The following is a 138,415-nucleotide window of genomic DNA, read 5'->3' as shown; positions in this document are numbered from 1 at the left end:
AAAAAAAATATGTGCCATGCATTATAAATATAGTGTATACTCTCAAATCTTAATGAATCTAATCGTTAATCCCCCACTAACTTATTAAGTAGGGTTATATTAATATTTTTATTTTTAAATTCTCTCAAAAAATATAACTTTTTTAATTTTTACAATCTAGCCTAAAGCGACAACTAAAAATGAACAGAAAAAATACTAAACAACTAAAAAAAATTCATTTTTGGCCATTTATTTAAAATAGTACTAGAAAGTTAATCTATTTACTTTTATATTTGTCCAATGTATTTATTTACATATATAATAAATTCAAATTTTATTAAAAATTAATTTCTAATAAACAAAATAAATAATTTTATTTTCAACTAATATTTTTTCAAAAAAGCTCTCATTTCAATAATATATATTTATTCAACTACTAATAATTATAGGTAAGATAAATTTTATTCATTAGTGATTTTATTTAATTTTTTTTTCTAAGTTTGATCTCTTGAATAATTTCCACCAATATAATAAACTACAGCATAAAAATTAAAATTTTACTAGTTTTTTTTCATAATATCATTTATATATTCAACTCAGTTAATGTCAATACATAACAAATTCAGTTAAAAAGTATGTATATAGTTATTGTTATATTAGCAATAAAAAAATCAAAATAATTGCTTTTTAAAATTTAAAATACATGAAGTTAGTAAAAATGATGACACAAATTAGTAACTTTTTTGTTATTATTATATATTTAAAATAGTAAAAAATTATTAATGTTTTCACTATTATTATATGAAATCAAGGTTTTTACTATTTTTCTTAAATTATGTATTTTAAACTCTAAAATAGACATATTATAATTATATAAATAAAATAAAATAAATTTTTATTATAAAACATATAAATATATAATATAATACAAAATTAAATTGATAGGTTCAACTAATCGATTTTTTTTTTAAAATAACATCTTGGACGATGTAGACATGCGAATTAAGTAAAGAACAATGTTAGATATTTATTAACTTTGGTGGCAACATTATTTATGTAAAAAAACATTTGATAAATAAAATATTAAACTAAATTATAAAACATATTATATATTTATAATAAAAATATTGGATGAATTTATAAAAAGAAGGCAAAAGATACAAAAAAATCATCGTAGTTGTCTAAAAAGTACAAATCATACCTTTTATTTTTTTGGCACAATTAAGCTCTTGTGATCTTAAAATTGAACAATTAAATCCTTTTTGTTATAAAATCGAACAAATAAACCATTCTGTTAAATATGAAAGGTAACAGAGTTAGATCTATTAGGAAAAAAGTTCAAAAACAACCTTAAAATTTTCAATAATTTCCAAACTAAACCCTTAAAAAAATTAAATTAAAAAGTTAAATACACTTTTGCCTTTTTTCATACTTTTTTTTGAAGAAAAAACTGATCTTCTCCGGCGACCAAATCCGCTATCGGTCGCCGGAGGGGCATCAGACGGTCTATTCTCTAAGAACATATCCACAATCTGTTTGGGCATGTTTTGTGTTAATAGAGAACACATCCATTATTCTATGTTCTTAGAGAACTGATTCGGAGTAAGAGGGTTCGCGACGGTTTCGGGCAAGAGCCAGAGGAGGAGAGCCTGTGACGTTTTTTTTTTTTTAGATATACAATTTTCGAAAAAAGGCCTGCGATTTTCGAACTATTTGATTGATTTAATTTTGAACAAATACTAATTATTAGGTGAAGCGGCACAAAATAAATTACGCTTGTCGGAAGTTGATTTTTTTCTTTTTAAATATGTGGTTTTCGAAAAAAGGCTCACAGTTTTCGAAATATTTAATTGGTTTAATTATGAACAAACACCAGTAATTAGGTGAAGTGGCACAAAATAAATTCCGCTTGCCGGAAGTCGGTTTTTTTCTTTTTAAATATTTTAACTTTAAATACTAGTTAATTATTAGTATTTAAATAAAAAAAAGGGTGAAAAGTATTAGAAAAATCATAAATATAAAATTTGTAAATATTTTAAATATTAGGGCTATTTTTGAACTTTTTTCAATGGAATCATGAGGAATACGTTAGCTGTTAACGTTAGTATTTAACTTTGATGGGCGAAAGGGTTTGATTATTCAATGAAAAATATGAGAGCTTAATTATACCCCAAAATAGTAAAAAGATTGATCTGTACTTTTTAGAATATTTTTTTTTAAAACGGACAATTTTAAAATATCGAATTTCTTATGGAAATATAAGTTTAAATTTGTATAATAAATGAAAGATTAGAGTTTTTTAGTATTTTTTTTATTTTTAATTAATATTTAACTAAATGAACAACTTTAGTCCTCATATTAGAGAGTCAATATTTAACATAAATTTATTTAAAAAAAAAACTATTTAAAAATGGTACATAGTGTTATTAGAAATGATAAATTAAATCATACTTTTAAAAAAATTGTATAGTCGTTATTTCTATAGATATGGATGACAAACGGTAATATATACATTTTGTTTAATTTGGATATGAGTGATTAATTTTTATTTAAAGTTATAAATAAAAAATTGGACTACAGTCGACCCTCTTATAATTAATATATATGGTGGATCAAAAATTTATTAATTATTAGAAATATTAATAAGTTAAATTTATATGAAAAATTATAAAAAATACAAAATATATTTTAAACCATCTACATTCGTATATATAATATTGATATTATCTTATAAAAAAGCCAATTAAGCACACTTCACAATAACTCAATTCAAATTTGTATTTTCAAAAAATATCAACTTGATATTGAACCAAAAAATAATTATCAAAAAGTTGTATTCATAAGATAAAATATTTTTTAATATTTTTTTATATTAAAGATACTTCACTTACTTTTACTTGTTCATATGATAACTTCCCTTAAAATTTTCTCAAATGAACAATAAAATCATAATTTGATAGTATTTTAGCTTCCACATTATGAATCAAAATTAGTATTGACCTAAATAAATTATCAAGTGTTCTGTATTTCTTTAGAAAAATCTCTTTAATAAATAATATTTTTATAAATTTTTTTTTAAAATTTTATTAATTATTCGACGTGGAATGAAGTTGGTTCCCTTAATTTTTTCATTAATTATTAGAATTATTAATTTATTAAATATTAACTATTAGAGAGTCTACTATATTTATAAATGTGACGTGTTTTTCATGTCAACATTAATAAAGTTAAAGTATAAATGTTTAAAAGGAAAATTCATTTTGTCATTTGTTATTAACATTAAATACCAATTAAAAAGATCAATAAGGTTGTAATTAAAAATTCACGAGGGTCGTTGTTGATAAGCTCACCAATAGTTTTGATGGGGCATTTTATGCTAATACTCTTGCTGGTGTTCGAGCCATCATTTAGAGAGATTGAGAGGTTAAGATCTCGCACATTTTTAGGAAAGCAAATTTTGCAGCCGATAACTTATTAGACATTAGTGATGATAATCGGATTGGTTACACATGATTATCCTTAGAGTCCTCTTCGGTGGATTTAACATGATAATTTAGCAAGCACCTCCTACAATAAAAATGTTAGGATTATTAATTGATTAGGCTTTTATCTCTTTTCTTAAATCAAAAAAACAATAATTCACGAGGGTCTAATTTATAGTAGTTTTTATTTTCCAAATTGTATAAACCACAGTTTTTACGGGACGGAGAGTAGCCATTATTTGATTATTATCAAATTTTAAAATTAACTATAAATTTACTGCAATAATTAAATTTTATATTTATATTTATTCTAAAATGATAAATATATCATATGCACACACTAATATCAACATTTAATTAATAAAATATAGAAAAAAAATAAAAACATATTCATAATTAGAGATGGGAAGTGGTAGTGAGTAATGATGTGGGAAACAGCTCCCGCGGTGTTTTCGCGCGCCTCAACTTACGACAAAACTAAAGATGGGTCCTACACCTACTTCTCTGTGTTCTTTGTTTTCCTCTTCATTCAGCACTGCTGTTACTGTGTCTGTAACACTAACTCTCTCATCTTTTTCGTTTAGTAACTTCAACTTCACTCCTAGTTTTTCTGTCTTTGACTTTCAACGCATCCAATTCATGTTTTTACCTTTCTCTATATCATTCCAATTTCTTACTGTTATCCTCCATTTTTCCTTAATTAAACACAGCCCTTTCTTTGCTCTCCGCCTCTCGTCAATTGTGGATGTAGAGGCCGCCATAGGCCCATTCTAACCATAAATCTCGGACCGACCAGAATCGAGAGGAAGCTGGTTTTAGAACGGTTTAATATTTATTAGAGCCGGAATCAAATTATTTTAAAAAATAAATTTTAAATTATCTAATATATAATTCAATTGTATTTATTTATACTAGTATATCCTACTATAAATATTAAGAAATTCTATGTTTGATTCCAATATATTTTACCATTTATATAATTATTTATTTATAATATTATATTTACATTTAACATAGTCTACCGTGGCCACCTCCATGTGGAGTGTGGTATAGTAAGTTCAATTTGAATAACTCTGAAATCTATTAAAACGATAGTGAAATCTAAACTATTTTTTTTCGTTCAAGTTTAATTGTTCAATTTATCATTTTTGCATAGTTGAAAAACACAATCGATATCTTAAATTTTCATAAATTTATTTTTATTTTTTCTCTATATACCTTTATTGCATACTATGAATAATTTACTCTTTTGAGAAGAATAATAGTGGAATTTGAATAAGAAAAATATAGAAAGATTGATTTTAAATATTTTATAACAGATAAAAGAAAATGGATAATTATATTGAAAATTAAGAAAGCTTAAAAATACTATAAGATAATCGTCAACGTTTCCGACGTCTGTAGGAATTAAGTTGTGTCATAAGGCCCATTTTCCAACTCCAAAACAGGACAGGGCTAAGCAAATGAGGAATCCCATTCCATTAGAGATTTGCATAATTATATCCATTAATTTTTTGATAAAGTCACCACAAGACTATCAAATCGGAATAGACTCACAAATTTAAATTTTTGAAAAGTTAAAAATGTTTAACATTTTAACATAATTAGACCTAAAAATAATATGTTGGGAAAATTATTTCCATGAAAAAAATAGAGTTGGTATTAGAGAACTGCGACTGCATTTTGATGTAAAGTTGGTACCTAATGAAGTTATGAATTAGAGATGGCTTAATAGTCTATTTTTGAAACTTAATCATTCGATATTTCCGTCACCTTAATTAATATTAGTTTGAGTCGTGTAGGGGGCTTGATGGTATTATCTTATTTGAAAACAAGATTAATTAAACATGTTTTATAAACCGGATGGTTGTGACTGTAGACAAGAGTAATATAGTTGCCTACATAATGATGTATTGATGTGTGCAGTCACTCCTCCAAAAGCAAGAGATTCTCTATTGTTAGTTTTGAATATTAATGTGGTTTAATAATACTAAAAGGTTATTTAATTTTGTTGATTTTTATAAGTTTATTCAAATATTTTTAATGTACACATGAATCTCTTTTAATTTAATAATTTTGCACCATTATTAAACCTATTAATTTTATGTATGGTGGTTAGCTTTTCTTATCTAATTAAATCACAAATCTAAAAGTAGTGCAAATTATCAAAAAAGGAAAGTAGTGCATGGAAGTGTATAAATAATTTCACATGAACCAATGAACCATCATGTTTTGATATTCGAAACGGAGTAATTGATACAAAAGCCTTTAAAAATTTAAACAAATAAGAAAAAACTTTAGGGGAAAAGCTCTCAAATAAAGCAACAACTTTGATACAGGAAAACTAAACTTTGCATTAAAAATTATTTAAAGGTTAATGAAAGAGCCAAAAAGTAATCAACGAATTTTATATAACGCAATAGCCATCAATTGCATGCAAATAAACGATCGACAGCCTTTAATTAGCAATTTAGATTAAATCCAGGAGCAGGATTAACATGTTGCCTTACCTTATTTTTATTTTTTCTTCACTTGGAGAGTCAAATGATTTCTTAAATTGGTGAAAAGAAAAATGCTAGCACTGGCATGACCTTCTTGTATGTTCATTTTTACTACTAATTGTCTCATTTTTATATTCATTTTAAATATTTTGATCATTTTAAATTTTACTCAAATAGTGAGAGAAAACCTGGAAAAGCTTCTATGTGAGCCACAATCTGTTGCTAATATTTACTCAATCCGTAGTGCTTGAAATAGTCTTACCTTGTTTATCTAACAAATCTAAATCTTTTTTTTTACAAATTCAACTACAAATTTAATTTTGATAATTTTAGATAAATTTAAAAAAATTAAGAGCAATTTTAACTAATTATTTACAAATATCCTATATTTTTAATATGAACTGAAAGCATTAATATATTTTATCATTTAAACTAATAGTTTTATGCAAATTACTTTTATATATATTTTTTGCTATGAAAAATGTCATATTTCAATAGAATAAATAATTGCTGTCAGTTTTTAAAATTGAAATTAAATTATCATATTAAATTTTTAAGCTAAATTAGAAAAGCTATTATAATTATTTCAGTAGGCATCTGTAAGTGTAATGAATCAAACACTGTACGTGAGAACAAATAAAATAAATCTTTTTGGTTGATGACCCAAATATATTTCATATGAAACTTATAATAACTTCTTCTCTATTCATTAGTAATGGATTGCTGCACCACTTGACGGTTGTAACCTGCAAAATAAAATAAATAGCTACTCAGATTGTTGGTCCAATTGACATTATAATGGTTAAATCAGTTTAGACTTAAACTGGAAAAAAAATGTATTAAATGTAATTCTATGTGTAAGCATATATCAACTTTATTTATAGTAGTTATATCTTAACTGATAAAAATTTAGAAAGAAAAAATTCCTTTTAGGAATAGGTTTTGAAATAGGAAAAGAATTCCTACTTTATCGCGAAATACTCTCTTTTCATATTTAAAATAAAGGTCTTGAATATGAATATTTTTTTTCTTTTAGTCTTTACTCTCGTTTAGTAATGTATTTTTGATGGATTTAGAAGATCATGTTCTTCATTATCGCGTTTTAGTAAACTTTGAATTCAATCTCTATCAATATTATATTTCCAGAAGGATTCCGTCGTTTATCTTTATTAACAAAGTCCGTTTGAGCGTGCTTTTTAATCGGCGAATTTTAGAGAATTCGTTTGTGCCGATAAGTGTTATTTGTTTATTTTAGGACGAGTTTTGAGATAGGCCTCATTTAGCCGAATCTTCTTAGGACTCGGTCCATCTCTGGTTGATATAAAATGCGTTTTCATCAGTTAGTAATCACAAGACGTAAGAACATTTTACCTAATAAAGCAAATAACAGTTGTCAACATTGCTTTAATTATATTTTTTTGTTCTTCAAAGATTTTGTTTTAATTAAAGTATGCAGCTGGAGGGAGGATTAGGATGATTATAAGATCAATTATTAAATTATTAGCAAACTTACCAATATTCTTGGATAATAAGAATCCACGTAATTAGAAACTGTTGATGTGGGTTTCACACGACACCATTATCCATTGGATTCCATTAATTAACTTCGGTTGGTTGTTTAATCAAAGATATAACTATTAGGCTGCTAAACTGTGATCTACTTTTGTCTTAGACCCACATGCCCAAGTTGTTTAGTAGTAGCTAATTATAGCTCGATAACCAAAAATAGACCCTTAAGCTAATCTCTTTTTAGGGTTTCAGTTTCACACCCAAAAAGGATAATACTCTTATGCTTTTATTTTTCATTATATATATACACTCTTCAAAGTGATCGAATGTCATCCAGAAAAACTATAAGACAAAAAAAATCAAACGTAATATGTCCGTTATACAAGTATTTATATTATTATTTAATACTATGAATTTCACCGATTATATAAAAAATTGAAAAGATTAAATTATAAATTTATAACCAATCTAATTAATTGAGCCGACGATTTGAAATAGCATATAGAACTCAAGGGTTGCTGTCGTTGGCTTTATAGACCCTATTACATAATCAAGCAATTTCTGGATCCATATTACTGTTTTTTTATTATTATTAAAAGATAGAGGGTTACATGATATACAATATTTACAATTATACCAATGAATTGTAGCCCAAATGGTATAAGCGTTGGGCAGCAAATGTCAAAGTCGTGGGTTCAAATTCTTCCACAAGCGCCCCCCTTCCCCAATTATCAAAACAAATATTTACAATTACAATTTATAATTACAGTTTACATTATCAGATTGTTTACAATTTATACATTGTTACAAATCTCATAATTCTAACGAAACGATGTTGCAAATAACGTCTGCATGCAGCTTCATTAGTCTTTAATCTTCAAGTATAAACTTCTATCTTTAAAATCTTCATTTAATCTTATTTAAGGTGTCAACTCCCAGACTTGAATTCAAGACATCTCGCTGTACAAGAATAGAAATGAATACTATATGCAATAGTTACATGAAAAAAAATATTCATGTTAAAAATTAAATGACTTATAAATATATCTTTTTTAAATAGTTATCATTATTTTAACTAATAGAGACATTTGATCAAGGAATAATATAAGCGAAAGAGTTGTCATTTTTTTTTTGTCATATGATAATGCTTAGAGGCATAGACAATTTTCAAGAATGCCCGATTATTTTCCATGATCATCACTAGATATATAAAGTTATAAAGATTAACTAATTTCTGAACTGTTAATGATCATGGAAAAATCAAACATGTTATTTGAATATATTTTTAATTATAATAAAATTCTCCTTCACTTTTATTCTGGATGACAAGACAGGAACAGCTATGATGATTTGACTGAAAAAAGGCAAGCACCAATAACAGACATCTAAACTGTTACACAAAATACTAATTACACTAATTTAATTATAATCCCATATTACACACGCATACATGGATTCAGCAACTAAACAAGATAAACTAAATTCAATAAACATGCATTACCAATGAGTTTAGGCTTAATACATAGTTTGACCCCTGAACTTGTACCCTTTTACCCATTTAATTCCCAAACTTAACGTCTCACCTATCGAACCCCTGAATTTGTTAAATAACCCAATTTGACCCCCGAACTTGATAAATATTGAACCCCTCCGTACACAATTTCTTCTAGAATGTTTCAAGTGACAGGTGGACACGAAGGGTTCAATATTTACATATTTATCAAGTTCAGGAGTCAAATCGGATTATTTAACAAGTTCAGAGGTTCGATAGGCGATACGTTAAATTTAGAGGTTAGATGGGTAAACGGGTACAAGTTCAGGGGTCAAACTATGTATTAAGCCAATGAGTTTACGTAAAGAAGCTTCACAAAAATGCTCAGCAAATAAAGATTAATATACAGGAAAAGAAAAGAATGTAGGTAACTGAGCTAAGGAGATAGGGAAGCAGTGGGTATATACAGTAAAAACACTATACTCAAACCTCGCATAGGGAAATGGCGAAGAAGAAGAAGAGCAGAATTGAATTGACTATTACTGCAAATAATAAATATATTATAGTTTCAGTTAATGAGAGTGGTAGTGAGTGAGTTAGAGAGTGAGTGACAAGTGATGATAGGGGTACCTGATGTCTGATCTCTGAGTTGGAAATGTCAAATCCTACGCAGAGATACAAAAGCAAAAGAATTTAATATTTTTACAAAAATACTTGAAAGCAAAACGACACTGCTTCGGACCCCCACCAAAGACTCCTTTATAGCGCGCAACTCTCGCGGGATGAAAATAAATATTTAATGATGTGGCTTTATGTATGAATAGACGATGGACAATGAACATAGCCGCCAGCTCAAAGTGGTTGCAGAGACGTTGCTTATGTGTTTCATCTCAAGTCTATTCCTGTAACACCACACGTGCTTTTCCTGCACCTGGTGCTCTTCATTAACACAGAAGTAGTGGTACATTTTTTTGTTTATAGCACGCACAGAAATATCACTGTTTTTACTGTTTACCGTTGAATATTATTCTTCTACACCACTGCATTATAACCTACCACCAATTAGGTTATTCATTTCCAAAAGCACTTGCTGCAAATATATAAAAAAACATCCCAAGCAACTCATAAATTTAAAAATTAAAGTACCGATCTACGACTTAACAGATTGCTGCCCATTACTATATATATACACATATATATATACATATATATATACACACACATATATATATACATATATATATATATACACACATATATATATACATATATATATATACACACATATATATATATATATATATATATATATATATATATAACAGTGCCGGTTAGAGTCAAAGGGATTGTTCTGTATTCTTGTTCTTCAAAAAAATTATTAAAATCAATGTTAGCTCAAATTTTATGAAATTTTTTAATTAATCTCTTTCCGTATGTTAGATAAAAAATATTTTTAAATATTTTAAGTGTATTCTTTTTAATTAAAATGGTTTTCCAACAATAATTATCTGTATAATATATAAAAACATAATTTTTCTATAACAATTTTTCTTTTTTAAAAAAACTTCAAAAAGTATAAATATGTTAAATCTAATCTCACTAGATAATAATATATTTATTATAATAATAATTTAGTAATTATAATAAAAATTCATTACATTTATGCTAAATAAGATTACTATTAATAATATTTTTATAATTAATCTAAAAGGATAAAAATATTTTGCATATGCTATACGGAGCTAAATTTAGCACAAGATATAGTATAGCAATGGGAATGTACATTCATTTAAAATGTTAAATTTACCATTGCTAGGCTGATTTAGCGTAATAATGGAGATGCTAAATTTACAATTGCTACATTGCAATTAAGGCATCATTTGGCTGGGGCTAAATAAACGAGGAAAGTTTTACTTGTCGGGAAGTAGTAAAATATTTCTATTTGGTTCAACTTATGCGTATTACTATCCGGAAAATTAGAAATTTGTCTAGATAACTGACTTTCCTAGTCAAATGCACATATTTTACTTTCTTAAAAATGGTATGCTTCAAAAGAAATAAAATCATTAAGATTCAAATTAATAAAATGCCACCTTTTTATTTATATGTGTATGCCATATTCTCTACCGAAATCATTTTTTAAAACTTTTGTATATAAAATGTCACATGTGGGTCACACTTTTTTTTTAAATCTATCCGGTTTCTAAGGTTTCGCCCTGACTAATCCGGATCCGACTGCATCGCGCAACTGGCATGGTGGGTGAATCTACCAGTGGGGATTTTCTGCATTCACAAAACTCGAAGCCGAGACCTTACTTAAACGATATCAAACCACTTACCACTTGGACCAAACCCCACTTTATCTGCATAAGTATGAGTAATGGCAAAAAAAATTGTTGTTAAATTTAATCATTTTTATATCATATGGATCTAATATAGAACAAAATGAATCATAAAAGTCCATGTTCAAAACTTTTCTTAAGTAACATGAGAGTCAATGTTGTACATTCAAATATTCTTTTATCATTAATTTTAATATTTAAAATAAGATATTTGTTTGAAATTTTAAAAGAAGATTGGGGAATCCCTAACTACTCTATCTAGCATTCAAAATACAAAAACGACTTTGTGCAAAAGAAAAAAAAAATCAATTGATCATTTATAAAAAAAAAGGGAATCTTTTTATTAAACAAAAACACAAAATGGAAAAAAATAATTAATTGTTTTAAATTTTAGTTCAATTTTAACTCTTTTATTGCTAAAAAAACACAAAGCCAAAAAAAAAAACTTACCGGTGCGAGTGATAAACTGTGTCAATCAAAGAATATAAAACTGCCAATGTGGGCCTAGCCTGAATGGTTAAGGCGTCTCAAACTGCATCGAAAAATTGTGGGTTCGAACCACGCCCCGGTAACTAACAACTAACATGAGACTCTAAAGAGTCGATTTCCACCTTTAATAAAAAAAAAGAATATAAAACTATAGAAGAATTGATACTATCATTTTTGTTATATAATTTTTGTAATAATTTTTATTTTTTAAATTGTTTGTTAATGTTTTTTTTATCGTGATAAGAACATTTCTAATAATATTTTTTACTTTAAAGAGCATTTGTTATAAAATAACGGATGGTATTTTAACTTTTAGTTTGATGGACTCTCTATTACTGACTTTTTATTTAATTTTATTTTTACAAATAATAATAATAATATTAAATATTAGTAATATTAATTTAATTAGCTCTCTAATATTAATTTTTTATTTTATTTTATTTTTATAAATAATAATAATAAAAAAATCAAATATTAATAATATTAATTTATTATAATTTTAAATTAATCTTATATTGAAAATAAAAAATATTATATTCTAAAATAAAAATAACCGACTTATTTTTAAAAATTTGAAATGTTATCATTTTAAAGATAAAATAGAATGTGAAAAATAGTTCTCTACAATATTAATATACATAGCTAATTCATAGAAAGTGAAAGACTTATAGGAGATGCTTGAATTATTCTTCGTGGCAGCCGTGGTTTTCCACACTGGTGCTATCATTGAGTTTTATATCATTTAAACAAGCTACCATGTTTTTTCATGCTAATATGATAGAAAAATCTGAATAAATATGAAATTGTATATTTATCTTTTTATTACATATTAGTGATTGTAAAACATAAACAAAAAACCTTTAAAAGAATTTAAACACTAATTTAGAAGAAAAAGCATTTCAAATTTTTGTTAGAAGATTATTATCTCATTATAATGTTCTAATGTTTGAATGAAATTTATATTTCTTTAAAATAAAAACATTTCAAACTTCTAAATAATAAAATCATAAAAATGTCATACACTACTGTTTTAATATTTCCAAATAATAATTCTAAGTATTTACCTAAATTCGATAACAATGTTAAGATTGAAGCAAGCTTTGTTTATTTTTAGGGTTGTTAATTAAATATTGTATTTTAAATATTATTTAAAATTATCTTTACGTTTCATAGTATTTTCTAAATAAATTAGGATTACTTTAAATGCAATTTATAAAATAAATGTAAATAAAACTAAATAATTAACATATAAAAAATTAAAAAATTAAACACAAAAATCTCTCTAAAAAGGTACGTGTAGTCATAGTTAGTTTTCTTTGAACTGGACTTCATATAATGAGTTTGTTGACCCACATTAAATGAGTTCTCTTCTAATTCGGAGTTAAAAATAGGAAACAAAATCATGCTCAACATGAAAACTTCATGCTATAAATGGCAGTGATTAGGTAAGTGGCTAAATCACATAGTCAAGGCCATAAGCAAGGAATTAGAAAGAATGAAGCGACAATCAAACACAAACTAATAAAGAATGTGAAATGCAAACCTGTATCCCCCACATACAAAAGAAAAACCCTAAAATGTAGAAATTCCGTGAAAGAAAGGGTTGTAAAATGATAAATAAAGAAGTAAAGTTTGAGTGAAAAGAGTTAAAGGATAGAAATAAAAATATACAAAATGTAAGTATTGACTGCCTTATCTCTTGAGTCTTGGCCACAGCATTTGCCTTTAAAAAATCAAAAATATTTATTTATGTATAAACAAAAAAAAGTCTTGTCACCCACCCAAGAAACGCAGCTCTCTCTCTCTCTATATGTCCGGTTCCGGCCAAAGCTAATTAACTCTGATCTTCACTTTGTCTTGTATAGCATGTGAGATCACCTCCTTTCTGTCTTTTTTTTTTTTGTTCTTTCCCTTCTCCATGTTTCTGTTTTGGTGCAACTTTACTTCTTCACCTCCTTTATTAAATACACCCAAGAAACTAAATTCTATTTTCACATCCAATTCCTCTAGTTATGTCTCAGCTCTTTTAGTCTGAAACCCAGCTTAAATCATGATTTCTTTTCAGTTCCAGAGGAGTTAAAGTTTACACTTTTTAGGGTTTCTGAGATTTATATTTCTTAGTTGTTCTTGCTTTAGGGTTTTGGAATTTTTTGCTCTTTTTTTTTGGGTATTTTAAGAGAGTATGGAGGAGTATAATCAAATGAATGAAAACACAACTCAAAGGGGAAATTTCCTGTATAATTCATCAGTTCTTGGACCTAATTCTTCATCTTCTCCTTATGGAAGAACAAGCAGTGGGTCTACTACTGTGAGCAATCAACAGAGCCACATGATGACTTTAAGCCCTTTTCATCATCTTCCATCAACCGATCAATGTCTTCAATCTGATCAAGCAAATCATATAGTGAAAACAGAAGCTACCACTTCACAGCATGCTCCTAAATTTCATTATCCCAATTTATTTAGAGGACAATTCCAATTACTTAACCAACAACAGCAACACCAACATGGGATTAATGAAAGCTCTTGTAGTGAAGCTGAAGCTATCAAAGCCAAGATCATCGCTCATCCTCAGTACTCTAACCTTTTGGAAGCTTACATGGATTGCCAAAAGGTAAATATAAAAACTGAAGTATACATATGTATTTCCTCTCTTTAATTCTTTTTTTTAGTGACTTTTTTGTTTCGTTTTGCTGAATTATATGTAGGTGGGAGCTCCGCCTGAAATAGCAGCTCGACTAGCTGCTGCTCATCAGGAGTTTGAATCAAAACGTCGATCTTCAGTCAATTCTAGGGATAATTCGAAAGACCCAGAACTGGATCAGTTCATGGTAATCATTCTTGAACTTCTAATCGACCAAGAACATGAATATCAACTGGATCAGTTCATGGCGATCTTAATGCATTTATTTTTAATGCAGGAGGCATACTGTGACATGCTGATGAAATACCGGGAGGAGCTAACGAGGCCCATTCAAGAAGCTATGGATTTCATGCGAAGAATCGAAACACAGCTGAATATGATCTGCGATGGTCCCTTGCGGATCTTTAATTCTGGTACTTTTTTGAAGTTTCTACTTTCTTATACTCCTACCCTTTTACACATTCAACCAAAAAAAACACCAAATTTACTTTCCCTTTCAGAATCCATGAAGTATCTGTGGTTACAGAAAAGGGGTTTTTAATGTTTGATTTTTATCTGACTGCTACAGAAATCGGTAGTCTCAGATTCTCAGTCCAAATGTCTAATCGTTGCGTCGATAGAAGAAATCCTAAACCAGAATGTCCATATCTCCAGCAAATCTTGCTTTGACCAAGATTATTTATGTCTTTCATTATATAGTAAGGAGGTTATGCAGAGAAGATCAATAATCACAATTGTCCTTGATTAACAAACCCTAATCACGAGGCAATACTGCTAAATCTAATAAAGAACAAATTAAGACAAAACGCACTTATATGAGACATAAACAATTATTATACCACACGTTCACTTTCTCTAATAGGTTTATTATCTTTGCTTTTATTAGTCTGACTGACAAAATCATGGTTATTGTTAAAATCTAGGAACATTTAGTTCTAATTATTGTAGGATGGGTTTAATTTAAACATATACGTATGGCATTATTGAAATCAGATACTATGTTTTTCTTCTCTTTCTACGTGTTGTTATTTTGTTTTGGTTGATTTTGTGAAAATGAAGAACCTAGGATGCTGTTCATATCAGTATGCTACCCCATGTAGGCTGTACGGCGTTGTCAGAAATGCCCATCTACACTAATTCTTCTACGTTTACTTTATTAATTTCCTTTTATATTTCCTTGACCATTCTCTCTTCATTTGTATTCACCAAATGTTTATATGTTTCTTCTTTTAAATTATTGTACTATTTATTATCCATTAACATGCCATTACTGCTTTTTATTGGCGAAATGAATTTATCTATCTATAATTTTAACATTTTTATCAAATATACAACTATTAATAAATATTGTCAGTTTGACAATCGTCTTTTAAATTTGAAACATGTAGGCGAACAGCATTGCGTCACATCAGCTCAAAACGAGTTATTAATATATTTGGAAAAAATAGATGATAAATCAAACCGATAAGATTTAAAAATCATAAAATATTTGACAAAAATATTAAAGTTGTGGATATGTAAATCCATTTTGTCTTAATTATATATTAATCTGTTACCATACTCAGACACCGGTTCAGGCGTTCGAGCTTGAAAGAGTAAGCGATCTCTGAAATTTCTCAAGGATAAGAATTCTCAAATTCACTTGATAACATTTAGTGAATCTGTATTGTTTCTCATAAAATGAAAGCTATAGAATATAAATAACTTCGTTAATTTACACTTTCATTAGTATAGAATAGTGTAGATTTACAAAACTTAACCTTTTAAATTGAAATGAGCTTGAGAATCCTTTCGCGATACTTTAATTTATTTCTTATGTTGATTTCTAGTGCATGTTTAATATTTTGGTGATTATAGTACACTACACACTTTTTATAAAATGATTACCGATGTTCTATTTGTTATATTTTTATAATCCGACTTTCATTTTACCAACAAATAGAGATTATCCAATCACTTCTAGCCAGCAATTATCTATATGGTCGTCAGATTGTCTACTTGTCAAAGTTGGGAATTGTTTGATGACTCCTACTAGTAAAATTTCAATACTTTCTTATTTCCTTTTACCCTCAATGGATCATAAGAATCTTTCTCCTATTTTGGGGAATTAATTTCCTTAAAATGAGTATAAATATAGAAGATAAAGTTTAGAAACAAGTTAAGCCTACCATGCCAATTTCATAGAAGAACATAACTAGTTAGATTTTCTATCTGATTGGTTGGGTCCACAAAAATGTATGAATCCGGCTATTTTCTTGTACAACATAATAGACTGATTGTTTTTGTGCTCGTCTGCCATTCGCGACTTTGCGAATGAGCTAATATAATAATCATTTACCAAAAAAAATGAGTAGAGTATTCACATTTTTTGAAATGAACAGATGACAAGTCTGAGGGAGTTGGGTCATCTGAGGAAGAACAAGAGAATAGTGCAGGGGAAACTGAGCTACCGGAGATTGATCCGCGGGCAGAGGACCGGGAACTAAAGAACCACTTGCTAAGAAAATACAGTGGTTACTTAAGCAGTCTTAAGCAAGAACTTTCTAAGAAGAAGAAGAAAGGAAAACTGCCCAAAGAAGCAAGGCAGAAACTCCTTAGCTGGTGGGAGTTGCACTACAAATGGCCATATCCTTCGGTAACTAACTACTTAATTCACTCTTTTAAGTTTTAATTTTAACCTAAATGATTATACATAGACAAAATGAACTAATATATTCAAAATAATAATAAAATAGCCAAACATTTGTTTGAATCGAAATGTTTGCATTTTTTTTCAATTGGAACCAATTTTTTAAATTTTTACAACAATGTCCCAATTTGATAGATTTATTGTAATTGTGTCTAAAATTTTGCGTCTCACTTATTAATCAAAATCTTTGTGTTCTTATTGCTACCAATTCTAAAAATTGAGAAACCATCAAGAGATCCAAACTTTGGGTTCTTAAAAGATTTGATCGCAATTGATAAAGAATATAAATATTTGTTGATTAATAGACACAATTGCATCAAAACTTTCAAATTGAAAAATAACTATAAAAATTAAATAACAGAAGACATTAAGCTAAATGAATTGTCCTAATTAAATTGATAACTTTATTATGGTACTTTCATTGTACATGAGGTCAGGGTTCGATTCCGACTCTCTATAGACAGTGGTTTTGTCTAGTCTAAAAAATGGATAATAATAATATCTAACTCCCGCTAATTCCGCTAACAACTAACATAGATTATGTTTATTTTTGATAAAAAAATAAGAATATTATATGGTCCAATTTTTTTTTGATTTGGGCCAATCATATTGAAGCATCAATGAAAAAAGATAATTGGTATAATTCATAAAAATAAAATCTCTTTTAGTCCCTTAATTTATTTTTAGGATAAATTAAGAAAATTCATAAAATTTTATGAGATTAATGTATCAACTTTTTTATATATATGGTAATCAAATTATTATTTTATTATCAAAAACATTATGATTTTTTTTCAGCAAGTATTGATTAATTTGTTATAAAAATAATTTAATATACTAAATTATTTATTATTTCTATCAATTAGTTCTTCCATTTTGTTTATTTGTTGCTTGGATACAGTTGACTCAAAAAATAAAATTGTTAGACCAAACTATGTTTTTTTTTTCTTGAATTCATCGGATCTCATTAAATTGAATATGAAACAGTTACATTTGTAAGAAATTCGGGATAATTTGAAAACTAAACCCGAAAATTTTCATGATATTTTGCTTTATGTCTTGGACTTTCTTAAACATGAAAATTTTCATGTGATATCTAATTACAGGAGACGGAGAAGGTGGCATTGGCAGAATCAACTGGCTTGGACCAGAAACAAATAAATAACTGGTTCATAAATCAAAGGAAGAGGCATTGGAAACCATCTGAAGATATGCAGTTCATGGTTATGGATGGTCTGCATCCACAGAATGCAGCTCTCTATATGGATGGTCACTACCTGGGCGATGGTCCGTATCGTCTAGGACCATGATGAACAGCAGCGGCAAACCCCCGACGACGATCAGTCTGTTGCGATGTTAGTTTAATTTAGTTTCATTTCTCAAGACCAAGTGCATGAAAAATATATATTATTCAGGCCATGTTATATTTTGAATTGAGAAAATGTAGGTAATGTCTGAAAATGATATAATCTTATGTTCTCTTAATTATGAGAAATGCCATCTCTATAATGTTGTGTATCATTTGCTGCTATGTCCTTGTGATGATTATTCTTTTTTCAGTATGTATGTAAAGAGGAAAAATTGGCTCATCGAGATTTATAGTTTTAAGCCTGTATATTCAGCAGTGCTGTGTTTATGATTCTGTAAAAGGATTGCCACTACTAATTAATTACTACTCATAAGATTTAGTTAAGGGTTTTCTCATTTTGTTATTAATTTGCATCAATATTTGTGCATCTCTCAACTGTAAAGACTTGCATACATACATTAGAAGTTTATTTTATATCTTTGTTTTGATTGTTATTATTTTATTCTATTTGATTTTTTGATATAAAATATATATTTAAATTTAATTTATAAATTTAATATAAATAGATTCATAAATTTTGCCAAATTTTTAATTTACATTAAATTGAATTATTCAACTTTTAATATAAATTAAATTTATAATTTGTTAATAAAATATAGTTAAGTTTAGTGAGTAAACTTAAAAAAACACATTTAATTACTCATGAATATTAAAGTTATAATTTATTCATATTTTTTAACATATAATAATATAAAAAATCTTTTAAATCTTATAATTAAATTGCTTAATTTATTTAATATTATTTTAAACATGTAATGTTCAATTAAATATATAATTATATAATTATTTAATATAATCATTAAAATTTATTGATTCGTTTTAAAAAAATTCATTTCTATAACATTACAATAAATTAAATTATTAAATTTATCAATATTAATTAAATATAATAATTTATTAATATAATCTAATCTAATCTAATTAATAATTGATAGATTAAATTTTATAAAAATTCTACAAACACAGTAACCTATAAATATTACTTATTTATCAGAACTTCTAAAATTTATAACCATTGATTTTTTAAGTATTGTAAATTAATTTTTTGAAAAAACCTCTTTATATAAAATTGATTATAAACTTTAATTATATATTAGAAATTTTCAAATTTTATAGTCACTGAATTTTTAAAATTCTATTGCAACTCTTTATAATTAATAATTTATAAATTTTAATATGAATTAATCAACAAAATATTTGATTAAATAATAAATTAACTGAAAATGAAAAAAAATTATCACTTAAAAAATAAAGGTCAATCCACTCGTCCAAATATTCATGATCATCAAAATAAATAAATTATATTCACTTAAATATTAATTAATAAGATGTCAAAAAGCTCTTATGATCCACAACATATAAACCGTAATATTATTATGTAAAAATTGAGATTGTAAGACCCGAATTTAAAAATCATAGGATTAACCATCCTGCTGTCAACCATAACAATATTTATGTAATATTTTTATATTATATCAAAAATGAATAATATATTAAATTGTTTTATTAGAGTTTGTATATAATTGCAGTAATGTATTGGAGTCGGACTTTAAAGATTATTATTACAATAAATTACATTTATGTGTTATATTCATCACCCATACTTCAAATTTTGACTTTGAATGGGAAATGGTATTTACTGTATGCATATACAGTGTCCCAAATAAAAAAGCAAATAAAATATTGTAACATTTTTAGGGTTAATGTCATAAAAATACACTAAATTTATATGTTTTCTCATTTTAATCACGTAGTTTAAATTTTCTTATTTTCATACACGAACTACCACTTTTTCTCAAATTCATACACGGTGTTTAGGTGTCACGACTCTATTGGTGTAATTTGTTGAGGCGGATGTCATTTTATACCAATGAATGAGTGCCACCTCAGCACCGTGCATGAATTTGAGAAAAAAATGGTAGTTCGTGCATGAAAATGAGAAAATTTAAACTACGTGATTAAAATGAGAAAATGTGTAAAGTTCATGATTTTTTTTTATATTAACCCTTTTTAAAATATATTATGAACAATATTTATGGAAAGTTTACAATAGAGGTGATTCGGTAGAGTAGGTGGGAGGACGATTTTGTTTCTATTAACAATTAGAGGATCAAAGGAAACAATATGATAAATTATAGGGATAGAAAAGAAAATATTCCACTCCGACTGACAACATACACATCATTAATATGAAAACTTTCAGTGATATCTACTTTCAATCCCTAAACATTAAAATTTAATAATCTATATTTTATTTATTGGTTAATTAGTTAATTTATTAGCCTAAAGTTACACTAACAATATATCAATTTAATAAAAATTAAAAATATAATAAAATATACAAATAATATGTTATATCATATAAACTAAAAATATGCAAAAATTACATTAGTGTTATAACTATAATTTATTGAAGTGTATTAAAATTAAACTAATTATATACTAAATAAAAGTACATGAAACACATATTAATAATATACGTATCAATATATATTTATATTTTATGTATAACTAAATATATCCTAAAAATATACCACTATTATACTGATAATTTATTAAAATAAATTAAAATTAAACTAATTATATTGTAGAAGTATACGTACAAAATATACTTATATTTTGTTAATAGTGTACCAAAGTGTTAAATTATAGTAAACGCATACTATATATATATATATATATATATATATATATATATAATAATTTATTTTATATTCTTAAAAACATCTACTCATATTTTTACAGATCTTTAATTTTAAACAGTTTTGGTATTTTTGTAATATTACCGAGTATTTATATGCATAAATCTTAACCGTCTTCTCTCTTCATCCCTTTTTGTATTTTTAAAATTTTAATTTGCCTACGATCATTCATTAATCAATATTCATCTTTTTTTATTAGTTTAATATTAAGTTTATTTTAATTTAATAAATACATTTTTTAAATATGTTATTTTTTTTCTTTGTTAAATTGTTTCCTTCATGAATCTAATATTTTGCTTTGTCGAATCTTTGATGTTAGTTTATGTTATTTTAATTATGAAAATGTTGATGGAAGAAATATGAAGTATTACTAATAAAAAATTCATTTTTTAATGTTCTCACTATATAAATCTTTCAAAGTTAAGTATTTAATTAGTAGTTTTAAATAATTATTAAGTGGAACAGACGAGTCAGTTTTCTCAACGTGATTAAAAATTCTATATATATAAAGTTTTATTATTTAATTATTTTTTTAACATTTTAAATATATATTTTTATATAATATTTGATCAGTTTGTATTCATATCTTATTATTAATAAAAAATGTTTATTATTATAAAAAAAATCCACCCCCTCAACTTGGCAATGTAGCACGGAAACGGAAACGGGAAACGGAAACGATACGAAACGGATACGGGGAAACGAAAGTTTTTCAAAATGAAGGACACGAAACGTGGGGGAAACGTGTAAATAACAAAAATTTAGGGATATATTTATAAAAATATTATTTAAATATTTATGATAATTAACAAAATAATTCAATTTAATGTACTAAATATTTAAAATTTTGTAAATATATAAAAAATATAATACAATTCAACACAGATAAGTATATTTGTTGTATTGTGGGCAATGCGAATGTAAAATTTATGGGTAACTAGTTAGATTTTTTTATTTGTGGGTAATAATTTTAAATTTTTTACAAATTTTAATTTTTATTATTTACAGAAACGGCCCGAAACGTTTCGTACTGGTGTCCAAAAGTTTCCGGTTTCTGAAACGTTTCCGAAACGGGAAACGCAACTTTATCGAAGTTTCCGTGCTTCTTAGCTTGGCACTGAATATCAAAATGAGTCCTTTCGAGCTAAAAGGGTCAAACTAACCCACAACTTCTCACTTTAGCATCAAATTTACCCCTTAGAGAGCGAGTTTTAAAATTTCATTTAGTTAATTTAGTTAGTCATAATTAATTCTAATTTATATCTCTAGTTATAACCTAACTAAAAGCCTAATTATACTTTAACCAACCCTAATTAAACTAAAAAAACACAATTAACTCTAATTAAATCAAACCTAATCCTAATCATCTTCCTCACATCACTGCCGGTTGTCCAGTCTCTGCCACCGCCACCTACCAACTTCCTCAAATCGTACCGTCACAACCTAACCCTCACATCGTCGTTGTTGCTGTTCGATCAAACAAACAGACCATGGCTCATATGCAAACATTTTCAAAAGAATTCGTGTCAAGTTGAGTGGGTGAATCGATCCTTTGTTATATACCAAACCATGGCTCATATGCAAACATTTTCAATTTTTTGTTCTTTTGGCCCAATATCAGTTTTCGAGGGCTTGAATTACTCGTTCAATCACCTACACGACTTCACAAAATAAGGCCCATATGCATTCCTAACTCTAATTTAACTTAAATACAATGTTTTAAAACCCGGACCGGTGACAGAACCGGTGAGGCCACCGGTTCGAGGTTCAACCGGTTTAACCGGTTCAACCACCGGTCCGACCTGTCGAGTTTATAATGAGTGAAGAAAGTCTGAGAAATACCGAAAAATAAATTAAATGATCCAAGTGTGTGCAGTTACTAAGACTATAGTGGACAAATTCCTTGAAAAGGATGCAAATGAAATCCATATTCCAATGCTTTGTCTACAGTTTTCTTCCTCACTCTTCTTTTCATCTCTTCTTTCTCTTTAATTCTTCCATTTTCAATTCATAATTTCATTAAGCAAATGTTTTCTCAATAACATCTAACATCCAAAGGTTTGAATTCCCTTCTAACTTCAAATCCTCTCTAAATCACCTTAAAAATTAACATTTTTTTTCCTTAAAATTTTAGATCTAGGTTAATATTGAAAACTCTCATAAAACTCTATCATAAATGAGTTTAAGAAGCACTAAACTGATTTGATAAAACATGAAGGGAACACTTCTATAACTGGCAAAGATTAGCTATGAAAAGACAATGTCATGCAGGTTTTAGAAATGAGGGATCTGTTGGTGAAGCTTCGACGGGAAGAGAACCGGTTTTGAAAGGTTAACCGGGTCTCACGGGTTTCCGGGTTTGGGCGGGTTTTTCCGGTTCAAAACGGTTGAACTGGAAATCCGGGTTTTAAGATAAAATAGGACCGGAGAGGGCTCCGGTTCCCAGTTGAACCGGTTGAACCGGCCGGTCCGGTCTGAGTTTGAAAACACTGCTTAAATAGTAAACGACATCCTGTGAAATCAAATGTGTATAATTTTAGTTTTGCAAATATTTTCAACCAATAGCAGATAGAAATAACTAATATAAGAAGAAAATTTTCCTAGAAAACTCGTAGGACCTAAATTGCGGCATTCTCCTAAGTTGCCATGCTATTTCTTTTATTATATTTTATAAAGTGGTTAATTGATTATTAATCAGCATAATTTTTATATTTATATTTAATATTTTTTTATTAATATATAATTTAAACATAAACATTAATTTAATTGCATACACTGAAATTTATTATTAGTATTGTTATTATTTGTTCATTTATTATCTATTAGTTTACAAATGTCTAAACTGTTAAGAATATTATATATTATATAAAAAGTTACATTTATGATTCTTTAATGACTATATAAATATTTTATAATTCTTTTTCAATTTTCATAAAAAATAAAAAATATCTTTATTTTCCATAACAATATAAAGGCTAAACCCTTTAAAAATACCAAACATTTACGATTTTTATCACATATGACCAAATTCTTTCAAATTAGCAAATATAACCCGTTTTTGCTATTATGTTTTTTTATAGGCAAATTCGAACTAAACCGATTTTTTTACCAATATGGAAACTATGTATATAAAATTAAAAAAAAATTAATTACAATAAAATAACAAACATTTGCTTGTTGTGTCACAATAAAAGTTTTAATCACAACAAAAAACAAACCGGTTCAAAAAATGGCTATAAAAGGAACATAATATGCAAAAACGGGTTATATTTGCTAATTTTAAAAGGTTTGGTCATAACTGACAAAAAGCGAAAAGGTTTGTTATTTTTTGAGGGTTTGGCCTAATATAAATGTTACTCGTGTGATTTATACATGAATTATTATACTATTATTATAGTATAATATTATCTTATAAAATAGAATATCAAATATAGTATAGCACTTAATAGTATAAATATAATTAATTTTTTAAAGTTTTTAAATTTACATAATAATTAAAAATTAAACATATTAAATATAAAGATTAGAATTAAATTGATTGATTAACTAGTGATGTACTATTTAATTAACCGGATTAATGAGTAGATAAAAATATTACATGATTATTTCTTTAGAGCATCTCTCATATAATGTTAAAATGAGATGCTAATTCCATAATTTAGCATTAAATTCAAAAAACGGACTCCAATATTAATGTTAAAGTTAACATATGCTATATTATGTGTCAAATTTAGCACTTATTATAGCATATGCTAAATTATAACAACCAATAATAATTTATTATTAATTACATGCCACTATTAATTCTTTTTATTTTATTATTTTAACACATTATTTTTAAAAAGTTATTTTAAACTTTGTGTTTCCTCTATTCATTTCTACAATCTCAATCGATTAATGTTTTTAATAATAAATCATACCCAACGTCATAAAAAAAATATAAATAATTTATCTTTTATATAATCCGTCGATTTTTTTAATAATTTTTTTTAAAAGAGTTTATTGTTATATCAAATATGAAAAAAATAAATATTATTAAGAAAATATTTAAATATATGATTAAAAAATACTAAATGAAAAAGATAATAAATAATCATTATAGTAAATAGTTACAACATTTTTTATAACATTTTTTGAAGATAAAATTTATATGTTATGCTAAATACAATGTTTACTACTTTTTCATGCTAAAATTAGTATAAGAAATAGTACTGCATGGGAGATGCTCTTAAATATAGAACTTGTGCATTGGAGTGAAAATTTTATATTCGTGCTATTTTTAGTATTTTGCTATTTTTTGTGCTATTTTTAGCACAAAAAATAGTACATAGAGTGGAGATACTCTTAAGCTGTTATAATTCAGATTGTAGAAGTTTTAAAATTTCATTCCCATGGGTTGAAATCCGTAAATTACACAATAAATTAGTCTTTTTAAATTCTATTAGACATTGTTTAAGTTAGGAGTTTTTAAATTTTATTAAATTTATGGATTTTAAATTAATGGGATATGAAATCCACAAATTTATAAATTCCACCGTTTATAATGAATTTAAAAGCCATAGATATATGATATGTTTAAAATAATTAAATCTTGATACAATCTATCCTTCATATAAAATGATAAATTTCAACTTTTTTTGTCTAAAATGTGGAATTTTAAATTAGAGATTTTGGAGAATAAGAAATTTTAGAACTCTGTGAATTCTCATGTCATTTTTTCGTATCTAATAATGATTTTCATTTCATAATCTAAAATATAATCGTTTTTTTTATTTCGTAATAACTCGGGATTTTATCCTATAAGTGAAATTTCTAAAGTGCTAAATCTATAAATTGTATTACTTCAAAATCCCTAAATTTAAACGGTTTCTTAGATAATTACTCGTCACAACTTGTCAAAATTAATAAATTTAGAAATTCTTGCTACACTGTGTATAAGCGTGAGGAAATTAATCATGCTATCTCTGATTCAAGACATTGTTCAGGAAGATTGCTAGTAGGATTTTAATTCATTACTCTCTCAAATTTGTTACTTATTTTTTTTTTTATTTATGTTAGTAATTGACCTTGAATATAACTCTATAATTTATAACAGAATCGTCAAAATACACATAGTTTGTTTTATCATAATCAGCTCCTGCTAAGAAAATAAGTGCAGCCGGTAATTCCAGACTCTCTATTTTGTATTCACATCCGAAATGTTTATATCAATAACGACAATAAAAAAAAGTTTGCCTGATTAGAATCGTTAGGAACTAGCACGATATCTAATCTACTAACTTGATTTTTTTAGAAATAGTAGAAGTCTAGCTTTCTTCAACGAAAAGCCTTTTTGACAAAATCTTAATAAACTTATAAATTCATTGATTAATGGATTAATGATAGATTATAGCTTTTGAAGTCTATTAATTCAAATAATTTCTATAAATTAAAATAAATATTGAATTGAATTCTGAAATTAAAAAATAAAAGTAACACCTGTTTTCATATTCAAACTGCTTATCATATATAGTCCTAAACTTACATATAGATCCTAAAAACAATCAAACCCTAATTTAAAACATAAAAATAAAATAAAATTTGGAAAAAAATAATGAAAATAAATATAATTAATTAAAATTTAAGTTGCAGTTTCAAAAGTCTAAACGACTGAACTAGGTTCAAAAATTATGTAAATCGCACACCTCAACTCTTACGTTATTGTCAAATGCAAACAATTTTCTCCATATATTTATACTCCCTCCGTTTCACAAATAATAAAAATACTTTCACAAGAATTAAAAAACTCATTAATTATGATTAATTTATTAAACTATTTCTATGATACCTTTTAATTTTTTTAAGAGTAAATCGTTATGGAGGTATTACATTTATACAATATATTTATGAGAGTATTTTGATAATTTTATTTTAAATTAATATTAAATATAATTATTTTTTCTATTTTTATGTACGGAGGAAGTATTATATATAAGTCATTTTTATTGACCAATTTGTTTGTTGTCCCATCCTTTAGCTGCTAATTTGGCTATTAATCTATTCTCCGTATATTTATAATACATATTTGGGTCACTCTCATTATTTTATTTAAGAACCAACATTGTTGCTTTAAATACTAGGTTCTACAATGGTTTCAATATTTACACATTTCTTAGACGAACAAAAATAAAGTAACATTTAATTTGTCTCCATGTCTTTCTAGCAAATAAAGAAAATGGAAAGATAATATAATATATCATATAATTAACCTACCTCACGCGTGCAAATATTGATCATAAAGGACAATAGAAAAAAATAATGTTCCTATTAACAATTTTAACATTGTTAATTAGATGTCATGCATTTCTAGCAAAAATGGTATGATTAGTAGTTAGATTAATTAAAATTAATTTGATTGGTACATATGGACAATTCAAGGACGTCAAGTCAACATTGATCGTTTATTAGTATTATTCATCAGATGATTATTTTTCTTGATATGATTAATTAGTGAACTAGTTTTTCTAGTAGACTTTATCTAGGTCGATACCTCTATTATACTTCTTTAGTTTACTCTTGTCTTCTTGTTTTGAAATTCTATCAAGTTTGCTTAATCACGTAAACATTTTCCATAAAAGATAACATATATACCTTCAATTTTAATTTGCTAATTAATCTCATGAATTTTAAGCTCGACGTAACCTGAGAGACTAAAACTACATTTGTTTTATATGAATTCTATAAATTTTGTGATTTTTTTTATAAATGAATATACTTGTGTTTGATTTATTTAAAAGTTCATTTTATCACTTAAAAACTTATTTAGATATTCAAATTTAGATGCACGCATCGCCAAAAAATTGCAAAAACATTTTTTTTGAAAATAAAATTTGTAGTTTAATGATCTTGGAAAAATAAATAAAATCTCAATTTATTAATTTAAATTTATGTATTTGATGCATATGAATTGTCTATTTTATATCTAATAGTTGATCTGGAAGTTAAAATCTACTATTTCCATTCTTATAGAATTGTCTATTTTATATTTATCACACAATTTAAAAAAATATAATTATTATTATGGAATTTATAATTTTTTTTTACTTTTCTTATCATACTTACTCCCTCCGGTTCATAATATTTGTCGCATTTGACCATTTCATATAAATTAATAAAATAATAAATATTACTCCCTCCGTCCCAAATTAATAAAATTCAGTATTCTATGAATATGAAATATTATAAAAACATAACACACTTACCCTTATTTAATGCAGTGTTAACTTTGTTTTTTAGTGAATTTTACTCTCTTTTTAATGTAATATTGTATAATTAATGAGGATACATATGCCATCTAAGTATTCAAGCAACAAATTACCACCTGTAATTTGGGACAAAAAAAACTTAAAATAATGCCTATTAATTTGGGATAGGGAGTAGTTAATTAGTGGATTTTAAGTAGGAGTAGTATAAAAATATTGAGTGTATGTAAAAATTGTTACTTTTATAAGTGGACAAGAGTTTGAGATAAAAAATTCTCAACCGGACAACTCTATTGGGACGGAAGTAATTTTCAAAAATAAATTTTAATTTAATGCTTAAATTTATTATTCTTTGAAAAAAGTGCAAAAAATTATTTGAAGATGTAAATAAGTTTTAAAATATGTTAATTATTTATTAAACCCTAATATATTATAAATTTTTTTTAATTTTATTTAGGTTATGTTTAAAAATTATTTATTTAAAAATGAAATTAAAAACATTTGAAACGAGTTAAAGCTAATATATTTTGAATTGACATAAAATATAGGATTCTGTTTGATTATTAATTAATTTTTTAAATTCAAATTGAATTGTTAATTTTTTTTTTCAATTGAATCGAACCAAGACATTGAATCTCATTAATTTTTTTTAAAAAATGAATTTAATTTGATATTTTTTAAACTATTTTAAAAGAAATATAAATATATTGTTATTTGATAATTTTATGGAACTTTTAAAAAGAAAGAAAAAATTAAGGATCAAAGTAATTTTATTTTTAATAAGCAGACCTTAGCTGTCAGATGTAAGGAAAAAACAGTTAGATATTTTGAAATTAGGAGAAATTAGTTATAATAATTGAATGTTACCTATAAGTAATCTATTGATGATTATTAAGAAAAATTCAAGTTCAATCCAAACTAATAATGTGAAACATGATGATTGGCCACATCAAGATTTTATTTGAGTACAAATCTTTGATTAAGAAAATAAAACGAATTACAATTCGAATTCACTATGTATCCAAAGGTTGCATTTTTTCCGTTAAATCTTTTAAATTTGTATTTTTCACAGAAGTCAACATAAAGTCTATTACTGCACAAAAAAGGACTGACCTCATCCAATGCGTCAATACTAAAAGCAAGATAAATTAACAATTAATCCTTTGCTTAATTCAAAGAATAATATTGCTAGACCTATATATATATGTATATATGTCCCCTTTTCCCTAAGCCTAGACCTTCGATCTATTACTGACCAATCGATTTGATCACCAAACTGTCTCGCACTCCATAACCATTCAATTTGTGCAATCAAACCAAATTAAATTGATACTTTTAGTTCGGTTTGATTGTAATTGATCAGTTAATTATCAAATAACAAAAATAGGCTCTTTATCATAAAATAGACATGATGTATATTCAATATATAGTTTGTACATCTAAATATAATTTGATCAGTTTGGTAAAACTTTAGTTTTCCTCATCTTAAAACCAAAATCAAACTATATCCTATTCGGAATTCTCGATTCAATTTGCTTTGGTTGTTCAATTTAAAAATATCACATTATTAGTTATCAAATTTATGTTTGTCTGATACTTTGCTAGCTAGGGCCCTCTTATCATATCAACTACAGTGCAATTTTCCGTACAGAAATCGTAGTTAGAAAAAAAACAATATTAAATTCTCCAAAAGTTCCTTGGACAAGAAAAATACATAGCATAAGCATTTATATATATAGAACCAATGATCCAAGTAATTGATTAAGTACCTCCCTACCTTCTCGTTTTCTGTTCAAATCTCGTATTTAGTTTATTTTGCGTTAATAATCACAGATCTGAGATCTGTTGGTATTTTTATTTCTTCCTTTATGGATGTTTTGTCTTCCTTTGTGGAGTTCTGCCTCTTACCCTTTGTGGGTTCTGCTATTTCCTTGATGGAATTATCTACGGAGCGTAGATCTGAAGTTCTATCAGTAGAAATTTTATTTCTAATATTCTCTCAATCGGACTCATTCAAAGACCAAAGAGTCGATTTCTGGTTTAAAATAACCTTCGAGTGGAGCGGGCGGATCGCCGAGTTGCATATTCAACGAGCTCTGTCAATGCGATTGAAGAAATTAGATATGATTTTCTGTTATTTTACTGATGTTTTATTATTGTACTTCTTGAAAGTATTGATTTGTTCAATATTTGATCAAGTTGTATTTTTATTTCCCTATTAATGAAATTTTCATTATTCTCAAAAAAAAAAAAAAAGTAATTGATTAAGTATAGTTTCATAGAAATCTGTTAAAAAATTTACAAGCGTATATGAACATAAAAGATAGAGAAAATATAGGGAACATAGTACTAATAAGTAATAATTAAGATTCCAAAATTAATTAGTTTAACTAATTTTTAATTAATTACTATATATATACTGTAGTAGCTAGAACATTAAATTCTTGTGTTCTGGCTTCAAATTTAATTTGCCTAACAAGCAGCAGATGGATGATGAGTAAAAAGACTATATAAATGAGGTTTTGGACCGGCCCCGACCGTTATTGTGCTCGTAGACGAGCTCCCGTCGCCGGCGCCATTGCCGGCGATTCTCTCACAAGAAGGACACATAGCTAAGGTGGCTGCAGGCAGTTGCATAAATAAAGGTGCAGCCTGCAGTTTCAGTGTTTTCAGGTCTTGTAATTCCTTTTGCAGCCTCCTGTTCTCTTCTGTCAGAGTTTCGCAATACTTTTTTAGTACTTCGCAATCTACCTCTGTCTGCTTCAGCTTAGTCCTGCAAACAAAGACATGCATATAGAAGGGTTATAAAACTCGGAAACTCTACGTTTATAAGCTATTCTTACAAAAAGAATATTGATTTCCGATTTCGTGCTATGTAGGTGATTATGATAGAAATTTATATACCTGGCTCTTCTGTTCTGGAACCAGACTTCTACTTGACGTGGCCTGAGATTAAGATGATCTGCTAATTCTTGCTTTTGCTTCTAATAATTCAAAGAAAAGAAAATTAAGCAAACATAATTAAACAGTAGACAGAATAAAATTAAAGATGTGGAATAAGTATATATACAGGATTGAGAGTGCTGTGTTCTTTGAAATTATCTTCCAAGATAGCTGATTGTTGTTTGGTAAGTCTAAGTTTCTTTCTCGGACTTCCATCTTCATCTTCATCACTGCCTCTTGAAGACACTCTCTCCTTCTCTTCTTCTTCCGCAGCCCCACCGCCGTTTCCACCTCCACCTCCGCCGCCAACAGACTCTATTTCCTTCTTCATACTTGAATGAGAAAATGAATTAGAAACCGCACTAGGAGATGATACCCGCGGTTGTAAATCTGTTTCTACTATAGTAACCGCCGGCTGAAGACCTAATGTTAGACATGGAAACGTATGATCATGATCATCTTTCAAACAAATTTTCGTTTTCTTTTCTTGATGATGATGATGATCGTGGTAACACATTTCTTGATTTTCAGGGCAAATTAGCCCTAAACCAAGGCCTGTGTTACAAATAACTTGGTCAGAAATTCCAAAACCCATTATGGAACATAAAATTAATCTTGAAAAATGAAAAATAGACGATGAGTAGAATTTATGAATTAATTAATGGTTGAGAGAAAGAAAGTTGAGTTAAAAAGATAGGTTAGAGTGTTTGTTGGGGGAGAAGGGGATGATTATTAATAAATGAAAATAATAAGAAATGAAATGAGTATAGTGAAGAATATTACTACTTGTTTGTGGGATTATGAAAGGGAATTGATCTGATGTGTCATCGTCCACACAGGTTGACCAGGAGAAAAGAAAGATAGATCTGCTCTTAAAACATGTAGTAATGTATAGCATACGTGGATCCACATGGAAAGTGGGTGCACATCCGAGCACATATACACCATTATTCCCCTCTTTACCGGCTAATAATCAACTGTGGCCCCTATACTTTACGCTTCCTATGGTAAACCCCCTAACTTCAAAAAGTATCAATAAACCCCCTGTACTAATGGCGGCGCTCATTTACGGCCCTTACAGATGGAAATACCCATGTCGCCGTTTTTTAGTCAGCTATCATTTTTTTTCAAAAAAAAAAGTAAAAAATACAAAAAAACTCTCCAAATTTCTCCAAAAGAACAAGATAGTCCCTAAACTCTTCAAGGTGAAAATACTCTTTGTAAATAATTATAAATTTCTTTATTTAATCAAATAAAAGATATTGAACCAGACCCCTACTGAGCTAGAATGAAAAAAGGAATTTTTATATATTTGATTTCACAATATATATTGTTGATGTTGTACCAAAAAAATTCATCTTGTAATAAATATTTCATTTTAAGAAATAATTATATTTTAAAATTATGAAGTTTTATCTTTATAATAAATCTTGTTAAAAATGTAATTTATTGTATATTCAATTTTAGTATTTTTTTTCGGAAAAATTATTGCACACAACCGTTGCGTCATGTCATTCGTGCAACAAACCAATTGTGCGTTAGTCATGTGAAAAATTGAATAATAAAAAAAATAAGTAATAATTAAAAGATTTCCTATCGTAAATGCCCATTGGCTTGATGTAAAAATGACGTGGCACAACGGTTGCATGGGATAAACACTCTTTTTTTCGTTTCATCAATTTATTTGCATATATAATATTGAATGGTTGAAGATGACAGTAAAGTGAGTGAGATTGATGAAACAGATAGAGGAGGGGACAACATCTGGAAGGTATAGAAGGAGAGGCATGAATGTAAGTAGTTTTGTGTATCAATAGTCTCAGACCGCCCAAATGTCCCCCACTACATACATTATATGATATGGAACATTTTGTAATTATAAGTTCATACTATGTATAACATCTTATCCTATGAATTTTCACTACTGCATTGTATTTTAGCACATCAACTTTGAAAACACGTCTTACATAACTTTGAAGTTCGACCCCACTAATTACTTCATTGTTTTTATTTTATTTTTGAGAGAATACTTCATTGTTTTCTTACTTTCAAATTTTTTGCGTATATTTTATTTTTGGGTGTACTATCTAAGTAAATTTATCAGTTTCACTTATTTAACATTTTAAACTAGGCTAATGCCAAACCCATATTATTATAAAAAAATTATTTTCAAAACACCTCATTTTAAAATATATTTATAAAAAATTTGTTCATTTTTTTTATAATTTTCCACTCTATACCAATAACAAACATATTTACAAAAATACCTATTATATAGAAGTCTTATCTCATTTTAGGTTAAAATTTTATATAGTCACACTTTCTTTTCTCTCTTTTTCTCAAAATTCTCTCTTCCTTTCTTCTTATTTTCCGTTTGATTTTTCATTTGTCTCTTCCGGTTATTTTTCCGTTTGTCTCTTCTGTTCGCGCTTCCTTTCGTCTACTTCCGATGGATTTCTCGTCTCTTTCGTTCGCTTTTCCGTTCGTCTCTTCCGGTTCGCGCTTTTCCGTTTGCGCTATGGGTTTCTCGACATCGTTTTTCAGATTTTTTGTAGTCTTTTAGATTTTTTGTGATGATTTAAATATTTTGTAAATAAATTACTATAGATCTATGATTTTTTCTATTTACAAAATTGTTCTGTTATTCATATAATTATTTTGTCTTTCTCTTATTCATAAATTTGTTTATTTATTTTAATGCTACTGATTTTATAAATAAATTTATGGTGTGTCTATAGTATTTTTTATAATGTATTTACGTTATAGTGTATTTTTGTTGTATTTATAGTGTATTTTTGGTGTTTTTTGGTGTATTTATATTTTTGGTGTATTTCTGCCGTCTTTCTAATATATCTATGGTGCATTTGCATTGTTTATGATGTATTTGCTATGTTTTTATAGTATACACCATAAAATTACTATTAAAATACCATAGATACACTATTGTTACACTATAAAACAACATAGTTACACTAAAAACACAATAGATACACTACAATACATCATAGTTACACTATAAAACACGATAAAAAAAAACACACCAGAAAAAAAATCTATAAAAAAGGAGAAAAAATCATTAAAGAGTGAAAAAATATATTTGTGTAATTAAAAAAAGAAAAAGGTATTTTTTCATAAAAAAAAAAATTAGAAAAACAAGGACAAAACAAATAATGTAAATTTGTAAATAAAATAGAAAATAGTGTAATGTAGGAGATTCCCTCTATTATAAAACGTAGAAAGTTTTATCTTATTAATTTATAATACATTTTAAATCTTATAATCTACAATATAAATATACGGTATTAATGTAAGAATTTAAATTTAATTTCTTAGAAAATATTACAATATCAGATATTTTTGTTATAAACTTATTTTAAATTGATACCTTTGATTGTTTAATATATATAATACTTTAGTGTAACATTTTTATTTATAAAAAAAATTAGTAACACTTTTTTGAAATATTTAGTTATTTTTAAATTTCGTATACATGTTTTTTGTTTTATAATGGATAAATTTAATTATTTTTGAATATATTATTATTATTTTAATAATTTTATTTATTTGAATTATTTATAATTTATTGAACTATGAAAAAAATTATAAATAGTTAGTGTAATTTTTTTATTTAGTTTTAGACTAATTTAAAATAAAATATATTAATTCTTTTTAGAAATATAATGCTAATTTTGAGAATTAATTATTTTTATCTATTGTATGTTTGAAAAACTATTAGTAGTTTTTAAGTTTTATTTATTCTTAAAATGTATTTACACTAAAAGTAAATTGAACGGTTAATTTAACTCTATTTATATTAATTGATATCATTAATTACAAACAGTTAAATAATTTAAATACGTACACAGAATAAATCACATTAAATGAAAAAAATTATCGCTTCCTTTCTATCTTAAAAGAAAACGGACCTATCACATTCGTTTGCACTGCGTGTTCCCGCTTTACTGGACATGTATTAGCTATACAACTGTAGGAAGTATGATTCTGAAAGTTACAAGGTATTAAAACATACTCCCTCCGTCCCAAATTGATAGGCACTATTTACATTTTTTTGTCCCAAATTATAGGCAGTAATTTATTACTTGAATGATTAATTGTCATATATATCCTCATTAATTATAGTTGAATGCATTGAAAATAACACAAAAGATGCTAAAAGACAAAATTGATACTATAATAAATGAGGGTAAGTGGTGGTATTTGTTTATAAATTTACTCATTTTATCTTGATAAGTACAATTTCGTAAGACTTGTGTTTGTCCTAAACTGCCTATTAATTTGGGACGGAGGGAGTACAATTCTATTAAACCGGGTATACAAATCGACAATTAATTTTTTTTTATCAGTGATATGTTATACATGAGTGTTAGAAATTAGTTGAAACAACATTTTAAAGAAATCTACCAACGGAAAGCAGGGTCGAACTCCTGACCTTCCGAGGAATGTACGGCGAGGAGTGTAGCCACTGGGCTACACCCTCATATACACAATTAGAACTTAAGTTCAAATGTTTTCACTTATAATTTGTTATTATTAGAGAAAACTACTTTGAGGCTCTCCTTTCCTCCTCACATATACCATAATTCACAATTTGATATCTTTTGTTTGAAAATCCTATTCGATGGTCTCTCACTTTTAATTTTTTTAACAATTAGGAGCTTCTGTTAATTACGATAATAATTTAATGCTCCCTTTCAAATGATTTGGTATCTTATTTTTAATTTTATTAACAATTTGATACCTCACTTTCTGTTTTGTTAACAGTTTGGTACTTCACTTTCTATTTTGTTAACGATTCGATACCTCATTTTTTATTTTGTTAACGATTTGACATCTTATTTTTAATTTTATTAACGATTTAGTATAAAAAATTAATAAAAAATCTTAATTATTTATATAATTAAAAGCGAAAAACTATTAAATAAAATTTTTAAATAAAATAAATTAATAAATTAGAATTTATATAAAGGGTTTCAGATTAATTTTCTCTTGTTATTTTATGTCATTCTCTTATAGGAGCGCATGCCATCCATTATTGGGGTTAATGGATATATATCTAACTGCAAACAAACATTTGTTGGCAAAACCCACTTTTGGCAACACTAGTGTTAGTGTAATGCATAATGGGCATATTCATATCGTTAGTGGATGGACAAATGTGGCTACCTAGTTCGATCTTGATAATTAAAAGGTTGCCTTCGTTAAGGGAAACATTTAAAAGATATGAGAGGTCTAAGGTATTTTTTATGAAAATGAGACAGCAAATCTTTTACAGAAAAAGGACAACAAACATTTCACAAAGAAAGAACAAAATAAAATATTTAAAAAAAAGACAAACAATGTAAAATAAATAAACCTAATATAGCTCATAAAAAATTACATTTTGTTGTTGATGATCTTCAATTTATCTTCGTTTCTTGGTAATTCAATTACGCTTCGTTGATAAATTTTAATTCATTAAGAAAAAATAAAAAAGAATTAACTATTTATTATATTTATAAAATTAAAATAATATATATAAAGAGGTGGCTACCGTCAACAGAAAAATCAAACCATTAATGACTGCCGGAGAAGAAACAAGAAAAAAAACTCTAAATGGTTAGGGTTTCTTTAGAGAGAAAAGAAATATATTTTAATAAGCCATTGAGTCTTAGTCATAGCTCTTTCAATCTCGAGGAGGCCACGCTTCAAGGTCGCTTCAAGGTCGCTTCTTTACGTGGTATAATTCAATCTCTCGTTCTAAGATTGATCGCTGCTTCCTTTCGCCAGATTTTTTTGTTATATAGACCTGGCTCTTCATGCTCTTCGTCGTAGCTATTCAGATCATTGTCCGGTCTTGTTTTCTTCGGCAGTAGCTAATAATTGGGGCCACGAAACATTTTTGATCCATCAATGCATGGTGGTGTAAAGCCTTCTTTCCTGATATTATTTCGACTTCCTTGCAGTCTGTTTCTTCGAGCTTCCCTAATGCTAGCCTTGTCATCAAGCTTATGGAGTTGCAGAAGGCTATTAAGGCTTGGAATACTCATTCTTTTGGTAATTTGAATTTGAAATTGGAGAATGCCCAGAATAATATTAAAACTATAGAAGCTGGTGCCGATTTCAGAGAGTTGTCTGCGCAGGATGAAGAAGATTTGGTTACCTGCCGTATAGATTTCCTTTCACTCTCGAAATAGCTGGAGTCTTTATAGCATCAGAAATTTAGGATTAACTGGAATATTTCAGGTGATAAAAATTTCAAGTTTTTCCATACCATTGCTTCAGTTCACTCTAGAAACAATTTGATCACATAGGTTGTTGTGGACAATATTATTTATTCAAAGAACGAGGAGATTATATTGCATATTCACCTGTTTTATAAGAAGCTTTACCAGAGGCAGACTGAGATTTTTTTTTTCTATTGATAGCCTTCCTATTCGAGCTTTATCCGACGTCCAAGCAGCTAGTCTGGTTCGGCCTTTTTCAGAAGAGGAAATATTTTTGACTTTGTCAGACTGTGTGGATAATAAAGCTTCGGGTCCTGATGGCTTCAACTTCTTCTTTTATAAGAAGGTTTGACAATTCCTCAAGCACGACTTCTTAGACTTGTTTTCTTCCTTTCATCGCATTCGTGTTTTTCCTGCTGGCCTGAACACGGCTTTCTTAATGCTTATTTCTAAATTGAAGGGGGATAGAGACATTAAAGATTTTCGACCTATTAGCCTTATTAGTGGGGTCTTTAAGCTTTTGTCAAAAGTTCTGGCTGATAGACTTTCTCCTATTCTCCCTCTGATTATCTCTGAAAACCAGTTTGGCTTCATTAAGGGAAGGAGTATACACGACTGTCACATGATTGCTTCTGAATTGATTCATCATTCTCATAGGCGCAAAAATCAGGTTCTTCTCATCAAACTTGATTTTAAAAAAGCTTTTGATTCCATATCTTGGAATTTTATTATTAAAATGCTTGTTAGGATGAATTTTAACAAGACTTGGATTGCTTGGATCTCATCTTTTTTCGCCTCTGCTCAGTTTTCGGTCCTTGTTAATGGTTGTCCTACTAAGAATTTTAACATGGGAAGAGGGGTTAGATAAGGAGACCCTCTCTCTCCAATGTTATTTGTTTTGGCAATAGAAGGGTTGAAAGCTTTATTTGAGAATGCAGTGAACGTGGGTTTGTTAGATAGTATTCACATTGATGGTTATGCGAATCCGATTTTTATTCTGCAATTTGCGGATGACACATTACTTTTTTTGCCTAATAACTTGGTGATGGTCAGGAATCTTCTTCGGATACTCTGTTGTTTAGAGTTGGTTTCTGACCTCCAAATTAACTACGAAAAATCTTCTGTTATTGGTATTAATGTGGACGATAATTCTTTATCAGATGCTGCGGGTATCCTGGGCTGCAAAATTGATGCGTTTCTATCACCTATCTAGGCTTTCCCCTTTCTCTGAAACCAGTTAAGGCGCCTTCTTGGGATCCTGTTATCTCAAACTTTTTGCAGCAACTAGCAGGTTGGAAAGGTAATCTCTTGTCTCCGGCTGGTAGATTAGTTTTGGTAAAGTCAGTTTTGAGCAGTTTGCCTGTCTATTTCCTTTGTTCGTTCTACATTCCTTGATATGTGATTGTTTCTCTTGAGCGACTTATGCGACGTTTTCTTTGGAATGGTTCTACAACTAAGATGGGTTTTAGCAAAGTTGCTAGGTCGGATGTCTGTCTTCCTCTTAATCTTGGGGGTTTGAATATTGTGCCACTTAGATTAAAAAATGAAAGTCTTCTTACCAAGTGGATTTGGAAATTGTATACCTCGAATAGAGATTCTCTCTGGTTTAATGTTATCTCCTATAGCTCGAACATAAAATTCTGGTTTGAACTTGAATCAGTTAACTTCAAGCATCTCTCGCACCTTTGGAAAGGTATTTATGTTAAAAATGACGTCGTTTGGGAAACATATAAGTCGGGTCTTCAACTGAATGTGGGGGGTGGTTCTCGATCTCGTTTTTGGCATGAAAATTTGCTTAATTCTGATCCTCTTATCTATCAATACCCAGGGCTGTCTGCTCTTTCTCAGAATAAAGAATCAACGGTGGCTGCTGTCTTCGACTTTCAGCAGGTCCGGTTTTCTTTTTCTTGGCGCAGGAGACCGAGATTGGGCGAGCAACAGCTCTTCGGTGAGATGATGCATATTATTGGTACTCGACAGGCTCAGTTTGATAGAACTGATACATCAAGTTAGAGAGGTAACAGTTCTTATACTCCGGCTAGTTTTTTGCTACATCGACAGCCTGCAGGTCAGGTTTTGACCCATAATTATGGTCGATTCTGGAAATTTAAAGCTCCACCGTGTATTTTGTTCTTCTTGTGGTTAGTAGAAGGGGACAGGGTATCTTCAAATGTGTCTTTATTTCAGCGTGATGTTCTTTCCTCTAATAAGATTTTATGCTCTTTTTGTTCAGAGAAAGAGAACTGCATTTATATTCTCATTCTCTGTCAAGTTGCTTGGGAAGTCTGGAGTTTTATTCTTAATTTATGCAATATTTATTGGGTGGCTACTTCTTCTATTCATGGTTTTTTTCGATTTATGGAGTTCGCTTTCTCGCAAGAGACATCGTCCTTTATGGCAGTGTATTTGGTTTTCCTGCATTTGGGAGATTTGGAAAGCTAGAAACAAGAGGATTTTCAGGCATGAATTGGTGGCAAGAGATACTTTTAGTTTATATGGGTATTTGTAGAGCAGTAACCTTTTACAAGGATCATCATTCTGAATTTTCTTATTCTGCAAATGATGTTTTTAGTAATTTAATCTTTTTCTGCAACGATTACTAGCTCTTTTGAGTTTTTTGCCTTCCACTGCTTTGTGGTAGGGCTAATATACCCATTATTTATCCAAAAAAAGTATTATATAATTTAACAAAGATAATATTAACATCATTGTGGAACATGATAGCAAGCAAGTATGGTTTTTTCATTTTTTTTACAAGATGAGTTAAATATGCAACTCATAGGATTAAAATTTTAAAGTTGACATTCGCTGTCTAACCAGTAATTCAATCTACACTTTATTTATATGATTTTATCTTAATTTTTAATATTATTTCAACTGTGTTATAATTTAAATTAGGTGTATTAACCCTTACGTAGAACGCCACATAAACACCAAGTCGAGCTGACATAGAATAGAGATAGTCATGTGAAAAATTTGATGTAAATATTTAAAATTTTATAATATCTTTCAAAACGAATCTAAGGTTTTTATCTTATATCAAGTTTAAATTTAATAAATTTATAGATATTAAAGGTTTCAACTGTGATCCCTAAATTACAAAAAGATCTGAATTTATTAATTAATTATTGAGCCTTAATTTAATTACCGGATATTTTCCTTTAACTATAAGATGTTTTGAATGTTTAAATAAATACTTAATAATCATCCATTTGCTACACAAAATAATAATATTGTTATATACCTATGTAAATATATATGCTATGCTATGATATGCTAATATGGAGTAGCCATTTCCACCACTAGATCGAAGTGAACAAACTTAAATAATAAGAGGTATCATCTTTTTTTCAGTGTAATCAATTGATGTGAAATCATACCCGAATCAGTACGAGTAATCCACCGACGGATCTGTCAGTTCAATGCTCTCCTAATTTTATTTATAAAATTAGTATGTGGGTCATCATGAATAAAAATTACATAAATAATTAAATATATTTATTGATTAGACATTCAGCCATTGGATAAATTAAACTTTTTCTTGTTTAATTCTGTTCATCTCCTTAAATACTTATAGTTCCTTGTCTTGTTAGAAAAGCAATAAAATAATAAAAATTAAAGAGGAATATGATCAAAAGTGTGGAGACATGAATTTAAATAGGCTGAATTATTTAAAAAAAACTCAGCTAATTTTTTTTTGTTTATACCCTGACCTTATAAAAAAATCATTTGTACCCAATTTTGGATGGAAATTTTATCTCTACCCAAAAGTACTAAAATTGCCTCTTTTCACTTGAAAAAAAATTTAAGATAATCATTCAATTTATATTTATATACTAATTAGACGTATGATATAAACTTTTATTTAATTTTTTTTAATTTTTTCATCTTTTAATTCATTAAATTGTCAGCTATATTGTTGCATTGGATATAGATGAAACCTAAAAACCCAAAATTGGGTATAAATGACTATTTTATAAGGTCAGGGTATAAACGAAAAAAAGTTTAAAATGAGTTTTTTTTTAAGTAATTGGGCCATTTAAATAATGGTATTTATACATGATTAGGTCAGGGAATATGACGGGTTTTTTATGTCAGTGGATCGGTTTAATTCCGAGGTGTGATTATATTGTGTTACAAAGTGTTAAATAATAGATTCATTTAAAAATTTAAACTGCCAGTCAAAGTTCAAATAATAATATAATAATTTTGTTATTCTTAGTACATCTTCGCATGTGAATTTATATTAAATTTAGAATAAATATTAAATTTATTTTATATAATTTATTAATTTTAAATTGAGAATGATCTATATTGTTTGATCATACAAACTCTAATACCATATTAAATAGTTATTTAATTTAAAGTCTAGATTATTAGGTAAGAGTAAAATACTAATAAAATTATTGTCTCTAAGAAGATAAAACAGATATGTCCTTAAAGTAATCAAACAAAAATCCAAGCCACAATGTGATGCAAAGGGGTAAAGCTAATTATAAAAATGCAATTAAAGCTATAAGTCTCAGTCACTTGTTGTGGTTGCCATTTTTCCAATTGACGAGTTACAAATTAAATAATAAGAAATAGATGGATGTTTATTCACGCCTCTCGGTCACACTTTTAAATTAAAAAAATCTGAATTTATTTATTAATAATGTTAGAATGGAAAAGTTACATGAAAAAACAGTTATTCTATATAATAATATTTGTATATCAGATTCTTTTATAGTCAACAGAAACGAAATACAGTCGATTCTTTTATATTTAATATTTAATAAATTAATAATTAATAAAATTTAAAAGATCAACTTTATATCAGATTATTAATAATTAATAAAATTAAAAATTTAGTATGTATAGATTTTTATTATCAAAAGTACTTTTATGTATATATTAAATTAATTAATTCATTACTTACTAATCATTTATATCAGCCATAACTAAAATGTTGTCCATATTTATTTCTTTACGATGCTAAATCAAAAAAAAAAAATTATCACGTAGGCGAACACACTGCAAATAAATGAAAAACATTTAGTGAATGTACTATATATTTAATTGGCTTTTTATACTATGATATTAATAAGGTTTACAAATGCGAGTTGCTTGAAATATATTAATTTCATATTTTTTATTTTTATATAAATTTAATAAATTAATATTTATAATATTTATACATTTTTTATCCACCATATATATTAATTATTAGAGAGTCTATTGTTCATGTCTCATGATGTATTTTTTTAATAAAGAAAATTAAATGATAAAATTTAAAATTGAACAAGATTAGTCATTAATTTTTATATTTTAATAAATCAAAAATATCAATCAAATTTTTCTGTGAAAAACAATAATATTAATATATATCATTCCAATAGACACGATGTGTGTGTTATTGTTTTTCTATTCATTTACATTCAACTTTGGAGTGGTATAATTAATAGAATCTGAGAATAAGCTTGAAGAACTTAAAGAACTTGAAAGAGAAAAAGAACTTTTGAGAGAGAAAGCTTAGGATTTTTATTAATCAAAAATCAGATTACAAATAGCTCTTAAGCTCTATATTTATAGCTAACATAAAATAACTGCTTCTGTAACTAACTTTTTAAAACTTAATCACTAAGAAACACACTATCATTGTGATCTAAGCACGTGATCAATCTTGATTCTTGCTGATTAAGAAACACACAATCTGCATGAGGAAACACACGAGTTTTTCTGCTGATGCACAGATTGCTGACATGGCCAATCTGTTAGGAATGAGACTTAGATTGCTGACATGGCCAGTGCAGCTTCAATTACCTTCATGTGCTTAACAGGTTTTTTGTTCTGTTATAATAGCTGTAGGATTTAATATCCCCCCACAAGCTGGAGCATATAGATCAAGTAAGCCCAGCTTGGAATTAGCTAAGGAGAAAAGAACAGGTGGTAGAGCTTTTGTAAAACAATCAGCAAGTTGATTGGAAGTAGAAACTGGGAGCAAGTGAATCACCTTCTGCTGCAATTGCTCTCTAACAACATGACAATCGATGTCAATGTGTTTCGTCCGTTCATGGAATACTGGATTATGTGCCAACTGAATGGCAGATTGGCTATCACAGTAAATGACTGCAGGTTTAAGAGGAATTATTTGTAAATCCCTCAACAAATAAAACAACCATTGAATTTCACAAGTCAATGTTGCAAGAGCTCTATACTCAGCCTCTGATGAAGACCTAGATACAGTGGTTTGTTTCTTTGATTTTCATGAAATCAAAGAATCTCCAAGAAAGATGCAAAAACCAGTTACTGATTTTCTAGAGTCAATGCAGTCAGCCCAGTCAGAATCTGCAAAGCTTTTCAAGGACAGAGATGAATTGCAAGGGAAAAAGAGACATTTGCCAGGAGAAGCCTTAATGTATCCAAGAATTCTATGAGCAGCTTTCATGTGAGAATTAGTTGGACTGGACATGAATTGGGACAATTGTTGAACAACAAAGCTAATATCAGGTCTTGTAGTACACAGATATAATAGCTTACCAATCAATTGTCTATAACGCAAAGCATCAGGTAGAGGATCTCCATCAGATTGACTAAACTTCTTGGAATTTAACATAGGTGTAGGAACAGGTTTGGCTGAGATGAAACCTGAGTCAGATAGCAAATCTAATGCATATTTTCTTTGACTGAGATTGAGACCTGATTTTGAACGAGCCACCTCAAGTCCAAGAAAATATTTGAGTACACCCAGATCCTTGATTTTAAACAGATTATGTAGATGTTGCTTGACAGACTGTATTTCTGTTGGAGGATCACTGGCTAAGATGATATCATCTACATAGACCAATAAAGCAATAAAAGAATCTGTGGTAGACTTGATGAACAATGAAGGATCAGAAGATGCAGCTTTAAAACCAGTTGAGAGAAGAGCATTTGTCAATTTTGTGTGCCATTGCCTACTGGCTTGCTTTAAGCCATAAATTGACTTTGTTAACCTGCAAACTTGTGAGGAATCTGCCTGAAAACCAGGAGGAATAGACATATATACTTCTTCTTCAAGATCCCCATGTAAAAATGCATTATTTACATCAAGTTGATGTAGATGCCATTGTTTAATGGAAGCCAGTGCTAAAAGAGTTCTCACTGTACTCATTTTAGCTACAGGAGAAAAAGTCTCCAAGTAATCAAGACCTGGCTGTTGTGTGAATCCTTTGGCTACCAATCTGGCCTTAAACCTCTCAACTGAACCATCTGCTTTATATTTAACCTTGTATACCCATTTGCAGCCAATGGGTTGCTTACCAGAGGGTAAAGCACATAATTTTCAAGTACCATTATCAGTTAAAGCTTTAAGCTCTTTGGACATAGCATCTTGCCATTCTTTATGTTTGACAGCTTCATTATAGGTGTTTGGTTCTTTGAGATTGGTTATTTTAGAAGAAAAAGTCTTTTGAGAAGAAGAAAGGTTTTTGTAAGAGTGAACTGTGGCTATAGAATGTGGTAAGGTACCAATATTCTATGTTAGAGAATTTGGTAAAGAACAATGATAATCCTTGAGATTTGCAGGTAAGTGAATTGTTCTTGTACTTCTCCTTAATGCTGGAAAATATGCATTAGTGAAAAGAGGTAAAACAGGTGGTTCAGGTGTTGGTGTGGGTAAGGGTGGAGTAGGTAGATGTGGAGATGAAGCTATATCTGTCATAGGATCAATATTTTGAGAGAAAGATGGTTGAATACAAGGCAATGCAGCAGTATTTATAGCAGGTAACTTTAGCAATGGAAATTGTGTTTCATAGAAAAATACATTTCTGGGAATAAAAACTTTATTTAAAGTGAAGTCAAAGAGTTTATAACCTTTGACATGAGCAGGATATCCAATGAAGACACACTTTATGGCTCGAGGATCAAATTTGCTTCTTAACTAAGGAGTTGTGCCAGCAAAAGACAGACAGCCAAAAACTTTGATGTGTTGATAATCTGGTTGCTTCTTGAAAAGCAAATTGTATGGTGTATCATCATTGATTACTGGAGATGGAATTCTATTAATGAGGTATACAACATGCTCAATACAGTGATTCCATAATGAAGTCTTTAAGCCTGATTGAAATTTCAAAGTCCTTGCTACATTCAATATATGCTGCTGTTTTCTTTCAACAAGGCTATTCTACTCAGGAGTATAAGTACAGGACTTCTGATGAATTGTACCTTTGGAAGCATAAAATTCTGGCATAATAAACTCAGCACCATTGTCAGCTCTCACAATTTTAATCTTATGAGAGAATAGAGTCTCTACATAAGAAAAAAATTATGAATGTAGCTCCTAGCCTGTGATTTGTTCTGCATAACAAAAACCCAAGTATATCTACTGGAATCATCAACTATAGTTAGAAAATACTTATGACCATTAATAGAAACTTTCTGTGCTGGTCCCCATATATCCATATGAACCAAGTCAAAAGTACAATCAGTCTTTGATTCACTAATAGGAACAGAAACTTTTCTTTGTTTGCCTATATGACAAATTTCACAAACAATCTTGCTAGGACAAGTAATATTTGAATCAATGCTATTGAGTTTCTTCAATCTTCTTTAAGAAGGATGTCCCATTCTGAAATGCCATAATTCTTCAGTAGTCAGAGTTGCAGCTGAGCATGAATGACTGTGAGAAACAGAAGTCATATGCAATTCATATAATCCACCCTTTTTACTAGCTGATCCAATCATCCTCGAATGAACCAGATCCTGAATGAGACATCTATTTTGATTTAACATCAAGCATAAATGAGGATCATTAGTCAATTTGCTAGCTGATATGAGATTGAATGTAAAAATGGGAACATATAGCACATTAACAAGTAACAGTTTAGGGGTAAGCTGAATGTCTCCAATGCTATCAACAAAAACTTGATGCCCATTTGGTAATTTGACAACCATGTTTGTAATTGGTGTTGAGTTCTTAAAAAGCTCAGGTCTACAGGTTATGTGATCAGTTGCTCCAGTGTCTATAATCCATTCAAAGGACTTTGAACTATTTGACATTAAGCAATATGAGTTAATGTTACCTGTAGGTTCCTCTTGTTTGAAATGTGCTGAGATATGGTTGACATGAGCAACATTATTTCCATTTTGCTGAATCATAGAAATAAGTTTTGAATATTGCTCTTTAGTAAAAGGAAAACCTCCACAGTCATTTGTATCAGTCTGATCACTTTTGTTCCCAAAGTTGTGATTCCTGTTGCAGACTTCATTTTTCTCTTTCCTTCCATAACACTCATTTCCATTCTGGTTATTCTCCATTCCAGCATCATCAAAAAATTCTTCCTGCTGCATTTCAACCTGGTTAGCTGAGATTGGTCCTCCTTGGTTATTCCTCTTAAACTTAGACTGAAAGTTAGGAGGAAAACCATGCTTTCTGTAACAAATCTCAACTGTGTGTCCCTCCATTCCACAGAAAGAACAAACAGGTTTCTTGTTCTGATTATAGTTGAACTTTCTTGGTTTAGAACCAAAGTTCATTCCTCCATTGTAATTCTGGTTTCCACAAAAATTCTGATTTCCTCTGCTATAACACACACTTGATTCATATACAGAATTATTCTCACAACTATTATAGTTAATTCCTTTAGTAGCAAAGATTTGTGAGTCTGTATTTGTAAGATTTAATCCAAGTTGTCTCTCATGTTGAACAACCATAGAGAAGACTTTATTTATATGAGGTAGAGGTTCCATCATGATAATCTGAGTCTTAATAACTCCAAAGTTGTCATTTAAACCTTTCACAAATCGAATGACTTTATCATTTTTGAAAAGTATTCCTTAATTGTTCTTATCAAAATGCATGAACAAGCTAGAATGCAAACACAATTAGGAATTGGTTTCAAGCTTGATAGTTCATCCCACAATATTTTTAAATGAGTGTAATAGTCATTAACTGACAAATTATTCTGTTTAAAAGAAAAGATTTCCTCCTGAAGTTCAGATATTCTCACAGCATCTACTTGAGAAAAACGCTCCTTTAGATCTTGCCAAATATCAATGGCATTATCAATGCATGAAACACTATGAGCTATAGAATGACTTACTGCTGTTGTAAGCCATGAGCTAACCATTGTGTTGCACCTCTCCCATGCTGAATAACTAGCATCATTCCTGTTTGGTACATTGATTGTTCCATCGATGAACTTCAATTTGTTTTTCGAAATCAAAACTTTCTTCATAGCACGACACCATGAGTGGTAATTGCTCCCAATTAGAACATTTGATACAAGTAAAAGTGAAGGATTTTCACTTGGATGCACATAATATGCATTTGAATGTTGATCTTCAAGTCTTAGGATATTCTCCGCCATTGTTGACTGGAAAAACTCAGAAACAAAAATTTATGCTTAACAAAACTGAAACAGAGATCAATCGAAGAAGATGATTGAAGAAACAAGAGCCGATGGCTCTGATACCATAATAGAATCTGAGAATAAGCTTGAAGAACTTAAAGAACTTGAAAGAGAAGAAGAACTTTTGAGAGAGAAAGCTTAGGATTTTTATTAATCAAAAATCAGATTACAAATAGCTCTTAAGCTCTATATTTATAGCTAACAGAAAATAACTGCTTCTGTAACTAACTTTCTAAAACTTAATCACTAAGTAACACACTATCATTGTGATCTAAGCACGTGATCAATCTTGATTCTTGCTGATTAAGAAACACACAATCTGCATGAGGAAACACACGAGTTCTTCTGCTGATGCACAGATTGCTGACATGGCCAATCTGTTAGGAATGAGACTCAGATTGCTGACATGGCCAGTGCAGCTTCAATTACCTTCATGTGCTTAACAGGTTTCTTGTTCTGTTATAATAGCTGTAGGATTTAATAATAACTTCTCATGCAAGGGCTATACACATAACGACACGTGGGGGTGGCGGCAAGGGATAGACAAGCAGGACCTACCAATGATTTGGCATGATGGGGCATTCGATTCGAAAAGGAAATGAGTGATGATGATTGTGGATTGTAGTTGGGCAATGATGAACTGGTGGTGTTTGAGATAAGGTTTCAGATGTGTTCCTCCCACCTTTAGGCTAAACCCACCACTCAACGACTACTTTTGTGCTCTTTGTTTGGCTTTTTGCTTATACTTTTATTTTCTTGCTCCAATTAATCGTTCATGTCAAGTAAACCCCCACTTCATTGTCTGCATTTCTTCTACAACTTGGATTTTTTTTATTCTAATCTACGTTATCATTTATCCCACTTTCATTAACCATTATCATTAGCATCAGCTACGGTACTTTTTTCAATTGGTTTAATTCATGGAATTTTTATATGTATGGATCATTATTAGAATCTACCGGACTTCCACATACTTTTTCATCGGATATACAAACAATTCTTCGAAAAATAATTTGAACAATTTTCAAAATATTAAGTCCTATTTTAAAATATTAAGTCCTATTTTAAAATATATGCTAAAATTTAAAGTATTGATTTGAACAATTTTCAAGTGAAAAGAGGTCAATTTAATGTTTGAGGGTGCGATTGAAAGTGAAATGTCGTAATTTGGGTATATTTATTGGTTTTACAACGTGAGAGTGCAAACGAATTGGGGGTAAAAGGTGGGGGATTTTAAGGGGATAAGCCTATTAAATTTTATATAACCATTTCAAAATTTAGATTTAAAAGATTGGATCATTATCTACGTCTATATGTAGAACCACTATATAGTGGTTTGATGTTATATTTGGATATGCTTTAAGCAACCACTATATAGAAAAAAACTAAACTTGAAGGTGTGTGAACATTATAAAAAAATATAAAGAATTTATGGAAAAGAATACATTACTCATAATATTTAGGGTTATTGACACACAAAAAATCCTCTCAATCCTCTCACTTTTTAAATGTTTTAGCACCGCATTGAAAAATTAGCAAAAAGTTTTATATTGAATTTTCAACATTTCTAACCTAATTTTATTTTCACCAAACATCGTTATTCAGGTAGTTTATAATGAACGAAACAATATCGAATTATGATATTGGACTAGAACTGTCAAAAAAAATAACGGGTGAGTTTTTTTCCTTGCCAATTTCAAATATAGTGCTTGAAACATTAAAAAGGAAAAAAGTGAGCCTTTTTTTTCATAAATAACCCGAATATTTAAAATTCTTTAATAACAAACACAATATTTTTTATGAAAATGGTGAGCCAATCCTGTAAAATAAAATTTCCATTTTAGGATAGTTTTTTCTTTTATGAGGAAAAGATGACAAAAAGTCAAAAGGCTCCAATAAAATTAACTATTCTTTAAATCCTTGTGCAACCAAATCTAGTCGCGAAATGGTTATGGAACTCAACATGGAGCTAACCTAATAATCTTGATTGCTTTAAAAATTACATTAAACAAAATCAGACAGAATACTAATTCAGAAAAGTAGTAGAATAACAAACTAAAGGGAAGAAAACAACTCTCAAGGCTTGACTATCATTATATATTAGCAAACTGTTCTTATCTACGCACAGCTATGTCTCCTTTTTTAAATATATTATATTTTTAAAATTTTACCATTTAATTGATCATTGAATTTTGTCAAATATATTTATACTTAATTTTCAATAGGAAAAAGGTACAAAAAAACCCTCATAGTTTTCACAAAAATATAGATCAAACTTTTTACTTTTTTTACATGCAATTAAGCCCTTTTTATTTTCAAATAGAACAAATAACCCCTTTTGTCCAACACCATTAGAAACACTCATAGTGATTGACATATCTCTCATAATTATATAGGAAAAAGTTCAAAAATAATTTTAATATTAAAATATTTACCAACAATTTGGGGGAGAGAGGGTAAGTGTACCAAAAATAAACTAAAAGGGTTTATCTGTTTGATTTTAAAACAACGAGGGTTTAGTTGTTCAATTTTAAAAATACGAGGGCTTAATTGTGTCCAAAAAAAATAAAAAGGCTGATCTATACTTATGAAAAAAAGTCGAGAATTTTTTGGTACCTTCTGATTTTTTTAGTAGTTACAATGTTTTATATGCCAAATACAATAAATTTTGTATATGCGAATGTATAAATTATAATATTACATTGTGTTATTTCTAAATAAATTATGAGTATAATTGGTAAAGATCGAAAAGACAATTGATCAAACTGAAAAAAATTTAAAATCATAATATGTTTAACAACGAGCTATTATAAATAGATAAAAACTTTTTATCTTATAAATTTAATTTAGCTCTTAAGAGTACTATCACCGTCGTGCATTAGAATATTCATATTTTTGAAAATAAAATTGAGTCACGAGAAAGCCAAAGATGTAAATACAAAAATAATTAATCAGCGGAAGTTGAAATAGAGTAAATAAAGTTTATTTTTTTAATTGTAAATTTTGAAATCAAACTTTGAATATGGAAGTAATTTAGAAAAAAATGAAAGAATTTTATCGTTGTAAAATATCTTATCAAATTAATCGAAATAGTTATTTTTTATATCGGACGATATATTTAAAAAAAAAAGATGATCAAAACAATGTAAGTTTGTATGGCCTTGAGATGGGTTGTTTTATGGTCAAATGTTGTAAAAAGGCCAAATCTTTTATAAAAGTTTCACAAAAGTCCTGACTTTTTAATTTTGTCGATTTTGGCCAAAAACAAATTATTTAGTTTCAATTATGGCCAACTCTCAATTTGATTTCAATTTGCCTATGTGACGCCTATGTGGCATGTCAAATATTGAAAGGTCGGAACTTTTGTGAAATCAAATAATCTATTTTTGGCCAAAATCGACAAAATTGAAAGGTTAAGACTTTTGTGAAACCAAATAATCAGTTTTTGGTCAAAATCGACAAAATTGAAAGGTCAGAATTTTTATGAAACTTTTATAAAAGATTTGGTCTTTTTACAACATTTGGCTTTATTATATAAGTTGGTAGTGTGACAAGAAATGTCTAGTCAGAGTAACATATTCATCCTTAATTTCTGTGGGGTCGACATTTGCACCGACTTTTTTATTTTATTTTAACAAAGCCAATAATAAGATTGATTAATTTACCCCACTCAACATTGTCTTCAATATCCTCTATGCTCTGTTAGTATATATTTCTATTATTATGGAACTCAGCTTTCTAATGGGAGGAAGCATCACGCCTGCCCCTATAAATAGAGATTACATAATTAGAAGACACAGAAAGCAATAGAGACACATCACCAATCTCAATCTCCACCTCACCCTCCACGTAATCCACATTGTTCTATTATATATTCATCTTCCTCAAATCTTACACGTGATCCAATACATACATATAAATTATAATAATAATAATTATATGCTGATACATATTTAAGTTTATGAATTTCAGATTAATAAGTTTTTTAATAGTACTCCCTCCGTTCCAAATTGATAGGCAGTTTAAGTTAAAGACGGGTATTAAGAAATTTAAGTTCTCTAAATAAAATGACTTAATACATAAAAAATTACCATACTTGCCCTCATTTAATATAGTGATAACTTTTATTTTTTAGTGATTTTTATTGTCTTTTCAAGATATTCTCTATAATTAATGAGGGTATATTTAACAATTACTTAGAGCATCCCCAATGGTATTTTGTAAAATAAAGAGCATCTTTTGTAAAATAAAGAGCATCTTAAAAATAAAGAGTGATATTTAAAATTTTACTCCAATGGACTCTTTAATATCAGTTTTTTATGGTATATAATTTTAATAATTAATAATAAAATAAAAATATTAAATAATAATAATATTAAATTAATAGCCTCTCTAATATTAATTTTTTTTATTTTGTTTTCATAAAAAATATTAATAAAATATTAAATATTAATAAAATAATTTTTTTATTTAATTTTTTATTCATTTATTTATTCAGTTTTTGTACTAAAAGTAAAAATATAATATTTAAAAGTAAAAATAACCATCTTATTTTTTAAAATTTAAAATTTTATTATTTGAAAAATGAAGTAGATGGTGAAAATAGCTCTCTACATGTGGAGAGCCATTTTTACTCTATACTCTAAATATAAAGAATAGAGAGTCCATTGACTTCTAATTTATTGTCAAACTCTTTAATTTAAAGAGTTTGACAATTTTAAAGAGTTCATTGGGGATGCTCTTAGTGAGATAAATATCTAGTGTTTATAATTTGCGATATAAAAAAATTGAAATAGTGTTTATTAATTTAAGACGGAAGGAATAATAAAAATAATATTATGGGTGGGAAGTGAAGCGAGTGACAGAAGTGTGCTTCCATTTATATGGCACGAGGGTCCAATTTCAGTGAAGTTGTTTGGTGCAGACCAAAATGCATATATATGTAAATGTGGCTCTTCAAGACAACAAGAGACCTGACATAATAAATTAGCTTCATAAAATGTTACTCAGAAATGCACTTTATTTTAGCATACAACTTTCTAATGCATGCATGAACATTTCAAATGGGATGCCAATTTCTTTAGGCTAAACCCATCTAGAGACCCTTGTACTATATCATTTTTATTCTAAAAGCCCCTGTACTATTTTTTTGTTCTTCAGGTCCCTCTACTTACATAATTTTTGATTTTTAGGTCCTTTTTTAGTTTTTTCCAGTCCCTTTACTTACAATTTTTTTATTCCTCCAGTCCCTCAAAAGGACCTAAAAATCGAAATTTTGCCAAGTACAGGGACCTGAAGAACAAAAAAATAGTACAAGGGCTTTTTGAACAAAAATGATATAGTACAAAGGCCTTTAGATGGATTTAGCCCTTTCTTTAAAGTAACTAGGATCTGTACGTGTAATATGGTTAGTTCTACGGCGGACCAGAGCGGGGCCAAAATGTTTTCCAAACTACATGGTTAAAACCAGTGGCGGAGCCACAAAGAGAGTAAGAGGGGGCATTTGCCCCTCTTATTTTTTCAAAAAAACAGATTTTTAAGTAATTTTTAAACAAATTATCATATTATTTAGACAATTATTACATATTGATCCTCTTATTTTTAACAAATTTTCAAATTTTGTATGTTATATAAAAAAAATTCTATTTTGCCTCTCTTAATTTTGATTTCTGAACATACAGATTTGCCCTTATAGTCGGAGCTCATAAATAAACCTCTGAAATTTAAGATAAATTGTAGCTCATTAAATTTCTACGGTCATAAAAAAATAGTACAGTTAAGAACTCTCTTTTTAAAATAAAAAGTTCAAATAAATAAAACTGAAAAATGAGAAATGATGAATGTGTTTATTTAAAATTAATTAAAAACTGTTTCTTCTAATTTATCATTTTACCATCAAAATTTCAAATATGAAGTAATATGAAACGCATATTGAATTTTTTTCTAGTCACATTAATTGACCATAATTGAAACTGAAAAATTTAAAATGAGATAAAATTGAAGATTTTGAAAGTTTGGGCTATAAACAAAAAAATCAAAAAATTTAGATATTTTTGTACTATTAAGCCTTCAAAATAAAATTAAAATTTGGTAATCAAATTGAATTGAATCAAAGTTTGGTAGAAAATTGTTAAACGCACTATTTTGAATATCCATGAACTAATTACCCATTATAAAATTACAAGGGTTGAAATAAAGTTATAAAACTTTTGAGGGGCTGTTAGTGTTTTATTTAATATATATAACTAAACTTATAATTATGTAAACAAAATCCTTCAAACTTAAGTTTGTACCCTAGTTCCAGAGGAACGCTAACTTGGCTTGTGTTTTAGAGAATAGATGGATGCAATTAGTTTTTGAATATTAGATGATATGTAATTTTTTATTTGAAAATTATTATAATTAAGTATCAAATATCTTCTGCCTGTAATATTGCCATTAAACTTTCGATGATTAAGGGTGGGCATGGACCGGTTAATCTGTCCATGAATGTAATTTATAAACCGGTAAATAATAGTATGGTTTTATTTATAAACCGGTTAGCCGCTATTGTTAAAACTCCAAAACCAAAACTTAAACCATTAACCATAAAAATTAAAAATTAAAATTTAAATCTAAATTCTTATACCGCTTAACTATATTTTTCGATTCGGTTTTACAATTTCGGTTCAGTTAGGCGGGTTTTTTTGCCACTCGTAATAATTACAAGTAGAAAATTAATATCACGACTCAAGTTTGAATGTTTTGTTTTGTTTATAGTTAAGAAAACAAATGACTGACGATAAAAAAAAACAAATGACCAAAACACACACTCCTCATCCAATTTTGCAAGATTAAAAACATTATATACATATCTAAGATTTAATTTGGTTGGGGATAAATAGGCAAAAAAAATATTACTTTCCAAAAAATGATAAAATTTTCTTTAGTAATTTATATATTTTAATTTTAATTTCCGAAAAATTAAGAATTTGGTCTTTCTAACTAGAAAATTTCTTAACAAAACTTAGATAAATAGAACTTCCCTAATATCTTTGTGATATTTTTCCGATTTTTTCTTAACTAACTTTTTTTAAACTTTTTAAGATTCATAAAAGAAAATATCTTTGTTTTATTTTAAAAAATCGACGAGGATACAAGTTTTATCAAGCTGAAAGTATAGACATGAATCTCTAATCTCACAAACACCTTAGGAGGACTAATGACGGAACACTATAAAATTTCACATTCCAAGAAAATGAGAGTCACATGAAGAAGTTTATAAAAAGAGTAACAATTTCCTCTCTCTCTCTCTCATTTATTACAAACATAAGTACTGTTTTACTCACTCCAGCTCCCTCGAAAATAGATTATACTCCTGCGGAAGTATGTACTGCTTACGGAATCTCAGGTGTCAAAGTGTGGATTTCATATAGTAAAAAAAAAGGGGGACATGCTATATCCTCACTTGTTCTAATACGCTATTTGGCAGGACGAAAGAAATAGGAATTCCCGATATCCTAATTATATTAAAAATTATGATTTCCTCAAGTTCATTTCAACTTGAGGGGTCAAGTTTAATGAATTTATACCATTCATTACCAAATGAATGGTGAATATAAAAAAAGTACAATTTTAATTAAATTAATCTATACCGTTCATTTAGTAATGAATGGCGTAAATCGTAAATTTGATCTCGTCAAGTTGAAATGAACTTGATGGAAACCTAACCCATTAACCAGGTTGTTGAGAATCCATCATGCATTGAATTTAATAGTGTGTTGTTCGCCTGTAAGCTGAAAATCACCAGAAACAAAGTCATTCATACCACTAGTAGGACCAAAAGGTTGACAATCAATAGTAGCAATGAGTTAACACCTATAACAATGACTTGTCGTCTTCGCCTGTAACAATGATTTTTCGTTTTTTCTCTTATCTGACACTGACGCCGGAAAAAAATCTTCTAGAAAAAGAGAACAGCTCTGCCGAGTAAAAAAGGAGAGAACAACTCGAATGGTGGGTTTTTGTTGATATAGAAAATGAGTTTAACATCGTCATTTTTCTTCCGCGGGTCAGGTTATTTTTGTAAATAATTTAAAGAAAATGGTTTCGAGTACTATTAGCAAATCATGATATGAATTTGTGTAATTAATTTTCTTAAGTGGGATAGTTTGAGAACAATCTTTATAGTATATTAAAATTATATTTTATTTTATTTGAAAAATAAAAATCGAAACAAGCAATTTTGTTACAATTCTTAAGAAGTTAACTTAACAGGAACTAGATGAGCAAGAACCGAACCGCAAAAAATCGGACCAAATCGAACCGAAATTTATTGTTTGGTGCGGTTTTTTGATCAAAATGGTTTGAATCGGTGTTAAATATGAGAAAGTATGGAGTTTGGTGTTTGGTTTGTAGCTTTCAAAAACCGAACCGACCGAAAATACTAAAACTACATCATTTAAATAGAGGGACAAGAACATATAGTATATACTTTTAAACTCACAAATCCTAATATTTGTAATTGTTAATGGAGGTTTTTGTTTTGTTATATTATAATTTATTTGTAATTTGAATTTATAAACTTTACTTTAATTTTTTATTTAAAATTATGGACTTTATATTAATTTTGTATTAAAAATTATGGGCTTTACTTGAATTTTTTTATGGCTTTTAAAAATCCAAACTGATAAAAATTATGGGACCGAACCGAACCGACCGAAGTTTTCAGTTAATTTTTTTTTTTTGGTTTTTGGTTAAATAAAGAACGGTTTAGATTGAGATTTTCTCAAACCGAAAACCGAAAAAACCAAAAAATTCCAACCGAACCGACTCCTTGAGAGGTACCAAATAAATGATTACCTAAATCGGGATTTTGAGCATAAAGCCATTGCACTGATCGGGGGCGCTCGTAGTGACTGAGGGAACAACTTGAAGAAATGACCTTAAATCTTTGTGTATTGACCCCGAATCGAATTGTTTGGGATTTAGAATGGATAATAGTGAATATACAAATCACAAAAATTTATCTAATCGTGAAGGGACTCTAGATATATAGTAATATGGAGAAGACAAAATTGTTTCTAGCACCAACAGAACCAGAAACTTTATTTTCCGATCGCCTGGAAGGGACAAAAGAAACATCTTGCTCTTTCTTCAACCTTTTAATCAAGAAGGAATGGGGGCGGATATTTTATCAATCGAAAAGAAAAACACTTCTGCTATTGATTTAGTCGGTCGAGATCAAAGATTTAATGGTAGATACAAATGGTTTAATGGGAGCAAGAATTTCCAGGAACATTTCATTTCTAAGCCTACTAGTCTAGTATAAAGACCTATCGGACCGATGCTCACCTCTAACAGGAACTATATTTTTCAAAAAAAAATTTATAAAACGAATTAAGTGAGATTCTAGTCCTTAAGTTTTTTTTATAAAATATATTTGATCAATCAAGTTCGTCTTTTGATTATTATCTAATGTAGTAAAATAATTGCGGGGAGTAATTAAGTGTTTAACTTTTTCATATATCAGGATTAGGAAAACATTCAAGTTATTTCCCTCTAAATTTCAGGAACCTTTTTGAAATAAAAGTTATAGTCTTTATTTCTTTTTTTTGATATAAGAGAAGAGGCAAAAGCCTAAGAAAAATCACACACAAACACTTCTATCATACGATACTCCATGCATATCATGCAAAATCCAAGGCACCAAACTCGCTGGAATACTATCATGAATCGCTAATCCGATCAAATCCCCATGCCCTATAGAAGCTAAATGGTCCGCCGCACAGTTCGCTTCTCGGTAAACGTGACAGACTTGCACTTCCCAGTCCCTAGCAATCAAAGCTCGAATCGCAAATAGCAAATTAGAATGCTGCGCAGCTATCTCTAAACTGTTAATTTTCTCCACCACCAATTTGTTGTCGACTTCAAGGATAGCTCTGCGGTACCCTAAATTCCAAGCCATCAGCAAGCCTTGATAAGCTCCCTTAAACTCAGCTCCCATAACTGAGTCATGCCCAATAGTCATCGTGAAACCGCCAAGCCAATTTCCCAGATCGTTTCTCACTAACCCACCTGCTTTAGCAATACCGGACACCTGGTCAAAACCTGGTCAAAAGCACCGTCGGTATTTATCTTCACCCAGTTACAAGGAGGACAGGACCAAGCAATGCTAACATTCACTCTATCTCTAGCCACATTACCATTTAAAACTGAACTGGAGAACGCCAACTTTATATAATTCATCTGCGCATAAATTTCATTAAGAACTTGAGACACATGGATCTGCTCATCTGCAATAACAACTCTATTCCTCCAAGCCCACATTTTCCAAACAATCACTCCAAAAAGCTGAGGCCAGTTCTCCACATAATCCAGTTTGAAGGATCCTGATATGTTATTGATAAACCAATCATGGAAAGGGGATTCAAAAAATATAACCCTATCATCGGGTTTGATGAATCTGGACCAAATAAGTTTAGAAACCCCACAGTCTCTAAGAACATGACTACAATCCTCGTCTCCCTCTCCACACCGAAAACACCTCGTATCAACTGAGATGTGTCTTCTGTTGAGCTCCACATTCGTAAGAAGCTGCCCATGCATAACAAGCCATAAAAAATGCTTGATTCTTTCCGGATCTTTCCAGCTCCAAACAAACTTCCACCTTCTGTTATTCTCATCCCAGTTAGGGCTTTCAATGAGATTATACGCTGATTTTGTTGAGAAATACCCAGAAGGGGAAGGTCCCCAATATATAAAGTTTTCACCATTATTATCGTGCGGAGGGCACATATTAGCAATTTTACTCAGATACTTAAAAGGAAGCAGGTAAGAGATCATATCCCATCTCCAGTTATTGCTAGAGTCAGCATAAAAACTCACAGTGCATTCAAGATCATTCGGAGGGACTTGATTACTGGCTACATCTCTAAGGATTACATTATCATCAAGCCAAGGATCTAGCCAAAAACGCGCTCTCCGACCATCACAAACAGCCCAACGCACTCCTTGTAACAACACATTCCAGATTTTAAAAAGGCTTTGCCAAAGATGCGAAGCCCCCTTCACCTTATTTAACGAATGATAAAAGTGGGAATCAAAATTATACTTACTGGAAACTAATTTAACCCAAAGTTTATCTTGATTAGTAATCAAACTCCATCCTAATTTCATCAACCCAAAGTTTGTCTTTATTTCTTTAGATTAACAATGAAATCAACGGATATATGATAAAAGTAGTTTTTCTTAACCTGTAAATGATAGAGTACAATTGATATTTGCCATTTAACTAATTAGTCTTTTATTTAATTTCAAACCAATACAAATTATTATAAAACTTATAAAAATTGCATCTCGAAATTAGGCATGACTTTTTTTTATATAAAACTCATATGAAGTTGAATTAAAATTAATTTGATTTTTTATAAAACTTATTTGAAGTAATAAGATGATAGACAAATAAGCAGAATTGTGAAGAAAGTAAAACAAAATAACAATAATAAAATATTAAAACTTTTCAATTTGAAAGATTTTTTTAATGGATTTAGGTATTTAAATTGAAAAGATAGTTTTTTTGAAAAAATATAAAAGAACTAAGAAACAAAGAGTATTAAATCTGCCGGTGAGCCCTAATAGCTAAAATCTCCAAGTACATTACTGAAATTTCGAAACCGAATCTCAATGCGACCAATTTAGGCCGATTTCACTTTATATATATCTAACACTAACAACTAATTTCTATCTTTAAAAATATAAGAGTATCAAATTTATTTATTTTTTAAATCACAAATAAATTATAAAATGGAATATTTTTCGATGAAATTTAAAAAAAAAGAATAAAAAAGTGAACTTTTCAAGTGAAGCCCAATTCCATATGGGCCGTAGGATAGTTAGGGATAAAACATGATGTTATGGTTCTGCTTTGGGCCTCATTTGTCTCAGGCTATATTGTTGATTTGTTATATCCACAAGAAGAGCCAAGACCAAGAATATCCTTCATATGTTGTCCTCAATGAAATCATCCATTGACCTCGCCGCCATTATTCATCGATGTCCCCAAAACAGAGTGAGTCAGCTGACGCCGAGTTTATTATTCCTTATCATCTTCAAAGTTCATAATTGAACAGCCGCTGTCATTCAACAAAAGAAAGGCAGTGCAAGAAATCATTTGAAGAAATGTGCTACGAGGCGAAGTGCTCGAGTTGCGGCAAGACTGGTTGGGGAGGATGTGGAAGCCACGTGCCTTCTGTTTATAAGCGTATTCCTCAAGGTCAACACTGCCTTTGCCGTGATTGGCCCGGCGTCGATCCTAATAATCCCGACGCTCACTCCTCTTCGTCTTCCTCCTGTACTGTTCTGTAATTTCTGTGTAATCTTCTTGTTTTTGTGATTCCCTGTGTAATAAATATGACTCTTGCTATAACTGTTGACTTATTTCTTTTGAAATGGATTTTGATTAGTTTTTGAATTTCTGTATGTTTCTTGATTATGCTGCAAATTAACTGAACTACCCGAGCTTAATTAGTTTAAGAATGTTCATGATTGGTCAATGAATTCGGTGTTTAAAATGAAAAGATAAAAGATTAAGTCTCAGTTGAAGATAATCTAATCTAACCTGAGTCTGTCTTCTTGTTCGTGAGAAGATAGTTATGTAGGAAACCAAACTTTTTCTGAAAAACAACAATCACTTCTTCTCAACGACAATCTCAATTACTTCAAGGATTATGTATTGTTGCTGTAAAGATTGAACTCTTTTATTTGGCTGCAAAAAAAAATCTTTTGACAACCATTTTCTTGAGAGTTACAACAAAACATCTGAAATTATGGTTCTTAATATTAGCTCCACTGCCTTTATGTATGTAATGAAATGTTGTGGAGGTGCAAGCTTTCACCCGGCGAGTTACTTGAATTTATGTATGCCATTCTCTTCTGTCTTGAATTTTGGTCAGGTCAGCACTAATTTGCTCTAGTCTTTTGCAAATTCTCTGTGTAATCTTTTCATTCACAGGATGCCAGTCCATTAACTAGTGTTCAGGGCGCATTTATGCTTGCAGCTAATAGTTGAAAGTTTAGAAGCATACAAGACGACTCTGCCAAATTATTATTTCGTCCTGAGGCAAATGGACCGTGAATGAGATGGAGAGCGGACAGGATTTGTATGCCTGTAAAGCTTACCGTCTCAGCTAATGGAAAATGGGTCATGGAAAAAAGTTTGCTCACTGCTTGCATTCTATTGTTAGTTTATTGCAGCCAATTGGTCGTAGGACTCAATTCCACTCTGCAGGGTTTCTCTTCAAATAAAGGGTTTTTGATACATTCGACTCCAAGGAAGCAGAGCTGTTCTAAATCTTATACTATCTCCCGAGTTTATGATTCTGGTTGAAAATTATTTTGAGATTTGTTGTGTGACTTCATCAATTTGTAAACTTTTTATTGAGCTTATGGTTTTAAATATTGAAAACACCACAAATCTTTCTTATATAGAGTTTGTTTGGCAGGAAATTCGATTCTTAAATTTTGTTAGCAATAAATACTAACGTTTTTTCATTCAATTATGAAAGAGTGGAGCAGAACCCATTGATCAGGTTGTTGAGAATGAGACCCATCGTGCATTTCCGGGGGAGTTGGAAGCATAAAAGCTATAGCAAACTATGCTATGGTAAGTTAATTATGCGCATGCCACCTAATGGCAGAATGTTTGTTAATGAGTATGGCTGTTTTGTGGATGAGCCTATTGATGAAGACCTTCGTTCTTTCGAACATGTTCATTACATTTTTTTTCAGTTGCCTCCATTGATAAAATTTATAGAACCTTCATTTCCAGATTGTAAAGGCCAAGCTGCAGCTAAAGCAAATGGTTTTCATTAATGTTCCATACATTTATAGTGTTCACAACAAATATATGGAAGCAATTTCTGGTGAAAATGACATAGTTACATTTAGCGACACTCTGGCTTATCAATTGGAATTTACCACTGCTGTAAATATATACAAAGCAAGTTACTAGAATTCGATTATTGTCTTCATTTCAAAACATTATTTTTAACATTTTATCATTGATTTTGAACTCTTTAAGGATAAAACAATATGCACTCCAGCATTGAGAGGGACAATTATAGCTCGCTGCAGAGGGTTTCAGGTATGTGTTTTGAGCCAAGAATCTGTGATGAATTAGTGAAAGATATGTTTTTATGCTTTGCATTATTGAATAAGACTGTTATACATATGCCAAAAATTGTGGTGTCATGTTGAAATTATACATGAACCCACACAGATATTTTGTTCTCTTTCTTATTTTTTCTATTTATGCCAAAAGCATCTTGTCATTAATATTGAAAAGCCCATAAAACCATCAAGAGAATTTTCAAAGAGGACTAAAAATGACGGGTAATTGATTCTGACCATCACTGGACTTTTCAGTTTTTTCATTTCAGTCGTTAAACTATTTATTTTCTTTTTGATCATTAAACTTTCATTTTTTTTCATTTTAGTATTTCCGGCCAAAAATGCTTAAGCGGCAGCCGGAAATTGACATGTAGGAACCAGATTTTGCTAGTTTTACTTTAAAAATTTATCACATATACATAATTTCACTTTTTTAAGTCAAATTATGCATATATGGCAAATTTTCAGGTAAAAATAATTAATTCCGGCTGCCACCTAAGCAGATTTGGCTGGAAAATATTAAAATGAAAAAAAATTGAAAGTTCGGTGGTCAAAAAAAAAAAATAGTTTAGGGACTGAAATGAAAAAATTCAAAATTTCAATGACCTTCAAAATCAATTGGCCGGCAGTCAATTTCCCAGTTGTTGGGATGACAAGAACCATTCTTCCAAGTTTACAGGAATACTCTTCCTAGCAAGGAAATATCACACGAGTTTTATTATTAGTATTTTTTAAATTAAAAAGATTCTTAAAGAAAAAGCTAAAGTAGCTTTTTTGATTCATTTGAGTTATTTGTAATATTTTTGCACAGCCCTAGAACAATACTTCAACTTGATAAAACAAGAAAGACCCGTAAAATACCTACAAAATGTGACCCCATTGGGACAACTCAATGCATGGATTTTATATGACGTGGAACTCTGACATAAAGGATGGGTTTGGTGAGCGCGTGCATCGCCAGCTCTCTCCTATACGTTACCCAAGAAAAGCAAAATAAAAACGACCCCATTGTAATAACTAATAAGTTCATTGCACATGCATTTGTTCCGTATTCAATTGCTCCTTTTGATCGTCTCCTTCGCAGCACTGTTTTTTTGGGCTAAAAATTCTGGAGTAAGAACAGTCACAATACGTGGATCAAAACAAAGAAAGATATGATGATTCAAAGAAGTGCAAGAGGATTACGCAGTCTGATGCAAACTTTTCGAGTTAATTCTTTTCATTCAAAGGTTAGAATCTTCCTTCAACTTCATCCTCACGTCTTCAATGATACTTCTTGAATCTCTCCCAATATTCTACACATAGTATTTGTATAATTTAAGATTTTTAATTATGTCGAGTCGAGTCATTTAGACGCCAGAATTTGAAACTGGAGCAGTACAAGAACAGGGGGTAATTTGCATTTACAGTTCCCCCATCATAATCCATTTTTCTTTGATTTTAACAGTAAAATCCCTCAATTTTAATTTTATTGCACCAAATATAGCAGTATTTAGTTTGCTCTATATTTCTGTCAGATGATGCGGAGATACATGAATAATAAAATATTTATTCTTTAATCTGCATAAAGCCATGTCACACATTATAATTATATGCCGCAACATCAGCCCCATGTTGGCTGTGATATCAGTGGCTGCTGCCTGCTGTGTTATTAGTGTCGGCTAACTGTGCATGTTTCATGCAGCTCGGAGCTTACTTCAACTATACAACTTCTCCACAGCAAGTGTTTGAACAACACGCATACAGGTAAACCATTGTTTAGTTGTATATGACAAGTAAATTTAGATGTTGTTTGTTTGTTGAGCCTAACTTTAAATATGTTGCAACTTTCGGTACTCACTGCTCAGTGATGATGAATATGCTGATATTGATTGGGACAATCTCGGATTCAGTTTCGTGCAAACTGATTACATGTACTCCATGAAATGTTCTAAAGATGAGCGGTTTGAGGAAGGACAGCTGACTCGATATGGCAACATTGAGCTGAGCCCTTCTGCAGGAGTCTTGAACTATGGGCAGGTAAGTGGAAAATCGTTTCATTTTTTGAGACTATTCAAGTTCCATTTCCGTTGATTGGATCATTAATTTGGTTGGTTTTAAATCAACCAGGGAGTTTTTGAAGGCACAAAAGCATATAGAAAAGAAGATGGGAACATTCTTCTATTTCGACCAGATCAAAATGCTATCAGAATGAAGATTGGTGCTGAAAGAATGTGTATGCCTTGTCCCTCCATTGATCAATTTGTTGATGCGGTGAAACAAACTGCTCTTGCTAACAAGCGTTGGGTATAATTCTTTAATCCAAATTATTTTGGCCTAATCACTAGAAAATATCAAAACCTTATAGTTATACCTTTATCAAGTCTAACTCAACCTTTTAATTTCGTCAATTTTCTTCTGAATTATATAAATGCATTTCAGTTATAGTCAACTGCCTCATTTGAGCGAATAGCTGTGGCTTTTACCCCGTAAAATGTGTGATATTCACTCAATTGAGGAAGTTCAAAAATGGACTAGAATTGATATAGGTCATAAAGTTTGGATAGGTCATAAAGTTTGGATTTTTTTTATGATTAGTCCAATTCTTTTTTAGTGATACAATGGACAATGGACAAACTTGTAACTTCATGATAGGGTGGAAACAGGTTCCTCCTGCAGGAAAAGGTACTTTATATATCAGGCCATTACTTATGGGAAGCGGTCCTGTTTTAGGTTTAGCACCAGCACCTGAATACACATTCCTAATTTATGCTTCACCTGCTGGAAACTATTTCAAAGATGGTTTGGCACCGTTGAATATCTATGTTGAAGACGAATACGACCGAGCTTCGCGAGGCGGAGTTGGAGGAGTGAAAACAGTTAGTAATTATGCTCCGGTAAGTAAAGAATTCATGTGTTGTTATTTCTGGCTATTTAGTTGTGCATATTTTGATTTTACAACTTAGCTTCAATTTTGTAGGTTTTGAAAGCAATGAACAGAGCAAAGAACAGAGGATTTTCTGATGTCTTGTATCTTGACTCTGTGCATAAGAAATACTTAGAGGAAGTCTCTGCTTCTAACATTTTCATTGTTAAGGTGTTTATCAGCTCAAATTTCATAACTTTCTGCTTTTCATTTTTCTTTTTCATTTTTTTATAAGACTAACGATTCAGAAAATTCAAATCTTTACCGCTTTTATCAAATCTAACCAAAGATTGTTATTTATCAATTGTAGAATGATTTTGAAGTATTTTAGTTTAATTTTAGTCTAATAGCTAAACTGAATCAATTGAAATTATTTTTATCATATGGCAACCTACATTGAATGGCTGTCGTGTTTGTATTTTCTTGATTTAATTGGATGTATTTACCTATAATAAGCAACCATTCAATAACTATCACGTAAGTAAAATCAAATTCAGTTGATTCTATTAGGCAAATTTGACTATTGATTAAAACAAAAAATTCCGGATCACACAATAATTATCTAAATTAAAACATTTTGATTAATATTGATAAAAGCCGTAAACGTTTAAACTTTTTTAAATTATTATTATGCTTTTCTAAATAGTAGTGGCATTTCATGTATTTTATTTGAGAATGTTACCAGGGTAATGTGATTTCAACTCCTACTACAAATGGCACCATTCTTCCGGGAATCACTAGGAAAAGCATCATAGAAATTGCACAAGATCTTGGATATGAGGTGACACCCATGTAACTTTAAAATCTGACAGGTTTTGCATTCTTCTTTTGGCAAATGTATTAAATTTTTCATGTGACAGGTGGAGGAACGTCTAATTCCAGTAGATGAACTGGCGAATGCAGATGAAATATTTTGCACTGGAACTGCTGTAGTTGTTGCTCCTGTCGGCAGCATTACATATCGACACAAAAGGTGACTTTTTATTTTCGCGTGTTTTACAACTATAAGACAAATTTTAAATTTTAACAGCATCAAGTAAAAATTATTAATCTTTTAAAATTTGGATTTCCGAATAATTTTTCGACAAATTGTTCTGCTTAATTCTGTTAACAAAAGAAAACCATATTCAAATGCAGAATGGAATACAGCACAGGAGCTCAAACAATATCCTGGAAGCTGTACTCGAATCTTGTAGGAATACAGATGGGTCTGATCAGGGATACCAAGGGATGGACTGTTGATGTACAATAATTATTTTTATTTTTTGACGCATCAAATTTTTTAAAGAATGTAATGTCCTAATTCTATTAAACTAGGTCGCGTGTTGCGAGAGAAAAGTCAAAATCAAAGATAGTTTGAATTATTAACAATTTTGAAGTTATCGATGATTAAATCATTCAAAAGTATTAATATAAGCATAAAAACCTGACAAAAAGAACTGATATTTCAAGCTTAAAATATGGTAGAGCTTTCGTTATTAATGTAAGTAGTTCAATGGTCCATCAATCAAAGACTAATTCTAGCATGAAAGGAATTAATATCATTTGAAAATTTATAACCCCTGAAAAATATATAAAATTGTTATTGCAGTTAGTTTAGAAAATTGCCAAACTATTATAGCAAATAAACTTCAATAACCATAGTATAACTAAATTGCTTAGTAATTTAATGTTACTGAATTGTTTTAGCAGACGTGTGGAACTCCTAATATCTGAACTTCACTATTAATAATCAATACTAAATATTCTCGGTATAGACTTATTGAATTATTTCCTGGTGTTTGTTGCATTTCTAACGTAGGTTATAAGTTAAGTTAGCAAATGGAAATTACCATTGCTGTATTATATACAAAGCAAGTTTTTAGGATTCGATTATTGCCAATATTTCAAAATCTTACTTTTAACTTGAATCATTGATTTTGAACTCTTTAAGGATAAAATAATATGCACTCTCCAGCATTGAGAGGGACAATTCCAGTTCGCTGCAAAGGGTTTCAGGTGTGTGTTTTGAGCCAAGATGTGCGGTGAATAAGTGAAAGATGTGTCTATATGCTTCACATTATTGAATTGACTGTTGTACATATGCTAAACAGTGTGGTGTCATGCAGTGGCGGAACCAGGACTCCAACTCAGGAGGGTCGAAATTTTTACGTTCGGTTATTTAAAAAAATCAAACGGCTGTAATATAGAGTAAATTTATAAATTTTCTGTTAACCGCCCCTACAGGGAAAAAAACGGCCCCTAACACATATAGGGGCGGTTTATAGGGGCGGTTATAACCGCCCTTGCTGAAAAAAACTTGTTTTTTTTTCCCGGCGAGGAGGGTCGGCCGACCCTCTTCGACCCTCCCTAGTTCCGCCCCTGGTGTCATGTTGAAATTTTACATGAATAGCTCCATACTGTTATTTTTTTCTTTTTTTTTCCTTTCTATATATGCCAAAATCATCTTGTCATTATTAATGAAAGATCCATAAAACTATCTAGTTGAGAGATTTTGCAAAGGGGACAAAAAATGACCAGCAGTCAATTTTCCAGGTTTACAGGAATACTCTTCCTAAAAAGAAAGATGACACAAGTTTTACATTTTTTTGTTTAAATTTAGATCAATCTAGAAAATGTAAAATGACTTTTTTGAATTAGTTTGATCAGTTTGTAATTTAATAATACGACAACTTGATAAGACCGTATTAAAAGAAAAGATCATAGAGATCCTCCACCTCAGGGATACCACAAAATATAACCCCAGTAGGACTAGGATTAATAAACGCTAAGTTGACAACTTAATGCATGGATTATGTGTGACGTGGAATTCTGACCTAATAAGGATGAGTTTGGGATGTGCATCGCCAACTCTGTCCTATCCCAAACCCATTCTTTTTTGTCCAAAACAAAACAATTTCATTATAAGTTCATTGTACATGCATTGTTCCGTATTCAGTTACTTCTTTTGATCGTCCCCTTCACCGTTCTGTTTTTCTTGGACTAAAAATTGCTGAAACGAGAATACTCACAATACTTGGATTAGTTCAAAGGAAAATATAATGATTCAAAGAAGTGCAGGATTTCGCAGTCTGGTGCAAACTTTTCGAGTTAATTCTTCTTATTCAAAGGTTAGAATCTTCCTTCAACTTCATCATGTCGAGTCTAGTAATTTAGACGTCAGGCTTTAAAATTGAAGGAGGACAAAAAAACATACATGGGTAATTTGCACCGACAATTCCTCAAATTACTTCTCTCTCCCATCATAACAATAAAATTCCTCGACTTGGATTTTATTGCACCAAATATAGCTGTATTTAGTTTGCTTCAATTTCTGTTGTGGAGATACATGGATAGTAAAATTATTTTTTTAGTCTAGATAACACCATGTCACATATAATAATCATACGCAGCCACATCAGCACAATGATGGCTGTGAGCCTGTGATGTCAGTATCGCCTAACTGTGCATGTTTACTGTAGCTCGGAGCTTACTTCAACTATGCAACTTCGCCCCAGCAAGTGTTTGATCAACCCACATACAGGTAAATCAATGTTTAGTTATTTTCTTACAAGTAAATTTAGATGTTGAAGCTATCTTTAAATCTGTGGCAACTCTCGATGATCGTGGCTTAGTGATGATGAATATGCTGCTACGGATTGGGACAATCTTGGATTCGGGCTCGTGCAAACTGATTACATGTACTCCATGAAATGTTCTAAAGATGAGCAGTTTGAGCAAGGACAGCTTACTCGATATGGGAACATTGAGCTGAGCCCTTCTGCTGGAGTCTTGAATTATGGGCAGGCAAGCGAAAAATTGATTCGTTTATATTTTAAGTTTTCAAGTTCCAGTTCCATTGATTAAATCATTAACTTGATCGGTTTTGAACTAACTAGGGACTTTTTGAAGGCACCAAAGCATATAGAAAAGAAGATGGGAACATTCTTCTATTTCGACCAGATCAAAATGCTATCAGAATGAAGATTGGTGCTGAAAGAATGTGTATGCCTTGTCCCTCCATTGATCAATTTGTTGATGCAGTGAAACAAACTGCCCTTGCTAACAAGCGTTGGGTAAAATTCTTTAATCCAAATTATTTTGATTTCATCACTCAAAAATATTCAGACCTTTTTATCAGTTCTAACTCAATTTTTAATTTTAGTCTGATTTGGATAATTGCATTTCAATTATGGTGGAAACAGATTCCTCCTGCAGGAAAAGGTACTTTATATATAAGGCCATTGCTTATGGGGAGTGGTCCTGTATTAGGTTTGGCACCAGCACCTGAATACACATTCCTCATATATGCTTCCCCTGCTGGCAACTATTTCAAAGACGGTTTGGCACCTTTGAGTTTGTATGTTGAAGATGAATATCACCGTGCTTCACCAGGCGGAGCTGGAGGAGTGAAAACAATTAGCAACTATGCTCCGGTAAGTAAAGAATGTGTTAGCTGTCATTTCTGTTACCTACTTAGTTCTGAAGATTTTGACGGGTTGTCTTCAATTTTGTAGGTTCTGAAAGCAATAAACAGAGCAAAGAACAGAGGATTTTCTGATGTCTTGTATTTGGACTGTCTGCATAAGAAATTCCTAGAGGAAGTCTCTTCTTGTAACATTTTCATTATCAAGGTCTGTATCAGCTCAATTTATAAAAGTTTAAAGTAATTAAATTAATTTTTTTATTAATATTGATAAAAGAAATAAATATATGGATTTTTGAGTTATTATGTCTTTTTTTAAATACTAATATAATTTCATGCATATTTTTTGAATGTTACCAGGGTAATGTAATATCAACTCCTGCTACAAATGGTACAATTCTCCCAGGGATCACTAGAAAAAGCATCATAGAAATTGCAAAAGATCTTGGATATGAGGTGACACTCATAGTCATGTAAATTTTAAACCTGACCGATTTTAAACTCTTCTTTTGCCAAATTTATTAAATTTTCCATGTGACAGGTGGAGGAACGTCTAATTCCAGTAGATGAATTGGTGAATGCAGATGAAGTATTTTGCACTGGAACTGCTGTAGTTGTTGCTCCTGTCGGCAACATTACATATCAAGACAAAAGGTGACTTTCTATTTTAGCGTGTTTTACAACTATAAGATAAATTTTAAATTTTAACAACATCAAATAGAATTGTTAAAATTTGGATTTTCGAATAATTTTTCGATAAATTGTTCTGCTTAATTGTACTAACAAAAGACTCAAACCATTTTTACATGCAGAATTGAATACATAACAGGAGCTCAATCAGTTTCCTGGAAGCTGTACTCGAATCTTGTAGGAATACAGATGGGTCTGATTAGGGATACCAAGGGATGGACTATTGACATACAGTAATTTTATATTTGTTGATGCATATGCTCAATTAATTCCAATTAATTTTGGTACCATCCATGGACCAAAAATTTAAAAATTGTACAGAAGTATAATGGACCAAGCAGCATTTTATTAGTATCAAAATCAATCCTATACAGTTGAAATTTCATTAACTAATATTCGACTATTTAATAATTTCTCTTAGATAATATTTTTGATCGATCAGGACTTGGAGATAACGTGCCAAATTAATTATTCGCTAAAATTACCAGATAATATATGTTTGATTACTCATATACACTCTATGTAAACTATAAATTAATACTTATTAAATATTATATGATACATGAATGATTTATATACGAACACTTTTGAAAATATGATTTACTTATTTTTAGTTGAAATCAATTGAAGCATAATAAATAAGGTGGGAGATTGAAGGGTGTTCTGTAAATTAGATACTTCATTTAAAAATAATTACTTGATTATAAATTAATAAAATATTAATTAATTTATGAAATTATTAATTATTAATTAGTTTATCGGTTAATTAATACTTCATCCCTTTCGTAAAGATATAAATAATAGCTACTTTTGTCTCATAAACATAGAAAAAAAGTAATGTTAGTCAATACTCCCTCCGTTTTCGTAAATGTCCATTTAATAAAATGTTGTTGTAGGATTTCAATAGCTATTACTCCCTCCGGTCCATAATATTTATCGCATTTGAGAAATTTTTTTGGTCCATAATATTTATCATGTTATAATATCAAGAGAGCATTAATTGCTATTTTTCCATATTTACCCCCATTAATTTATTGAAAGAATACAATAAACAAAAAAAAATGATAATAATAAATGTCAACAAGTTTCAATGTAGGGTTAACTTAGTAAAAGTGTTTACAAATTAAGACATATTAATTATTTTCTTAGTTATTGTGTTAAACCTAAATGCGACAAATATTATGGACCGGAGGGAGTATCTTCTAAATTTATTCTTTTTTTAAATAAATTTAGAGTCAATTTACAATACATTTATTAATTAATAAGATTATATTAGTATATACCCTTATAATTTAAGATAAAACGCTCACTACAGTTTTGGCTAAATGAACAATTAGAAAAAACGGATGGAGTTAAATTATTAAAATACCCTTAGAATTTATCAATATAAATATTAATTGATTTATATTTTCAATGTGTGACTTTAAATATATATAATTTCTTGGACAATATTTATATAGTGGCTTTGAATTTTATAAACTATTAATCTATATTGATTTTTTTAGAATAAAAAGTAATTTAAAATTTTTAACACAAATTAAATATAACTAATTAACTTATTAATTCTTGTAAAAATACAACTTTTTTTATTTTTATGGGACGGAGGGAGTATTTTGTTATATTAATAATTTTTGGTGGTTTTAATAACATTTGAAATTTCCTATACGGTATGTTAAATCTTTGGTGTTTGATTGTGAATTAAAAATTAAATTTTTTTTAGCAAAATTAAAAAATTAATGAGAGTTTAAAAGGTTAGAAGTTTGACACAAAAATCTAGAATGGTTCGGATCACATATCGATTCTACTTCACTACTCAATTAATGATTGAAATTTAGAATTTACTAATCAAAATTCATAAGATTTTTTTTAAACTAATTTCAAATTTAGTGCTTTATAGCTATACACCAACTATGTTATTTTCCAAAACTAATCTATAATTCAAAAGAATTGATTTTTAAAAAAATTAAATTCTAACTTACAACATTTAAAAGTTTACAAATTTATTTTAAAACTATAACAAATAGATTTAAAAATTCATATCTAATCTGCCTATGTTTTTTCTAATCTTAGAAGCGCCATAATTTGACCAATCTATTGTCATTATAGATTTAGATAACAAGCTAAAAAAAAGCATCTTTAACGTTTTAATTTAGAATAAAGGGTCAACGCGCCTCCTGAATTTATGACACGGGATCATCTAACCTAATTTATACTTTTTTAGCAACTAACCTCAAAACTCTTCATTTTTATGTCAAATAACCCCATAATTATATTTTTAATGCGTAAAATACATATCGGATGTGAGAGATGCAAAAATGTAATTAAATACTTTCTTAATTATTGCATAATTGTCCTAAATTTATTTTTTAAAATAAAAATATAAATTATTGGGTCATTTGATCTAAAAATGAGAGTTTTAAGGTTAATTATTTAAAAAATTATAAATTAGATTAGATGATCTCGTGTTACAAGTTCAAGGGGCGCGTTGACCCTTTGTTCTTTTAATTTATGCCAATATATATATACTAGATAAGTATAAAGTATCTCAAAATAGTAAAATTCTTATTAGAAAACTATGGATCAACTTCATACGTGTATATGCATATCCTCCAACATGTCTAACTTTATTCCACAACAATGATCCAACTTTTACACGTGGCACTAAGTTGACTCCTACTTCCGCGAAAATAAGATTTTCCAACGCAGTAGTTGTTTAAGTTCAATGATCGCCTTCCAATTAAAAGGTCAAAAGTATGCGATTAGTGATACAAAAAAGATAGTAAATTTTCATGGCCATCAGATGAGATAATTTTATGGAACTGGTTAAAATTTATTTATAGTTTTTTAACAGAACAGTTATTATTAATTTATTTTTTGTAGTAGTTTTATTTCTTTTTATATCAAGGATGGTTATCATAATAAGATAGTCTTAAAATTATATACTCCCTCATTCCCGTTTAAAAAGAAACAAATGAGTTTTGTACAAAGATTAATAAAATAAAACAATATTTTATTTTGTCATGTCTACCCCTATTAATTAGTATATTTTCTCCTAATAATAGCATAAATGTATTGTAAATTGAGTTGCATTTAATACATATTGAAATAATTAAAGGGATAAAAGTGGAAGTTTAATATAAATTTGCACAGAAAACACGATATGACATTTTTAGAGGGGACAAATAAAAATAGTATATGTCCTTTTTAAACAGGACAGAGGGAGTATATGGTAATTAATGTTTTGGATTGGTGTTCTGTTCAAAACTGTAAAAAAACCGGAATTTAAGTTGAACCAGAAGAATGGATAGCTAAAACGTTGGTTGGATTGGCAATAAGAACCAGCAACGGAAAATTAGTCGGTAATTCCATATTATTCTAATTTTTCAAAAATTTAATTACCTGCAATTGAACTAGTTGAATCTGCCTTATTGATTTGGCAACCGGATTGGTTTTAAAATACTGCTTTGGATAACTATAAAACTTTATAGTGCCACTTAAGTAACTTTTAATTTGAATTGATATAATAATAGAAAACTCAACTTTTAAGGCAAAAATACTGCCCACTTTTGAAAATTTTTTCAATTAAACCACCATGTAGGAGAATTCTCAATTGCACTCTATTTAGGGTTTTCAGTTTTCATATGTATCCAAAATAAAAAAATTAATAATTTAATTAATTTAATGATTAAATTATTAAAACCAACTAAATAGAGAGATTGTATTATTATTTTTTCCATTTGAAAAAAACAAATAAATTAGTATATGGAGGATTAATTTAAACTTTTTTTTAAATAAAAAGAGGTCATTTTAATCAATTGGTTTACAGACGAAAACTGAAAACTCTAAATAGAGTGTAATTAAAAATTCTCCTACATGGTGGTGCAATTGAAAACAAAGTCAAAGGTGGGAGTTTTTAAATATTTTTGCCAACTTTTAATGGTTGGTAAAAAGTGTATAGAGCAAATAAAGAAAGGTTTCAGTTGAGTCTAAACTAGTCTCTCTATATATTTGGCGGTTTCTTCTCTTCTTTTTCACCTCTCTCTCTTCATCAATTTCCATTCCATTCCTCTGTTTCTGTAACGAACTCTCTGATTGTTTCGTTTTGAGTCGAAGAAATCATGATTCGAAGGGGTTCATCAACCTTAAACAATTTGGTTCAATCTTTACGAGTTAGTTCTTGTTTCACCCAGGTTAGCAATTTTTCCCTCGTACTTTATTATCAATTACGTCATTAGCCCATTTACTAATCTGTTTTTTTCATGCATAATTGCAGCTTGGAGCTTACTCTTCAAAAGCTTCGTCTTCTCTACAAGTGAACCGACTATCACCGGCTTACTGGTAATTAAATCCTTTTCTTCTGCATAACTACATAATCCTATCACATGTTTTAGTTTCTTATATATTTTTATGATTGTTGGTGATAGCGAGGATGAGTATGCTAATCTGGATTGGGATAATCTTGGATTCGGTATTATCCCAGCTGATTATATGTACACCATGAATTGTTCTAAGGATGGAAACTTTGTACAAGGACAACTTACTCCCTACGGAAATCTTGAATTAAGCCCTTCTGCGGGAGTTCTCAATTATGGACAGGCAAGCTGAAATTCAAACTAAAACCCAAAAACAGAATAAAAATATTTCTTCGGTAGCAATTAGGATTTCAACTGACGAACTCGGACTGTGTAAAAAATGTAATCAGGGAGTGTATGAAGGGACAAAAGCATATAGAAAAGAAGATGGGCGTTTGCTTCTTTTTAGACCTGATCAAAATTCCATCCGTATGCAAATGGGTGCTGATAGATTGTGCATGCCTTGTCCATCCACAGATCAGTTCGTTGATGCCGTTAAACAAGTGGCTTTGGCTAACAAGCGCTGGGTACTAACTACAGTTTTTTTTCTACACGTTTAGCCCTAAAATTTCATGTTTTATGACAAGTAGCTGCAAAATTACATTATATGCAGGTTCCTCCTACAGGAAAAGGAACTTTATATATTAGACCATTGCTAATAGGAAGTGGACCGGTATTGGGATTGGCTCCGGCACCTGAATACACATTCCTCGTTTATGCTTCCCCTGTTGGAAACTATTTCAAAGTACGGTATTAACTTATGTTGCGCAAAGACTTGTTGAATTCTGACACTACGAAACTTTATATTTATAATTAACTTTGTAATCTGAAGTTGACTCCTCTTGTACTTTCTATAGAGTGGTTTATATTAATATTGTGGCTGATACAGGAGGGTTCGGCACCATTGAACCTATACATTGAAGAGGAGTTTGATCGGGCTTCTCGTGGAGGAGCTGGCGGTGTCAAGTCCATCACGAATTATGCACCTGTAAGAAATTAAATTTCCAACATGGCAACATCAGCTGTTGAAGAATTTGAATGAAATCCAGCTTTTTATGTATAGTATGTAGTTTATTTGTTTTGCGTATAGGTTTTAAAAGCAATAGCCAGAGCCAAAAGCAGAGGATTTTCTGATGTTTTGTACCTGGACTCGGTGAATAAGAAATATATAGAAGAAGTCTCTTCTTGTAACATCTTTATTGTTAAGGTATATTCATAAAATCCTCAATAGGGCTACTACAAAAGCCAAAACTTTGATACCATATCAACCTTTTTCAGGGAAATATAATTTCTACTCCGGCCACAAACGGTACTATTTTGCAAGGAGTCACTCGAAAAAGCATCATCGAAATTGCCCGTGATCTCGGTTACCAGGTGACTTGTTGATGTAGCAAAAACTTAAAAAATTAATTTTGGAGGTTCAATTGATTGAATTTTCTCCAAAAATGACTTAGGTCATGAGCAAATGATTATTGGCTTGTTTTCCTTCAAATTAGACTCAAAAATCGCACAATTCGCACCATTCTAATTTGAACAGTATTATGAAAATATCGCCGTTCAAATTTTCAATTCAATTTTTTTTATAAATTTCAAATTGGCATCCGCACCGGCATCACTATAGTTTTCAACATATGTGGCTCATTGTTTTTGAGTTTCATTTTGAAGAAACTATGAAATCCAAACAGGTTGAAGAACATGCTATTTCGGTAGATGAATTGATGGATGCTGATGAAGTTTTCTGCACCGGAACCGCAGTCGGTGCTGCTTCGGTAGGCAGTATCACATATCAGGATACAAGGTAATTAAGTGTTTAATTTGGACATTTATCTATTCGCTACAGTTTGTGGTAAAATAATTTAGAAGTAACAAATTATAAATTTGCAGAATTGAATATAAAACCAGAGGCGAATCAGTGTCCCAGGAGTTGTACTCAACTCTTGAAGGAATTAAACGGGGTATCGTTGAGGATAAGAAAGGCTGGATTATTGAAATCTAGCAAGTCCTCAAAATGTGAAGATGGATCAAGTGCGTGCATTTGATAAGGCCACTTCCATAGTACAGATTGTACAAAAAATTTAAATTATGTATAGTATAGGTGCAGTACTCTGAATTGGAAACAAAAATTATGGAATTCAAAATTTCAAATGTGTACACCAAACATTTAATATACATTTAATATACTGAACGAAAACAAAGATAAAATTTTCAGCAACATCCTCATTTGTAAATTTTAATTCAAGAGTTGGAACTGGCCGGGTGCCCCTAGCCTAGGGGGTTTGCGCCACAATCGTGTCACGGGCCCCGGTTTGCATCACGGCCATGACGCAAGCCGTGCCATTAAAACGATGATATCTTTTGTTATTTCGTTTTTAGAAGGATCATGAATGTACAGTATAAATAGTTTCTTTTAAGAGGAAAATGATTCTATTGAATAGTTAAAAACTTACTTAAATGCAAAATATTTGTGAAAGACCGGAAAAAATAAAAGCTAATTGTAAAGGAGTTTATGACGAGTTTAGCCTTTATAAAATGCAAAATATGTTTTTTTTTTTTTCAGTTTGCAACAATTCTATAGGAATAAAACAATAGTATTTTATTTAGTTTCACAAAGTGCAAATAACTAGTTTGATTTTTTGTTTTAAAGGGAATTTACATTTATTACATTCTTACATAGAGGATAAATTTAACGTAAAATGTCAAAAAAAAAACGTAAACTGTGACATTATTTTACATGATTATAAGTATTATTTCTTATTTTTATTCATTTTGTTTGTTCTTGTTGTTTTAAAACATGTCCTATATATAACAATTATTATTATAGTATTGTTTTATCAATTTTTTTCAGAATGTAAATCAACTGTAACTATTCATATGAAAGAATTAACCAAATACAAATATTATTAACTTTCAGATGAATTTACAAATCAACTTGATGTTAATATTTGATCTGCATGCTCAATATGTAGTTGCACAACTAACTAGTGTATGGACCTTGAGCCTTAATGGGTCGATTACATGGATCAGGCCCTTCAGGGATTATTGTTACTCAACTACAAAGAAAAAAAGAGTTTTTTTCTTTCTAAAAAAACTCTTTGTGAGACCGTATAATTTTTTTAATATTAATTTTTTTTATGAAATTACACTCTCCAGTAGTTCTGCAATAGCTGCCACATCATCTTAGCAGATTCTTTTTATATAGATTTTTGTAAATATAAATAAGATAAAAACATATTTTGATTAAAAAAATAAAGAAAACAATACGCAATTTAGAAAAGAAAAAAATAAGTACAATGAGTGTAATTTTCTTTAAAAAAAATGACTGATCAGACAAGAATTTCATATTACACAAGACTAATAATCTTTTGTAAGAAATTTAAATTAAACTATTAAATACCGCCCCTAAATTATTAGATATCGTCTCCTTTTTTATCTAAATACTTTTTTACCTTTTTCCAATTCTAAAACTCACATTCAAATCCTCTCAACTCATATTCAAACACGAAGAACGAATAATAAAAATCTCGTTTAATTTTATTTAATTTTATTTAATTTTAAATTTTTTCGTTTAATTTCAAAAAAAGAATTGTTTAATCGCAAATGTATTTTTCGTTTAATTTCAAAAAAAAATTGTTTAATTTTAAAAGTGTTTTTCGTTTAATTTCAAAAAACAATTCCAAAAAATCTCATGGGGACGTTTCCAGATAACGTCTCTCCAATTTACCAAAAACGACTCCTCAAGGTATGGAAACGTCTCCCCCTTGGGAAGATGTTTACCAAAAATGTTTATCAAAAACGTCCGGTTAATTTCTCTTTTTTAGTTTTTCATTAAGAGAGAAAGGAGGTAAAAAAAGAGAGACAGTAACTATTAATTTGGGGCGGTATTTAGTAATACTCAACTTTAGTTACCCACTATATAAAAGTTGTTGCGCAAATATATGAACTATATGTTGTAATATATATTGGTAAACTAACATCCTTAGTTAGTCAGAAACTATATGATTAAAAGATTTACTCAAGTGTTTATGTTGATTACTCATCAAACAAAAAAGTCTTTACAATTGAGTAACTAACACAATCACTTTCACCAGGAATTGTAATGTAATTGTTTCAGAAACACTGACTATAAATAATGCATTAATATGGAATTAGACCGTATCCCCTTAAAGAAATATCAAGAAGATATAGTTGTCTAAGAAGATTATGGCACTACTTAGTGAGTTAGATAACAAACCACTTCATTTTTTATCAACAAATTAGATGGTCAATTTTCATCTTATAAATCCGTTTTTCCTGTGGATGTTTCTGTTTTGTTTTTGCCATATTTCTGTCCTAGTGCTATTAATTCTTTGCTTTTTCAAGAGGCGTAAAATAATAAAAATTAATCTATTTTAAGATCCCTAGACTATATATATTATATTCAATAACTTCCTACTCTTTTATTTCGCTCTTTTTGATCTCTACACTTAATTTTTCACTACAATGAGTCCTTAATTGGATGTCCGTTTCTTGCGTATAGTCACGCTCCAAACTTAGCAAGTAAGTTTTTCGTGACTTTCGCGTAGGAATTAAAGAGAAATAAAGTTAAAAAAATATTTAAAAAGAACAAAATTAAAAAAAAAATTGTATTTTTTGCATGTGAGCTTTTTTTCTTCCACCATTTTACTCCAAAGTAGCTTTTACTGAACCACTGATTTTGCTCATTTACAAGGACATCTTCTCTTTGCAAGAACATCAATATTCAATCGGAAATAAGGACTCAATTAATGTACGTAGTTCAGAGTGATGCAGCGATAAAAGCCGCCTACTGCAAAAGAAAATGTTCAAAACACCCGAATAGAAGCAAAAGTATCTAATTCATCAACCAGTTCTAGCAAAGGACAATTTCACATAGAGTAAATTAAAATAGATAGTTGCTTAACAGTATTTGTTTATTGAATTCATTTCTAACTTCTGATTTGATAGGTTTATGTAAGAATTTGCAGTTTCCTAGTGCGTTTCTCATTTTTCCAGAACTTAACCTTTTTATTTTTATGTTCCTCCTCAACAAGTGATAAGCATAAGGAAATTCTTCCAAATGTGCCTTTTCTTAAATCCACATATTTCATGGTTTTTGGAATACAATTTTAGTTATATTCTTTATTTATTCAAATAATTAAATTATTTTTGTAAATTTTATTATTGTATAATATATCTATTTAGATAATGATGAGTAATTTAATCATATATCTTCTTAGAAATATAATGTTAAATAAGAATAGTCAAATAAATTTAAATATCATAAAATATATATGGAGTAATAAAATAGAGCTATTCTTAGTTGGATAATCATCAAATGCTCGTGGTATGTCTAGTTTGCCATCTCTAGACAACTATTAGTTTGTTACTATAAATTTGAACCGATTCTACCAAATTAGTAAATATTTGTGATATTAAAATATTTTATTATCTTTTGACAAAAAAAATATATATATTTTATTATTATTAAATATCATTATAACATTGTAATTATTATATTATTTTATTGTACAACTGACGTGGTATTCATAATTTTGACTCTTTTATTTATGATTTTTTTTAAGTTTGTGTAAATCGGCACGTGTGTTTCAATCATTGTTCCTCTTAATCCAGTACCCATCATTGGATAACTCCCTCATACGTATAATGTTTATCGTATTTAATTTCGACAAAGAAATTAAAAAAATAATTATTGTATCTTAATTTATACACACATTTACTAAATTAACCCAGCCTTCAAATTTGCTGAAATTTATGATACCATTTTTATTTGTGTTGTTATATTTTTTGAATAAATATTTAGAGGGTAAATTTAAAAACATAGCGATAAATGTTCTCTTAATGTTTTAAAATAACAAGTATTATGTACCAAAAAAAAATATAAATTGCAACAAATATTATGAAACAGCGGGAGTAGCTTTCAAGAAACGCAAAAATAAATTTATTTGTTCATAACTGAAACCGTTTGTCAAGTACACCATTATCTTTAAATCTTACAAATTTAGTTCATCAGTTTTTAAATTTTTATTAAATATGTTCACAATTCATTTTAACATGATGTAGCGTAATATTGTATACTTCAAATATGATTAATTTTGTATATATAGACGTACAATATTGCGACTCGTCAGCTTTAAAAGAATTGTTAATATATATGGCAAAAATTGAATAAACTGATAAAATCTAAAAATTATAATATATTTAAAAATTAATTAAAGTTTTTGATAAATATTCATTTTTCCTTTACAGTATATTTTATAAAATAAAATAAATTATTGTCTTTTTAAGTCATGTATAGAAAACATATTATTTTAAACATGAGGGAAATAATATGTTTTATTATTTAGATTAAAAAAAAGAAATAAAGGACAGTTAGATACAATTGATTCTGGACTAAGTAAGAAAGACAAGAAGAAAAAACCCTACTCTTCTGTTCTGGCATTCCACAATTCAATTTCTTCATTTTTATATACAAGAAAGACTTGCTTTATTCCATACGCTCTCTCTAAAAAGTCTCATGGCTAACCATATTTTTATAAAATGAATATGCAGCCTCTCTCTCTCTCTTATAATTGCTGTGTCTTTTGAACCAGAAATTGAAGAGAAGAGCAAAAGTAAGGTATGGGGAGAGCTCCTTGCTGCGACAAAGCCAACGTGAAGAAAGGTCCATGGTCACCCCAAGAAGATGATGCGCTTAAATCTTATATAGATAAGCATGGCACTGGTGGTAACTGGATTGCTTTGCCTCCAAAAATTGGTATATTTTACTCTTGCTTTATAACCCATACCCTTTCCTGTCACATCTACAGTATTATTTTCTTGATTCTTGTTACTAAAGACTTGGAGTAAGAAATAATCCAAGAAATTGAAGTTAAGTGAATTGTTTCTGAGTCAGGTCTTAAAAGATGCGGCAAAAGCTGCCGTCTCAGATGGTTAAACTATCTTCGCCCTAACTTAAAGCACGGAGGCTTCTCTGAGGAAGAAGACAGCATAATCTGCAGCCTCTATATTAGTATTGGGAGCAGGTATATATATTGTTAATCTTGTTTCATTTTCTTGTATGAAATTCACATATTCCTACTCTCAAGTTTGACCTAGAAAACACCAGCACCGGTTGTGGCGGAGTGGCACCAGCTCCATTCCACTGCAACTAAAGATCCAGGACTCTTATGGAGCAACTTTAAAATCTTTCTAGAAGAGGTTCGTCGCCTTAACAACTTCTATCTGGCTCCAACCGAATTAAACGGGGCAGTAGTTCCCAAAATCGGGCGTATCTATACCAAAAAAAAGTTTGACCTAGAAAACCAAAAGATCGTATAGATTAATAGATGCTATATGGCTATAAATTCCTTTTATGTTTGTATGAACAGGTGGTCTATAATTGCAGCACAGTTGCCAGGAAGAACTGATAATGACATAAAGAACTACTGGAATACAAGGTTGAAGAAGAAGCTTCTTGGAAAGCATCGTAAAGAGCAACAACCTAGAAGAGGTAATAATGGCCTGCAACAAGAGACGAAGAGAGCAAATCCAATAACAGTTTCATCAACTGATAACAATTTCAGTAATCAAAACCCTTATTGGCCGGAGCTGCCTTCGCCAGCTCCCATACCATACTCCAATCAAGAACCACTTTTTAACGACCATGCGTCTGTCAGGAAATTGCTTATCAAGCTTGGAGGAAGATTCTCTAATGATGAAGATCGCACGAATCATGGAAAGTCGACGAATCCTCAATTGTCCTTCTCCCAGAAAATTTATGAACAGACGACCGTTAGTATCTCTTCTTCTGCTGCTTCAAGTTCAATGGCGGCTTTTAATAATAATTGCTGTAATGCAAGTGCTCAATTTGCACAAACACAGTGCAACAACGTATTAGATTGGACTGGATTGCAAATGTTCAAAACACAAAACAATTTTCATGGAGGAAGTGAAGAAATTGTATACAGCAGCAGCAACCCTCAAAGATTGGACGGATTGGAGTTTCTAATAGGCGAAAATATGTTAAATGAAAGATTTGACATGAGCTCATTGATTTATTCTCCTGTTAACGGTATAAATTGTGAAGGAAAGGCACAAAGTTTAATGCTGCAAGAATATGGTAGCGTTGATGAGCTGAGGTACCGTGCTTGATGATTGATAAAATGATATATTTTGTGTACATTAATAGCATAAGCTACTATAAAGATTTGTATCAATAGGAAGGTGTTGGAAATTTGAAAAACTCTAAGAAGATCATATGTGAAATGTTAGCATTCCCTTTTGATTATATATATTTAAGTTATTTGGTGTCATGAGCCCTTTATTTTTTAGAAAATAATTTCTTCACCAAATTGATTATAGTATTTAAAAAAAAATTGACAGTCATTAGTATTGTAAATCCTCCAATTATAATTAAGTAATAAATAAAAAAGATAAAAAAATCCATTGATAAAATAAAGTATATTTTAGTCCCTTGACTTATTTTTATGAAAATTTGTCCATAAATGAAGATAAAAATTATAAGAATTTATCTATTTATTTCATAAAATTTTATACATTAATATTACAGTATTTTTATTATTATTATTATACAAAATATTTTAAAAAAATTTCCAAATATGGAGTATTTTTTTATAAATAATTTAAGATATCGTATTGTATCTGATTTTTATTAATTAAAGTGTTTATTTTTTTACTAACTCTTCAATATGCTGTCACGACTTATAAATTAATGGACCATGCTGTCAAAATTAATTTTAAAAATATTTCTATCAATTTAACCATATTTCATTTAACTTTTTTTAGGATATTAATAACATGGGTCACTTAATTTATCTGTTATTATATAAAGAATACTAAATTTTATTTTATTACAATAAAATCACTGAGTTATACCTTCGATTATAAAAAGGTTTATGTTGTTACAAAAATACTGAATTTCTCATGAATTACAAAAAGGTCATTGAATTATACCTTCTAATACAAAAAAATCACTAAGATGTATATTGTTTTGTAAATTCGACTTGTCACGTAAACAAAAACATTGCATTTTAGTATAAAAACGGTGTGTTTTATATGGGTAAATCCCGTTGTAACAAAAGGTATAATTTAATGACCTTTTTGTAACAAAATAAAATTTAGTACTTTTTTTATAATAACAGGTAAGTGATCCGGGAGTTTAATATCCACTTTGTTATGCATACTTTGAATAAACAGTTCATCAAACATGCGTAGCCTAGCACAGATTTTATTAATATATTAGGTATAAGTGGGATGTAATCTAATTTATAATTCAATTCTTGGATTTAATAGAATTAATTTTAAGTACAATATAATCCTATAGCACTATAACACTAATATTGAGAGATTGCGAGAAGCCATGCAAGCTTATAGCAGAAAACAAATTAAATTAGGTAAATTCTTTCTTGTATTAACTTTTGAACCTATAACTAGGAACTGGAATTGTTCATTCCTAATTCCCTATTACTATTTCAAGTAAAGCATATATTCACTGCTAGATTTAGTTGAAGACAATAATTATCTAGAAGCACCTGTAGAGCTGATGAATATAGATATATGGCTAGGGAATCTTGACTCTCATTCTTCCAAGTCCTGGATAATTAATTCTAACTTTACTTCAATTATCTTCTTATTGTATTTTAGTGATGAAACTTTAATTCGTTTTATTTTAGTTGTTAAATTTTAATACATTTCACATAAAGTTTTCGGTCAAAATATACATGTGACAACCGGTTTTGCTTATTTTTGCCGCATGATAATCAATTTTTACTGTTATTTTTTGAAAACTTGTCAAATTTTAAACCATTGTAAATGATATCCTCTAAAGTCGAGACTTATTCTAAAAAATACTTCTTTTTCTTGCTTTTAAAATTTTTCAAATAAAAATAATCCAAAACGTTTTTCAAAGATTATCATAATTACCTCTTGGGATGAGATGCATCCACCGATAAAAAATCCTCAAAATAGTTTGGCATAATTCAAAACATTTTGACCTGCTGAAGAACATCGTACCAAACTGATCTTGCAAAATCGCAATGTAAAAATAAATTAGTCTGAGTCTTCTCCATACGACAATATTCACAACCCGAGGCATAAGGAATAATCAACTGGTGAACTAGAAAAGAAATAGTAGGAACTCGACCAGGAAGCGAAGTCAGAAACAAAGAATTTTATTGGAGGAGGACAAATAAACAAAAAGATAAGATTTTATTTCCATTTTGTTATCCACACAGATGTTGAATAATAAAGATATCAAATTCGCCAATTTTTGTATCCATAAACAGCACTTTCCAGGTTTGGGGACTCATATCTAGACTAATTCGTTTTATACTATCCTTTTTATAAAGTAGCATCTAGATTCTAGATAGCACATACATTTTATTCAATTAATGTGTCACATTTTGTAAACATTTCAAACACTTAATGTTTTAAAAATATTATCTTTTATATAGAAAATTTTAAAATAATAATGTTTCGCCGTATCCGTATCCGAATATCCCGTGTCCCCATATCCATATATGTGCTATATACCTTGAGAAGCATGTATTGAGTTGTTTACAGTTGTGTGATTTTACTTTTAGACGAAAAAAATATATTATTTTTTTCTTTTTATAAAGGTCTAATGTCTAAAAAAATCATGGCCTTATATTCTCTTTTTGATCCTACCCCGACGTTGAAAACTTGTCAATTAATTTTACCCTATTTCGCATTCTATCGTTTCAATTGTACCCCCAATTTTTTAATATTTGTCAATTTTTTTTCTTAAATGATGAAATCATTCAATTAACCATGTTATAAGATAAAATTAAATTCATTTTCATTCAAAAAAGTATAAATAAGTTCTTTACTTTTAAAAATTAACGAAAAACCATAATCAAATTAAAACTAATTTAAATTCTAAATAAATTTAACTAAATTATAAATAAATTTTAAACATATACAATTAATATATGCTATACATGGAGAACGTTTTTGAATTTTTTTTCCAAATGATAAAGACGTCAATTTAATATTTCAGGATGCAATTGAAACGATAAAATGTAAAATAGGGTAAAATTGATAAGTTTATAACGTTACGGTGAAATTGAAAAGGGGTTATAAGGTCGGGTTTTTTAAGGTATTAGACCTTTTATAAATATTTGTATTAATTCACCCATAAATTGCTGATGGAAAAGAAACAAAATATTGGCAGATAGCTGTTTGGTGAGCGATATTGGTCATAATTTGTTGACAAAATTTGAAGCTATGTAGATGTTTTTGTCAAAGCTCTTGATCCCATTATGATACTAGCGCAATAATAAAAAGGTGGAAAGAATTTTGATATCCTTCTTTTAAAAAAAAATTGAATTTAACCTTCATAAAAAAAAAAACTATATATGAAAAACTTCAAAAGTTAGATGAAACTATACAAATAATAATTTTATCTCTAACACCTAAAAGTATGTTTATTTAGCCATGCCTTAGGTATAATCATGCAGGCTGATAAATTGCTGTTTCAATTCCAATTAATTTACACATAGGTCCGGTTGAAGGTTAATTAATCCCTCCCAGCATATATACTCTGAGATTATCCGGCTTAAATTGCAGACACTTTTTATATAGTTTATTTAAATACTCTGTCATGGTAAAGTAGCAATGTATTAATTCATGCATAATAATCTGAATTTTCTACCTGTAATGTCCTAAGGAATATCTCTAACGGAGAACAAACATAACAGATAAGGTCCTCAACAAAAAACCAAGATTTCAAATTTGACGCTCTAACCACATTCTATCAATATAATATATAATATACTGTGATGAAAAAAATAAATCAATACAGTAGTACTATTTATAAAAAGAAAATCAATATAATATGCTGACGATAATTAACCCTAAAGAGTAGCTTAATGGTTAGAAGCAAGCCCTAGCCATGACAAAAGCCAAACGACGATGATATTGTCATCATCTGTTTTTATATTATGGTGCATGCCAATATTTAATTAATGACATTAATTTAGTTGAATAACATACGCAAATTAATTTGTTTGTTTATGTAACGATGGTGACACTCACTAAGATGATAAATTCTGGTGGAATTGTCCTGTCTATTATTCTATCTTGTTTTCATAAAATGTACTATTCTTTAATAAATATTCCCTTCTTTCCTCGTTATTTTACTTTTAAGAAAATACATATAGATTAGTAATAAATATAATTAATATATGTGTAAAATATTAAACTATCCCCATAGCAACTCCTTTAATCATTTTTTTATATATTTATAAAATTAGTGTATAATAAATATGAATATGTTGATTTCAAAAAAAAAAGGATATGATGGAGATAAATATATATAGTTGAAATGCTTTGGTAATTAAAAACGTCAAATAAATTAGAACAAACAATTTAATGTATAATGTCAAATAAAATAGAACAGACACGAGCTTAATAATAAACCATGTTTAAGCTAAATAATAAAAAAATATTATTTTCGAAAGAAAAAATTGTCACTTTTGAAGTTTTTATTTTATTATAATTATTTAGAATATAGTATCTTTTATATCAAATTGTCAAAATTGGGAATAACGAGATTATCACATTTGGGAAAGTAATTAAGGATGATTTGAATTATATAGTCTTACATCTAAATATGAATTTTTAAATGTAAATTAAAAATTCAAACTCGAAATTTCATACAATAAATTTTAATCTCATACCTCTATGACTTGTTGTTGTGAAAGAAAATGGGTTACAATAAATAGCAATTTTTGTAGCTTAATGTAGATCACAGATGACGGAAGCAGTTCACATTTTGTTTTTCCAATTACAAGAAATGTTTTGTTGAAATAAAAAAGAAAGAAACATTTTATCTTTTTAATTTGTTGGGCACTTTTAACTGCTAGCCCAACCTGTATCTACTCCGATAAATGTCCGCCCATCATGGCCCATAACGAAGTCCAAATGGAAATGAAACTGAAATGGCCCGCAACACAAGGGCTAAACCCTAGCGGAAACCAGAAAGGGTGAGAGAGGAGAGGAGAAATAGCAACTGAATTATCCCAACGGTCAACGCTCTATTCAATGGCTCTTCCGGCGTCTTCGCTGTTTGCTTCACATCCAAAAACTCAGGTTCCCTTTTTCTTTTCTTTCTAATGTTGCACTTTCACACAATAATTAATCACCATACAATGCTTGCTTCATACTTTCAAATTATGTATGCTGCATTTTTTATATACTTGCCAACATTGTCTCTCATTTTTAAATCACCTCAATCATAAATATACGTACGTGCTTCCCTTTCAGCTGCATATCAAATTGTTTAGCCGCCAACCTTGTCAATTCCATGCACGGCCCTTGTTGTTGCTTCATCCCCGTCTCTCCCCTATGTGTTGTATGAGAATTGCAAATGTAAATTTTGGCGATCCGAATAAAGTTAAGTTACAATTGAGTACTGCCAAGCAGAGGTTATGGGAGGCCTCCCCTAGTCCAGTGAAAGAATTCCCGTGGGCAGAGGCAGCCAATTTGCTGCTAAAGCGATTGATGGTTATCGGACAGGCCGCATTGAAATGGTCTCTTATCGCACTTTTTGTTTTGAGTTCTGTTTCAGATGTTATATTTTCTATCTCTAGAAACCAGGAGTTGATGATTCCAATTGGTCTTCTTATGGGCTGTTTGATGACCGACTTTCTCAAAGAGACACTGCAAGAACTATTTCAAGCCCCGGAGCCGGAGGTAAATTTTATTCATGTGTTTTTGCTCTGCGTATTTGTGATGCTTCATCTGATGGATTTCTGTTACTCATCGTGTAGGATACGCGATTGGATTTGACATTTATGATCGTCAGTTGCTTCTTCCTTCTTGTTAAGGTCATCTCTACATTTTTTACAACACGACCACAAGCACTACTTCTACATGTTGCTAATGGCGGGTTGCTGCAAGTTTTGTGGCTGTGGAGATGTACATCCAGAACAACTGAATGAGACTGTTCATTACTTCTGTGTATATATTTTTCTTGGTTGTTTCTTTACAGAATAAATATCCAAGTAATAATCGAATTGTTTGATTTATAGTACAAATCAAGGTTTCTACTATTCTATTATGTGTAAAATCTATAACGACATACAATTATAATTTTCTATCTTGAAGGAAGAAAAAAATTCCTACAAAGTGACAACCTCAATCCAATACCTACATGTGTAACACTTAATTTGTCTATCATGCGCCACATTTGAGTTCATGAATGAGGACTACTCTTTAGACACATCGCTTGTAATCAACTGCTGAAACAGTGTTGAGTGTATTTTACTTTATATACAAACAGAATGAGTCAACTTTCCTTTTCAAAATTGACATCAGCCCATGTTTCACTTCCTTCACTTATTTCCTTTCCTGAAAAATGAGAGGCATACGATATAGAAACCAATCGATTTGATGCCAGAAAGAATAAATTATCCATATTCAATTGAATGCTCACATCAGACCTGATTTAGCTTCCTCTGGATCCTTGGCACTTTTAAGTTGATGTGTTTCAGAAGATAATACAGATTCACAAAAGTGATGAGCTGTTATTGGGAACTGACAATATGCGGAACGCAATTGTGTGTGGATCTCCTCCATTCTCCCCGACTGTTCATCGTCTCTATCCATCTCTATGAGAATCTAATCACCTCAACCAAACTTCAGAATACCAACAATATGCAGATAGACAGAAAGCACACACAGAAAGAGAAAAAAAATCCAGATCCATAATTACCTGTATAGGGTCCTTGACGAAAATTGGATAAAACCGCTGCCTGCAATACTCGTTAAATAGCAGAGTGAAAAAGACCAGCGGAAAGATGAAACCTGATGCAATTGGTGATTCTTTGATCCCAAAGACACCGAGAGCTATAACTTGTGTCAACACCAATGAGAAGATTGTCGTGTTGTGAAAAATAGGCCAAAAATGCCCACCGCCTTCATATTTTGGAATATAAACATTGAGTATCTGCAAAATCAAGATGAAGAAACTAACATAAAGGAACCCTTCACTGACAGAATAAGATTAATAGAAAAGGACATCAAACAATAGGCTATAAGCATTTTTAAAGCATGTAGTTCTTCTCGTACAGGCGGCGCTATCCTCGTGCTGGTGTACATTGCCAACCATAAGTAGCAGAGCACACTTATGCACCCTAAGGTATCTTCTATATAAAGGAAATCTGACTGTAGCTAGAAGTAAGGCTATTAACTCGAAAAAATAAAAGCTTGCAGTTAAAGAAAAACATGCAAGAACAAATTGTCCTACTGCATGGAAGGAACAATTACTGCTTAAAACAGAATTTGCTATTTCAGATGTCGAACATTTCAATTTAAAATTTAATCCATCCATGCGCACAATAAGAATGAGAACAGAAAGCAGAGACAGGAGATTTTCACCTGGTTACGGTATACAAGGTAAGCTAGGACAAAGTATACCAGTAAAATAGGTATTATTAAGGGGGCCATGACTGAACACGTGAACCCAATAAGGCCAAACAGTAGGATCCTTGGAACTTCTGTATGGTATGGGAAAGTCATAAGGTCATCAGACGAATCTTTACCATTTCTCAGAATGAATTTTTTAAACATGTTGCAGCTCAGAGGAAAAAGTTGCATCACTTCACAGGCTAAACCAGCCCAACCGGATGTTAAAACATAAGTCATGAAGAAGGTAGCCTGCATATGCGGGAAGCAGTTATTCTTCACAATTATATAGTGGATTTCGACTAATCTTTTATTAATATAATTACGACGCAAATTTTATGTTAAGCAAAGAATTTTTATATATGTTTTAACTAGTTTGTATAGGCAGTATGATATTGACTACTCCGCAAAAAATTGGATGTGACCAAGTTCAAATCTTACCAACTGTATGTAATTTATTGTATTCATATTTAGTAACAGTTTGTCCAGAAATATGCTTTACTATGTGACACGAGGAACAATAAATAGATGTAGACATGATTAGAAGAGTTATTTTTCAACTATACTAACAAGCATTCTAAGTATCCACACAGGTTCATCTTCACCTGTAGTGTTTATCATACATATTTACTTCACTATTAGTCATGATGCAATTTCTTTTTATCTTTATGACCAAAAACAATGTCAAATTTGTAAACAAGAAGATATGATAATGTTAACTTGAAATTGTTAAAGAAGCAATAGGAGATAACATTATTATATTAACTATTTTAACCTGAACTTGTAAGAAAGTGGAATTGTTTTAGTGAGATCCATAAACGATATAACCTTGTCATTCTTATAGCACTCCACTGAATAATTTATCAGCTGATAAGTACAATTGTAGATATAAAGAAGCACAAGCATGTGACATATCAGAAATTTATTAGAATTGCTATTTCTTGCAAGCAATGACTATATGATAATAAATGATATGAACCATAAGATTACCCTTTGACGTCAAAACAAGTAAATTATGTCCGGAGACAAGTTAGGTTTTAACTAACCAAAGTTACTGTAAGAACAGTTCTACCAAAACAGAAAATTTGCCATTATATTTCATGTGCCACATGGATTTATTCTTCTTTATAGCACTAACTTTTACAATCTTAAACTAGTAAATAAGATAAGAAGAGCAACGTAGTAACTAAAACCAGCTTTTTACTATTAAACATACAGGAGCATAAAAGAAAGAAAGCAGCCAGACTAAAAGTAATAAACAGCAAGCATAATAGGAACTACATGAACGGATGGATTAGTAAACTCAAGTTCACGAAAAACATTACCTGAGTAGGTATTGCTTTCGCAAGTTGCATAGGGATCTCTTTCACGCTAGTGAAGACAGTCAATTGATTAATAACAGAGCCTGAGAGAATATTAACAAAGAAAACATTCCATATCGTGAAATACAAGATTTTCAAGGCTGCACTCTTTTTCCTTCCACTACGCGAGAAAGGCCCCTCCACTGATGAAAAAACCATCATCACAGGCGGAACAGAATATAGAAAAAGCATCAAGATGACACTAGGCAAGTAACCTGTCAACACCTGGCTCATAATTTTTCTGCCAAAAAAAAAAGGTGTCATTTATCTGAAACTACGACAAGGTACAATTTTCCAGTAAAGTGGAATTTCACAAATATAACATGTCAGAGGAACGGTACAAAAGAGTAAAAAATTGCCAATTCCATTTACTTAAGGCACTATGCTATTGTTCAACTTGTATTTTACTTCAACATTGGTGGATCCTAATCAGACACATTCCTGAGGATGTCAAACAAAATAAAAAGGCAATAGCTTAAAGCAAGCACTAGACCAGATAGCTGATACAAAACTCGCATATTTTAATGCAACAGAGAAGGACAAATATGGAAGACCAAATAAGGCAAAGCCAAATAGCTGGACCAGACAATCAAAATTAAACAAAATTGAGTTAACAGATCTAAATAATCTAGATATTTTAGATACTGTCTAATGCGGTTATGACAATCAAGAACCCAATTTCTTATACTCCCTCCATCCCAAAATGGTAAAAAAAAATTAAAGTCTTTTTTGGGACTCCCATATATAAAATATTTTTTATTATTAGTTAAAGTCAAAGACACCCTTACAAAAATGACATGGAGATTACCTTCTCTAGTGGACTTATTCACTATGTGATAAATGTGTTCGAGTTCCAATAGAGGGGTATTTCAGAATATAAATGACAAGTTAGCTAAAATTAACTAACATTCTTATATTCTAGTGCGTATGAAACTTTCTGATAAATTTGGGACCGAGGGAGTAGTTGCATATGCTGCCAAATAAAATTTAACTGAAACTGCACATATGAAACAGACTAAATATGTCAAAACTTATCTCTTAACCATGTAAAGAATCAATAAAGAAGCAATATCTTGAATATATGCCACAAGCTACAAGTAACTAACAGTAGCATTCACCACAGCAACAGATTACTCACTTTTTTAAGAGTCCCCTCAGAAATGGGAACATTTTTGACAGCTTATCTAGTTGGGTCAAGCCTTGCACAAACGTCACAGGAATCAGGAACACAAACATGAATACTATGGAAGCCAACAACGTTCCTATCTTCCGAAGCCAAAGCTGTTTATATGGAATAGAAATTTTTGACCATAAAACATCATGTGGTTCAGGGGCCAACTCTGTCACCCATAACATGGGATTTGGTGATTGAAGCATCTGTGTGGCAACTACAGCAGAACAACGAGTCTTAAAAAATACAAAAGCAGCAGCACACTCCTGTATTAAACCAATTAAACTTTCTTTAAAAACACGACCATTTATGCAGATTAACAGAAGTTAAGAAGAAATAATGGCTGTCAAAGGCACTGTAAAACGATAAACCCAAAAACATGTAAGAGATTTAACAAAAGGTAAATAAGCATTAAATATCTAGATGTTACTCCCTATCAATACACATGTGGATCAATTGTCAGGTCCGATAAATTTACCTAACACCCCAATTGGTTCTGAATTTAAGTTCCACATACATGCTGTATGTATAAGTGCTCTCGAAAAGTGAAAAGGCACAAGTTGAGTATATGTTCTAGTCATGTAATTTCTTTACATCTTAGTTCAAAACTACAAAGGGACTAAGAGCTCTAACAAAATTTCCCTTAAATGGTAAAACCAGCACGAGGTTCGGCAAGAAAAAAACATATAGGGGTCGAGATCAAATGAAAAACCACAAAAAGAGTAAGAATCACAAATGTCTCCTGTATCTTTATTGAATTAAACTGCTCGAGATTCTTACATTTTCTCTTGTAGCTACATTAAGATCAGCGAAGCTGATGCAATCCTTAGCAGTCTCTGCTTCGCTTGCAAGAATCTTAAAAGAAGCAGTAGTTTTTCCACAAAGACAACATGGCCTTAGACTTGGTCGATCAACAGGAACGGGAATAATCAAGCTGCACATCTTCTCTGCATCCAACTTCATATAAGGCACAAGGATCAATTGTACATAAGTAACAAGGAGAGAGATTAACAAATACTCTAATGCACCATAGCAAAAACCGCACAAACTAATATACTTGAGTAACAAGGAGAGAGATGAAGAAAACAATGTTTGATGTTCAATCAAAACTGCTCCTCAGCAAAAAGAAGGAAATGGACAAAGTACCAAAATAAATAAATAAGTATACAACAGAATCTACTTACATAATAAACGGGGGTGGGGGTGGAAGTTAAAGATAATGGGTAAATGTTGATAACTCAAGCTACAAACTTGAATGTAAATCAAAAGATAGTAAATTACGAAGTTTTCAGATATCAAAAACTTACATGCAAGTTAAAGAGTTTTAAGACATTTTTTCCAAAGCATACGCTTTAAACTTATTTCAAATCCTTTAAGGAATTTTTTGGAGAGAAAAATGTTCACATCCAAGTTGTTAAATGTTACCTTATCATCTCCTTCTAAGAGAATACATAAAAATCAATCTCGATGAGTACTATTTAAAAAAAGAATTAGTAACTTAAATATAGAGGACGTAAATTAACTAAAAATAGCATTGCATTGAAAGTAGACCATGTTGATTAAAAGGAAATAACTGACCATCAATTTTCGAATAATGCTGCGTCTATACACCATTTGGTGTGACAAGTAGCTTGATGGATAATAATTTGTAAAGAATTTTTTCACTGTATCATTGAATGATTCTTCCGGACACCATGGAACTGAACGGACAAGAATGGTAAAATGACCAGGATTCAGTGAGGATTTAGTTATATGCGCCAACCTCATTTCAGTAATGCTTTTATACTCCTACAGAAAATGGCAAAAGGTTAAGCAACAATAGCATATTTACACATGCGCATACAGTCAGAAAGCTAACAACGAAAAAAGAAGAGAAAAGCTGAACATATTTTTATATCCTTACAAAATAAAGGAGAACACAGGCTGCACAGGATATGATATACAAAGCAAGACAGTGCGCCCAAAGCCTGACAAGGATAAAACCAAAAGAACGTAATTAATAATTAACCATAACTTGTTGTGTACAACATGGGTCACAAATCTACCGGATTGACATCAGAAATATCGATCCAAGAGAAAAGTTTGCAAAATAGCCAGGTACAGATCAAAAGTTCCTACAACCAGTCCAAGTCTCTTGAATGATTTGCTCCTCCACAACAAACAAAAAATTGCACGCTTTTCAACCCCTCCTCCCCCCCGCCCTCTAAATCTTAATCAGGAAAATGAAAGTTCTCCTTAGAACAACATTAAGCTAAGCAAGCAGAATAGAATAAATGTAACAAAGCTACAGGTTTAAGTTTTCATCTTTGAGTCATTGAAAATGATGGTTTAATAGATGCGTTGAACATTCAAAGATAAATAAATAAAACTCATACCATCTAGAACCTTCTTTGACATTCCCTATAGTGAATACATGCAGTGACTCTGATGCAATATACTTATGTTCCATGTCTTTGCCATAATAATTCATCGGAAGCACTAGAAGAAGACAAATTATCGCAGCAATAGAAAACACACGGATACTGCAAATAACAGATATATCTATTAGTTAGACAACAGCAAACATTATATTGTGTTTAACAATCAAGATAGTGTCAATCATGAAACGACCATAACAGCACAAAATTTAGTTGTAACCTGAAAATAAGCATGCGTTGGAAAACTAATGCATCAAGACCACCAATAGATAAAATTTCTTCTTCAGTTGTTTCCCAAGCCTTAACTATCCAACTAGGCGAAGGCACAAATCTCTCGATTGAGAAAACATCGGAGCTTCGTAAGCGTACTGAAGCAAGTCTGCGGCCAAAATAAACAACCCTATTGCTGGGTTGTTTTCTCAATACAGAATATAAACCGAAAAGCACTATGCATATGCCTACATTAATCCCAGCTGAAGTCAAAAGTGCAGCAATGTCCATCTGTTGTCACCCACTGTTGTTATCTGCAAATTATGATTACAATATTCTATCAATTTACTTTGTTGAATAATTCCTCAAAGAATCATGCCTCGTGATTTCATTTCCTCAACTCAAGTTAAAGGAATTGAATTCTAGCAACTATGACCTTTCCACAAATGAAAATTTAACTAAACAGAATCCAACTACAATTGGAATCTTTTGAATTTCCCTTTAAGACTATAAACTTCTACTTTTGATGCAAATCCTAACGGAATTCAGTTACTGCCATGTATAAATAAACTTCACTAACTTCTCATACTCTATAATTTAACAAATTTTGCACTTAAAAGGAAAAATAGAATAAAAGGAATGAATAAGAAAGATTACCTGCCAAAAAGCTTTGATTCGCCAAAGCAGGAAAGGAATGACCAAAATATTAACAATAATTGAAATTCTGCAAAAAGCTTATAATCCATTTGATACGCGGTTTCTTTAACTTTACATTAATAACCAGATAATGATATTTTATTGATAAAAAAAAAAAAAATCAATCGAGTGATACAGAGAATGATGAGTAGAATGAGATAGGATTAAATGGTAAACCCCGGAACCATAAATTAAAATTAGGAAATTAAACAGAATTTTCAAAAACGTAAATTTTTTTTGCCGAATTTTTTAAAAAACGTAAATTAGAAAGGAAATAAACTGGACAAGTTAGTTACTACTTACTAGTACTTAGTACTTACGAGTACCACACGCGAAAATTTTAAAAATAAAAGAAATTAGGAGTGGAAATTTGGTAAAGTAGGGGAAGCGAATAGAACGCCATATGGTCAGTTATCATGAAGATTCATGAGAGAGCGACGGATGCGCCACGTGGCGGACAGGAATGGAATAGATTGAACTGTCAAGTGGTAGATCAAACATGCCGACTTCTTTTAACATACAGATACAGTGGAGCAGACTGTTTTTTTTTTAATTACTTTTTTAATCTTTTGGCGGTTGAATTAAGTTTTTTTATGTGTGTTAGGGTGTGGTACGGTGCACGCTAAGTTGATTGGAGTGAACGTGTTGAAGGGAGTGTAAGCCCGGAATACAATGGGTTTATAAGTTGGGCCTAGACTAAAAACTATGGGCCTGAAGTATTTGTTGAGATATCTTTTGCAAGTCCTTCAAATTTAGCTGGATGCGAAATTTGTGAAAATGGCCGACCCAATCTTAATTCATCACTTGTACGGTCTGCAAACTTTGAGTTGGAAATAAAAAATTACAACAATAATTCATGGCAAAAGATGAGTCCAAATGAATAGAATCATATATTCATGAAAATAATTTGAAGAAAGGGCCATGATAAATCAATTGGAAGTTGTAAAACACACAAAAAATTTGGTGAAGCACAGAATAGATGAAATATATAAGAATTTTTTAAAACATAGATGTTTTAAATTAGATTATGAAAAATAAAATAACAGTTTATATTGATTTCAGTACATAAATTCAGGAGAAGATATATCAATACAATGATTAAAAATCAAACCGAAACGACAATTGAACCAGTTGAACCGAAAAGTAGCCAGTTGTCCGGTTCGAGGTACCCTAAAAACTAAAAATATTGATCGAACCGGTTGAACAGGTTAGATCTACCTCATATCTAAAATTTACTTTTTAGGTGTGATTTTATCAAAATAACATAGCTACTCTATTTAAATTTATTATCTAGTATGTATTTGTACGAGTTATTGATAAAATAATGTAAGTAAATACCAACTATTCAAAAGTTGAAGTGAGAATCTTGCCTCCCAAGAAATTTATCCGATTCGAGCGAAAAATAATTTGATAGTAAAATTTAAAAATACCATCTTATTATTAAGACTCGTCATATAACACTGGCTCATATGTCATATACCAAAACTATATAATATATTTTTAAACATCACCACACATATATTCATATTAAAGATTCAAAAATGGTGTGTTATACAGAGAAATCATTCTTATTTTTATCATATATGTGATATATTTTTATTAATATTAATGATTAGGTCTCTTAAGTTTTTTATTCTGAACTTTTTTTATGTGATTTTATTATTTTCTATCTCTTAAAAAATAAATTAAAAATATTTATCATTTTACAGTATCATTTATCCATTGGCAAAATTTGTCTATTTTACATATTGATTGATTCTATGACCCAAAAAAATTAATTAATCTTTGACAAGTAAATATACCGATTAATATTATGCTCCATTATTAAATTCTTAACATATTTCAATGAATTAAAGATAGATTATATAGTTGCTAATATTGTCTTTGCTAGTATTTAGCAACGGAATGTTAAATTCCATCTCTAATAGTGACAGTCGTAATCTGTTGCTGAAATAAAGACAGATTGGTGAGGAAAGTCTGCCCCTGAATCCGTTGTTAATTGTTTTAATGATATTACACTCTCCGATTATCAAATTTATATACCATATATTATCACCTTGTCACTCTACAATGCCAAATGAAATTAGACAGAAAAATAAACTTGTAAATCATAGCTGGGAAGGATTCTTTTAATTAAATTCGAAGATGGGATTCTAATCCTTAATTTACATAATTAATGTTAAACTAAATATGTAAGCAATGATAATTGTATGATCTTCTATTTCTCCACCAAGTAGGGCTAAAAACAAACAACTTGATAACCAACGTAAGTATTTTAATATTCCTAACAAATATTATCGCGAGGATACATACTAGCCATGCGTAAATGTAGAAACTTGGGAACTTTCTGTGAACATTTTAGCAGCTGCTTGCTAACCATCCATCAAACTGTACAAATGTACATAAGCGACGTCGCACTGATGATTGATCCTGCAAAACCCTTAATGCGTTCAATTGCAACAGTTAAAGTTTCTTCAGACATATTTGCAAAGCAAATTCTAAACCATCCTGGTTCAGAGCAATGACAAGAAGATCCGGCAGAGATATTTAATCCAGCGTGTCCTAAAATCTTTTTCCATAGCTTTATCTCTGCTTCGAAAGTTTGTTCACTTAAAAGATGTCTCATGTCTACCCAACAAAACAAGCCGGCATTACTTTTCAAGCACTTTATTCCTGCATTTTCAAGACCTAAAATCAGCATTTCTTTTCTCCTTTTTAATCTCTTCTTATTTTCTTCCATGTATTTGCAAGTAAATTTCTTGTCTGAAAGCATTTTTGCGAGTAAATACTGAGTTTGAGATGAAACCAAACCGAAACTCGACATTCTAGTAGCAGCAGCAACTACTGTTTCATTGTTTGAGTATATCATACCGACTCGAAAACCGGGCATACCAAGATCCTTGGAGAGACTGTAAACAATGTGAGTCCGATTCCATAGGTCAGATATTTCAAGATTTCTGTCAGTTAGGGCTTCTGTTATGCTTATGAAATTAGGGCAATCGAAAACTGTGCCTGAATATATCTCATCACTGACTATATGAACTTGTTTTGACATGGCGAAGGTAATGAGAATATTAAGCTCATTTCTAGTCATGCTTGTGCCTAAAGGGTTTGAAGGATTGGTGATCAAAATCCCTTTTGGGTTCAAGCCAAGTTTTAGGGCTTGCTGGTAGGCTTGTTCTAGAGCAGGCAGGGTAATTTTGAAGGCATTTGAACTTGAGCAATGTATTGGAACAATTTCAACCTCAGTTCTCCATTTTAGATCTCTGTCAAACCTGTCATGCATGAGTAAAATAACGAATCCCAGTCAGATGATTAAACAGAATTGAGTAAAATATTATTATGTTCATGTAACTATACTACTTTTACGGATTGGACATTTAATTTATTATACTTTGGAAATATAACAAATAAAATATTAATAATCATTTTGTAAAAAAAATATAATCGGGATAATCGTAAAAATATTTAATCCTACAGAAGAGTGTATATAAGTAGAAGGAAATTATTAAAGAAAAAATACCCTGGGTAGTATGGGGTAGGAAGAAGGAAGGCATCGCCACGTTGAGCCAGGCAAAACATGAGAGTCTCATTGGCTGAAGTTGAGCCAGCAGTAAGCACAAGCTTGGTTGGATCATAATTTACCTTGTTTCTTCTTATTTCAGCCATGAACTCTACTAGTGCCTATATAAAAATATACGAGTAGAATCAAAATCATGATTAATTTAGTAATGATTAACTTCTTGTGGGTGTAATAGTAAAAAAATTTACATTCTTGAAAGCTGGTAAGCCATGATAGTCTTGAAAAAGAGCAAGTTCTTTAAAGATGGAACCTCCGTTACTCTTCATTTCCAGTGCGTCTGGATTTTGTTGAAGCCAAGATTCGAGAAGGTCAAAGCAAAGCTGCAAAAGAAAATTTGTTATGTTAAATCATCAGTTTCTTTATTAACGTTGCAGTTGAGTGAGAGGAGTATTTTCTGACTTCCTCTCATAGTTCTCAAATGAACAATAAATGCAAACATGGCCACCACCTCATATATAACTTTTGTGTTGCTGGATTCTTGAAACACAGAGAATAAAATTAAAAAAGTACAAATTAACGACAATGTGGTGTGAATTTGTTTTATTCAAACCGAATTTCCCTCAAATGATTTCTATAGTGCATAAAACAAAAATCCATTTCTTAGTAAGTAAGCTACCTGATTCTCAGCAAGACCCATTTGGATAATCCCATTAGGATTATGAAGGTGGTGATATGGGTTCTTGTCGTACTCTATCCATCCAGAGAAATAGGAAGAGTCTTGGCCATGGGAATCACTAGCAGCCTTAGCAGACAACATTATAGGTTTTGTCTGTATATATGTATTTTGTAAGTAGCTTGAAGTAGTGTAGTATGAGCCCTAGCTAACTGTTAGTTAAGAGGTAGGTTTGAAAGAGAGAGTTTTGAAAGGGAGTTGTAACACTTGTACTCAAGGATTTATATAAGAGAAAAAATATGAGAGTGGCCCAGAGATCTTGAAATTCCCCGACCATACGCATTAGGTGAATTGATGGTGCTTTGTTAAAATAAAATTGATGGTGCTCCTTCTTTTTGACCATTACATTGCTGCAGTTTCTCTTATTTCTGGCTTTTTGAACGCTACTACTATCTGTTACGTAATGTAATCCGGAAATTACTACTTTAATTCTTTACTTAAAAATTTATAAGAATTTTAGAAAAAAGTATTTGTACGGAAATTACAATCATTTTTAAGAATTTGCTTCATATATAATTTACTATGTACGTTAATATTAATACTACTACCTGATAATTATTTATAATTTCATCATTATGTGAATTATCATGGGATGTTCACAGTGATAATAATTAATTTGATAAATAGATGAAATAATATTTATTTTGTAAAAGAAAAAGAAGTAAATCTAGAAGAATATATATATATATAGTGTGTGTATGTGTGTCTTAATTTATATATATATCTGTGTATACTAGTTTAGACAATTTTTAAAAGTTGGGGGCATGTAATCTCAGTACATGCTAAGTTTATTAATAACAAAATATCATTGCATTCACATGACTCAGGTTATAAGTTGTTAATATGAATTGTGGATTTAAACAAAATAAAACGTGCTCGGCTTAAATAAAAAATATATTCAATTTCTATGAACAAAATAGAACGTCAACAAATGAAATTCCTTGCATAGTAGAAAACGACAGCCTCAATAGTATAGTAGAGACTGGAGAGAGTTACCGACATTACTGCTATGATGTCTTCCTAGAAAAGAAAAAAATACAAACTCATGCTATTGAATTTTTTTCACCAATTTTGACTTGAAAACCAAGTTTGTTGGCGATATTATTTGGTGTATCTTTGATTTATTTATATTGCATGATCAGTTGACTTAACTACCAAATCATAATATTATAGCTAGTATCGGTTTTCTAAAATTATTAAATAAAAGAAAGCTTATCAAGTTGATATTGATATATTTTATATATACTCGTTTCGATTTATAATATTTATAGCTTTTGAAAAGAGGACATTCTTTACTATTTTCTTAAATTTATCTTTATCAATAAATAATTTAGTGATTCATCAAAAAAATTAGTAAAACTAAAATAACCGATCAAACATAAAAATAATATTAATTAATTTGAACAATTTAATAGAAAGTATTTATTATTAGTTCAATCTATGTAGAATAATTAAAAGCGATAAGTATTATGGATCGGATAAAATATAATTTAATTTAAACATAAAGTTATTCATTCTTTTTAGGCTTAACGCCTTAAAAAACCCCGACCTTTCGTGCCCTTTTCAATTCTACCCTGACGTTGAAAAATTGTCAATTTTACTCCAATTTGCATTTTTTTTATTTCAATTGTATCCTGATGCATAAAATTGACCTTTATTTATTTGATAAAAATTCAATATTTTTTTAAAATGGTCAATTTAATATAAAAAGTTACTCTAATGCAAAAAGGGTCAATTTAAAGAATTTTTATCAAATAAAAAAAGGTCAATTTTATGCTTTATGGTACAATTAAAATGAAAAAATGCAAAATAGAGTAAAACTGACAGATTTGCAACGTCAGGATAGGATTGAAAAGGGAATAAAAGGTCATGATTTTTTAAAATATTAAACCTTCTTTTTATAGATATGAACAAAAAGAAACTTAAATTCAAACACCCCTAATATAATTCTGGTGATTTTATTAGCTAGTTGCAGACCTTGCGGTCATAAATTTCAGCTCTTGCTCACAAAAGAAGTCTAAAATAAATTGTGGAAATCAGGACTTCTTATATATTAATTTGGAGCATTTCTAATTTAATTAAAGCGAATCAAAAGTTTATTTTTGATTTATTTTGACATGTAGCTGTTGGTAAAAATACGCAAGCGTACGTATGCCAACTTGTAATACAGACTGTGAAGTCCGGATATCGTACCCACAGAGAAAGCTTCTAAATACAACCAGCTAGGAGACTCGATTTGGATAGTTGAAAAGATATTTTTGTTTTGTTGTGTAAATTAAAGACAAAATTAAACTAGTGTAAATTAATAAACTAAAGCTGAAATTAAATTGATGTTAAACAATAATAGGTAAAGCAGGGATTATTTACTTTCATTATGCTGTTCAATCAGATTGGAATATGGATTTGGTTGTTTTACTAAGGTTCAGGCTAATCGTAAGCACCTAAAATTCTCTCTCGAGCAATTGCAGGCAAAAACAGTCAATTAAACAATCAATAGGCAACTACTCACTCTCGTGTTATAATTAACCTAAATAATTAATTGATTGATGTTTGTGAAGCAAACCCTAAGAACACGTATTTGTCAATTCACTCTCGTGCAATTAACTCCTACGTTCTTAATTATATTGGTCTATTTCAGTTTTACTCTCTCAAGCTAAAACCAGAACACATGACAATGAATAAATTAGCTAAATAAATTCAAGCATTAAGAACAATAATTAAAACATAGTAATAACAACAACCCATAAATCCAATTTATTTAAACAGGCATAAATCCCATTAATAATCCCCACGATGGGTTTAGTTACTCATGATCAAAGATAAACCAACAACATAATATATGGAATTCATAATTGATAAGATAAACAATGAAAAAGATCTCTCTGAATTATCGTACCTTATTTGCATAAAAATCCCAATATAATATCGAAGAATAAAATCCAGCTCAAAGAGTAATCAAATCGAAGAACGATGAACTAATACTGAAAATAAAACTAATCTAGTGTTTTTAGTCTAATAGAATGGTAAACGAACTAAGCGAACCCTAATTATGCTGTAAAATCCACTATATATACCCGCTGTCAGCTTTAGACTCGTATTTTGGTGAAGTCCCGAAGTCGCCCTTTCATAATTTTAGAATCGGAATGAAAGATCGGACCAAAACGTAATTTTGGACAACTCAGCAGACAGGCACGATGGAAGGCGCGTTGCGAGGCGCGTTGATTCCATCGTGCCTTGCAATTTCAGCACACATTTTCCTAAGGCACGATGCGAGGCACGATGCCCCCATCGTGCCTTCCATCTCGCCTCTCCTTCAATACAATAAACAAACATAGGCACGATGCGAGGCACGATGCCACCATCGTGCCTACCATCTCGCCTTCCAACAAAGTATGCATAAGACTGGGGGCACGATGCGAGGCACGTTGGTTCCATCGTGCCTTCCATCTTCCCTCAGCCAAACTCTCAGAAACAGCTCCGACACTAACTCGAAACGCCTATCAAACTCCGATCTTGCTTAGACTTCACCGTATTGCTCCGATCAGGTCCTAAACTCCGTGAAATCTACGTGATAGTACCTGAAACGCTCAACAAAGAAATGAGACCCAATATGCATAAAAATGATCACTAAACACACGTAAATAACTCGTAAAACAACGGTAATATATGAGTAATTTTACTCCTATCAAACATCCTCACACTTAACCTTTGCTTGTCCTCAAGCAAGAAACGAATCATGTTATAGCCCAAATCAAATAGAATGTCAATAATCACCGAGAAATTAACATTTTTCAAACCCCTATAGTGACGAATCAATTAAATCGTGCTTTTAAAACCGACAACACAAAGAGAATATAAACCAAGCCAACTTACTTAAAATTACGACATGAATCAATGCCACCAAGAATACTCAAACAAGTTCACTCATACTCGAACCTAATACGTATTGTTCAACAAAGCATGCAAACTCACCAAAAACAAAGGTAGTAAACGTTTTAGTCCTATGAGCAAAAACAACAATGCTTGAATCGTAAAATCACATGGCAAAATAACTCACAAGGTACACTCTAACACTCATGTGTTTAAGGGTTCAAAAATTAGCACTCAAAATTGAAACATTCTAATCCTACCATAAGCTTGCCTGCAATCCATCATTCCACTACTCAGTCGAGTCAAAAACACAAATCAAAATGGACTTTGTTCGGGTTGTAATGGGGTTTAGGCGAGGGTATGGTACAAGGTAAAAGAAAGGGTAAACATGACTTAACAAACCAACATAGATCAAAGGAAACCAGAAAATTAATCACATTAGCTCTCTAAATATACAATCTCTCATTCTCTCCTTTTTTTTTATTTTCTCGAGTTCTCAATTTTTTTTTTTTTTTTTCAACATGTCCTTTTTTTTTTCTTTTTAAACTCAATATTCTGATTTTTTTTTCTTTTTATACATTTTTTTTCTTTCAACGCTTTTGCTTCCCGTATATATTTTTTCTGAACTCCAAGAGACACTAATAATCACAAAAATCAAGAGATCATCAAACAAAAAAAAAAATCACGAGCTAGGATGTTACTACATCCTCACACTAGTTTCCTGCAATGTCAGTCAATTTGCCAAATCAATCAAGGTAGAAAGTGGAAAGATGAGAAAAGATAAAATGTGTGTAAAGTGTGTAAATAAACAAAAATAAGGCTAAGGCTCAACTTGGGTAAACTAAAGATAAAAGGGTAGGCTATTTAAGTGGTCTAAAGAAAAGGTGAATCCTAAATGCCATTTATCATCTCCATGTTTTTCAACTCAACTGTGCAATATGACAACGGAAAACAGGCAAGTTCTAGAGAATATAGACATGCTTCAAACCACACAACAAGAAATATAAGCACAAAAAAAATATATGCTCCCATAGGCTCAAAATCTCACAAAATTAGTCGTGTGTTCACCATGTAATTCACTATATCAAACATTGCCATTATTTACTCAAGTTTTCAACAATTTGCACCGTTGCTCAATCCTAATTCACATGCCAAATTTCACAACAATTATCAAATTACAAGCATTTCATTAAACTCGAATTTTCACCCTAGTCGCAATGACCCATGTCGTCAAAATCAAGTAAGAAACACTTAACTATATTCTCCAATTGTTGTCAACAATTAAAAGCACATCTAACTTATTCATCACGTAGGGGAAAGAAAAATGCTAATAATTCTGAAATCATGACATAACAATTATCCTTAGGCTATTTAGGACTAAACAAACATCAAACATGAGTAGATAATAAGGTTCACAACCATAGACTACTACAGACATAAACATAAAGACAAACATAAAGTAAAGACATGACAAAAATAAAAATAAATAAGACACACACAAGACACAACAGAAAAACAAAATGTTTTCTCCCACCCTCACACTAAATCATGCATTGTCCCCAATGCACCAAAATAAAGATAAAAATAAAATAAAACTCAAAAAGTGAAAGAGTGAAAAGGAGAAAAACTCTAGATGTCCTCCGGCGGTGGCGATGGCTCGTGAACCGGTGATGGATAATCACCCTCCGGATGTGTCATTTTTTTTTTCAAAGAGGCGCGATGAAAGGCGCAACGCGACGCGCGTTGAACCCATCGCGCCTCGCTTCTCCTTGTTTCACATCTTGCAGGTGAGGCGCGATGACTTGCGCGTTGCGAGGCGCGTTGAAGTCATCGCGCCCTGCTCCGCCCCTTTTTTTTACCAACGGGCGCGTTGCGAGGCACGTTGCTTCCATCGCGCCTTCCAACGCGCCCTGCTGCTACAACTGCCAAAAAACTGCGTTTTTGAACGCGGAAGACCCGAACCTGCACATCACAAACCACGAACACCCTGGAATTAATCTGAACTAATTAAAATGAAAATAAAACGATGCAAAACTAATAAAACTAATATAAAACCAAAAATTTAAGAAAAATCAACAAAATAAACTAGAGAGCAAAAATAAAGATAGATTTTTAGAATTGCTTCCAAAAACCGCTTGTTTAAGGTCACTAGCGTTGACCGTATAACACCTGACTCAGTTCGGAGTATCGGGAGTGTCATACTCCCCTCCATTGTCAGTTGACAATTCCGAATATGGTTTGCACCAGTGTGCAAGGACTTTGAAGACTTCTCCATTTGCGCCCTCCAATTCTACCAAGTCAGGTCCAATGTCACGCCGGAGTTTGAAGGGACCATTCCACTGTGATATAAGCTTGCCTGCACATGAACGCACTTGAGAAATATTCAGAATGACAAGCTTACTTACATTGGTGTTTCCGGTTTGCATTGGATCAATGCTACTCGCCTTAGAGCAAAATTTCAACCTCCACCCTGCCCATTGTTTGGGTTTACCCTTTCGCGGTTTGGCTGAGAGTGGAGGTTTCGAGGGTGCTCTCTTTTTTACTGACTGCGCAGGCACACCACAAAAAGTCTTATACAGTGGTTTTTCTTTGCTTGATGGGTTGAATTCTTGAGATGTCATAGGACAATCTAAGTACAACACATCCTTCATGCTCTCATTCTCACTCTCCTCCACACAGTCAATTCTCATGCATTTTTCCTCACTTCTCACGCTTCGCACCCTTTTGGTCATCTCAAACTCTACACTTTCATCCTCTAATCGCAGAGTCAACTTGCCTGCATTCACATCAATGAGAGCTCTGCTGGTGTTCATGAACGGTCGTCCGAGAATTAGAGGGCACTCCTTATCGATCTCATAGTCAAGAACGACAAAATCCACAGGAAATATGAATTTGTCGATCTTAACTAAAACATCCTCCACAATTCCATATGGCTTTTTGACAGAGTGGTCAGCAAGCTGCAACATCATGGGAGTGGTCTTGACCTGTTGATCACCAAGCAGCTGTCTAAACAAAGAAAGGGGCATCAAATTTATGCTAGCACCCAAATCACAAAGACAATTAGCAGTTTCTAAATCACCAATAGTACAGGGAACAGAAAAACTCCCTGGGTCTTCGAGCTTTGTAGGCAACTTGCTCAAACTGATTGAACTGCAATTCTCTGTAAATGGAATCGTACTCTCGTCCCAGCTCCGCTTTTTCATCAGAATGTCTTTCAAGAATTTGGCATAATGCGGCATCCCTCTGAGTGCATCCGCCAGGCTGATATTGATTTGCAGCTTCTTGAAAGTTTCTAAGAACTTGTGAAACTTCCAAGTGTCTTGTGGCTTCTTCAGTCTGTGTGGAAACGGAACCTTAGGAACATATGGTGGAGGTGGAGTATATGGTTTTGAAACTTGTGATTCAGTAGCACCACCCTCACACTGCTCCTTCTCTGCCTCTACTACAACCTTCTCTACATGAGGTTCAGGCAACACTTTTGAACTTCTCAGTGTTATCGCCTTGACTTGCTCTCTCGGATTTGCCTCAGTAGTGGATGGTAAACCCCCTTGATTTCGAGTCTGAAGTGCTTGGGCCATCTGCTGATTCTGCAACTCAAGATTGTGGATAGTGGCAGCATGATTCCTCAATGTTTGCTGCGTCTCTGCTTCATTCTTCAACATTAACTCCATCATCTTGTCCACCTTACTATAAAGAGACTCTCCTTGCTCTCTTTGCTGAACGCCAGGTGGATGCTGGGGCCTATTGTTCTGATGTTGGAAGTTTCCATGATTCTGGACGTTGCCCTGATTCTGTTGTGGCCCTTGTACTCCTTGAAAATTTGGACCTGCCTGATTGTTGGCATTACCCCCAGTATCCTTCCATGAGAAATTCGGGTGATTCCTCCATCCTGGATTGTAAGTAGCAGCATATGGATCATTGCCCTGTCTTTGTCCTCCCACAAAATTGACCTGCTCATTGAAAGCATGTCCCATCATATAGCAGTCATTTGCCACGTGGGTAGGATCTCCACATACTTCACAGCTACTCTGAACTGCAGCAACACTTCCCATAGTCATTCCTGTAGCTTGCCTCATAAGAATATCAACCTGAGCTTGCAGTGAGGCATTCTTCGCTTTCAGACTCTCCACAGCTGGATCAACACTGACTGCCATTACTCCTCTTTGCGCAGGTACTTTTGCCCTCTCGTTTGGCCAAGTACATCCATTTATGGCCATCTCATCTAATAGGGCAAATGCCTCATCGGTCGTCTTCCTCATTAGTGACCCTCCTGCAGCTACATCTATAGCGCTTCTCCCCAACTCAGTTGACCCATTGTAGAAATTCTGGATCAGATTCTCTCTAGTGATGTGATGATGAGGAACTTTCCTCTGCATCTCCTTGTATCGCTCCCACGCTTCATGTATCGATTCTCCATCGTGTTGCTGATAGAGCATAATATCCCTAGTCAGCTTTGCAGTCTTTGCCATGGAGAAGTACTTGCTCATGAAGGCTTTTGCCAAATCTGACCAATTGTTAATCCCCGCTCTAGGCAATGCATGGATCCACTGCTTCGCTCTATCCCTCAGAGAAAATGGGAATAAGCGCAGCCAAACTTCATCGTCTGTCATGTTGCTGAGCTTGAATGTACTACACACCTCCAAAAAATCGGCGATGTGTTGATTCGGATCTTCATTAGGTAGCCCATAAAATTGACAGCGCGCTTCTATCAGCTGAATGACACTTGTCTTGATCTCATAGTGGTTTGCTAGTACAGGATGTGCAAAATAACCATGAGTAGTGTTGCCCACAGTTGGCTGAAAGAACTCCATCAATGTTCGTACTCTCTGTCCGCCATTATTCTCTCCCTGCACATCCTGCAGATTTTGCTGATTTTGTGGGGGAACTCTATTATCCACCACAGGATTGAAACCAGGTGGGATACCATCTTCGTCTGCCATATTCTGATTCCTTTGAGCTGATTTTCGGACACTTCGCTCAAAGGTAGTGAGATCTTGTTGAAAAGGTTCTAGCGGTAGTCCTTTACGTCGTGTATTATGCATACACTATGAGAAGGGTACCTGAAACAACACAAACAACAAAATACCACGCGTAAAACAAGAAAAATAAAAACTAAAACAAGCCAAGCTATCCTAACTTAGATGTTAAAGATATGCTTTCCCCGGCAACGGCGCCAAAAACTTGTTGGTAAAAATACGCAAGCGTACGTATGCCAACTTGTAATACAGACTGTGAAGTCCGGATATCGTACCCACAGAGAAAGCTTCTAAATACAACCAGCTAGGAGACTCGATTTGGATAGTTGAAAAGATATTTTTGTTTTGTTGTGTAAATTAAAGACAAAATTAAACTAGTGTAAATTAATAAACTAAAGCTGAAATTAAATTGATGTTAAACAATAATAGGTAAAGCAGGGATTATTTACTTTCATTATGCTGTTCAATCAGATTGGAATATGGATTTGGTTGTTTTACTAAGGTTCAGGCTAATCGTAAGCACCTAAAATTCTCTCTCGAGCAATTGCAGGCAAAAACAGTCAATTAAACAATCAATAGGCAACTACTCACTCTCGTGTTATAATTAACCTAAATAATTAATTGATTGATGTTTGTGAAGCAAACCCTAAGAACACGTATTTGTCAATTCACTCTCGTGCAATTAACTCCTACGTTCTTAATTATATTGGTCTATTTCAGTTTTACTCTCTCAAGCTAAAACCAGAACACATGACAATGAATAAATTAGCTAAATAAATTCAAGCATTAAGAACAATAATTAAAACATAGTAATAACAACAACCCATAAATCCAATTTATTTAAACAGGCATAAATCCCATTAATAATCCCCACGATGGGTTTAGTTACTCATGATCAAAGATAAACCAACAACATAATATATGGAATTCATAATTGATAAGATAAACAATGAAAAAGATCTCTCTGAATTATCGTACCTTATTTGCATAAAAATCCCAATATAATATCGAAGAATAAAATCCAGCTCAAAGAGTAATCAAATCGAAGAACGATGAACTAATACTGAAAATAAAACTAATCTAGTGTTTTTAGTCTAATAGAATGGTAAACGAACTAAGCGAACCCTAATTATGCTGTAAAATCCACTATATATACCCGCTGTCAGCTTTAGACTCGTATTTTGGTGAAGTCCCGAAGTCGCCCTTTCATAATTTTAGAATCGGAATGAAAGATCGGACCAAAACGTAATTTTGGACAACTCAGCAGACAGGCACGATGGAAGGCGCGTTGCGAGGCGCGTTGATTCCATCGTGCCTTGCAATTTCAGCACACATTTTCCTAAGGCACGATGCGAGGCACGATGCCCCCATCGTGCCTTCCATCTCGCCTCTCCTTCAATACAATAAACAAACATAGGCACGATGCGAGGCACGATGCCACCATCGTGCCTACCATCTCGCCTTCCAACAAAGTATGCATAAGACTGGGGGCACGATGCGAGGCACGTTGGTTCCATCGTGCCTTCCATCTTCCCTCAGCCAAACTCTCAGAAACAGCTCCGACACTAACTCGAAACGCCTATCAAACTCCGATCTTGCTTAGACTTCACCGTATTGCTCCGATCAGGTCCTAAACTCCGTGAAATCTACGTGATAGTACCTGAAACGCTCAACAAAGAAATGAGACCCAATATGCATAAAAATGATCACTAAACACACGTAAATAACTCGTAAAACAACGGTAATATATGAGTAATTTTACTCCTATCAGTAGCCAGAATCCATTAAGTCCTTTTGCATGGTATATTATTAATAAATAAAAAAAATTAACGCGCTGAAGTATATATTAAATAAAAAAAAGTATATGCGTTATTGTATGCTATTAATATTATTTCTATTGTATGCTAGCAAAAGCTTTAATGTAAGATGTACCGAGTGGTCCATGAACCACGAATGACACATTATATAATAAGGAGCAGATCAGATGTGCAAGAATAGAGTGCCACTTGTTTACAAGTGTCCTGAAATTTGGTGGTCCATTTTCAGTATCATACGAAATAAGTTTTTATCAGCATAGGAAGATTATTTTATGTACTCACACGTTAATGTATATTCAAATGACATATTTATTACTGCCTTTATCTTAAATTGAGAGGCAATTTTAGGACAAATACAAATATTAAAAAAATTAATAAATATATATAAAATGAATAATTTTATAAAAACATAAAACACTTATCCTTATTTAATGCAGTGTTGACTTTGTTTATTGTGAATTTTTCTTTCTTTTTAATGTAATATATTATAATTAATAAGAGCATATATATTTAAACATTTAAGTAATAAATTACTGTCTATAATTTGGAATAAAAAAATTTAAAATAATACCTATCAATTTAAAACGGAGGGAGTATGAGAAATGATTATTCATCTTATTCTATCCTCAAAAAGTATAATTGTCAGTCATTTTATGGGTAGACTTCTATTGATCCATGCAGTGGCGTAGTTAGAAATTAGAAATTAAAAAAATATATATTTATTTAATATATAGTTTATTAATATTTAAAAAATTAATATATTATATATTCTAAATAATATATTATTAAAATAACCTTTATAAGAATAATTATAAGTCTTTTGGAATTGAAAAGGGGTATATACCCTTTTATCATACATGTGGTTTTTTTTTTTTTCCAATTATCATACATGTGGTTACGTCACTGAATATATGGAGTATTTTGTTTCTGCCGTTTGCATTTTATGAAAAACGTAATTTGTCTGATTAATTTTTAGAGTTGGAATTAAATTTTAATGTAAAGCAAGACAAACACAAAAATTGCATCATAATAACAAGAACAATTACTTTAAAAAAATTCATATTTATTATAATTTACACTTTAATTTTTTTTATTTAAAAATTTTATTCTCTTACTTTTGATTTTGTTAACAATAGTCACTCCGTTTATTTTTACTGTTAGTCAACTAAATTATAGAACTCATGAGTAAATTAAATTTAAATTTGAGGGACGAAATCGTAGACAAAAACAAAAATGGAAACCAAATCATTTTTTAGAATCAATTTTTTATGTATTTTTTAATTTGGTTGACTAACACCGAAAACAAACGAAAAAATTAAATTGTTAACGAAAATAAAAATTAGAGATTATTTTCTAAATAAAAAATATTAAAATATAAAACATATGTGATGAGATTCAGGATAATTTGCTCTAACTAAAACTAACTATATCTTTTTAGAATGATCGACGAATAGCGGCCGTGATAATATAACGAGACTTGTTGAAAAGGATCACTATTTTTTTCTGGATGGTCGGTATTACGTACTATTGTGCAAATCTCAATTTCTAACCAAGTCAACACTGCCAGCCATTGTAGGCCAATTTAGTGAATTCTCAAGAAAAATTGGATGTTATAAAAAGGAAAAACAGACTGTTTCCCATCTTCAAGCGAAAATTGATGTATACTTTTTTTTTGTTTTTGCTTATTCTGGTTTGATCTAACAGTGTCAAAAACTCAAATATTTTTAATTATTTTTAAGAATTATCCAAAAAAATTAAATGCTGTAAATTTATTTTTGTATAATAAGTTTACTGAAAATCTAACTAATTTTTGAAAATCTATTAATTGTGCATGCATGGCAATTGAACATGCAATTTAAAAAAATGAAATAAAAATTGTCTATAGGGATGACGTATATTTGAACAAATCAATTTTAAAAAATATTACATCGATTTTGAAAAATTTAAATAGATTTTTAATGAATTGATCAAATTAGTAAGATTTACAATTTTAAAAAAAAATAGATAGATTTTAAAAAAAAATGTCATTTTTGGACCAATAGACCTTCTCGTTTTTAAATTGCAATCTGTATATGTATATAAGCACAATGAGTGAAAAATAAATGATAAGAATCAGTATCCTTCAGTAGTAAAGTGCAAAATTAATTTCAGAAATGTATGATTCAACTCTTTTATTTTTGGCATAAGTAGTGATATAGTGGAGTCATTTCAAAGGTTTAGAGCTGCTGTTTTACTTTGCATGGCCGGCCCCTCTAGCTATATCATTATATTAACGTGGAAATGCCACGTGTTTCTCTTCCAAACTAGCTAGTTGCATTATTGAAAGAGAATATGCTCCTCCTGTGGATAGAACTTCCTCATTTCAACTAACAAGTCAGATCGAGTGTCAGATTTTTTTTTACTTATAACTCAAGCAACTTGCCAATTATATAGTCCACAATATTTACTCAACAAAATATAGTAGTATATAGTGTTCTTAAGTAGAGTTCAAAAAAAAGAGTAAAGAATCCAATTACAGATAAATTAGATTATGCATGCCATAAGAGGATGACATAATTAAGTAGTTCTATTTGTAAATTACAGATAAAATAATTTTATATGCTCATAAATAATAAATTTAGTTTTTAAAAAAAATATAGCATTTTAGTCTATTAATTTGATAATTTGTGATCATTATATCTCATCTTTAATTTAAATTAATTTTCATATATAGTTGATGATTTAGTTTTTTATTTCATCAATTATTGTTTTATACTAAAGGGGATTTCAAATGAAAAAGATAAAATAAGGTAGCATAGCATAGTGATATAGACATTGTAATATTTTTTTTTTACTATGAGGTGTTATGAACGGGTCTAACTATAAAACGACACCTATATTCAGACTAATCCCGTTCGAGCCGGATAGGTCTCTTGCGGAAGATAAAACTCTAACTTCTATTGTAAACGGCTGCATATATACATGAATACGGTTTAAACATGCAATTTCATTTAAATCAGGAGAGCGTCTTCACATGTGTCTTCTGTTAGAGACATTATAATTTGATAAGAGTCATAATTATCTTTAAGCTAAAAGATACCAGTAGGCAGTATTAGTCAACAAAAGACTTTTCATTTTACTACAACTCTTTACTTTTTTTATTTTTTTGGTTCAGCTGAACTGCAGAAAAATTGTTATGGTCTGTGAAACACCCCTACTAAGCAATTGAGAGTACCAGAAATAGAATGAATTGCCTATCACGAGTAACAGACAAATGTGAGCCACACAGCTGACCATTAAATCATAAGATAAGATGGGCTATTTTATTCTTCAATTCATGCATACAATTAATGCTCAATTTTCAATTTAACCACTCGATGGATAGAGATTACCAAAACAAACTGTCAAGGGTTAAATATTTTTTTATCATCGAACTATAATTTTTTTATAAAACGGTTAACAAATTGATAAAAAATTATAAAATAATTATCGAATATAGTATTATTATAAAAAAATTACCGAACTATAAAATGTTACAAAACAGTTACCGAATTATAGTTATTTTTATAAAACGGTAACTGAACTGCTGTTTTTTTTTTACAAAAAGATTATCATACTATACATATTTTTCTTGTACACATCATCAAGATGGTAACCTGTTTGTAAAAAATTAATACTTCAGTAACCGTTTTGTAACTTTTTATGGTTCGGTAACCGTTTTATAAAAAAATTATAATTCAGTAACTATTTTATAACTTTATATAATTCGGTAACCGTTTAATAAAAACACTATAGTTCGGTGGCCTAAAAAATGTTTAACCCAATTGTCAACTTTTCTACACTCTTTTGTTGATTTTGGGTAAAAAATCCATAACTACACAATCAAAACCCAATATAAAACTGTTGGGTATGCAATGTAAAAAGTCGTATTCATTAAAGAATAAAGATCAAAATATGACAAAAAAGCTGATATATTCGAAGTCAGTAGCTGAACTACTAACATATTAAGCAAATTTTTAGTTACTGTGCCTGCAAACGTATTAACTACTGAAGAAATTGCTTGCACCACCTTTGTTGAATGATTTCAACGACTCTTTTACATATATGAACAGTGTATAACTTTTGATTATTGACTATTCCAAATCAATATAAACTTTCTTTTCTTTTTCAAGATTGTTCGGAAAATTCAAAGTTACTGGCCACTTTGGGGTAACCAGTGAAGCAATATTTATTACGGTTATTATTGTTCTCGCATCTATAGCCTAATAAGTATAAAAATAAGTTTTAACTTTTTAAGTTTGAAATTTTTTCTTTCTTGTTATAATAAAAGAAAAATAGAAACACTATTAACATGCATAGCATTTTTAGTTACGTATTGCATTGTTATAGCTACATTTTCTATTATATGGACGCCATTATTGCTACCACGAGCGTCATGCTTCAGCACCGTCCACAAAATTTGAAAGGTGGCCAACTGTTTACTTACGGACGTCCAATAAAGGACAGAAATTAGGAAGAAAAGACAAAGAAATAAAATATTTATTGTATATTATCCTTAATTATATGAGAAAATTGTGAACTTTGAATTTATATATGTACATTCAGTTCCAAATCAAGAGGACATATACGAACATATTTGGCAACGTGTTAACTATAAACCCAATAGGTCAATTCGGAGTTCATGTTACATGATTGGTGAGTAATAATTAAGAAAGATATTGGATTAGTCTCTAAGTTCTATTTCTATATATGTGTTATGTTCAGATGTGCACAATAATTTTCTCATTTTAACGACACCAATATAAGCAAAAGAATAATCCGACAGAGCACACTATTAATGACCTAACGAAAGCAATGGCTGTCTCAGTAGTATAATTGAGACAAAAACATAGGAAGTCGTAGGTCTCCTTTGAAATTGTCTGCCTATTGCCTGCTTTATATTTCCATGCAAACTAGTATTTTATTTTTAACTTGTAAATACAGATGATAACACAATTGACTTCACTTCAGTTGGAGATATTTTTGTAATGGCCAATTTGATTGCTCGCATTTTTGTTACAGTAAAACAGAGAAACAACATAAGGCACTATTCCTTGTCCACTCCTTATTGCAACTGATGATTTTTCGCGCCAATGTTGTTTCATATAAAAATGATTACTCCTCTATTTCCTTTTAGATGTTATTTTTTCATTTTTTTTCACTAAAATAATTATTTATTTTAATTTCAATTACAAATTAAAAAAAGTCCTTATTATCCTTTATTTATTTTCATTAGTAGAGTAGAATTAATCTTTATTTAATATATTAATTGTTTGTATATCTAAATAAAATTATCTTTGTCATTTAAATTTGAAATGAATAATTTTTTTGAGACCAAAAAAACTTGAAAAATAGACATTTAAAAGAGAACATAAAGAGTAATAGTTATAAGCCGTTGCGCCGCGTCATTTTTTACAACAAGCGAATAAGCATTTGCGATAGCAAATCTTTTAATTATTATTGATTTTTTTTATCATTCAATTTTTCACATAGCTAAATGGTTCTTGTTGCACGAATCACGTAGTGCAACAGTTGTGTTGTATAGTTTTCCTAGTTATAAATAATCTAGTCATGGCCTAACGAGATAAACACACATCCAAAAATGTTTTTTCTCAAATAGTAGACAGAAAAGTAAAAACAAGAGCCAGAATTGTAAAAATTAAAATTTTTTCACTTGATATGCAATTTTTTTATCTTGTGTCATTCATTCGCAAATTTTTCACTTATATGCACTTCTCCGATCTTGTAGCTCAGCAGAAATAAATGTATGAGTTTCATCATAATTGCTGGCTAAATTACTTTATGTGCTCAAGCGACTAAGCCCGTGCTAACACAGCCATGCCTCAATCCGTACTTTATGCATCAACTCTAATAAGAAGTTAGATAATCATAAATTATAAAAATAAATGTTTGAAATTTTCCATGTAGGTAAGAATTTCCCTTGATAGAAGTTGCCCCTATGATTATCAATAAAAAGATTGTAGACCTATGGGACATAAATAATATACACATCATGATAAACTCTTATTTTTCCTTGAGATATGAAACGAATGCAAAATTGAGTACTGAGTCGAGGGCTAAAACTCTTTCCAAAATACAACGATGAATGGACTCTGACTTTGAACCGTAAGAACAACAATGTTTCATGATCTGCTTGCAGAATGATTGTGACACTAAAAGAATAGGCCATGTCGAGTTGGAATAAAGGACAAAAATGAATTACTAGATCAGGTTTCCTACAAAGAATTTGAATTACTCATACCACATGGGAGCATGAACAATTTAAGTTCAATCAATATTAATTGTGAGCTACGGAAAAATCAATTGTATGCCTTGAGATGGAAAATTTGGCAACCTGGCTTGTAAGAGTTCTTTGTTGCAGCCTGCTCAAACTTCTTAAGAGCTGTTTCATTTTCTTCTAAGCTGGTCTGGATGAAGTATCGTGCCCACCAAGACGAGCTCCTTAATTTTGCCTGTGGAATAAAAAGATTACAGAATGTTATGTTCAGAATTTGAGTTCCTCTAATAATAATAGGATTTTGATTCTTTATAGTATATGAATTATTTATTCATGAGTTCAACAAAATTTCAATTCAACTGTTCTGAAACATGAAAGTTTCTCATGCAAGTTCCAAACCAACCAAAACAAGATTTCTAAACCAAATTTGATTCAGAAACTGTGGATAAAACATAAATTACATATTATTTTCCTCGTAACAACTTCAAAGTACTGTTTAGACTTCAATTTACAGTAAGAGACAATAACAACCAGTTCCACCACAACTCTATGAACATTAGCATTAGCTTCTAAACTTCCTATGGAGGGTCTTCTGATGAGGACTGTTTCAGAATGACTCGAATTATTGAGTTGAGGAAAATATATGCTGACTTGAGCTTTGGTTGCATTTCTCAATCCATCCAGATATACAACATATTTACATATTTAAGTATACGAAATATGCAAGCTGGTTATTGCCAAGGCTATCAAACTTAAAACGCATGCCTTTCAAGACTGGAAGTTCTACAGCATCATAATATATCACATAACTCGAAAAGAATCAAGATTCAACAAATAACAATTGAGCATGATAAGTATAACTTACTGCTCTTCCAAATTTAGACACTTCTGCAACTTTGGCTCTGTGCTGACCTGGAAGGCCTGCATGTATAAAAAATTTGGAAAGAGTCACAAGCTAATACAGATAGGTCTGAATTTCATTTCTTCTATCTTAAGTTCCTGTAATCGTGCCAATAAGAGGTAAAATTGGATAAACTGATATCAATTTGCCAATCCAACAAGACAAGAGAGCAAGTTTCTCAAAACACACCTAGGGAGAGATTTCCACAACAGTGTTATTTTTTCGGTTTCATCAAATTTAATTGACTTTGTCGCACCGAGAGGGCCAAAATTGGGTATCAATATACTTTAAGAAACACGTAATGAAAACTAACGTCCATAATGGAACAAAGTTTTCTGATAGAACCAGAATATGACAATTGACATCTCCACAGATAATGACCTTCTTCTAATATACCTTCAAAGCCCTTCTAGAAATTAAATTCATGGTTGAAAAGAAAAGTCTACCACAAGCTCCCAATACTTTGGAGCCAAAACCACACAAGTGAAAGTAAAAGAAAACAAATTGAAGACGACTACGATACAACTGACAAACAGAGCTTTTGGCACACAGAAAAAAAAAGAATATAAAACACGCAAGTGCAGGATAACCTTAGCTGTTTTAATGAAGATTATTACATAAAAACACTAAAGCAAAATATATCTTTCATTCCAACTATTTATATAAGTAATTTCTATAAACCTTCCTTTCTTACCATTTTTAAATATAAGAAAGAGTTTAATCAGGTAAATGAAATGAAATTTAAGATAGGATTTAGTTTTCTAGAAATAAGGCCCAAAACAAGTGACCATAAAATAATATTCATCCAATCAATGTTGGCCTAAGATCTAGTTTAAGTGAGTTATGCAAGATGTTTAGAAATTAGAGCCATTTTTCCTAAAAATTCTATATTGCTAACAAGTTCGATAAATGTGTAACTCACCCCATTAAGAAAAAAATAGAAACCAAAAACACAAGTATATCCAGCAGAAAACTAGCATATCAAAAGAATAAGTAATTAAAAGAAAAACTCAATATACAAATGTTTTAAGTGAGGTAAAAATTGGACATGAAAGATTAGTTCAGTATTCAGCAGAGAATTCTTTTACCTGTAAATATTACAAGACCCTCAGATGATACTCTAGCCAAATTAGGAAGCGTTTTGTTGAGGTATCTTGGAGACAAGTAATCCAATGCATCAGACACAATAACAAGCGAAAATGATTTTGGCCTATAAGGAAGAGGAAATTTGATATCAGCAACGCGCACAATGCCTCTCCGCACCAATGATCGGCAGAGACCATCTACATCCTCAATATCATATGGTTCAACACCCCAAGCTTCGGTTTCCTCTTCTTTCCGCAATATAGAAACCACAGAGCAAGTATCCGGGCCAACATGCAAAATTCTATGCATGCTGTCGCCATATGCCTTCTTCAGAATTGGAATTGCTCGTTGGACCTCTACTGTGCATGAATAATCACCTGCATGAGTATTAAAATTGCAACTTCTAGATTAAATATGATAAGCAATATTACTTCAATGGCATGAATTCAGAATCATAGTTTGACAAGTTCTTTTGCAAAGTCATTCTTGTTAACCTAACATAAACAGCAGAGCTTGATGCTTAATACAAAAGGCATACAGTTCAAATTTATATCATCACAATTTTTTCTAAAAGACTACATCTTCTTACAACTCTAATAAAAAGTTTACACCAAGCATCTTTTTTTTTCCGGGAGGAAGTTGAAACTAAACCCACATATACTATGAAATTTCGAAGAGAACTTGGACTGCCTCACTAAACCCACATATACTATGAAATTTCGAAGAGAACTTGGACTGCCTCCCTAAACCAAAACCGTTCAAGCTACCTACTTCCCTCTTCTTACCAGATACATCAGTTAAAAATCTATGCTTGTTTATAAGAAAAGAAAGCTACTGGAAAATAGCAATATAAATGTAAAATTGCATTCATTAAAAATGTGGATAGACAATAAAATTACAAAAAATCAGCAAGCGAAGTTGCAATGTTACTGGCTTCACCTTCTATCCTACTAAAAGCTCCTATATTGCCACCCAATCCACCTGCCACATGAACACATATCAGACAGATCAGCCAAAGCATTGGGAAATGGCAATATAATACAAAGTTCTGCACATTATTTTTGCATGAAATAAATAACTGCAACAGGATCAATCATGTAACAATTATTTCGAAAGATCAAGAGCAGAAACTATGCAGCTGCTTTATTGAATAGAAAAGTAACTTAATTCCATAAAAAATGACTCCTAAAAGGAGATTTTCCAACAGACTATATATAGCAAGTGTTTAGATGATCACTTCAAGTCCTTATAAAAAATAAGGATGATTTCCATATAAAATTATAAATTGAGAATAGCTAGCGGGTTCTACTTAACAAATCAAGTTCAATTGAATAGTATTTCAGTCCGCTCTCGTGCTTGGAAATGTTAGGGTTAATAGACCACACAGCAAGCTACTGTTAAAGGTTAAGGCTGGAGTTCAATATTTTCAACTCAGGCTATGTTTGGTTCAGGTGCAGAATGGAATAGCTATTCCGTATAGAATAACTATTTTTTATTTTGATTCATGGAATAACTACTCCAAAAATAGCTATTCCATGAGTTTGTGGAGTAAGTACTCTTCTCAAAAAGTAAAGGATCGCTATTCTTTCTTATGTAATAGTTATTCTATTCCAAACTATTTCATTCCATGAAAAAATACAGCCTCAGATGTAAATGATGTCAACAAGTGATTTGACTTTTTAAGAATCCAATTAGCATAATGATTTTGTTTCAACTGATAAAATGCTGGTTAACAATCAAAATAATACAAATAATAAACTCAAAGAAAAACAAACCTGAGCCCCTATACATATAGGCAAATATAAAGAGTGCTCCCTGAAAAGAAATTCCACCAAAAACCAAATCAGACTGATTTAAAATGCACTAAATTAAAACAAATTACAAAAGATGCAAGCACATTTTGAAATGCAAAAACAAAAACGAATAATAAATATTAAAGGAAAATACCAGAACAAAGAGAATAATGGGAATAAAAGGAGATCGTGAGTTAGAATTAAATCCTGCCGTATCTCCATATCGCCGGGAATGATTCCCTTGCCTTCTCGGCATTTCCTTATGCCTTCGCCTTATCAAAATTATTCAATTTTTTCAACTACAGCTGCAGCTCTATTTCATTGGATAAATCATCAATAAACAGCAGATCAATTGAGAATAATGAGAAATATATTACTTCTCTGTACCTGGAGATAGTGAACGTTGAAGAAGATACCTCCTCATGCTTATCATCAACGATCTAAATTGTTATGAGTTTGTGTTATGGTAAACTTCTTCGTGTACGTGATTCGCTGTTTTTGGAAATTATGAGAGTGTAATCGGAGTGGATTCATGGATACGGCGCGTTCTTCTATCCAACGTTCAGTTATTGGCCACGTGGATGATACTGGAGTTAGTTCATTGAATTCATAATGACCCATCAGCACAGTACTAGAGTGCCAAACTCTTCGTGGAGCCCAATAATCTCCAGGCTTCTATCTGTTGGGCTATTTTTAGTTCAGATCAGTTTAGCCTTAAATCTATTAAAAAGTATGTTTTTTTTTCAAAGTTGGAATTAAATATTTAGGCCATGTTTGGTTCATGGAATAGGTGCGGAATGGAATAACTATTCCGTATAGAATGACAATTCTTTGCTTTGGTTCATAGAATAGGTATTCTAAAGAATTGTTATTCCATGATTTTGTGGAATAAACACTCCTCTCAAAAACTAAAGAATGGCTATTCTATTCCTTATGGAATAACTATTCTATTCCATGCTATTCTATTCCATGAACCAAACATGGCCTAAGTAATGTGTTACAAGGTAGAATTCTATTATTGACAGTAACTATTAATTATAAACTACAAGCGCTCTTCTTTTCCCAATTATTAAATAAAAAACTTCAATTAATTCGTAATCTTGTAATTGCATCGTTTTACCGATATACATCATTTTGGCGGAACAATACTTACATCCGACGTCCAACCTTTTTTCCGTTTTTTCTAGTCCTCTTTCTTCAATTTTTAAATGTATCACTCCCAAATTTTAGCAATCCCATAAGTTTTTATTTTATGTCCAACATGAGATTTGAACCTCGCCTCTCGAATATCAACCAATGATAGAAAATTGGTAAACTTAGATTAAAAAATTATATTTTAACATATTGAAAATTTTATAAAATTACATCAATAAATATAATCATTTGATCTGAAATTATATATTTTAATATTTGAAATTGAACTTAATAATGACTATTGTTGTACTTGTGAGTTGTGACACAACTGAGGCACGAGTGAAGCGTGAAGTTTGGTGGGTTTTATTTTAGTGCAATAAGTAAGAGAAAAATCTTGTGACATAGGTTAGGCAGGTGAGTAATGTTAGCGTAAATCTAAAATAAAACAGACAAATCACTATATTATAGTCATCCTGTATTACTATCGCAGGTCTTTGATAGGTACCGGTAGCTCACTATTAAGTATTAACTGCTCCTTGAGTATACATCATCAACCTCACATGATTGACATTTGTGGCTACTCACAAATTATGGGTATTAAACTCCTGTTATTAATAAAATATCGAATTAATACAACCAAGAGCAGAATCAAGAGTTTTCCTGTTTAATCTTTAATTCATCTCTTCCGATAATCTTTAATTCTAATTCATCATAGATTTTATTTTCTTTTTATAAGAACTTCCGACGAGAATCTGGATGAAAGCATACCTTACTTTTAAGGTAGATCTCTCCCACTAATTACAATTTGGTGATTGTAATTTTGTTGTTTCAGATTGGTCAAGTTGGAAAATTATTGGTTTCTTTAATTTAAGCCAAAATCATCTTATGTGTTCTGTCCTACTTGGCAAATGAGGCAGAATGAACTTGCCATGTGGCGAGGACTGGGTGCGTATCTGGCAGCCACGTCAGAGTTTGTTACTTTGTTACCATTCTTGCGAAAGGGTTTGTTACTTGTTATGCAGTTGTTACATTACATGTGCATTTTAGGTGGAAATAAATTTTGTGAGGAGAAAATTTCCCACCTTACTTTTAGCAAGCAGTTTCCAACTTAGGACAGAAAGGACATAATTAAGAACCAATTTACAAATGTCAGTTTTAGAAACAGAACTGAAGGATAAACCCAACAATTCCCTAAATTAAGGAGTGGCAAATCAAGGAGATTAAAACAAATCTAATTGACAGATTCAACCTATATCAACTAATTGGGGTTTTTGATATTTGGGTGCCTCATAGGCACCCACATTTCCGTTATTGTGCCTCTTTTAGAATTAATTCCAAAAGAGTGTCTGGACCCACATGTTCCGCATTCTAGGAATACGGAACCCCACATATTCCGCATTTCTAGAATGCGGAACATGCGGGTCCAGGCACTCTTTCGGAATTATTTCCGAAAGAGGCACTGATCCGGAAATTTGGGTGCTTTTGAGGCACCCAAATATCAAAAACCCAACTAATTGTGTCACACTCACTCTCTTGGACAAGAAAATAAGTTAATTAACAACATATAATATGGAGTAATATAATATGTATGGGCCTGCAAATACACTACTACCTGTCGTTTGGTAGAAACCCCACAAGAAAACAAATGCCACATGCCCATCAAGCTCACACATGTGCCACTCTTTGCTTCCACTTGCTGTGGTTGGATGGAGCATTAATATTCCAAATTCCCAATACTCGAATCCTAGGAATCTTCCTTCTCCGTAGAGACCTAAAATTTTCTAGTAACACCGTCAACAACGGAACTAAACGAGACTTTCTTCATGTAAACGGTCCAATTCAAAGTTGAAATGGTCCATATGGTAATGCCCGTGGTCCAGCGGCTCACCAACCATCAATTCGGCGGGACATATAAACATTTGAAAATGGACCAACATAAAATATTACTAATACTATAGCTTATAACAGCACACCCATGTGCATCCCAATACTACTTTTAAATGTTTTCTGTGTGCTAGCAACCCAACTTTACTACATCATTACTTTCTGCTTTTTAACACTCTAATCTTAATGCAAAAATGTGGATCTGTAAATAGAATTGATGGTATTTTGAAGGAAAATAGCTGAAACCTTATCCATAGTGTCGGTGGAGCGTTTTAAAGGTTGAAGATAACTAATCAAGAAAGAAAATACTGAAAACGAAATCCAAACTGAGATTCAATTTGATCTCTTTCGCCATTACTAATAGTAACTAACTACAAATGAATGCACGTATAATCCGAACTGAACGGATGGATTATGCTTAACAAGACAATATTTGAAGTTCTATCATCCTACCTTAAAATTGTAGCTAAAGTTTTTTTTTTATCCTGTTTGGTGTTTCAAGAGAATTTTTCTTCTTACAAAAGAATTTTGAAGCAAAAACAAAAGAATGTAATAGACAAAACAGAAAAAGGGAACCTTACAGATAACCAACAGCAATGAGACATTTTCTAATCTTTCGGCGTCTCCTAACTGCGGCCATTCTTCTTCTGTCCACTTTGAGCACAAATCTACTTGTATCTTAACGTATTGGGTCGGCGTGTGGGTGGAGGCCAGTCGAGAAACAGAAGCACTCGCATCCCGTTAATTTTCTTCCCCTTATAAAATCTCAGTTCAGTGATATTCATATCTAGTGTGCATTGCATCAATGCTGCTTGCATTTACATTAACCCTATAGCGAAACCTATATCAGTCACTCGACTTGCTCCCCTATCAAATCCAGACCGACCAGCAAGAATGATATTCCTTGAAACATCAAGAAGTAGAAATGAATTCCCTGAGCCGACAGGAGACTTCTTGCTGAAGCTGTTAAAAGAAGAAAAGCCAGAGCCAACTCTTTTGTATATATCCTATTATGCTTCTTTTTCCGAGCTTTTTCTTCCTGCACAAGCTCGTCCTTCAGTTCTCCAAGCTCGGGCGCGGATGTCCCTCTTTGATGTGTTTGTTCTTTCTGAGCCAGGGCAACAAGATCACCCTCGGAAGAGCGACCCGACTTCTTTGTGACAACCCATTCGTAGGCACTTCCGAGCTGAAACAGCCCTGAGATCATCGCATTGAACTTGGTGACCGACATGGTGTTTTCAAATAGAAGGTACGGGACAATGAAGGGGAAAGATTTTGGTGCTGGCAGGATATTGAGAAACGACATGGTTGCCGGAATGTAACACACAACCCATGCTGCAAGCTCTGCTTCTGGTACAAACATTGTCATGGGCAAAATGATGCAGAAAAGAGTGAATGAATAAAACGGTAGGATCAACTTCCTAAGCAGAAAGAAGAGAAATATCATATTGAATTTCTTCCCTATGCTAATCTGCATAGACGAAAAAAGAAATACGAAATTAGCAATTGGAGCCAACACGAAGTGGGAAACATTTATATTTATAACAACAAGCTTCCAAAAGGATGCATATACCTTTGCTCGTATGATGTCTGGCAAACAGAGCCTAAACAACTGCATGGGTCCAGAATGCCATCTGTGCTGTTGCTTCCTATATGCCTCGTAGGATTCGGGTAATTCACACTGGCACTGAACATAATTCAACAAGTATCAGCAAGATGTACATAATTCAACAAGTATCAACAAGATGTACATAATTCACAGAAAGCAATGGCATCCAACTGATAGATACCTCAACATCGTTTAGGAAAATGAATTTCCAGCCATGAAGATGAGCACGGACAGCAATATCCATATCCTCAACAGTAGTCCTCTCTAACCACCCACCGGCATCTTCCAAAGCCTTTATTCTCCACACACCGGCTGTCCCATTGAACCCGAAGAAGTTGATAAAGTTACCATTCACTTGCTGCTCTACTTCGAAATGAAATGCCAAGTTAATATTCTGCAATCTCGTTAACAAGTTTTCATCCTTGTTTACAAATGACCATCTTGCTTGAACAAGTCCCAGCTCTTCATTATCCTGTAGTACCACCAGAAAGAAATACTACAATTAATTCCTCGACTTCACTTTGTTTTACTACTTTGCTTATATGCTTATCAGCTATAAACTTCAATAAGTCAACTACTGCTTGAATAATTATAGTTCACTGTTCATATTCAAGCAAAGAAACTACAATTCCTACTATATCAAAGAATAAAACTCAAATACCTGAAAGTGAGGAACTGTTCTTTTCAGAAAATCGGGTGCGGGCTGGAAATCGGCATCGAAAATAGAAACAAATTCATAGTCTTTGACATAACTACAATTCATTGCAGACTTGAGATTACCAGCTTTATATCCTTCTCTGTTCACACGATGCCTATACACAATGTGGGCACCTTCTTGCTGCCATTTGTGCACCTCTTCTTGAATCAAAGACAGAGTAGTTGGATCATCAGAATCATCAAGAACTTGAATCAAAATCTTGGATTTAGGCCAGTCCAAATTACAGCAAGCAGCAATTGATTGCTGATAAACCTAAACAACACATTTCAAAACAAGTCCAAAATTAAAAACTAACCCTTAATCCAAAACAGAAAAGAAAGTAGAATTAAATGCAAGTAAGGATTTAAGCCTTACCTCTTTCTCATTACACATGGGGATCTGAACAAGCACCATAGGAAAGTAACCATTTTCACCAGATTCAAGATCAGCAGCATTTAATGAACCGCCTTTAGGAATGGGTTTAATCTTCTTGAACCGGATCCAGAAACAACCCAAGCAAAGAACAAGTCTATCCAAACTCTGGATAATGAAAAGCACAATACACGCATTTGCAAGAAATTGCAAAGGAGGAGCTAAATACTCGACGCGAAACAAAACCCACCTAGAATACAAAGAATCAAATATACCCTTAAACCCAAAAGGCGTCGCTAAAAGGTGCTGCAGTTGAAGATGTGGAGAAGAACCAAAATGCCATCCTTTCAAATAAGCGGCCACCTCAAACCCTAAAAGAAGCACCGACAGCCACAAGAAAACCTTGATACATGAATAAAACCGGGTTTTAACAGTTGGGTTCTCATTTTCCATTCGGTTCGTTCTGGGTTCAGTGTCAACGTCATCTGTGTCGGTGCGTCCGGAATGTAGACGGCGTTTTACGAGGGAGCCGAGAGAAACCATTGCGGTAGCAATGGAGGTTAAACAACCGGCAGCTTTATGTGCTTTTAAGAGAAGAACCCACGTGAGTTGTTTAGCATTCTTGTTACGGCGACGACTGGGTGAGTCACCGGTACCCATTAAGAAATCTTCATCGGAAGGGCCTTCCAGTTCTACCATTGACCAATTTGGGTTCTCCATTTTAACCACCACCGGTGTTCCTTTGTGCCCTTCTTTAGCCCACCAATCAAAGGACGGTGCCATTGTGGTTTAATCTTGCTTGGTACTGTTCTTTCGGGTCTGATCTACAGAAATACTATATAAAACCACAAAAGAAGAAACAAATCTTGAATTTGGGTGGAGTTCTTGAAAACCGAAGAGGAAAAAAAGTTATAAATTTGATAGCATTGTCAGATAAAAACTGGAAAACGGAGAGACGGACGCGTGTAATATTAATGGTGACAAGAAGAGATATAGGATAGATGAATTGTGTTGTACTCTATTTATTATAAGAGAGAGATAAAGAAGAAGAAGGAGAAGCTAAGCTGGAGAAGGTGAGCAGGAAATAAAGAATGAGTACAAAAAAGCTCCCGTTCAATTACAGCTAGCAATACGGCAACGTTTTAATAACAACACTACTCCATGAGAATGAAATAGAGACAGTGGCTTACAGAAAAGATTTAGGAAAATAAATGGTAACAGCTCAACACGTCTTTGTTTCTTTTTGAATATGAATAACAATTAGTATTTGACAAACTAAGAATTTGGATTAAATTATTAAATATAACTTTCTAAAATTGTTTTATTTCAGACCCAAAATTGTGATCTTTTAATGTTAATAATTCTGTAAAGAAAAATTAAAAGCTACAGAAGAAAGAAGTCTGTTAAAAAAGTAATTATTGATGAAATCAAACAATGATTTAGAAGAAATATATATCATATATGATTGACCTTGTTTTGGTTTGATTCTCAGAATTTATGATACAGTTCAGACAATTTTTTTCTTTAAACTAATTACTAATAAAACAGTAAAAAAATGTTCGATTCCGTTTAGATAGCAAACAATTAAAAGAAAACGCGTAGTAACAAAAATGAATTTATGTGTTTTAATTAGTTTTGTTTGTTGAAAAATAAAAAGAAGAGGAAGAATGGATGGCCGTTTGATTTTCGGAGGGTTTTAAGTATAGACTATGACCAAGTCACTCTTTCTGTTACTGTTACTGCCGTTAATTCATGCCTAAAGCGGCTCCGTTTTGGGTTTCTTCTTGTTTTTTCTGTTTTTCATTTCATTGTTTTGTAGCAATCTGCTGCCATTTGAATGGAATTAGACTAAATTAAACAATTGCTGAATACGAATCGGTAAGTTATTAAAAGTTCAAATAATTTATTTGCATATTATAGTAGGAAAACAAATGCTATTGTTTTCTTTTAAATTCACAAACAGATTCAGTTATTTTCACTAATATGATGTTAAAATTTAATGAATTGAGCAATTATTAAAATTACATTGAGCTAGTCAGTAGTTTTTAAATTGAATAAAGAAAATTATTGAAAAGTTAAGTATTTAAATTTGAAATATTTAAAGCATGATATTATATTTATATAGTAATAGAAACATGACGCTGCAAAATGCATGATTCTCCTGTAAACTATCAACAGCCAAAACAATGTTTTCATTTCAAACAAATATAAATAGATGTATTTGTATGAATCAGTGAAATTTAAAAACATTATTATACATTATGGACAACTGATAAAAAAAAAAGTAAATGAAAATAGCAATATATAATCATGATATTTAGAAATCATTTCAGAATATGGAAACGATAGATAACTTAATATAGTAATTTAGCAATTCCATATTGTTTATCCACCGACAAATTGGGGTAAAAAGAAGAGAATGGAATTAGAGCAAGGGATAATCTTGGAATATGTTTTAAGACAAGGCAACTAATACATATAGTGCAAAATAAAAATGTTATCCTCTTCGTCAATCTGACGGTTATCATCGGTTTGTATTCATGCTGATGCTGCTTAGCAGCATTAAAATTAAGAGCAAAAGGATCAATCCCGCTTCCAATTTGTGTTTAGGAGATAATAAATCGCTTTTAATTTTTTTTTTGTCTATTATATTTTAAAAATTGTGTTTTGGAATAAAATTAAGCTATTTTTAATTTTTTTAGTCAATTTAATCTCAAACTCTTTTAATTTAGGTCCAATAAGTCCTAATCTATATACTTCAAATGCAAGACATATTTGAACGTAATTTATATAATAAATCAATTATACATAAATTAAGAGAAATTATAATTAATACTATTGTAAAAATAATTTTTATTATAATAATTATATAAAATATTACTTTTAGACATTGTTTGAATTAAAAAACATTAAATAAAATCCATGAATTTTACATAATTTATAAGTTTCTATCGAAATTTAAATGCTATGAAAATTTATGAATTTAAATACCTTGTCATCTTTCAAAGTTTTTTATTTAAAATTTCATACTTTATGTGGAAAGAGTTAAATTTATTATTTTTATGAATAATAAAGTCTTTGAAAATATCTTTTAAATTTTATAAATTCTATAATTTTTTGTATTTTATATTTCATAAATTTTAAATCTTTAAACTAATAGAATTTATAAATTTGAAAATCGTTTATTCAAAGCGGTGCCTTCTAATAAAATAGGCCTTACGAAGAAATTGATGGATGGTATAATATTTGGCCGCAAAAGATTATTCGACGGTGGTGGCACGTTACTTTTACAACAAATCAACAAATTTTTTAATAATAAAATATCTAATTATTATTTATTTTATTATTATTAAATATTTTTATATTATAAACATTACAAGTTTATTACGCGAATGACCTATTACGAGCGCTTTGTTGTATAATTATTCATTCGCTTGCATATGGCCTGTTTGGTTCAGCTGTTTCTTGTAGCCGGTTGTTGTTAAGTCGATAGACTATACGTGTTTGGTGAAATTTGATTAGTTGGTGTTGTGTATATGTAAAATGACCTTAAATGGTAAATCTTTATTTTTTATTTATTAAAAAAACAGATTATATTATATTATATTTAATTAAATTAACTAAATTCACTTTTATATAAGAAGCAACATTTAATTTAAACTTATATATATAATAATAATAAACTTATAATTTTATTAAAAAATTGTTGAATTATAGCTATTCTACTATAAATAATATAATTTTATATAATTTATAAATAATTAGAATATTTAAAAATAATTTAAATAACTTTATATATTGTAAAAATAATATATTTTTTAAAAATAATTTTGTCAAAATAATTAAAAAGATCAAAATAGCTATCAGTTATTGGTAAAAAGTCGTAAAATGGAACTTTTTCAACCGCAGTTGTTGGATGTTTAAAAAGCTTTAAAAAAAATTAAAAAAAAAACTTTATTAAACACTTAAATAAAGCCTTTGAAAAAATAAAAATTACAATTTCAATCGAAAAGCGGGACGCCCACATAATCTCTTAGTAAAACAACCAGAACCGTTGGATGATAGGAGAAAAAAGAAAAGTCCACGAGCGATCTGCTAATTTGTTTTTTTTTTTTTTTGAAATGATCTGCTAATTTGTTAATTAGCCCATGCCGTGTTGTCGTGTTTGATAAGCGCAATCTGCGCTATTATACACATATATTTACCTACTACTGCCAACTTTCTACAGCAATACTACTACTATATTTCTTCATTAATCTAGGCTAATGGTTTAGGATTTAGAAACTTTTAGTAAATAAATAAAAATAATACATATTGTTTTCAATTTTATAAATATCTATATAAAACAAATAACTATTTAAATTTAAGTATTAATAATATTTCTTTAAATCAAAATTTATCTATTACTATATATTTCATATAAGTTCATAAAAGAATATAGATTAAAATTTGTTTCCACTCGTAATTTAGCTAATTATTAAATTTTATATTCGGTGCGTATACAATTTACGTGATACTATATATAATACGCATATTATTTATTATGCAAAGTTATTGAGAACGTAGTGATAATATCATGGTTGTCAATATCGACCCAGGGCGCCCGGTTCAACCGGAAAACCCGGGAACCGGTGCCTTGACCGGGCCGAAACACTCGTAAACCCTTTTTCAATAACTCAGCTCAAACCCGGTCAACCGACCAAAACCCGTTTGACCAGGTCCTAATGTAATGGGTATTACGGGTTTTTTTATAATTTAATTTATCTTAATTTTTTTCACTCTAAACCACAATATTTATTTATTTCAAACTTAATTATCGAACAACGGACGTTAAAAGATATACATGTCCTATTTTTTAATCAAATTACTCGATTAAATAGATATTTATACTATTTTGTAGAGATTGTTTGAAATGTTGGACTATAACTCTTTTGATAAAATATATTTGTTTTCTTTAATTTATTATTTTACTGATTTATGTTATATATAATTATATTTTTCAATACTTTTACTATATAAAATAATTTTTTATGGAATTACATAATATTATTATTTTCAACTTTAGTTGAACCTCTAATCCTTCACCCTCTGTTGTTACCGGTTTAGTGACCGGGTCGGGTTTGACAACATTGAATAATATATTATAGGGGCCAAGCAACCTTTCACCAACATGTAATGTCACTAAGTCAAACAATAATCAACATACTTCATACTACATATTTACAAAGATAAGAATACATCTACTCTAAGAGATTAAAGCATGCATTTATGTCAGCTCATTCGAGATACGTAAGTTAGAACCTTTTCAAGATATGCTACTAAGAGACGATCGAATTATCAATAGCTCGGAGAACATGCGTGCCTAACAAACCGAAATGGACGACATAAGATTCTTTGACACACGAGAACGTCTTATGTGTTGCACGCATCTGACACACAACTCATCGTAACAGAATTCGCTAGCTCAGCTAACAGAAAAGAGAGGACCAAAGAAGGGAAATTTTAAACGGTTACACGTTTGACTATATATAAACCACCTTAAATGCAAGCTGCAAAGATTTTTTTTTACCGACCATTTTTATATTTCTTGTTTCTATTTTCCTTTCTTTTCTTACTAAACTGAGTTGAACATCAGAGTGAATAGCCGGTGAATCCCACTGGCGTTCCTTTTGACCTCTATTCTCTCTTTGTCTTTAGGTTTCTCGGTATTTTGGAGCTCGCAGGTGTTTCAATGATTTATCAGTTAGTATATTTTAATGAATAATAAAGAGTCAACCAACATTTATTAGTGGTTTAATGAGATAATAATGAACTCCATTAGTTGCTTTTACTTTTAATTAATCTCGTGGATCAATATTATACTCTCTCCGTCCCCATAGAAAAGACAGACACTTTTTTATTCCATAAAAATAGAAAAAAGAGCTACATTTATTGTCAATTTTAAATAAAATTATCAAACTATCATCATATACTTCCTCCGTCCCAAATTGATAAACACTATTTCAAAATCTTTTGTCCCAAGTTATATACACTAGATATTTACTGAATTCCAGAATAACCTAAGTTACACCGAGTCACACTGGATCCATCCCTTTTAAAGAATCGGAGGACTTGCCGAATGCATGTCATGACGGAACCCTAAATAACCCTGCCTATACCGGGACAATCAAGAAGGTTCACCTAATAGCAATGGATATCGAATCCCCAAGGAATCGACAGATCCTGGAAATTTTGGATCTAAAGCGCTTTGTCAAGATCAGAGATTTCATATGAAAATTAAATATCTTCCAAAATTCTAGATGATCTGGATTCATCGGAGCTCGCAGATGCTTTTCTAATCGGATTTAACTTTCTATTCCAGAGTTCAACCTTATTTAGGAGTCTTTCCTAAATAGGATTCAGTAAATAGGAAGGTAGTTTTCTATTAGGATTCATTTCATAATAGAGAATCACTTTCTTAATCCAACTCTATTAGATATTCCTCCTTAATCACTATAAAACGATTAGAGGTATGTATACAAACATAATCACATTATTTACGTGCAAATTCCGTTTAAGCCTAAATTGACTTAAGTATTAAAAAATTGACCACCGTTTGGTTAACTATCTATTCTGTTTTGCAGGTTAATCACCGCTGTGAAGACTAGACTTCATCATTACACATAATAATAAAAAGAAGAAAAATATACCCCCTCTATTGAAAATAACAATTGTTAAGGTTAATTTTTTTCCCTCCAAATTATCTATATTTAAAACCCATTGATGAGCTAGTATATATTGTTATCTATAAGTAAATGAATTTTTTATGACTATATTAATAAAGGTAAATAAGAAAAATAAAAAAAAAAAACTATAAATATTCATAGCATTAATTATATTTGCTTAAAATGTGTGATAATGTGAAAGTGGACGACTCTATTATGACGGAAGGAGTATTAATGAAGTTTAAAATCTTTAATCTTTTTTATTTTAGTTTTGAACTTTAAATTTTTACATTAGTATTTCAACTTCTTTAAAATATATTGAGAATATACTTTTAGCAGTTTTTCGATCACTGATGTATTAAAAAATAAAAATAACTTTCAGTTTACTAAAAATTTATATATTATCTATACTATATATAAAAGCACGGATGGGGGGGGGGGGGGAGGGGGGGGGGGACAGGCAAATTTACCGAATAATCCTTTCTAATTTATCACTAAATAAAGGTTTTATGGTCATTCATTAATTATTTATTTAATTTATTACTAAAAATATATTATAATTAGAATTCTAATTAGATGCATTATGATTAGAGTCCTAATTGAAATAGAATTATATTCTATGTAATTATAATAAAATAGTATTATGCTTATTGAAAAAATATTTAATTAGCTAGCAAATCTTAACCTAAATACTATGGTTCGCTATTAATGTTTGTGTTGGACTCTTAAGAAGTTTCAAAACTTACAAGAGACAATTCCATGTCCTATAATTAATCTATTAACAAAATACTTTTACCTAATGGTCTTTTAATTCAATTATTAGTTAACGATTATATATTAAGGTGTATTTAACTCCACTAACGTGTATTTAATTCCACCGTATGACTATGCCTATTTTACATAAATTAGTGCTTAAGTTATTTTATGATTCTATTTTACAAGAAAAAAAAGAGCAATCCATATATGGCAAAGTAAAAATCTATTTACTAAAAATCTATTATTTGATTTAATAAAGAAAATAAAAATTTAACATGGATTAAGAAATTAAATTGTATATAACAGATCAAAACAAAATTAATATTTAAAATTATAACTTGCTACAAACTATTATTAATTGTTTTAATTATTTACTTCATTAATTACATCTATAAGTAAAAATAAATTTTTCTTCTAAATAATTTAGTATTAATTATGTATAAAAGTTATTGGTATAATTATTTTAAATTTAATTTATATTATGAATTATAAATAAATATTATTAACGTCAATTAATATATTAATAAATATTTGACGAGTCACACTACGAGCCACGTGTGAAACACGTAAAGCGACACTAGTATTAGTAAAAGGATGACGATTGTTTCAAAATATCTGAAAATACTCATTTGATAAGAAACTGGATTAAAAAAAATAAAAATGTAGACATGAAAACATAAAAATAATTTTAAAAACTGTTGGTGTAATTAATTGAATTAAAAAGAAGTGGGCCCACATGAAGGGGAGATTTAGAAAATAATAAATAAATAAATAAAAAGAGAGGGGTCATTGTTGTTAGCTATAATGGAGGGGTCTAAGGGGAGTAATTGAATTGTTGGAAGGAGTACTATTTGTTTATGTGACATAAAAAACGTGCACCTCTTGAAGGCTGTATAGCTAAGTGTGCTTTCCATGTTTTTGGTTTATTCTCTCCTAATCCATTTTGGTCCTTCGGCAAGCTCTCTCTTATTCTTTTTTTTTTCTTCCAAAGATTGATTTTCATCGAAGAAAAGCGATTTATATAAGTCTCGACTCTAGCCAGTGCTAGCGGATTACAACAAAAAAAATAGTCTCTAAAGGCTTTTTTGGCCACAATATGTGCCACCCAATTAGAAGAACGCCTAATGAAATTAAAAGACGGACGCAAAAAATCTCTACACAAAAACCGGCAATCATGAATAAGTACGCTCTCTCTTATTCATCATGACTTTTAAAAATGTCTAAATTCATTCACATTATTGGCACATTTTTATTTTTATTATCATAGTTGTTTGAATTTTGAAATGAAAAACCATTTTTAAAATGTAGATGGACTTTTGGGTTGGCTCTAATATTATTTATAATAACTTCATTCATTATGAATCTCTAATGTATATATTAGAAAAAAAAATATAAAAGTGATGTCTTAATTTTTTTAAAATTTATTATTTCAGTTTTTGAATTTTTATATTCTTTTAAGTAGTATTTTAATTTTGTAAAATATAACGAATAAATGCTTTAACTGTTTTTTGATTTATAGTGTATTAAAAAATAAAAATAAATCCTATTGCTGTAACAGTTTAATTTTTATATTGGCAAAGTTAGTAATAGTGTATACAGAGATACACTTATGTGAAATTATACTAACAAATAATATTTATAAATTAAAATTTAGTTCGACCCTATTAGTAATATGATAATCGAAAATATATTTAAAAATAAAAATATCAAGATAGAATTTGGATAGGAGGAGTGGTATAGTTTTTCTTCTATATTGTAGCTTTTGTGAATTTTGGCGATTATGAATTAAATGATCAGGTCATTGAATTAGGTTATTAATTCAATACCTACTTCATTATCCGGTTCAAATAAATCCTCTTAATTGAAAACAAAAATTTGCGTGTCGGTGGCATGCATTATAAATTAAAATCATGTTGAACCATGTGATCAAGATTTAGAAGAAAAATGGAGTAAAAGTTGAGCGCAATCAATTCAAGAAAAATTCAAGAAGCCAAAGAAGACTCAACAAAGCTTTAGCGCAATCATTGGCAGACAGTACATGAGGCCATATAGGGCCCTCTTGCTGGTTTTCAGAAATTTCTAAAATATTTCACAATTTTTATCAATTACTAGTAGTAGTAGGTTAGATTTTCTCCTACAACCGGAGATATAAATTAATATTCTACTAAAATTAATCAAACTTTTCTTGCAATTTTAAAATGTTGTAAATAAAGAAAATATGTGCTTAAGCATCCTTTTTCATAAATACATCGGCTTTACTTTTAAATTAATCAAAATTTTCAATTATCAAATAGTTGATGCACCAAAAAGTATTTTATGTCAGCATTTGAATTGATTTTTTGGGAAACCTTTGGTCTTATTGGAATTTATAAATTTTTTAAAACATAGAATATAAAATCTATAATATTAACAATTCACCTTCTGAATTTAACATAAAATCAATAAATTTATAAAGATAATATTCTAATAATAAAATATTATATCAATCATGACTTTTAAGAATTATGAATTCGAACCTTTTCACTTTAAATGCGGAATTTTAAAAGATAATAGAGTTTCTTACTTAAATAATAAATCTTAATCTGTTTATTTTATTAAACGATGGACTTTGCAAAGTTTATAAATTTTATTCATAAAAATTCCTTAATTCCAAATTGTATCCATAATTTATCGAACAAAAGTTTGTTGCAATCTAAAGTTGTGCAAGCTTCTTTGGATATCACACCATACTTCTTCTCTACCAACTATATTAATTAAGTAATTTTTTTTTTGACAGTTCTCTCAACTCTTTTTAGGATTTGAGCGAAAGTATGGATATCATAGATGATCTATGTCAATCTCTATCTCTATCAAAAGATGAAGATGATATTGTTACTTGTGACCTTGGTAAATCGGCTAGGGTGGCGGGTGAGAAAAAAGTAGCAAACTCTTTAATTGGCAAGATTATGTCAACAAAAAGGGTTAGTAGAGAAGGTGTAATTCAAACAGTGAATTTTCTATGGCGGACAAAAGAACCTATGATAGTGGAATCTGTCGGAATCAATTTGTTCGTTTTCCATTTTCGTTCGCAGGAAGATCGAAGAAGAGTAATGGCTGGAAGTCCCTGGAATTATCAGGAGCATTTGATAGCGCTGGAAATTCCGGTGGGATTGGGGGATTATTAAAGTATGAATTTCGACTTTGTTCCTTTTTGGGTTCAAATACATAATCTCCTCCCACTTATGTGTTTATCCAAAGAAGCAGGTATGAGTCTTGGGTCTCAGATAGGGAAAGTTATTGAAGTCGATCCAGGGGCTACCGGAGATTGCACAGGCAAATATATTCGCGTTAGAGTCATTATTAATATTGCTAAACCTCTCAAAAGGGGTCTGAAGGTGAATATTGATGAGAAGGGAAATAATATCTTAGCAATGTTAAAATATGAACGCCTGCCGGAGTTATGTCTTAGCTGTGGTATTATTGGGCATCTTTTGCCTGAATGTCCGAGGAAGAAAGGGGATGGAGCTCCGTTCAAGTATTCTGATACAATTAGGGCTGGTCTTATCCAGAGGTACGGTGGGCATAGTAAAAGGACAAGAACTGATATGTCGAAGAATGGCCTGAGTGGGGAGGAATTGAATCATCGTCATCGGCACACTTTGGCGGCTGAGAAATCTGTTGACGTCCCTGGTAAGGAAGTAGGAGAAAAATCAGGAGAAGAAAAAGGAATCTCGAATTTGGTAACAGCTTATGAGAAAATCTCGCCTGTTATATTTTCTACTACTATCAGGGAAAATAAAGATTTGATCACTGCTAATTTGGTGGAGATAGAGATTGATAAGGATTTTGAACAATCAGGTGGAGATATTTTAGCACACATTAAAGAAAAATTTAATGCAAACGAGGAGAGTAGGGCTGGGCCTGAGGTTCGGGCCAGGACAAAAGGCTTTAAAAAAGCCAAGGGAAAGCCAATTTCATCAAAAAAAGGCTCGCATAAAAGGGGGAAGACAATTCCATTTGGGGACATCACTAACCTAATTGGAATTGAAAATGAATTAGAAAATGGTGATGATAAGAGGAATGATGATGGTTTGGGGATTTTGCAAGAAACCAGGGGAATTATCTCTTCAAAGAGACTATGATACTGGCGTGGTGGAATTTTGTACGGTGGAACCTGCTGAGCAGGTCCGCCGAATCCAATAATCGTCTTCAATTGGAACGTTCAGGATTTGGGATCCTTTAGAACGTTCAAGAAATCTAGATTTAATTATTAGATCTAATTATTTTAGCCTATAAATTTGGGTGACCCCTGGTGGTTAGTTTAGCCCTATTCGATGACTGTATTTTTACAGCTCTCATCATTTTCTCTGAATAGCTGACTCAATGTGTTGAGAAACCATTCATGTAATTTTCGTTTTTATTAATGGAAATTTTAGCCTTTGAAAAAAAAAACTATATTAATTAATTAATTAGTTTAGTACTCGTTTATTAATCAGTTTAATTTTTAATATTTATTAGTATATAATTTAAATATAAATATTTTTACATTG

General features: G+C 30.6%; 13 protein-coding genes and 1 non-coding gene across 22 annotated transcripts; 8 read left to right on the top strand and 6 right to left on the bottom strand.

Moving 5' to 3' along the window:
- Positions 1-13,549: 13,549 nt before the first annotated feature.
- Positions 13,550-18,716, top strand: LOC126666045 (homeobox protein knotted-1-like 2). Its single transcript, XM_050358999.2, has 5 exons — positions 13,550-14,408; positions 14,503-14,625; positions 14,716-14,851; positions 16,820-17,073; positions 18,234-18,716. Exons 1-5 carry the CDS (start codon positions 13,977-13,979, stop codon positions 18,435-18,437), a joined length of 1,149 nt encoding a protein of 382 aa, XP_050214956.1. The 5' UTR covers positions 13,550-13,976; the 3' UTR covers positions 18,438-18,716.
- An 11,983-nt stretch (positions 18,717-30,699) lies between these two features.
- Positions 30,700-32,185, bottom strand: LOC126678755 (homeobox-leucine zipper protein HAT22-like). The gene is made up of 3 exons (XM_050373657.2): positions 31,510-32,185; positions 31,344-31,423; positions 30,700-31,212 (listed from the first exon to the last, which is right to left on the bottom strand). The coding sequence occupies exons 1-3, from the start codon at positions 31,975-31,977 to the stop codon at positions 30,912-30,914; spliced, it is 849 nt and encodes a 282-aa protein (XP_050229614.1). The 5' UTR covers positions 31,978-32,185; the 3' UTR covers positions 30,700-30,911.
- Positions 32,186-38,492: 6,307 nt separating this feature from the next.
- On the top strand, positions 38,493-39,001 carry LOC126673867 (uncharacterized). Its single transcript, XM_050368181.1, has 2 exons — positions 38,493-38,775; positions 38,820-39,001. Exons 1-2 carry the CDS (start codon positions 38,493-38,495, stop codon positions 38,999-39,001), a joined length of 465 nt encoding a protein of 154 aa, XP_050224138.1.
- A 7,238-nt stretch (positions 39,002-46,239) lies between these two features.
- Positions 46,240-47,338, bottom strand: LOC126665133 (uncharacterized). The gene is made up of 2 exons (XM_050357838.2): positions 46,648-47,338; positions 46,240-46,327 (listed from the first exon to the last, which is right to left on the bottom strand). The coding sequence occupies exons 1-2, from the start codon at positions 47,315-47,317 to the stop codon at positions 46,293-46,295; spliced, it is 705 nt and encodes a 234-aa protein (XP_050213795.1). The 5' UTR covers positions 47,318-47,338; the 3' UTR covers positions 46,240-46,292.
- A 12,578-nt stretch (positions 47,339-59,916) lies between these two features.
- Positions 59,917-66,400, top strand: LOC126662981 (branched-chain-amino-acid aminotransferase 2, chloroplastic-like). 4 transcript variants are annotated; one of them, XM_050356393.2, is made up of 13 exons: positions 59,917-60,908; positions 61,014-61,618; positions 62,036-62,098; positions 63,209-63,353; positions 63,809-63,870; positions 63,972-64,143; positions 64,234-64,410; positions 64,770-64,788; positions 64,903-65,000; positions 65,084-65,200; positions 65,715-65,810; positions 65,890-66,002; positions 66,167-66,400. In XM_050356393.2, exons 4-13 carry the CDS (start codon positions 63,279-63,281, stop codon positions 66,279-66,281), a joined length of 1,044 nt encoding a protein of 347 aa, XP_050212350.1. In that variant the 5' UTR covers positions 59,917-60,908; positions 61,014-61,618; positions 62,036-62,098; positions 63,209-63,278; the 3' UTR covers positions 66,282-66,400. The 4 variants fall into 4 exon arrangements, with proteins under 4 accessions (XP_050212350.1, XP_050212348.1, XP_050212347.1 ...); XM_050356391.2 differs by having other exon boundaries at positions 59,918-60,307; positions 64,770-65,000; XM_050356390.2 differs by having other exon boundaries at positions 59,918-60,307; positions 60,968-61,618; positions 64,770-65,000.
- A 591-nt stretch (positions 66,401-66,991) lies between these two features.
- On the top strand, positions 66,992-70,560 carry LOC130014454 (branched-chain-amino-acid aminotransferase 2, chloroplastic-like). 4 transcript variants are annotated; one of them, XM_056104262.1, is made up of 10 exons: positions 66,992-67,027; positions 68,090-68,139; positions 68,491-68,552; positions 68,644-68,815; positions 68,908-69,084; positions 69,214-69,444; positions 69,526-69,642; positions 69,795-69,890; positions 69,976-70,088; positions 70,247-70,560. In XM_056104262.1, the coding sequence occupies exons 4-10, from the start codon at positions 68,708-68,710 to the stop codon at positions 70,359-70,361; spliced, it is 957 nt and encodes a 318-aa protein (XP_055960237.1). In that variant the 5' UTR covers positions 66,992-67,027; positions 68,090-68,139; positions 68,491-68,552; positions 68,644-68,707; the 3' UTR covers positions 70,362-70,560. The 4 variants fall into 4 exon arrangements, with proteins under 4 accessions (XP_055960237.1, XP_055960236.1, XP_050212349.1 ...); XM_050356392.2 differs by lacking the exon at positions 66,992-67,027 and having other exon boundaries at positions 67,663-68,139; XM_056104261.1 differs by lacking the exons at positions 66,992-67,027; positions 70,247-70,560 and having other exon boundaries at positions 67,653-68,139; positions 69,795-69,907.
- A 3,584-nt stretch (positions 70,561-74,144) lies between these two features.
- Positions 74,145-76,643, top strand: LOC126667158 (branched-chain-amino-acid aminotransferase 2, chloroplastic-like). The gene is made up of 10 exons (XM_050360127.2): positions 74,145-74,314; positions 74,398-74,462; positions 74,549-74,720; positions 74,827-75,003; positions 75,090-75,221; positions 75,366-75,464; positions 75,567-75,683; positions 75,755-75,850; positions 76,162-76,274; positions 76,361-76,643. The coding sequence occupies exons 1-10, from the start codon at positions 74,243-74,245 to the stop codon at positions 76,470-76,472; spliced, it is 1,155 nt and encodes a 384-aa protein (XP_050216084.1). The 5' UTR covers positions 74,145-74,242; the 3' UTR covers positions 76,473-76,643.
- Positions 76,644-80,919: 4,276 nt separating this feature from the next.
- LOC126676599 (transcription factor RAX3-like) lies at positions 80,920-82,785 on the top strand. The gene is made up of 3 exons (XM_050370837.2): positions 80,920-81,248; positions 81,387-81,516; positions 81,862-82,785. Exons 1-3 carry the CDS (start codon positions 81,113-81,115, stop codon positions 82,622-82,624), a joined length of 1,029 nt encoding a protein of 342 aa, XP_050226794.1. The 5' UTR covers positions 80,920-81,112; the 3' UTR covers positions 82,625-82,785.
- A 4,680-nt stretch (positions 82,786-87,465) lies between these two features.
- LOC126676609 (uncharacterized) lies at positions 87,466-88,566 on the top strand. The gene is made up of 3 exons (XM_050370844.2): positions 87,466-87,604; positions 87,779-88,207; positions 88,285-88,566. The coding sequence occupies exons 1-3, from the start codon at positions 87,557-87,559 to the stop codon at positions 88,453-88,455; spliced, it is 648 nt and encodes a 215-aa protein (XP_050226801.1). The 5' UTR covers positions 87,466-87,556; the 3' UTR covers positions 88,456-88,566.
- Positions 88,438-96,308, bottom strand: LOC126676589 (CSC1-like protein RXW8). Of its 2 annotated transcripts, XM_050370826.2 has the most exons (12): positions 95,737-96,304; positions 95,090-95,393; positions 94,828-94,974; positions 94,356-94,419; positions 94,031-94,240; positions 93,233-93,409; positions 92,420-92,718; positions 91,246-91,522; positions 89,894-90,172; positions 89,229-89,462; positions 88,957-89,134; positions 88,438-88,864 (listed from the first exon to the last, which is right to left on the bottom strand). In XM_050370826.2, exons 2-12 carry the CDS (start codon positions 95,368-95,370, stop codon positions 88,803-88,805), a joined length of 2,208 nt encoding a protein of 735 aa, XP_050226783.1. In that variant the 5' UTR covers positions 95,371-95,393; positions 95,737-96,304; the 3' UTR covers positions 88,438-88,802. The 2 variants fall into 2 exon arrangements, with proteins under 2 accessions (XP_050226783.1, XP_055960235.1); XM_056104260.1 differs by lacking the exon at positions 89,894-90,172 and having other exon boundaries at positions 95,737-96,308.
- A 1,691-nt stretch (positions 96,309-97,999) lies between these two features.
- Positions 98,000-100,179, bottom strand: LOC126665477 (1-aminocyclopropane-1-carboxylate synthase 9). The gene is made up of 4 exons (XM_050358294.1): positions 99,975-100,179; positions 99,547-99,678; positions 99,299-99,459; positions 98,000-99,050 (listed from the first exon to the last, which is right to left on the bottom strand). Exons 1-4 carry the CDS (start codon positions 100,113-100,115, stop codon positions 98,159-98,161), a joined length of 1,326 nt encoding a protein of 441 aa, XP_050214251.1. The 5' UTR covers positions 100,116-100,179; the 3' UTR covers positions 98,000-98,158.
- Positions 100,180-108,248: 8,069 nt separating this feature from the next.
- LOC126666379 (small nucleolar RNA R71) lies at positions 108,249-108,355 on the top strand. The gene has a single exon (XR_007637882.1). It is a non-coding gene; the product is annotated as a small nucleolar RNA R71 (small nucleolar RNA).
- An 8,553-nt stretch (positions 108,356-116,908) lies between these two features.
- On the bottom strand, positions 116,909-121,266 carry LOC126665970 (probable pectin methylesterase CGR2). Of its 2 annotated transcripts, none has more exons than XM_050358918.2 (7): positions 121,118-121,263; positions 120,885-121,043; positions 120,713-120,752; positions 119,877-119,918; positions 118,940-119,314; positions 117,816-117,871; positions 116,909-117,185 (listed from the first exon to the last, which is right to left on the bottom strand). In XM_050358918.2, exons 2-7 carry the CDS (start codon positions 120,984-120,986, stop codon positions 117,033-117,035), a joined length of 768 nt encoding a protein of 255 aa, XP_050214875.1. In that variant the 5' UTR covers positions 120,987-121,043; positions 121,118-121,263; the 3' UTR covers positions 116,909-117,032. The 2 variants fall into 2 exon arrangements, with proteins under 2 accessions (XP_050214875.1, XP_050214876.1); XM_050358919.2 differs by lacking the exon at positions 116,909-117,185 and adding an exon at positions 117,393-117,630 and having other exon boundaries at positions 121,118-121,266.
- Positions 121,267-124,057: 2,791 nt separating this feature from the next.
- LOC126660083 (probable xyloglucan glycosyltransferase 12) lies at positions 124,058-127,608 on the bottom strand. The gene is made up of 5 exons (XM_050353421.2): positions 126,430-127,608; positions 126,019-126,327; positions 125,539-125,829; positions 125,322-125,435; positions 124,058-125,219 (listed from the first exon to the last, which is right to left on the bottom strand). Exons 1-5 carry the CDS (start codon positions 127,207-127,209, stop codon positions 124,599-124,601), a joined length of 2,115 nt encoding a protein of 704 aa, XP_050209378.1. The 5' UTR covers positions 127,210-127,608; the 3' UTR covers positions 124,058-124,598.
- Positions 127,609-138,415: the final 10,807 nt, after the last annotated feature.

This window comes from Mercurialis annua, linkage group LG1-X (genome assembly GCF_937616625.2).
Source record: "Mercurialis annua linkage group LG1-X, ddMerAnnu1.2, whole genome shotgun sequence".
NCBI classification, from domain to species: domain Eukaryota; kingdom Viridiplantae; phylum Streptophyta; class Magnoliopsida; order Malpighiales; family Euphorbiaceae; genus Mercurialis; species Mercurialis annua.
Note: the sequence above shows the minus strand (reverse complement) of the source record. Positions and strands in the feature narration are given on the sequence as shown.

Coding starts and splice junctions, on each gene's coding strand:
- LOC126665477 (XM_050358294.1), bottom strand. CDS start 100,115: ATGTTGTCTGCTAAGGCTGCTAGTGATTCCCATGGCCAAGACTCTTCC. Junction 99,679..99,974: donor TGGGTCTTGCTGAGAATCAG/GTAGCTTACTTA, acceptor TTTCTTTTGCAG/CTTTGCTTTGACCTTCTCGA. Junction 99,460..99,546: donor GCTTACCAGCTTTCAAGAAT/GTAAATTTTTTT, acceptor ATTTTTATATAG/GCACTAGTAGAGTTCATGGC.
- LOC126665970 (XM_050358918.2), bottom strand. CDS start 120,986: ATGCCGAGAAGGCAAGGGAATCATTCCCGGCGATATGGAGATACGGCA. Junction 117,872..118,939: donor GGGTCTTGTAATATTTACAG/GTAAAAGAATTC, acceptor TTATACATGCAG/GCCTTCCAGGTCAGCACAGA. Junction 117,186..117,815: donor TGTCTAAATTTGGAAGAGCA/GTAAGTTATACT, acceptor TTTATTCCACAG/GCAAAATTAAGGAGCTCGTC.
- LOC126673867 (XM_050368181.1), top strand. CDS start 38,493: ATGTTATTTGTTTTGGCAATAGAAGGGTTGAAAGCTTTATTTGAGAAT. Junction 38,776..38,819: donor TTCTTTATCAGATGCTGCGG/GTATCCTGGGCT, acceptor TCACCTATCTAG/GCTTTCCCCTTTCTCTGAAA.
- LOC126665133 (XM_050357838.2), bottom strand. CDS start 47,317: ATGATGGAACCTCTACCTCATATAAATAAAGTCTTCTCTATGGTTGTT. Junction 46,328..46,647: donor CAAACAAGAGGAACCTACAG/GTAACATTAACT, acceptor TGTCTCATTCAG/GATCTGGTTCATTCGAGGAT.
- LOC130014454 (XM_050356392.2), top strand. CDS start 68,071: ATGATTCAAAGAAGTGCAGGATTTCGCAGTCTGGTGCAAACTTTTCGA. Junction 68,816..68,907: donor GAGTCTTGAATTATGGGCAG/GCAAGCGAAAAA, acceptor TGAACTAACTAG/GGACTTTTTGAAGGCACCAA. Junction 69,445..69,525: donor CAATTAGCAACTATGCTCCG/GTAAGTAAAGAA, acceptor TCAATTTTGTAG/GTTCTGAAAGCAATAAACAG.
- LOC126676599 (XM_050370837.2), top strand. CDS start 81,113: ATGGGGAGAGCTCCTTGCTGCGACAAAGCCAACGTGAAGAAAGGTCCA. Junction 81,249..81,386: donor TGCTTTGCCTCCAAAAATTG/GTATATTTTACT, acceptor TTTCTGAGTCAG/GTCTTAAAAGATGCGGCAAA. Junction 81,517..81,861: donor TATATTAGTATTGGGAGCAG/GTATATATATTG, acceptor TTGTATGAACAG/GTGGTCTATAATTGCAGCAC.
- LOC126678755 (XM_050373657.2), bottom strand. CDS start 31,977: ATGGGTTTTGGAATTTCTGACCAAGTTATTTGTAACACAGGCCTTGGT. Junction 31,424..31,509: donor AACACAGCACTCTCAATCCT/GTATATATACTT, acceptor TTGAATTATTAG/AAGCAAAAGCAAGAATTAGC. Junction 31,213..31,343: donor TTCCAGAACAGAAGAGCCAG/GTATATAAATTT, acceptor CTTTGTTTGCAG/GACTAAGCTGAAGCAGACAG.
- LOC126662981 (XM_050356391.2), top strand. CDS start 63,279: ATGATGATTCAAAGAAGTGCAAGAGGATTACGCAGTCTGATGCAAACT. Junction 64,411..64,769: donor CTCTTGCTAACAAGCGTTGG/GTATAATTCTTT, acceptor GGGTGGAAACAG/GTTCCTCCTGCAGGAAAAGG. Junction 65,201..65,714: donor CTAACATTTTCATTGTTAAG/GTGTTTATCAGC, acceptor GAATGTTACCAG/GGTAATGTGATTTCAACTCC.
- LOC126667158 (XM_050360127.2), top strand. CDS start 74,243: ATGATTCGAAGGGGTTCATCAACCTTAAACAATTTGGTTCAATCTTTA. Junction 74,721..74,826: donor GAGTTCTCAATTATGGACAG/GCAAGCTGAAAT, acceptor AAATGTAATCAG/GGAGTGTATGAAGGGACAAA. Junction 75,465..75,566: donor CCATCACGAATTATGCACCT/GTAAGAAATTAA, acceptor TTTTGCGTATAG/GTTTTAAAAGCAATAGCCAG.
- LOC126660083 (XM_050353421.2), bottom strand. CDS start 127,209: ATGGCACCGTCCTTTGATTGGTGGGCTAAAGAAGGGCACAAAGGAACA. Junction 126,328..126,429: donor CCATGTGTAATGAGAAAGAG/GTAAGGCTTAAA, acceptor TGTGTTGTTTAG/GTTTATCAGCAATCAATTGC. Junction 125,220..125,321: donor CAGACATCATACGAGCAAAG/GTATATGCATCC, acceptor TCGTCTATGCAG/ATTAGCATAGGGAAGAAATT.
- LOC126676609 (XM_050370844.2), top strand. CDS start 87,557: ATGGCTCTTCCGGCGTCTTCGCTGTTTGCTTCACATCCAAAAACTCAG. Junction 87,605..87,778: donor CTTCACATCCAAAAACTCAG/GTTCCCTTTTTC, acceptor CTTCCCTTTCAG/CTGCATATCAAATTGTTTAG. Junction 88,208..88,284: donor TTCAAGCCCCGGAGCCGGAG/GTAAATTTTATT, acceptor CTCATCGTGTAG/GATACGCGATTGGATTTGAC.
- LOC126676589 (XM_050370826.2), bottom strand. CDS start 95,370: ATGGACATTGCTGCACTTTTGACTTCAGCTGGGATTAATGTAGGCATA. Junction 94,241..94,355: donor CCTGTGTTCTCCTTTATTTT/GTAAGGATATAA, acceptor CATTTTCTGTAG/GAGTATAAAAGCATTACTGA. Junction 92,719..93,232: donor ATGTAGCTACAAGAGAAAAT/GTAAGAATCTCG, acceptor GGTTTAATACAG/GAGTGTGCTGCTGCTTTTGT.
- LOC126666045 (XM_050358999.2), top strand. CDS start 13,977: ATGGAGGAGTATAATCAAATGAATGAAAACACAACTCAAAGGGGAAAT. Junction 14,409..14,502: donor CTTACATGGATTGCCAAAAG/GTAAATATAAAA, acceptor AATTATATGTAG/GTGGGAGCTCCGCCTGAAAT. Junction 14,852..16,819: donor CTTGCGGATCTTTAATTCTG/GTACTTTTTTGA, acceptor TGAAATGAACAG/ATGACAAGTCTGAGGGAGTT.